Source organism: Ranitomeya imitator, chromosome 9, assembly GCF_032444005.1.
Source record: "Ranitomeya imitator isolate aRanImi1 chromosome 9, aRanImi1.pri, whole genome shotgun sequence".
Lineage (NCBI taxonomy): Eukaryota > Metazoa > Chordata > Amphibia > Anura > Dendrobatidae > Ranitomeya > Ranitomeya imitator.
In genome coordinates this window covers 24,260,994-24,404,530 of record NC_091290.1, presented here as the reverse complement: position 1 = coordinate 24,404,530, position 143,537 = coordinate 24,260,994, and the positions used below count along the sequence as shown (strand labels likewise).

Genomic DNA, 143,537 nt, shown 5'->3' with positions numbered 1-143,537 from the left:
TAGGGCGCCAGGATGCGAGGGGCGGCGCCTGAGCAAGGTTTTTTTTTTTAGGATGGGAGGAGGGGGGGAGCAGAGCCACGCATACAAGGATGGGAGGAGGGGGAGCAGAGCCTCGCAAACAAAGATGGGAGGAGTGGGAGCAGAGCCACGCATACAAGGATGGGAGGAGGGGGAGCATAGCCACGCATACAAGGATGGGAGGAAGGGGAGCATAGCCACGCATACAAGGATGGGAGGAGGGGGAAGCAGAGCCACGCATACAAAGATGGGAGGAGGGGGGAGCAGAGCCACGCATACAAAGATGGGAGGAGGGGGGAGCAGAGCCACGCATGCAAGGATGGGAGGAGGGGGAAGCATAGCCACGCATACAAGGATGGGAGGAAGGGGAGCAGAGCCACGCATACAAGGATGGGAGGAGGGGGAAGCAGAGCCATGCATACAAAGATGGGAGGAGGGGGGAGCAGAGCCATGCATACAAAGATGGGAGGAGGGGGGAGCAGAGCCATGCATGCAAGGATGGGAAGAGGATGATCAGAGCCACGCATACAAGGATGGGAGGAGGGGGGAGCAGAGCCACGCATACAAAGATGGGAGGAGGGGGGAGCAGAGCCATGCATACAAAGATGGGAAGAGGATGATCAGAGCCATGCATACAAGGATGGGAGGAGGGGGGAGCAGAGCCACGCATACAAAGATGGGAGGAGGGGGGAGCAAAGCCACGCATACATAGATGGGTGGAGGGGGAGCAGAGCCATGCATACAAAGATGGGAGGAGGGGGCGCAGAGCCATGCATACAAGGATGGGAGGGGGAGGCCATACATACAAGGTGGGACAGGGGAGCCATGCATACAACAGGGGGAGCCACACAGAGCAGAACAGGACAGGTGGAACCCCACACCGGGATAGGAATGAGGGGACAATGCATACCCGGCTTATACTCAAGTCAATAAGCTTACCCAGTGGAGCTGAAGACACCGAAGATTAAGTGCACGGGGATGGGGAGATTTATTATGTGTGGAGAATTTGAGTGGGGATGGGGGTTTTTAATGTGTAAGGTGAGATTTGGAGTGGGGATGGGGGGATTTAATGTGTGTGAGGAGATTTGAGGACACAAAATGAAGAACAAAGGGGGAGATGGGGAAACAGTACAGGGGAATGGGGGGCATGTATGAGGAAATAGTACTGGGGGAATGGGGGGCATGTATGAGGAAACAGTACTGGGGGAATGAGGGGCATGTATGAGGAAACAGTATGGGGGATGGGTGCAGACATTATGGGGAGCGACGGGGGAATGTATGTGGACACAGTATGAGTAGCGATGTGAAAAATGTATGTGGACAGAGTACGGGGAGTGAGGGTGATGGGATGTGTGCAGACACAGTATGGGGAGTCAGGTGAGCAGGCAGTATAGAAAGTGAGGAGGTAAATATATGAGGAGACAGTATGGTGAACAGGAGGGATGTGAGAGGAGACAGTATGAGGGAGGGGAATAGTAGTGGGGGTGTAGCATGGGGACAGTGTAAGGGCACAGCCAGGAGGGGACAGTATACCAAGGAGGGGGAGTGTGATGAGAGAGTACAGTATAAATACTAGGCCCTATAGGGGGGACACAGTGTGAGAGGACAGTGTGAAGAGGGGGCCGGTATGGAAAGGAGAGGTCAGTGTGAAGAGCATGTACCATAAGAGGGACAGTTTGGGGTCATATTTTGTGAAGACAATATAGTGAGGGGCAATTTTTTATTCAGGAGCATTATAATGACACTTTGTATTTTTAAGGGCATCATGTGGAGATTTTCTGCAAAAGAACGGAGAACATGGAAGCTGTGGATGAGAAAACTCATCATAGGATCTGGACAAGATGAAGAAAAGAAGGAGAACAACTCCAGAGATGACGTCATCTATAAAGTACCTGGGTGTAAATGTTATTTGTGATACTGACTAACTCTCATGTTTTTATTTATATTAGGAGCATTAAAGGGATTGTCCAGGTTTATGATCAGTCTGCAGTCATTTTTTGTGATTGCAGACTTCTGAATTCTCACAGTGCGCACTGCAAGCTGTCAGGATTCTCTCGTGTCGGCAATTTACATACATGCGGTCTCATGCTGACTAGACATGTGTGGCCTCACTCAATGAAAACGAACTGAGCGAGGCTGGGCACGTCTAGTCAGAATGTGGTCAGAAGTATACAAATCACATGCTTGTGCTGAGATGACTGTCCACCGGCAAGGAAGAATCCTAAAAGTGTGCAGTGTATTAGTTGTGAGAATTCAGAAGCTGCGATGTCAGGATTCAGCTCTGCAGGTTCATCAGTCGTCACATGGACACTTCACTCATATGCGACTATCATACTTGTGGTCCTGTGACATCGAGCTTCTCTTCCTGCTTCTCTCAGTTTTTCACTGAACATTGAGAGAATACAGGAGAGGAGCTTGTGGGTACATGACTAAGTGTGTAAATCACATATGTCCTGGGGGGGGGGACCAAACTGAATTCTTGCCCCGGGTTCCAGAAACCCTAGATGCTACTGCGAGTGGTGGTTATCGGGTCCGGTGGAGGGATGTCTGTGCACAGGCAGTGAGGCAGGGACTGAGGGTGTGCACAGCGAGAGAATGGAGACCTGGAGACTGCCCGTCCCAGTCTACCCCATAGCTTGGAGCCCTCATTATCATAGGAATATGTCAGGTAAAAAATTGGTTTTCTAAAGCTTTATAATGTAGTTTTAGGTCAGGGAGGGATGGTTAGGGATGAGCTAGCACGGTTCAGGGACAGGTGGTGATGGCTACTTGCGGACATGTGCTGCACTTGCGGTTTTGCACTTGCGGTGAGACAAAAAAAACATTGCTAGCAGCGTTTTTTCTATTGCTGCAAATACCACATTTGCCTGATCGCTGCAAAACCGCAAGTGCCGCACATGTCCGCAAGTCCCATAGGGAATGAATGAGACTGATCGCAGTGTTTCTGTAAGTCATCCGTTACGCGGCAGATGCGGAAAAACTGCCGGATCTGCTGCAAAAGGCAACTTCCACATCAGCGATTTTTGCCAAAGTCACTGCAGATAGTGTCATACTCACCAATGGAGGAGGCAGCACTAAAAGTGCCTAGGGCAGCAGAAACTGAAATACTGACCACAGACTCTCAATTGCATAAAGGTCTGGGCTTTGACTCTGCCACTCCAAAACTTTTACACATTTCACCTTAAACCACTTGAATGTTGATTTAGCTGTATGCTTTGGGTCATTGTCTTGTTGAAAGGTGAACTGTCGTCCCAGTCGCAAATCACTGACAGACTGAAAAAGGTTTTACTCAAGAATATCCCTGTAGTTTGCATCATCCATCTTCTCCTCGACTCGTACAGTTTTCCCTTTCCCTGCTGCCGAAAAACATCCCCACAGTATGATGCTGCCACCACCATGTTTCACTGAGGGGATAAGGCACTTGGGGTGATAAGCTGTATTGGTTTGGTGCCAGACATAGTGTTTACTGTGGTTGCCAAAAAGTTCAATTTTGGTCTCATCTGACCATAGCACCTTCCTCCATACATTTGGGGAGTGTCCCACATTTCTTTTTGCAAACTCAAAATGAGCATTACAATTTTTGTGTTTAAGTGAAGGCTTTTTTTGCCCACTGTCCCAGAAAGGCCACCTCCTGTGGAGTGTACGGCTTATTGTGGTCATATGGACAGATACTGCAGTCTCTGTTTGGGAACTCTGCAGCTCCTTCAGGGTTACCTATGGTCTCTGTGTTGCATCTCTGATTAATTCCCTCCTTGTCTGGGCTGGGAGTTTTGGCAGATGGCTGTCGCGCTGTCATGGTCTTCAATAAAGAAGGTGGGCCTCAAACTGTCCCTGGAACTGGGACCCTAACTATCCCTGTCCTGGGGGTACTCTTGAAGGTAGAGAGGCCCGAGTCTCAAACCTTACAATTCTCCTGTTAAAGCCTGATCTATTCCGTCCCCAACCCCATGAGGCATGGGACAGAAATGTAATATAACCAAAACACAAAGACAAAACAGGGATAACAGAAAACCTCTATCATACAAAAGCACTAACCAACAATAAGGAGGAGGATAGGGGCAGGGAGGAATAAACTAAATGAGAATAGGGAACAGGAGATAAACACATGTAATACAGCAACCACAGATCATTACTACAACAACTCTACTCCAACCACTTAGCTTTAAGGTACCTTCACACATAACGATATTGTTAACGATATCGTTGCTTTTTGTGACGTAGCAACGATATCGTTAATAAAATCGTTCTGTGTGACAGCGACCAACGATCAGGCCCCTGCTGGGAGATCGTTGGTCGCTGAAGAAAGTCCAGAACTTTATTTCGTCGCTGGATCTCCCGTGGACATCGCTGGATCGGCATGTGTGACACCGATCCAGCGATGTCTTCACTGGTAACCAGGGTAAACATCGGGTAACTAAGCGCAGGGCCGCGCTTAGTAACATAGTAACATAGTTAGTAAGGCCGAAAAAAGACATTTGTCCATCCAGTTCAGCCTATATTCCATCATAATAAATCCCCAGATCTACGTCCTTCTACAGAACCTAATAATTGTATGATACAGTATTGTCCTGCTCCAGGAAGACATCCAGGCCTCTCTTGAACCCCTCGACTGAGTTCGCCATCACCACCTCCTCAGGCAAGCAATTCCAGATTCTCACTGCCCTAACAGTAAAGAATCCTCTTCTATGTTGGTGGAAAAACCTTCTCTCCTCCCGATGTAACCCGATGTTTACCCTGGTTACCATCCTAAAAGTAAAAAAAACAAACAGTACATACTTACCTACCGCTGTCTGTCCCCGGCGCTGTGCTCTGCACTCCTCCTGTACTGGCTGTGAGCGTCGGTCAGCCGGAAAGCAGAGCGGTGACGTCACCGCTCTGCTTTCTGGCCGCTGTGCTCACACAGACAGTACAGGAGGAGTGCAGAGCACAGCGCTGGAGGACAGACAGCGGTAGGTAAGTATGTAGTGTTTGTTTTTTTTACTTTTAGGATGGTAACCAGGGTAAACATCGGGTTACTAAGCGCGGCCCTGCGCTTAGTTACCCGATGTTTACCCTGGTTACCGGCATCGTTGGTCGCTGGAGAGCGGTCTGTGTGACAGCTCTCCAGCGACCAAACAGCGATGCTGCAGCGATCCAGATCGTTGTCGGTATCGCTTCAGCGTCGCTTAATGTGAAGGGGCCTTTAGCACACTGCACAGGAAGACAATTTTTTTCACTGGCAGGGACAAGAAGGTCTAACCAGTTTCTATTTCAAAAGGTAATGACCAGATGAGAAGCAGCTGAAATGGAGCTGCATGTTTCTAACCAGCATATAAAGGGTCATTAACCTCGTCAGCACCAGTGGAAACTAATTCCATTTAATATGGGACACAAATCTCACCATCTCTAAAGAAGACCTGCGATTCATTACCCGATGTGACCATCTAACTCTAGGTTTTCCAAGGGGACGTGACACCCTTGTGACAACAACAGTCTCTTGGCAGGTTTGTTGTGGTACCATGTCCTTTCCATTTGATGATAATGGATTTGATGGTGCTCCAGGGGATCATCAGAGATTGGGATATTTTTATATAACCCAACTCTGCCTTGTACTTCGCCAAACAAGTCAGAGGCAAAGTTATTGCGATCTCCTTGGTCTTCATTGTGGTGTTTGGTTGCTGGTGCCTCTTGATAAGGGTGTTGCAGCCACTGTGGCCTCTCAGAAAAGGTAAAGTGTATATACTGACAGACCTGTGACACTTAGATTGCACACAGGGGGACGTCCTGTCACTAAGCATGAGACTTATAAAGATAATTGCTTGCACCAGAAGTTTTTAGGGGCTTCATCGACAGAGGGTTGAATATGCACATCACAATTTTTAGTTATTTGACGCCATAAATTTAATTTATGCCTATATTTTTCTCACTTTACTTCACCAATTAAGACTATTTAGTGCTGATGCATCACACACAAATCGGATTATAAAAATATTTATACACCGGTTGGTATGTGCCAAAATAGGTAAAAACCCAAGGGGGGAGAGGAATACCTTCGCGAGCCACTGTATATGATTTACGCAACTCCTGATTTCTGTAAAACTAAGACTGTGAACATGTCTTGCAGGGGTTTAATATTTCTTACTGGTCCAGAAAAGCATACATTAATTCATGTTTTAAGTTTCTAATAAGCATGTAATTGTCACGACTCTGTTGTCGAGTGTCCTGGAACCAGGGGCTCCTTCCCTGTCCCTAACGCTAGGAGAAAGCCCTAGCTCCCCCTACTCCCCGGATTACTTCTGATGGTGAAGACGCTGGGGCCACTTACCTTGCCTTAACACCTGAATTCGCTCTCCATCTGTACCCTTCCCCCCACCGAGGGAAGAGGGAGGTAGTAGTGTACAACAATATACTAACCAGACTTAACAAGGTAATAGAAACAAGGGCAATGGGAAATACCAAACATACCAAATATACACACACATATAACAGAGCCATGCACCAGGGAGTGGAGGATGGGGTTAATCCATAGTACACAAAGAGAATTATCACACACTCAAAAACCAAGTAACAGACACAGATAAATCCAACAACCACCTACTCAAATAACCACCAACAACCTCCTCCAAGCCACGCAGCAAAAGCTAGCTCTGACAATGTGTGTAGGTCAGGACCCTGATTATATAGGAGGTGGGAGTGGCTAGTGCTCTGCTGACAGCCTTAGCTCCAGGAGCTCTCAACAGAGCAGATTAACCCCTGCACTGGCCAAAGAAATCTACACCATTTAATAAGAAGGTGAAGTGCTTCTAATCAGTGAAGGAGTAGAAGAAATGAGACCCTGCGGACTTCTGGCTCCTCTCTGTCACGGTAACCCTGTGACAATAATTATATAATATACACACGTGGACAAAATTGTTGGTACCCCTCATTTAATGACAGAAAAACCCGCAATGGTCACAGAAATAACTTGAATCTGACAAAAGTAGTAATAAATTAAAAATCTATGAAAATGAACAAATAAAAGTCAGGCATTGCTTTTTAACCATGCTTCCACATAATAATAAAAAAAATAAAACTCATGAAGTAGGCCTGGACAGAAATGATGGTACCCTTAACTTAATATTTTGTTGCACAGCCTTTTGAGGCAATCACTGCGATCAAATTATTCCTGTAATGGTCAATGAGACTTCTGCATCTCTTGACGGGTATTTTGGTCCACTCCTCAAGAGTAGTGTTGAGCGATACCGTCCGATACTTGAAAGTATCGGTATCGGATAGTATCGGCCGATACCCGAAAAATATCGGATATCGCCGATACCGATATCCGATACCAATACAAGTCAATGGGACATCAAGTATCGGAAGGTATTCTCATGGTTCCCAGGGTCTGAAGGAGAGGAAACTCTCCTTCAGGCCCTGGGATCCATAGGGATGTGTAAAATAAAGAATTAAAATAAAAAATATTGATATGCTCACCTCTCCGGCGGCCCCTGGACATCACGCTGGTAACCGGCCGGCTTCTTTGTTTAAAATGAGCGCCTTCAGGACCTGCGAATGACGTCGCGGGTTCTGATTGGTCGCGTGCCGCCCATGTGACCGGCACGCGACCAATCAGAAGCCGCGACGTCATTCGCAGGTCCTTAATTCCGAGAATTAGGAGTTTTGTGAATGAGAATGACGTCGCGGCTTCTGATTGGTCGCGTGCCGGTCACATAGGCGGCACGCGACCAATCAGAACCCGCGACGTCATTCGCAGGTCCTGAAGGCGCTCATTTTAAACAAAGAAGCCGGCCGGTTACCAGCGTGAGGTCCAGGGGCCGCCGGAGAGGTGAGCATATCAATATTTTTTATTTTAATTCTTTATTTTACACATCCGTATTGATCCGATACCGATACCCGATACCACAAAAGTATCGGATCTCGGTATCGGAATTCCGATACCGCAAGTATCGGCCGATACCCGATACTTGCGGTATCGGAATGCTCAACACTACTCAAGAGCAAACTGCTCCTGTTGTCTCGTGTTTGAAGATTGACTTTTCCATGCGGCATGTTTCAGCTCTTTCCAAAGATGCTCAATAGGATTTATGTCAGGGCTCGTAGAAGGCCACTTCAGAATAGTCCAATGTTTTCCTCTTGGGTGTTGATCAAAAAATGAAAAGAACAAACATCTAGATTTATTCAGTTTGGAGTATGAGCCACATACAGAAATCCCGGCACTTACAGCCTCGGCTGCTATCAGTCAGGTTATTAATGATCATCTGAGGAAGGTTCTGCTGCTGAATGCACTTGGGCAAATCATCAAGATCTGCTGCTGGCAGCTCCTGTGTAATCACTGACTAATGACGTCCCAGATGTGCTCAATGGGAAATAAGTCTGGATGTGCTGCAGGCAAATGTCAGCACGTTTAAGCCACACACACTGTTCACAGTAGAACCAGCAACATGTGGCCTGGGGTTATAGTATTGAAAAAGGCTCCAGGGACACTTAGGAGAAATGGCCGCGCCACTGCTTCCATTCATGCATTAATCTGGGTGAAGATCCCTCAGGAGAACATCCACCGCTTCATCAGGAGCATGCCTAGGTGTTGTAGTGGCACGCAGAGGCCACAAACACTACTGAGCATCATTCCCTTGTCTTGGGGCATTTTCACTGAAGATGGATCAGCCTGTAATTTGATTTTAAATATAATTCCAAATTTAGAGCTCAATGGGATATTAATTTTATTTACATTGATCACATACAAAAATAGACATAACTCTCAGACCAAAGAAAAAATTGCAGCAAGCCAGAGTTGGATCTGATTATCTGATAGCACTCGGTCATGCAAGTAAATTAGCCTGTGAAAACCATTGGAATGCACTCGGCTGACATCTGAGGGTGGTCTGATTTTGGTGGACCGTCAGAACGAAGAAGATGGAGACATATTTTTTTCCCCATCTTCTCCTCCTCTGAGAAATTTGGATCACACTCTGACCGAACTCTGATCTGCTACTGCGACATAGAGTAAAACAAAATAGTCAAATGGTTTTGTATTTTCTGCCAGTGGTTGCCATAGACTTCTATGCAAGTTTCGCGTGTCTTGTGTGTGACTTGTCTCCTATTTGGCCATTTTTTTACAGCAATGTCACAGCTCTAAAATAGTTGGACGACAGAAGGTTGCAGACAAGGTGCACAGATGTTTTTTGTGAGACGACTTGTCTAAGAATTGCTGTTTTGTGACACATGTCACCTTGTAGACCAAAAAGGTCTGTGCAACTTGTACGTGATTTGCTGTCACATGACTATTGTAGAGCTTTGATCTTGTTGTATAAAATGGCCAGATAGCAGATCAGTTGCACAAAAGTCACATGCAACTTGCAAAGAGCAACTGAAAATCAAACACTTTTGGAAACAAATGCGACTCTAGTCACAATACTAGGAAATCATTAGATGGAATGTTCCATTACATGAATGAAAATCAAAGGGACAACACAATTCAGAGTTCTAAGAAAAGATTCTTTATAACTTTATTTCATGGTGTTATTTTTTTTTTACTAAAACAGAGATATCAGGAGTAGGAGAAATAACAGAATCTCCAGAAGATGTTTGTTCTTGCTGGTGACATGGGAAGGTTTTTACAAACTTCAGAACATCTGACATTGTTATTTTATAAGGAATTGCAATGTAAGCAAATATCTAATAAATATTTTATGAAACTGTTGCTCCTACAAGTAATAAATCCTGGCAGTTCAGGTTTGTAATTGGTTTCTTTGTAGTTTCCTAAACACACCACATGGAGGCATATGTGAGCCAATAAATTCAGAATGAATGATAAGTCATTTCACAGAATGCAGGGTATATAACTGTGTGTGTGTATGTATGTGTGCATATATATATATATATATATATATATATATATATATATATATATATATATATATATATATACACTGTATACAGACACACACGCACACACACACACACACACCAAGAGGCAGCCTTGTGCATGGCATCAGCTTGAGAAAGAGCTGTCAATAAAAAAAAAATGCCTTAATCACTGTGTATATGTGTCATCATGCACTTAAGAGTTGGAATAAAGACATTTGGTTAGGCATGAAAACTTGGCGCTATCTTCCTGTAGGAATAGGTTTTTATCTCCTGTGGGAAAGGTTTACAGACACCCATTACAACATGATTGCGGGGTGCTGATGGCATTATCATGGCAGCTGGGGGCCTACTGAAGGCTGCGTGTCTGTCATGCTTGTACATCTCAAAGAAATCGGAAACAAATGGGTTAACCTGCGCTGCTGTTGAAGGATGATGGGAAGATGGAAATCCAAAGTATGCAGTTTAATAGTCAACCCATTTCGAAGTGTAAAACATCTTCATCAGGACAAAACAACGGCCATGTTTGTACATCTATGACACCCAGTCTTTGGATGGTCTTTGTAGGACAGTAATTTTACAAAACCCTGCATTCAAGAGAATGCCAAGAGTGAGCAAAGCAGTCATCAAAGCAAAAGGTGGCTACTTTGAAGAACCTAGAATATAAGACATAATTTCAGTTGTTTCACACTTATTTTAAGTACGTATATAATTCCACATGTGTTAATTCATAGTTTTGAAGCCTTCGGTGTGAATGTACAATTTTCATAGTCATGAAAATACAGAAAAATCTTTAAATGAGAAGGTGCGTCCAAACTTTTGGTCTGTACTGTATATATATATATATATATATATATATATATATATATATATATATATATATATATATAAAGAAAAACGTGCTTGTGGCATGGTATCAGGTCAGAAATACAAATACAACAGGGATATAAATAGATTAATTTTTATTATTTATTTGCATGGTAACAATAAATTAAAATTAGATAAATATTAAAAACAATAATATATATATGTATGTAATTTTATGTGCCCATACCTATTTGGCTCCCATTATATTTGTTATATATATCTATATATTTTATATACAGTATATAGCTGCAGAGACTGAATATATGAAAAAATAGTACTAAAATAGCAGAGGGTATATCTAAAAACATGTGCAAAAAGGACCCATATGTGCAAAAAATATATATAGCAGTATGCTTATAAAAGAAGCACTAATTAAAGTGCTATAGTGACAAAAAGGTGCTAGTGCAATAAGTGCAAAAAAGCTAAAAATATATATAAAGTGCTGCTAGTTAGAATCAATACATCCAGTCACTTACTTTAATATATATGCGGTATTGGGTAGATAGCCAGTGCGGTATGATGCACCCCGTCGCGCGTTTCGGACGCTTAACTCCTTCGTCAGGGGGTGTAGTCAATTTTAATATATATATATATATATATATATATATATATATATATATATAGTCACGCACACACTTCTCAGCACGTGACGTGAGGGGCGATTACGAGGGTCGATTCTTCTCCTCTCACTCGATCTTCACTGGACCTGCTTTATAGGCTGCAAAATTAGCATAAATCTCACCCGACACAGTCTGCACATCCCGGATGCACAACATGCTGCCACCACTTATCAAGTACACTGAATTATGAGTCCCCAAACTATATACTACTGTCCGCTAGTCAAAGACTCCACACTCTCTGAAAGGCTATGGATTCTTTAGAGCATACAAGGACCAAACTTATTAAAGTTTTAAGCTTTATTATAAAAAAGCACAGTGCTTACAAGCAAATGTATAAAAGAGAAAAATAAAGTGACACAAAATAAGCAAAACAGTTATGAAATAAAAATGGAGAAAGAACAGAAATGCCTAAATGTTTCCCTCTAAAGCTATTCTTCTGTTTCCTTCTGTTTCCTTGAGGGAAGGAGAAATGGTTATGAATCACACACAGCTCGGCTGACCCCACATGCAAACAGCTTCCCATTGAGTTCCCCATTTTTATATGCTTGGTGTTGGGCTCAAGTTTCCAGGTTGGCCTAGATTTAATTATTGAAATTGCAGGCTTGTAGCTGAACCGTGGGCTAATTAGGGGCGATGACATTGCATATTAAATACAATGTTTATTCCAACCACCCCCCTCCGTATAGTAAATAGGAGATATCCAGAGTGGCCTTAAGGGACCATCTGTCCAAGCTTGGAAGCTGGGGTTCAGCAGGTGGATTGCGGTCAGCAGAGTTCCCACGTCTCAGAGCTCGTTCAATGTTTTTGGGTTATTGTCAGGTCACTGTATGTGCTCTGACCTCTATGTCCATTGTGGTACTGAATTACCTTATCATAACAGTACTGGAGGCCCAAAGTACTAATGATTCTCAATAGAGGGAAAAAAGAAGTTCTGAGACCATTTTTTTTTCTCTGCACTGTGTTTTGCCTTTTTTTTCCCCTAGACATTTGGGTGGTTCAGGACACAGGTGTAGCGATGGACATTAAGGGTCTGTCTTCATGTGTGGATCAGCTCACGGCAAGAGTACAAAATATTCAAGACTTTGTGGTTCAGAATTCTATGTTAGAACCGAGAATTCCTATTCCTGATTTGTTTTTTGGAGATAGAACTAAATTTCTGAGTTTCAAAAATAATTGTAAACTATTTCTGGCTTTGAAACCTCGCTCCTCTGGTGACCCAGTTCAACAAGTTAGGATCATTATTTCTTTTTTACGTGGCGACCCTCAGGACTGGGCATTTTCTCTTGCGTCAGGAGATCCTGCATTAAGTAATATCGATGCGTTTTTCCTGGCTCTCGGATTGCTGTACGATGAACCTAATTCAGTGGATCAGGCAGAGAAAAATTTGCTGGCTCTGTGTCAGGGTCAGGATGAGATAGAGGTATATTGTCAGAAGTTTAGAAAGTGGTCCGTACTCACTCAATGGAATGAATGTGCGCTCGCAGCTATTTTCAGAAAGGGTCTCTCTGAAGCCCTTAAGGATGTCATGGTGGGATTTCCTATGCCTGCTGGTCTGAATGAGTCTATGTCTTTGGCCATTCAGATCGGTCGATGCTTGCGTGAGCGTAAATCTGTGCACCATTTGGCGGTATTACCTGAGCTTAAACCTGAGCCTATGCAGTGCGATAGGACTTTGACCAGAGTTGAACGGCAAGAACACAGACGTCTGAATGGGCTGTGTTTCTACTGTGGTGATTCCACTCATGTTATCTCTGATTGTCCTAAGCGCTCTAAGCGGTTCGCTAGGTCTGCCACCATTGGTACAGTACAGTCAAAATTTCTTCTGTCCGTTACCTTGATCTGCTCTTTGTCATCGTATTCTGTCATGGCATTTGTGGATTCAGGCGCTGCCCTGAATTTGATGGACTTGGAGTATGCTAGGCGTTGTGAGTTTTTCTTGGAGCCCTTGCAGTGTCCTATTCCATTGAAAGGAATTGATGCTACGCCTTTGGCCAAGAATAAGCCTCAGTACTGGACCCAGCTGACCATCTGCATGGCTCCTGCACATCAGGAGGTTATTCGCTTTCTGGTGTTGCATAATCTGCATGATGTGGTCGTGTTGGGGTTGCCATGGCTACAAGTCCATAATCCAGTATTAGATTGGAAATCCATGTCTGTGTCCAGCTGGGGTTGTCAGGGGGTACATGGTGATGTCCCATTTCTGACTATTTCGTCATCCACCCCTTCTGAGGTTCCAGAGTTCTTGTCTGATTACCGGGATGTATTTGATGAGCCCAAGTCCGATACCCTACCTCCGCATAGGGATTGTGATTGTGCTATCGATTTGATTCCTGGTAGTAAATTCCCAAAAGGTCGACTGTTTAATTTATCTGTGCCTGAGCACGCCGCTATGCGGAGTTATGTGAAGGAGTCCTTGGAGAAGGGGCATATTCGCCCGTCATCGTCGCATTAGGAGCAGGGTTCTTTTTTGTAGCCAAGAAGGATGGTTCGCTGAGACCTTGTATAGATTACCGCCTTCTAAATAAGATCACGGTTAAATTTCAGTACCCCTTGCCGTTGTTATCTGATTTGTTTGCTCGGATTAAGGGGGCTAGTTGGTTCACCAAGATAGATCTTCGTGGTGCGTATAATCTTGTGCGTATTAAGCGAGGCGATGAATGGAAAACTGCATTTAATACGCCCGAGGGCCATTTTGAGTATCTAGTAATGCCATTCGTACTTGCCAATGCTCCATCAGTGTTTCAGTCCTTTATGCATGACATCTTCCGAGAGTAACTGGATAAATTCCTGATTGTGTACTTGGATGACATTTTGATTTTCTCGGATGATTGGGAGTCTCATGTGAAGCAGGTCAGAACGGTGTTTCAGGTCCTGCGTGCTAATTCTTTGTTTGTGAAGGGATCAAAGTGTCTCTTTGGTGTTCAGAAGGTTTCATTTTTGGGGTTCATCTTTTCCCCTTCTACTATCGAGATGGACCCTGTTAAGGTCCAAGCCATCCATGATTGGACTCAGCCGACATCTCTGAAAAGTCTGCAAAAGTTCCTGGGCTTTGCTAATTTTTATCGTCGCTTCATCTGCAATTTTTCTAGTATTGCTAAACCATTGACCGATTTGACCAAGAAGGGTGCTGATGTGGTCAATTGGTCTTCTGCTGCTGTGGAAGCTTTTCAAGAGTTGAAGCGTCGTTTTTCTTCTGCCCCTGTGTTGTGTCAACCAGATGTTTCGCTTCCATTCCAGGTCGAGGTTGATGCTTCTGAGATTGGAGCAGGGGCTGTTTTGTCGCAGAGAAGTTCTGATTGCTCGGTGATGAAACCATGCGCCTTCTTTTCCAGGAAGTTTTCGCCTGCTGAGCGAAATTATGATGTGGGCAATCGAGAGTTGCTGGCCATGAAGTGGGCATTCGAGGAGTGGCGTCATTGGCTTGAAGGAGCTAAGCATCGCGTGGTGGTCTTGACTGATCATAAGAACTTGACTTATCTCGAGTCTGCCAAGCGGTTGAATCCTAGACAGGCTCGTTGGTCGCTGTTTTTTGCCCATTTTGACTTTGTGATTTCGTACCTTCCGGGCTCTAAAAATGTGAAGGCGGATGCTCTGTCTAGGAGTTTTGTGCCCGACTCTCCGGTTTATCTGAGCCGGCGGGTATCCTCAAAGAGGGAGTAATTGTGTCTGCCATCTCCCCTGATTTGCGGCGGGTGCTGCAAAAATTTCAGGCTAATAAACCTGATCGTTGCCCAGCGGAGAAACTGTTTGTCCCTGATAGGTGGACAAATAAAGTTATCTCTGAGGTTCATTGTTCGGTGTTGGCTGGTCATCCTGGAATCTTTGGTATCAGAGAGTTAGTGGCTAGATCCTTTTGGTGGCCATCTCTGTCGCGGGATGTGCGTTGTGCAGTCCTGTGGGATTTGTGCTCGGGCTAAGCCCTGCTGTTCTCGTGCCAGTGGGTTGCTTTTGCCCTTGCCGGTCCCGAAGAGGCCATGGACACATATCTCTATGGATTTTATTTCAGATCTTCCCGTCTCTCAAAAGATGTCAGTCATTTGGGTGGTCTGTGATCGCTTCTCTAAGATGGTCCATTTGGTACCCTTGTCTAAATTACCTTCCTCCTCTGATTTGGTGCCATTGTTCTTCCAGCATGTGGTTCGTTTACATGGCATTCCAGAGAATATCGTTTCTGACAGAGGTTCCCAGTTTGTTTCGAGGTTTTGGCGAGCCTTTTGTGGTAGGATGGGCAGACTAATGGCCAGACCGAACGAACCAATCAGACCTTGGAAACATATCTGAGATGCTTTGTTTCTACTGATCAGGATGACTGGGTGTTCTTTTTGCCTTTGGCTGAGTTCGCCCTTAATAATCGGGCCAGCTCGGCTACCTTGGTTTCGCCGTTTTTTTCTGCAACTCTGGGTTCCATCCTCGTTTCTCTTCAGGGCAGGTTGAGTCTTCGGACTGTCCTGGTGTGGATACTGTGGTGGACAGGTTGCAGCAGATTTGGACTCATGTAGTGGACAATTTGACCTTGTCCCAGGAGAAGGCTCAACGTTTCGCTAATCGCAGACGCTGTGTGGGTCCCCGACTTCGTGTTGGGGATTTGGTTTGGTTATCTTCTCGTCATATTCCTATGAAGGTTTCCTCTCCTAAGTTTAAACCTCGTTTCATTGGTCCGTATAGGATTTCTGAGGTTCTTAATCCTGTGTCTTTTCGTCTGACCCTTCCAGATTCTTTTTCCATACATAACGTATTCCATAGGTCATTGTTGCAGAGATACGTGGCACCTATGGTTCCATCTGTTGATCCTCCTGCCCCGGTTTTGGTGGAGGGGGAGTTGGAGTATATTGTGGAGAAGATTTTGGATTCTCGTGTTTCAAGACGGAAACTCCAGTATCTGGTTAAGTGGAAGGGTTATGCTCAGGAAGATAATTCCTGGGTCTTTGCCTCTGATGTCCATGCTCCCGATCTTGTTCGTGCCTTTCATATGGCTCATCCTGGTCGTCCTGGGGGCTCTGGTGAGGGTTCGGTGACCCCTCCTCAAGGGAGGGGTACTGTTGTGAATTCTGTGGCAGAGCTCCCTCCTGTGGTCACAAGTGGTACTTCGGCTGATTCTCTCTGTGAGCTTCCGTTGGTGGAGGAAAGTGGTACTGCGGCTTCTGAGTTTCCTTCCTCAGGTGTTGTGGTGAAGTCGTTAGGTGCTGCTCTATTTAACTCCACATAGGGCTTTGATCCTGGCCTCCAGTCAATGTTCTAGTATTGGACCTGTTTCCTCCTGGATCGTTCCTGTGGCCTGCTGCTCTGCATAGCTAAGTTCCGCTTTGCTATTTTGTTTGCTGTTTTTTTTCTGTCCAGCTTGTCTATTTGTTTTTTCCTGCTTGCTGGAAGCTCTGGGACGCAGAGGGTGTACCTCCGTGCCGTTAGTTCGGTACGGAGGGTCTTTTTGCCCCCTTTGCGTGGTTTTTGTAGGGTTTTGTGTTGACCGCAAAGTTACCTTTCCTATCCTCGCTCTGTTCAGAAAGTCGGGCCTCACTTTGCTAAATCTATTTCATCTCTACGTTTGTCTTTTCATCTTAACTCACAGTCATTATATGTGGGGGCTGCCTTTTCCTTTGGGGTATTTCTCTGAGGCAAGGTAGGCTTATTTTCTATCTTCAGGCTAGCTAGTTTCTCAGGCTGTGCCGAGTTGCATAGGGAGCGTTAGGCGCAATCCACGGCTGCCTCTAGTGTGGTTGGAGAGGATTAGGGATTGCGGTCAGCAGAGTTCCCACGTCTCAGAGCTCGTTCAATGTTTTTTGGTTATTGTCAGGTCACTGTATGTGCTCTGACCTCTATGTCCATTGTGGTACTGAATTACCTTATCATAACAGTTACAATTTAGATTTTTGGGAGCAAAACAGTAACAATGCAGTGACATGACAAGAACTAATCATATGCACCCACTGCACCCCAGAATCCCATGTACTTCTCTCCCTCTGTTCTAACTGGTATGCTGCTATTTCCCTGACTTTAACTCCTTGTTTCATATTTCAAATTTACTGAATGCATATTGACATGTCTGTGCTCCTCACACCTAGCCCCATCTTTTGATCTTATCCTGCCTCTGTCTTCATCTTTGATGCTAGTCAAATATTCTATTAACTGCAATCTGTTAATTACTCCCTGGAGTGAACTGTCCTCATGCTCCTCCTTCCTCCCCTCTCCTTCTCTCACCTGGCTTCATTTCATGGACATTTGAATGGTATACATTGAATCAGATGTGACATAATTTGGAGTGACAGCTTTAAAGTGTAACATCAGAAATATACCAGAAATAGTCCAGAAATCAGTCAGAAGGTAAGAATAATCACTATCTTCCAATTTTACTAGCCTTAATTTTCTTCCCCTGCTCTTTAACCATGCTCACATTTGCCCTCACCGTTTTTGCTCCACTAATCCTCACTCTCCTTCGCTATCCCCAACCCCTGCACCCTCAAACCAAATAACTATCTCCCCCTCTCTCTTACCCCCCTACCTCACTTCATCTGCAGACCTGCTCCTTAACCTCAGACCTCTCTTGCTAAAATATAAGCCGTTCACTCTCCTTCACCCACCTGCTTTCCCTTTCTCTGCTCCTTCTCACTGCAGGTGACATATCCCTCAATCCTGCACACACACCCCCCGCCTCATAAATCCCACTAATCCTCACCCCTATCCTTCTTACACTAAGAGAAACTACCGCAATCCCTCACACTTAAAATCTGTACCCTGTGCCACTGACCCCCACAACCCTGCTTTCCTCTCTCTGGGGCACTTTGGAATGCCCGCTCTGTCTGCAACAAGCTCCACGTGATCCACGATCTCTTTACTTTCCACAACCTTTCCTTCCTGGCCCTCACATAGACCTAGCTGACGCCCCCGGACACGGCCTCCCGTGCTGCACTGAGTTACGGTGGCCTCCAATTTACCCACACTCCTCGCTTTGGCAACAGACATGGCGAAGGAGTGGGTTCCCTTCTTTCTAAAAACTGCTCCTTCAACCCTATCCAACCGCCACCTTCCCTTATCCTCCCTTTTTTCGAGGTTCACTCTGTCCGTATCTACTCTCACTCTAATCTTCAAACGGATGTCATATACCGACCACTGTTATGACCTGGTGGTTAGGACAATAATGGACCTGGTGGTTAAGAGCACACGGAATGACCTGATAGTTACAAATAATATAGGACGAGCTCTGAGACGTGGAAACTCTGCTGACCGCAATCCCTAATCCTATCACACACACTAGAAATAGCCGTGGATTGCTCCTAACGCTCCCTATGCAACTCGTCACAGCCTAAGGAACTAGCTAGCTCTGAAGATAGAAAAATAAAGCCTACCTTGCCTCAGAGAAATTCCCCAAAGGAAAAGGCAGCCCCCCACATATAATGACTGTGAGTAAAGATGAAAATTACAAACACAGAGATGAAATAGGTTTAGCAAAGTGAGGCCCGACTCACTGAACAGACTGAGGATAGGAAAGGTAACTTTGCGGTCAGCACAAAAAACTACAAAAAGATCATGCAGAGGGCGCAAAAAGACCCTCCGCACCGACTCACGGTGCGGAGGCGCTCCCTCTGCGTCCCAGAGCTTCCAGCAAGCAAGACAGAAATCAAAATAGCAAGCTGGACAGAAAAATAGCAAACAAGAGAAAAACAAGCAGGAACTTAGCTTCTGCTGGGAAGACAGGTCACAAGAACGATCCAGGAGTGAACTAGACCAATACTGGAACATAGACAGGTGGCATGGAGCAAAGATCTAAGTGGAGTTAAATAGAGCAGCCAGCTAACGAATTAACCTCGTCACCTGTGGAAGGAAACTCAGAAGCCGCAGCCCCACTCACAACCACCAGAGGAAGCCCATGGACAGAACCAGCCGAAGTACCATTCATGACCACAGGAGGGAGCTTGCCAACAGAATTCACAACAGACCACCAGGCTCAGCCGCTGCCTTCATTGACCAATACTCCACCTGGCTTCTTCACTTTCTCTCTGCTAACATCCCCACCATCATCATGGGCGACTTTAATATCCCTACCGACACCCGCCAGCCAGCAGCCTCCAAACTCCTGTCCCTACTTCATCCTTTGGACTTACTTAGTGGTCCTCCACAGCCACCCACACAGACGGACATACACTAGACCTCATCTTCACCCGCCTCTGTTCCATATCTAATCTCACAACCTCGCCCTTCCCCCTATCTGACCACCATCTACTCACCTTCTCATCCTTGTCCTCCTCACCCGCACCCCACGTCCAGCCACTACCACTTCCTCGCAGAAATCTTGCACACCTGGACATTCACAGACTCTCAGACTCTCTTCTACCTCTGTCCTCCACATCTTCACTCCATGACACGGACAGCACCACCGCTTTCTATAACTCCACCCTCACATCAGCCATATACTCAGTCGCCCCTCTCATGCATGGCAAAGTGCAAGGAATCAATAGGCAGCCCTGCCACAACAATCTCAACAAAAAAACTTTGACAAGCATCCAGGGTCACGGAGCGGCGTTGGAAGAAAACACGCCTGCCAGACGACTTCACTGCTTTCAAACCCTCACCTCTGCTAAACAGACCTATTTCACAAACCTTGTATCTTCATTATCCTACAACCCAAAACAACTGTTCATCATATTTAACTCTCTCCTCCACCCACCACTGCCACCTCCAACTCCCCTCATCTCTTCCAAGGACTTTGCCACTTACTTCAAAAACAAGATTGACCAAACATGGCAAGCCTTTACTGTTCCACCACCCCAACCACTCCATATACCAGACCTGCCTTCAACACAGTCGACCACTGCCTACTGCTACAGATTATTTCTTCCCTTGGCATCAAAGACCTTGCCCTGTCCTGAATTGTCTCATACCTTTCTGACCGGACATTTAGCGTTTCCCACTCCCACACTACCTCTTCATCATGCCCTCTCTCCCTCTGACTCTGCCCTGTCCTTCAAACCGCACGTCCAAACTCTTGCCACCTCCTGTCACCTCCAACTCAAAAATATTGCCAGAATCCGTCCCTTCCTCAGCCCTCAATCTACTAAAACTCTTGTGCATGCCCTCATCATCTCCCGCCTCGATTACTGCAACACCCTCCTCTGTGGCCTGCCCGCTAACTCTCTTGCACCACTCCAGTCTGTCCTCAACTCTGCTGCTCGGCTAATCCACCTCTCTCCTCGCTACTCCCCTGCTTCTCCCCTCTGCAAATCTCTCCACTGGCTCCCAATTCCCCAACAAATCCAGTGCAAACTACTAACACTGATCTACAAAGCCATCCACAACCTGTCCCCTCCCTATATCTCTGAACTAATCTCCCAATATCTTCCCTCACGTAATCTTCGATCCTCCCAAGACCTCCTTCTATCCTCCACATGTATTCGTTCCTAACACAAGATTTTTCCCGAATATCCCCCATCCTCTGGAATTCCACATCTCAACATGTTCTACTATCCACCACCCTTGGATCCTTCAGACGGAACCTGAAAACCCATCTCTTCAGGAAAGCCTACAGCCTGCAATAACCACTCTGCCGCCTCACCAACCACCCGAGCTGCCGCCTCACCACCACCCGAGCTGCCGCCTCGCCACCACCAGAGCTGCTGCACCCCCGACCTTCTGTCTCTTCCCCATTATCCCGTAGAACGTAAATCCGCAAGGACAGGGTCCTCTCCCCTCTGTACCAGTCTATCATTGTAAATTTGTTTACTGTACGATATCCATTCTGTATGTAACCCCTTTCTCATGTACAGCACCATGGAATTAATGGTGCTATATAAATAAAAATAATAATATGCTAAATAGTTGCAAGTCACATTTATGAATGAGATAGCCAAGATGATTGTCAATAAAATGATGGTGGTCTCATGTTGGAAGCAGCAGTGGATAGTGAGATATGGAGCCTGACAGTTAGAAGTTGTTAGCCTTTTGTGTGTGCGTGTATACATACACACATATACAGTTGTGACTTGTATTGTGTGTAAGATTATTGTACTTGTTTTTATTATGTATACCCCTCCTCACATGTAAAGCGCCATGGACTAACTGGCGCTATAATAATAATATACATATATATACAATATATATATCTATTCATATCACCCATATTATAATGCTCATTCTACATAGTGAATGCAGCGACACATAAGAAAAAACAATGCAGAATTGCGCTTTTTTTCATTTTTGTCCCAAAATGGAATAATAAGATCAAAAAGTTGCATGTAGCCCAATAAAAAAAAACTACATGAAATGCCCTGATACAACTGATAGCGACTGAAAAGTAAGAAATCTATGCGCCTCGGAAGGCAAGGAGGAAACATTGAAAGGTAACAGGATAACTACGACTCTATAAGCCATATAAACCTATAAATGATAGCTGTCTGTGGTGAAACCTCACTAATGGTCACTAATCAGAGACAGTGCGGTGCCACTGTGCCTCTGTGAGACCCCACTGCAGTCTGAACCGCTGCCTACCACAACCAACAGGGCGACCAGATCCTGCCACCAGCAACATGGCCTCCTCGAATCTCCACATCCTCCCACCCAGTGTTTTCAAAGCTGGCTTCTGATTGGAGGACGCATCCAGTGGCGCAGGAGGCAGAGACGTCTCTCATGCTAGGGCGACCATTGGCCGGCTGGTGACAGGGATTGGTCTGATTGGTTGGCATGGACACCCGGGGAGCCGGCGAACGTCATTGGCTGAAAAGTAGGTTAGTGGTGCGACATTTAGTGAGGGCAGAAAGTAGGTCACGGACGCGGCTGTTTGTGTGAGGAGCTCGGTGCGTGCGGCTGACGGGTGAGTGACGGACACGGTTCCTGGCTCTGCACCGGCCCGGGACAGCGCTGTTGGCTCCCAAAGGGGGCGGGGCCTAGAGTGCAAGCTCTTGGGGACAGAGGGTCTCCCCTGGGCTACACGTGCAGGTGTGTTATTCTGATTCCTGGGCTTGGGGGTGATTATTCCATGCAGAGTCCTGGGTGGAGCGTATGCTTTCTGTTAGTTTGTTGTGCATGGGCCCCTGGGGGCCCCCACTGTGCCTGACAGCTGTTAGTGCAGGGATTTATTATCTGTGGGCCCTGAGAGAGGATAGAGGGGGCAACTCTGCAATATTTACAGCAAATTACTGAGTAACTGTTGTCATAGAAATGATCAGCGGCTCCTGAACCTTAAGGTTACGTGTGTGCACCCTGGTAATGGCGCAATAGCGACGGGTGCGATTCATGGCGATGCCGGACTGTACCTTCATTACCACTTTATTATCATTTATTGTTGTTTATTATTTACTATTGTTATTATTAGATCTATTGCAGGAAACGCTCCGCTTTGAGATATATATATATATATATATATATATATATATATATATATATATATATATATATATATATATATATATATATATATATATTCTTCTCTGTGACTGTTTTTGTTGCCGTTGCTCATCACTTTCCTCCCGTGCCAGTTTTGGCCCATATTGATTATTACTGAGGATACTTTTATATTGTGGGTTTTTTTTTTGTCGGTATCTTCTTATCTTTTCTTTATTATAGTCGATCTTTGTGAAATGATTTTATTCTAACGTTTGCTTGGGTAACTCCTGATTAATTTTTGCAGTGGTTTACTTCCTGTTTATCTTTAATTATGAGGTTTTTCACCCAGGTTAAATGCTGGGGGTTTTGTTTGTTTGTTTTAGGAAGGGGTTAAGTTGCCAGTTGCAGAACGTAAAGTTAAAGGGGGCCCAATACGATAATATATCAGTAATATATACGATAAATATCAGTAACAGGGCCAACAATTATCACGAGTCTTTGATAATATTGGTTTTCTCATATGGATCAAAGGAAGCTATTGAGCTCCAGGGCTTGGGTGCACCTATTGTAGTTACACATGAACAGTAAGGGTCTGTGCACACGTTGCAATTTTGTTTAATTTTTTTTTTTGTCACAAAACCTGAAGGCTTTCCTGACGCCAGCAAAGTGAATGATAATCCTGACGTCTCATGATCACGTTGCTTCTCTTTGACTTGCAGACTTACATTTGCAGCACGTGACTTCATTCAGTATTTTTGCTGCAGATTTCACTCATACTAACAAGTGGCGAAAAATCTGCACCAAAAAAACGCATGTGAGGAAAACGCACTTGTTTTATGCAGCATTTTTCTTGCCACAAGATGCAGAAATGTTGTACAGATTTCTGCACCAATTACTTGTGCACATTCCCTTAGGGTATGTGCACACGCTGCGGATTTTGCTGCGGATTCGCAGCTGTTTTCCCTGAGTTTACAGTACCATGTAAACCTATGGACAACAAAATCCACAGTGCACATGCTGCGGAAAAAACACGTGGAAACGCTGCGTTGTTTATTCCGCAGTATGTCAAGTCTTTGTGCGGATTCCGCTGCGGTTTGCACCTTCTCCATAATAGGAATCCGCACAAAAACCACGGTAAATTCGCAGGTAATCCACAGTGCGGTTTACCTGCAGATTTACAAAAACAGGTGTGGAAAAATCCGCAGAGATTCCATCGATGTGTGCACATACCCTTATTCTCCTTTAAGAAGGTTTTTCAGTTACATACAGTAAAACAAGAGGTTGTCCAAGATTAGACAAAAAAAAAAGTTGCTTTTTTCGAAGGACACCTATCAAATGGTTGCGTCTGATATTGCAACTCAGTTCTGCAAAACAACGTGACTGAGTTGCAAAACCAAACACGACCTGTAGAAAGAAGGGTGAAGTTTTTTTTTTTTTAAAAATAAATAAAAAAAATCCTGTACAACTACATTAAATATTAGCTTGTGGTCAGTGAATTGGAAAAATCAAAGTATGAAAACTTTTGGTTGTGGGTTTGTTACAATGTATCAGCCTAGGTTCCTTCCATCAGCACAGTTCATGATAGGAGAGTTCTGTCCTGTGGGTGTACTAAGTGCAAAGAAGATAGACTGGCTAGATGTCATTGATACCTTGACCAGTTTTGGCTTTTCATAATACTTTTATTTTCAAAATGCAAGCAGAGGTTCTGAAAATTGTGATTGAAATGATGGATGTTTGAAAGCTGCAGAACTTTTCATCATACAAAGGATAAAGTTAATGCACATGTTTTAACATTGTTTCTTTTATAATATCATCTTATAAAGATGCATGATACAAAACTCCATGTTCTCTGCTTCCCTTCACACAGATACATATGTTGACAATACTGATAGCTGCCTGCAGTCACCACTAGAGGGAGCTCAGGTGCTTAATGCATACTGTTCACTTATTGAATGCAATGGCTACAGGCAACTGTACTGTGATTTGAGACCCTAAACCACCACCTTTGCATTAAACTACCAAGCTATAAAGATACCCTTTTAAAATGGTCAGTTTCAGCATTGCACAGAAAATTAATGTCTAACATACTGTGCACTGTATACTTATTACAGTTGAATAGTAATGGGTGGCAGAGCACTAACCTGAGTAATGCCAGCCTTCATGCCCTCTCTTCTAGCCCCTTGCTCATGGCTATTTGAACTGAAATTGGTGCCCTGTGCATTGTATATAATTATTGAATTTGTTTATTTGTGGTGCTTCTTTATAAAGCTATATTGCAGTGCACAGGGTCTCAAAATGTACCTTTGTGTCCTAGATATATGGAATTTTTAATGTACTGCTAATTTTTACGGTCTTTACAAAGGTGGGATGGTTCACAGGATCCTCTGGAGAGTGTGTGTGTATATGTGTATATATATGTATATGTGTATATATATGTATATGTGTATATATATATATATATATATATATATATATATATATATATATATATATATCTCTCAGCATCATATTACCACACTTGTAGTGCAAAGCTCTCCAAACCAATATTCCAATGGCTCCAATCATAGAAGGAAAAAAAGGATAACGGCACACAAAAAATAGAAAAAAGTGGGCTTTTAATGCCTGAACGGCTTGGCAACGTTTCGGATATACAATCCTTTTTAATCCCGAAACGTTGCCACGCCGTTCAGGCATTAAAAGCCCACTTTTTTCTATTTTTTTTGTGTGTGCTGTTTTCCTTTTTTTCTTATATATAATTTTTTTTAGACTGCTCTGCATCATCATCACCCTGTGAGCAAGACCGTAAACATTGGCTCCAACTAGAAAGGCCGATACTACTAGAACTGTATGTCCTATTAAAAAAAAAACAAAAAAAAAACCCTGGCCACTTTTGATTTGGTGACGTGATCTCTTTTAAATTCTGTATTCCCTTGTGTAACATAAGAAATTATACCTTCCTTTCACATCGGTAACATTGTTATGCCACATAAGCGCTGCAGCAATCTTCCCTCGGATGACACTCTGACCTCCAAGAGAAGTGTGAGAACTGCAGCTCATTAATGGCCGCTGATTGGCACAGCGCCCATGCAGCATAAAAACGTCACGCAAGACCTGTCATCAACAGCATTGAACCTGCCCCGATGTGGGGATGTGGGCTTCTGTTGGATTTTTCTTTTATCATGGGGATTAAAATATATAAGAGGTAGTTTGAGTAGTGGACAACCCCTTTAATTTCCATAACTCTTAATCATTGTTGTCCAGCTGTTAAATACTTGACCACATGTGCAATGTTGAGTTGCTTTTACATTTCCACAAAATCTTTGATTGCTTTTCTATCATTTGTCTTTTACCATGTAAGTTTGGAAGATTAGTTATTAGGGATGTGGAGTCATTAAGTCTCCGACTCCTCAATTTCCCTGACTCCAACTCCACAGCACTGCAATAGCTTGACGTAGGAGATGTTAGGCTGGTTTCACATCTGCGTCTTTGTGCGCAGCGCTTGATCCGCATAGATCCGCAAAACATATATTTAACATGGTGTACGCATGGGTCGTTTCGCGGGGCGCAGCATGTTGGTTTTTTTTTGGAAGTGTCAAATATGCGCAGGCATGCGCATACGGATGAATGCGTTAAAAAACGCATTACTATCTATGGGACCGCATTGGTACACAAGGAAATGCGTACGCATGCGTTCGATACGCAATGCGTACATCAGACTGTGCATGTCCAGAAAATGATGTCACCACCTCCACCATGCACATAAAAAACACAAACGCATGCACACGCAGCGTTTTTGTTTGCGTCATGTGCAAGATGATGCGCATGCGTTTTGGCATGCAGATGTGCTGCACAAACGCTAATGTGAACCTAGCCTTAAAGAGTATGACTGTAGGAAGAGATTACATGATTGCTTACTGTAACCATGGAAGCACATAGGTCTGATAGTGAGCTTTCAGCAAAAATAGAAGTCTGCTTGCAGAGTTGCCTGTTTTTTTGTTTGTTTTTTTTATTTATTTTTTCATTTATAGCCACAATGGTTGAAATATCAATATCTTTTGAGTTGGTTTAGTTAAAATGGAAAAGGAGGGTGGAAGTCTGTGGCTTGTGATCTTGTTTACTAACTGATTATAATATGTGCAGTTCCGCTCTCACATGGTAATATACATGTAAATAGTAGAGTATACAATGTTAAACGGTAACCTTTCCTCCCCAATTTGCTGAAAAATGGATGCAAACCTTCATGTTGTAGGGACTGTCTTTAAGACTGGTGCAGCAAAATGCAGAGATGTAGGGCACCTTGCGTACGGATTCTCACAAGTTTACTTACCGTATGTATTTATATGATTTGTGCTGTATAATTAAAGAAAATGCTGTATTTAACTTGACACCACAGTAGTTGGGATGAAGGTAAGAACGCCGCTCTCTGCTTGGCACCTTCATCGGGTGCAGTGGCATTCACTGGCTGCTAAATACAACTTTATCGCTCTTCACATTTGCGTTGTAAATTCGGCACGGTGGATACCAATGGCGCGTGATGGACCTCATTCTATTCTCAACCTCCGGTATGATAACGTTTTGCACAGATGTGAGCATCGCACCAAACAGGGGCCGGCATATCATTGGTGAAAAATGAGTAGGCGACTCCTTCTGCCTCTAAAGCAGGTGGAACTGTTCATTATGATGAGCTGATGGGTTGAAAAATGGCTCATAAATTGTTCTTGCAGGGGGCCCTTTTCTGTGGCTTCAAGTACGATACTGTGTACTGCAAAGTTTTTCCACTTTGTAACGTTCTTTCTTACGTTTCCTTAACTGTTCAGTAGGGTTGAGCGACTTTTACTTTTTTAGGGTCGAGTCAGGTTTCGCGAAACCCGACTATCTCTAAAGTCGAGTCGAGTGAAATCAGCCGATTATGGCGAAAAGTCGGGGATCGACCGAAACACGAAACCCAATGCAAAGTCAATGGGATTTTTTTTTTCTCTTCCATCCCTGAACAGAAAAGCTGGTGTTACACATTTCAAATCGCTACAGCGCACAAGTGACAAGATGACGATAGGCGTCCACGCCCCTAAGACCTATGTCATCACTCTGCCCACGCTCCTTCATTGGCTGAAAAAATGGAGCCAAGCGCGTCATACGAAACGCGACTTTGGCGCGAAAGTCGCGTACCGCATGGCCGACCCCACACAGGGATCGGGTCGGGTTTCATGAAACCCGACTTTGCCAAAAGTCGGCGACTTTTGAAAATGAACGATCCGTTTCGCTCAACCCTACTGTTCAGTATTTCTGCCTAATTGAAACGTCCATTGTTTGCATCTAGGGGCCGAAAACTCATATCCACCTGTCACTGGTGTGGGGCGCAGAACAAGTCACGCAGGTCTCACAATGACATGTGACAGTATGGTTCGATTTACGGCAAGTTGAGATCTCGAAATTGATTTAAGAACGGGGTTTTATTCACAAATGTTACATTGCCTGGTGCCCCACTGGTAGGATCCTGATGATCACTTCTAGGAAATGGAAAGATCCTTTTTAGCAATGTGTCTGCAATACGGAGGTTTCCTTAAGGAATGGCAGCTGAGCGTGCACGCTGCCTCTCCACCCAAACCCTGTGGGATCAGCCGAGCTATGCACTCTGTAATCTCCCCGTATTTGTATACAGTGCCTGAAGAATAGCAGAAATTCCTTTTTAACAGCGGGTATATTGGGAATAGTAGTTTCACAATAGCAGCGAGTTGGTCGATTACTGGCACAGGATAACTTATTTTCATCACATCAGCCTTGAGATCTGTGCGCAGCCTCTTACGTATTGCCAGTGCCTCTCCTCCTCTCCCTCTTTCTGAAACATTTAGGTCAGTAGGTTAATGTGAGACCGTGGGCGAGGCGCTGTCATCCGCCTTACGTAAAAGTCTCCTTCTTCACATTCTGTGCTCAGAGGCGATGCAGAGGGTGAATTGATATTTTTTTTTATGCTCTCGCTTATTGCTGAATTAAGGACGCGACTGCACAATCTGACTGCGGTCTCAGTAGCTGTTTAATTCGGTGCGTGAACCCGCAGCGTTATTAGCGAGGTGACTCACCAGCATTTTTTTTTTTTCCCCTTTCTTTGAGCTTATAAAAAGCTGTTGTGAGTAGGAGACGTTTGTGTCGTTGCTGTCACACTTGAAACAATATCACAATGAAGGATAAGTGAAAAAAAAAAAAAAATCTGATCTACTTCAACCCACTCCCTGTTTGTGTCACTGCTCGTACTGGAAACAATGCGTCTCTATTATACGGAGTATGTGGGTTTTATTCTTAAATCTTTCTCTTTTGTGGATGTCGTTAAGTGGTGGTGGCGGCATAGCAGCATCAATTATAATTTACATGGAGATAAATATAGTTACACTAGAATGGTTGCCTTATTGTTAGTGATGCAATCGTTAAAGAGGTCATCTGGTTTTATGTAACTTAAGGTGTAATAGGGTTAACCCCTTTCTGCACGCGATTGACATGCCTGTGTGTAAAATTATAGAACGAGCTGGTACCCGCCCGCCCCGGTGCGGTGCCACATCTCTGCCACTGTCGGTGGTTGTTTACCGGCTGCAGCTATGATATCATGTGAACAGAAGTGGAAGCAAAGCCCACAGGTCAGTGGCTCATGTCGTCTGAATCGGCAGTGATTGGTCATAGCGCTATTGATGTGACGTAACCGGTAAAGAATCACTGTGTCATTCAGTGACTGTGCGTGACTAGGAAAAGGGGCCCTGAACCGTCCCTAGGATTGGGGCCCTAAATATCCCTGCTTCCAAAAGTACCTCTGAAGGTGAGGAGGTTTGGCCACCAGCTTTGCTGTTCTCCTGTTACTTCCTAAGCTGTCCTCTCCCCGTTCCCCAGGAGGCCTGGGACAGAAATGCTAGTGCATTAACACATGAGACTGTTTTTTTGCTTTATCTTAAACCTTACAAAACAACTCACCAAAGGTAGAGAGGTATATAGGGAAGTATAGGAATGTACCAACCAAATGGGAATAGGACAATGAGGAAAGCATACACCCAAAAACGGCACGCAACAATCTCAAATTCAGAACAGCTTCTACAAGGAGATAAAAAGCAAAGCTTTCACTGGCAAAGAAGTTCTGATCAGATTTTATGGGGAGAGGAAATGACCAGGTCAGGAACAGCTGTGAGATGGTGCTGCAAGTTTATAACCAGCATAAAAAGGGGTCGTTAACTTCTTCAGCAACAAAGGAAAATAAATTCATTTAATATGAAACCCAAACGCACTGGATAAATGGAAGATCTGCGATTCATAATATGTAGTGGCTTTCTAACCCCCAGATGTCCCAGGAGGACGTGATCCGCTCGTAATACACGTGAAGAATGAATAGTGACTGTTTGTATTAACTCTCACACTGGCGTATTAATGGCTGCAGAATGCTGCGTAATGTAAACTTCTGCAGCTTTTACATAATTGACTTCTCAGAAATCTGGCTATAAACTGTTCGAAATATTGTGCATCTCCTAGTTGAGAAAAAGCGTAACTTTTTGCATTTTTTACGGCTGCTCTAATTTTAACTTTTTGAAAAGAGCTAGGAACTTTTCACGGAAAGGACATGGTCGAGCACAGCCGACAAATTTCTACATGGTGTACATGCAAAAGTGCTGTAAATTGTGATAGAAATGTGCTCCAGCCCCTCGACAGCTGAAAAATGCTCAAAATTCAAAATCAGTCAAACCTTTTAATGAATTTGGCGTATTTTACCCCAGTTCACCCTTCATCAAGACCGACGTACAGAATGCATGCCTTGATGGATTGGGGCCTTCTTGTAATTCCTTGTAAATCTTTATAATTTCTTGGAGAATGAAAATACTTTATATTCCACTCCAGAGGCTGAAAACCTGTAGAAATCTAATACTATAGTGCTGCTGAGTTTGCTTTGACAGGATACAACTGTATCAATCTTCTTGTGAGTGAAGTACATCCGTTGTGTGTAGTGATAGTTTCATACACAGCTATTTTTTTCATTTTTTTAATGCCAAAGCCAGAAGTAGATCCATTATGAAGGAGAAGTAGAAGGCTGGGTTCAGACCATATGTTTCCCCCTGTTTATGACTTTGTCAGAGCTTACATCTGAATCCCACTTTTAAGTGCCCTCAACTGAGCCATTTATTTCAGTTTGTTATCCAAAGTAAAAAAAGAACCTTGTACTCCTTATTAAATTAACCTATTGCTTTCGATAACCCCTTGGACACAGTTTGTGCATTTAAACTGTCCATTGACGTGTCAGTGATGCTCCACCTATAAATAATTTGTGGATTTATAGCCAAAAAATCTTAAATTGGCATCCTGGTAGTCTTAATTATACTTTTTTTTTTTTTTTTGTCTGATCATTTATTGTCATGGATGTCTGCATAAAAACATCCATAATAAGATCTGTCATCAGCAGCCAACCTGCTTGATTATGGCTCCCATCAACTTCTTCACCATGGCTGCTTCGGTTCCCAGTATTACAATTAAATTAAGCTTTTTCTTGAGCCTTCCTCCTCCTGCTCCTGTTCCCTGTCTTCATGTTTGCCTAATAGTTTTGCAAGTAAATGCAAATATGTAGGAAGTTTAGAACAAGCAGAGATTCAGATACTAAAGTAGCAATTTTCTGAAAGCAGATAAAATAATGCAGTTTTCCTATTTGAACCCTTATTGAATTAAACCGCATTAAAATTTATGGTAAATGGTAAAGGCCCCATACACATTGGACTGATAGTCTGTGTTTGGGGGGCCTCCTGATTCTTCCCTTCCCTCCAACATATGATGTCGCAGGAGGTAAGGATCTGACTTGTCGGATTTCTGACTGCTGATCCATTTTTATTCTTGGCTAGATAAGTCACTGCCATGGGAGTTTGGCAGCGACTCTCTCGTAAGGACTACAAAACTGCTCTCCAGAGCAAGTACTCCAGTGTATGGTGAAATCGGAAGAGAAAAGCTGTTGGCTACATGGTTCGGCCGGCACCTATGTATTGTGTATGAGGCCCTTAACGCCGTATCCAACTGCAATTATTCCAGGTCTGGTTCCAGTCTGTGGTCAACAGCATTCCCTCATAAGCTACTTCTGCTAGCCCATCGGACTGCACGATCATTGTGACAGGTTTTCTTTATTGGACTTCTACTTGGTTTGACTGTTGCTTCTTTTTATTGTTGTCCAATTTGTTTTGGTCTTAGACCACTTCTTTTTTTTTTTTTTTTGTTCCAAGATTTAATTTTGGAATTATTATACGTTTACCATACTGCTAAAGGGGTTCTTCAGTACTTAAAAAATCAAGTTGGAACAGTTAAAAAACGGTGATGGAGAGGCTTTGGGGTTTGGCTCGCTATGCCCTTTAAATGAGCTGATGGGCAGGTTCTGACATTTCAATGTTGCAGTGTCTGTAACGGTCCATTTGCAGAGCAGGAAGATTGTGCCTCGTTTCACGAAACTCTTGCCATCTAATCCGGCGGACGAACAAGTCGATCGCTTGTTTGTTGGGTGAAATGATCTTTTGTACTGCACTAAATAGATCATCGTTCTCACCAGTTCTTTACTCTGAGTAAGCAGGACTTGCGCTGTGAGAACAATTGTAGCCTATGAGCTCTGGACGATGTATTACATATAGTTCAGTGTGTATGTGCAGACAGGTGACCAAACCAGGGCTTCGGAGTCAGAGCCCATTATGGTGGGGTCGGTGTCATGGAAATTGAGGAGTCGGAGGTTTGGCTTACAGACTCCACGGCTCTGGACCAAACAATCGCCGATAAGCAAATAAGGTGCTGATCGGCCTTCTAAAAATTAATAAAGATTGCAAAATTATAGCTAGTGCAATTTTCTTCAGTAAAGTTAACTATTAACATATGTAAAAATCATCATTTTTTTTTCCAAGTCAAAGGTGTCCATAGCCGAAGTAACGTTTTGTCCAATAGTCTGATAATAAAGACTTATAACTATGGAGACTTTGCTAAATTAGGTGCGCCTGTATTTGTGTACATGGTCAGGTTGCTTGGCGGTGCATCCTAAACCCCTGAGGCTTTTTATATCGGTGAAACTTTTTGTTACGTGGCTTCTAAAGTACAAAAAAAATTGGCTCTTGTAGTGGTATAACTGGTTCTCTAATTTTCTCTTGACAAGATAAGTCGCTGTGCTCTGACATTGACATTTAAGAAATTCTGCAGGCAAAATTATATGTAGGACAATTGTAAAGAGAGCAAAGTATGGGCAAAGTATTTATTTATTTTTTCAATGGACCAAATATTCACTTATGGAAAAAAATCAGGGCATGCACTAGTTTCCTCTATATTCTTCTAGATGAGACTTGCCTATTCGACTATGATTGCGCAAGAAAAATCAGATCCTGTGCTGATCAATCATATGGCATCCAATTTTTACAAATACATTACCATTATTAACTGGGGAGACTAATTTTTTTTTTTTTGTCAACTTTCTTCACTGCTGCTATAAAATGCTTGCAGTATGCATGACCATACATATGAAAAATGGTCGTGGGGGGGGGAATTCCATCCCGACTGAACATTACCACAATTTTTTTTAAATTAATCTTATAACTTTAACCTTACTGATTTAAAAAGTAAATGTACATAATTTTGATTACACCAATTATATTACATCTTTTTAATCGTACTAGCCTAGTTATTGAGTTATTGCATTAAAAGTAACAATTTTCAAGTTATAATAAACATCTAAGATTCAAATGTAGACTTTTTTTTTTTTTTTTCCCTGTAAATTGTTTGAAAATGTATTTTTTTTTCCACTTCTAAATATTTTAAAATGGTACTGGTGGTTTAAATGTGTCTAAGGCCGGTTTCACACGTCAGTGGCTCCGGTACGTGAGGTGACAGTTTCCTCACGTACCGTAGCCACTGACACACGTAGACGCATTAAAATCAATGCATCTGTGCAGATGTCATTGATTTTTTTTTTTGCGGACCGTGTCTCCGTGTGCCAAACACGGAGACATGTCAGTGTTCGTGGGAGTGCACGGATTACACGGACCCATTAAAGTCAATGGGTCCGTGTAAAACACGTACCGCACACGGACGTAGTCCGTGTGCAGTCTGTGTGCCGTGCAGGAGACAGCGCTACAGTAAGCGCTGTCCCCCCCACTGGTGCTGAAGCCGCCATTCATATCTTCTTTGCAGCATATATCTTCTTTGTTTCTCGTGTTTACAATAAAGATCCATGTCCCCACCCTCCTCGCACCCCCTGTGCGCCCGCCCGCTGTTATTAAAATACTCACCCGGCTCCCTCGCTGGCGCTGCTTCCTGTCCTGGCCGCACCTTCTACTGTATGAGCGGTCACGGGGGGGGGGGGGGGGGGGACAAACTGCCCTAAAGAAAAGGTATTGCTTTTAGAAACCTCAGGAAACTAAAAACATTTGGATTGTGTAACACCCTTAACCCATTACTTGCCAAATTAGACATTTTTTTTTTTCTTTTACGGATTTTTCAGAAAAGGGTGTCCCAATATTCAATTAAAAATGACAATGACACGATTTCCTATTTTGAAAACATTCATTTTACAAACACAACACAAAAAATTGGGCCTAATTATAAAAATTATAAAATCTTAGTTGCTAGAAGCAAAAGATTAGGCGTCCAAAAAAAAAGACATTGGTAGATAATGGGTTAACAGTCCTATAATTTTTTTTTTAATCTTTTTGTTAAAAAATAATAATAATAATAAATATCTAATATAATAGAATGGGATCTTAACTACAATCAGTAAAAAACAAAATATAATTATTGTCCCGTTCAGAGTTTGGAGCTTTCCTTACTCTGTACAGGACTCTGGGTCTTTTTTTTTTTTTAGGGAACACCCAGTAGCGGTAATCAGAGTTTTTTTTTTTTTCACTGTTATTTAAATAGAAGCTGTAATTTCACAACATAAGTTGAAAATATGTATTAATACATATTTCTACCATTAAAACTAATTTACCGTAGTATATTTCTTTATAATTTATTTATAAATTTTAAACAGTGTTAATATAACACCTGTAACTATGGAATGGTCCTTGGGAGTTCTGTTTTCTTGTTTTGGTTTGTTTGTTTTTCTAATAATTTGGTATGAACTTGGTTTCTTTGTTTCCATTAGGCATCGTCACATGTCCTGATATTACCGGTATTGGATAAACTAGTACCGGTGTTCCATGTGTCACATGGCTGTGCACCATCAGTGTAACAGCGTCTAGGAAAAAGCATTACAGTTAGCGCTGTTCCCAGGCATTGGTTGCTGAATCCAGCTCTCTTCATTGCTACCTGCGATCAGTGCAACCAGGCGATGTTACTGAGAGTTGGAGTCTGTGCTATCGCTTGCATTACATTTTTATTTAAATGGCGTGGGGTCCCCCTTAACCTTTTTTTAACCGGATCAGGGAAGGCCGATATCTGGGGGCTGGTGTTAATATTCTAGGAAATAGCCATAAAGGTTCCCAACCTATTAACAACAACTTTCAGCTGTCTGCATTGCCTTTACTGGTTAGTTAAAAAAAAAAAAAACTTGAGGTCCCCGTTCTCACTTCAAATTTTAGTAACCAGCAATGGCTAAACACATTGTGGGCTGTCATTAATAGGCTAGGAGGTGGTTCATGGATATTGGCCCCCTCCCAGACTAAGAACACCAGCCTTCAGCCGCCTCAGAAATGGCGCAGTTATGTCGCTTAGCTTCGGCTCTTCCCTCTTGCCCTGGTGTGTTGGCAAGTGCGGTAATATTTTTCTGGTTGATGTCAGCTGTTTTATGTCCGCTGACATCAAGCCCACAGATTTGTAATGGAGAGTTGTCTTATCGGACACCCCCATTACTAATCACGTAGTCAAAATAAATAAATGCAGACAAAAGTCCTTTTAATTTGAAAACAAAAACCAACAAAAAAACCTCCCTGACCCTCTTCTTTTACCCGTTTATTAACCTAAAATAAAAAATCGAAGTAATCCTCACCTGTCCGCGGATGATCCATAATGATGAGGTCCCACGACCACCCCTGAAGTCTTCTACATCTGGATGGTTTTGGTGAGCGGTGACATCAGTAATTTGATCGGTCACCACGCTAGCCAGAACACACTGGGTTTAGCATGAGAACTCTGCTGCAGTGACGATCGGTGGCGTAAATAAGATTACCGCAGGTCACAGGCAGTAGTTCTCACGGTAAGCTCTGTGTGAGCCAACCTTTGAACTGCTTTAACCTTTCTGACGTCACGGCTCTCACCATGAGACATTTTACGTAATAATATCAGCCTGCAGCTGTCTGTTTAGCCTTTTAAATTAGGGGGACAGCACATCATCTTTTTTTTTTTTTTTTTTTTTTTTTCTCCTGGTCTTCTCCTTTTTACTAACCAGTAAAGGCTAAGCAAACAGCTGTGAACTGTTATTAATAGGCTGGGAACCTTCATGGCTATTGGCCCCTTCCCAGAATATTAACACTAGCCCTTAACTGTCAGCTTTCCCTCAGCTGGTTAAGAAAATTAAGGGAGAAACCAGGTGGTGTTTTTTTTTTTTTAATTTTTTTTAAATATTTTGTACATGCGGTGTACAGACGGTGGGGGCTGACTCCCAACTCTCAATGGTGAGAGCTGGATTCAGCACTCGGGGCATGGGAACAGCGCTAATTGTCCTGCTTTTCCCAGACGCCAGTATGTGTCACACCGATGACACACAGATGCCATCAGTGTATTGCGGCCCTGCTGCTGGCAAAAAAAAAAAAAATGGACATGTTGTAATGTGTTTTGGACACTGATATGTGCGCAGACCCATAGATTTGAATGTGTCTACGTGTGTGTTTTGTGTGAAAACTGTCACCACTTGTACTGGAGACACTGACCTGTGCAGGAGGCCTAAAATGGTTTTTCCTTTTTCAGAAACCCACTTTTTAAATAAAAAACAAGCAAACAAAACAAAACTGGGCTTTGCTTATCCTCCGCAGGATCCAAAGTGGAGTCTTCCCGCTGCTCCTGGGATCTGTAAGGCTATGTTCCATTGTTGAAGTTCTTGAAGTTGCAGATTTTCTGCACCCATTAAGTAAAATGGGTTACTTGCATTTTTTTTGAAGATATGAAGCGTAAAAAAAAAATAAAACTCATTATGGGAACGAAGTCTTATTGTCTGCAGCACTGGAGCAGCGGTGGACACTCATCACTGGACTCGGGGAGGGTGAGTAAAGCAAATTTTTCTTTTCAAAACAAACTGCTGCCGAGGGACTGAATTTTTTTTTTTTTTTTTTTTAAATTTTATTTTTTTTTTTATAAAGAAGTAAAATTCTTTCTAAAGCTAGTTAAACCAAAGCGTGCGTTACAGAGGTCTGTGACCCAGTCACTCCAGGGATAAGTTGGGATCTCCATTCTAAGTACTCAGACACAATGTTCTCTTCTGAGAGGGGATAACTAAACTTGGTAAATCCCATTAAGCACAATACATTCGTGTTCTCTGCGTCTAATGGTAGTCAGTACTGAGAATTTGTGTGGCCATTACGTCAGGGGATTTCAAGTGATACAAATCTTCCCAGCTCTGCTTCCTGATAAGTTACAATTTAACAAGAAATATCCTTTTTCTTTCTAGCAGACTGTATCTGAATCGGGTTTTTTAGAGAGGCTGTTTCCTGGATAAATCCATGGCTTAGACTGGCTATCATGGCCTCCGGAGATTCTCTGGAAAAACACTTGTGTACCAAAATTAATATTACTGTATTTCATAGTTACCTGGCAACGAGCGGCAGTAGCGTATCATGAATAGTGATTAAATGTTCCATCTCCTGACAGTCTGGAATTGATTACCCAGACGTAAACCTGGAGCTGTTGGAATAGGCAAACGAGTGAGTTTTCAGAGCACCGCTCACCAGTCTTGCTCTAAAACAAGGGGACTGTATGGAGATTAGTCGCTCTGTCAGCACCATTGTACCTATTAGCTGCTGAGTAATGGGGACCCCCCATACACACTAGATGGCATTTAGCTGATCACTATGTCTTCTGACTCCCTTGTACCCAAGAACACGTCGGTGTTTTTTGAGAGGGCCGTTGCCAGACTCTACACAAAGGAATTGACCATTAAGGCGATGTGCACACGTTGCAGATTTTCCCGCAGATCTGCAGCAGTTTTCCATGCGTTTAACAGTAGCATGTTAACCTATGGAAAACCAAATCCACTGTGCACATGCTGTGGGAAAAAAACGCGTGGGAACGCATAAAAAAACGCACCTGCGTTTTCTGCCAAGAGATGCAGATTCAGTGCAGAAAAATCCACAGGCAAATCTGTAATGTGTGCACATACCCTAAAAACTTACTGTGGCCAGATCGTCCTCTCCTCTTGTCGTCATCTGTCAGTCTAGAGACCCCCTTATATATGTCAGCTGATCCTGGCATAATCCTTGTGGTCAGTCAACTTTTATCTAATGTGCATGGGAGTACGAGGGTCCTAAACGGCTAGATCTATTTGACAACATGCATATAAATATGGAGCCATCAACTACTACTATATACCCCTCTGTCCAAGTCAAAATGGAAAATGGGCCATATACTTGCTGTGACCCTTTTGGGAGCAAGAGATGTTGCACTTGTGGCACGTATCAGTAAATGTTGGTGATCTCCACAAGAAAAAGGCCTGAATGTGTCGCCTATGAATTGCCAGGACCTAGTCGTTTTTAATTAGAATTGGGGGCGGCTCTTGGTCTCCTGCTCTCTTATCTAACTGCATACTGACACAGAGATGCAGATTTTCAGTTTAGGCAAGACAGTGGAAAGTGCAGTGCATGCTGGGAAGTGAGAGAAAGTGAGTTCCCAGACCTATAGTGCTGGATAAATACTGATGAAGGTGAACTGACCCCTGAATAATAGTGCACGACAAGGAGATGTGGGATAGTCCTTTTCCATAGCAGAGTGGTGTGTGCTCCAAAAGTAAATGTAACTTGTTGTGGAGGATAAAGGAAATGTAAGCCCACGCTGTTCTAGAACATGTATTTTTCTTAGTGTGTGAACAGGTGCATTGGATCAAACTTACTTTACTATTTTATTTTTTTGTGCCTATGCTATGGTTTTCTTGATTTTTGTCTTCGACCAAGTGATGCTGCCCTCTGAGCTTTTTCTGTTTTCTCATGACATCCCGTCTGTCCCAGCTCACATTCTGTCATAGCAGGTATCACTTATAAGTCCGATCCTAAATGCGGATACTTGGTGTAGTTGAGTAACTAGTATGCCATTGCTTTACAGTATGGAAATGATGGGAAATTATTTATTTATATAGCACCATTGATTCCATGGTGCTTTACATGATAAGGGGTTACATACAAATTACAGATATCACTTACAGTAAACTAACAATGACAGACTGATACAGAGGGGCGAGGACCCTGCCCTTGCGGGCTTACATTCTATAAGATGGTGGGGAAGGAGACAATAGGTTGAGGGTTGCAGGAGCTCCGGTGTTGGTGAGGCGGTAGCTCCGGTAGTGGTGAGGAGGCAGCGGGGTCAGTGCAGGCTGTAGGCTTTCCTGAAAAGATGGGTTTTCAGGTTCCATCGGAAGGATCCGAATGTGGTTGATAGTCGGACGTGTTGGGGCAAAGAATTCCAGAGGATGGGGGATATTCGGGAGAAGTCTTGGAGGCGGTTGGGTGAGCAGCGAATAAGTGTGGAGGAGAGAAGGAGGTCTTGGGAGGACCGGAGATTACATGAGGGAAGATATCGGGAGATTAGATCAGAGCTATATAGAGGAGACTGGTTGTGGATGGCTTTGTAGGTCAGTATTAGTAATTTGAACCGGATACGCTGAGGGACTGGGAGCCAGTGAAGAGATTTGCAGAGGGGGGAAGCAGAGGAGTAGCGAGGAGAGAGATGAATTAGTCGGGCAGCAGAGTTAAGGATGGACTGGAGAGGTGCAAGGGTGTTAGCAGGGAGGCCACAGAAAAGGATGTTGCAGTAGTCAAGGCGGGAGATGATGAGGGCATGCACAAGCATTTTAGTAGATTGAGGGTTGAGGAAAGGACGGGTTTTGGAGATATTTTTGAGCTGAAGGCGACAGTAGGTGGAAAGAGCTTGGATGTGCGGTTTGAAGGACAGGGCAGAGTCAAGGGTTACTCCGAGGCAGCGGAGTTCCGGTACGGGGGAAAGCATGATGTCATTGATTGCGATAGATAGGTCAGGTAAGGAAGATCTATGGGATGGAGGAACGATGATGAGTTCAGATTTGTCCACATTGAGTTTGAGGAAGCGAGGGGAGAAGGAGAATATGGCTGATAGACACTCTGGGATTCTGGACAGCAGAGAGGTGACGTCTGGGCCAGAAAGGTATATCTGAGTGACCAGAAACTACTACTGACCTAAAAAAAAAAAAAATTATTAAAAGGGCTTTATTAAATAAGATCTGGCCACATTCTTATTGAATAATGTGCCGAAGTAGCAGAAAACCCCTTTTAAGGCCAAATAATCTTTCTATGATAACAATGTTTCCAGCCGTGCAGATGGATACATGACATGGATGGGGAGTTGTGTGGCTCAAAGTGACTTTCCATCCAAAGGCAAAGAACGGTGAATCCTTGATCCTACTGCTAGAATATAATGTTGTGACATCTGCTCTACATGTAAGGCCAGTCTCACACGTCCAGATAATTCCGGTACCGGAAAAAATTGGTACCGGAATTATCCGTGTCCATGTGCCCCTACATTTCTGTGGCACATCAGTGTGCCGCCCGTGTGCCCTACTGGGTACCACACGCACCGTACTGGGTACCACACGCATCATCTGGTGCTGAAGCCCCATTCATATCTTCCCTGCAGCAGCGTTTGCTCTAGAGAAGATATAAATAATTGTGTTTAAAATAAAGATCTAGGTTCTGAAAATACTCACCCGGCTCCCTCGCTGGCGCTGCTTCCTGTTCTGGCTGCATCTTCTCCTGTATGCGGTCACGTGGGGCCGCTCATTTACAGTAATGAATATGCGGCTCCACCCCTATGGGAGGTGGAGCCGCATATTCATGACTATAATCGGCGGCACCACGTGACCGCTGATACAGTAGAAGATGCGGCCAGAACAGGAAGCAGCGCCAGCGAGGAAGCCGGGTGAGTATTTTCAGAACAGCGGTGGGGCGCACAGGGGGTGGGAGGGGGGGGCACATAGATCTTTATTTTAAACACAATTATTCACATCTTCTCTACAGCAAACACTGCTGCAGGGAAGATATGAATCGCGGCTTCAGCACCAGTGGGGGGGGGGGGGACAGCGCTTAATGTAGCGCTGTCTCCTGCACAGCACACGGACTGCACTCGGACAACGTCCGTGTGTGGTACGTGTTTTACACTGACCCATTGACTTTAATGGGTTCATGCAATCCGTGCGCTCCCACGAACACTGACATGTCTCCGTGTTTGGCACACGGAGACACGGTCCGCAAAAAATCAATGACATCTGAACAGATGCATTGATTTTAATGTGTCTACGTGTGTCAGTGGCTCCGGTACGTGAGGAAACTGTCACCACACGTACCGGAGCCACTGACATGTGAAACAGGCCTAATAGTGGGAAAATTAGATGATATATACTGCTTTGATGGAAAGCTGAATGAAGGTCTATATGTTCATCGAATAGGAGTCTGATACTTGACGCTAAGGTTTTGTTTCCTTCCTAGAGGGTTTTAGATATCTGTGGTAGAGCGCTTTCCTAATTTAGTTGATTTTTAACTTCCCTTCTTTATTTAGGAGTGCTTTTTTTAATATCTTTGTCTGTACATGTCCCCATTAATTTTACAGTGCTGCGGAATATGATGGCACAATATAAATAAAATTATTATTATAGGAGTAAAGCAATGAGGCTTTGGCGCTGCTCTTTACACTTGATGTTCATGTCTTTCAATGCAGAATTCTGTTGTCGTTTTTTTTTTTTTTGCAGCACATAGTTCAGACTGCAGATGATGACTCACGAGGGACAATGTGCAGTAAACGTCAGAATGATTATTATAATCAGCGTTTGGCTCGACAACGATCTAGCTCTGGTTCTGCCAATTAGCTGCTGCGATGATTGTTAGCCATCGAATACATGGCAGGGAAAACTGAGCGTCGGGCACAACTTCATCAACATGTATATACTTTTCTGTAACAAAGGTCAAGGACAATCTGGTCTTATCGCTAATTAGTCAGAAATGCAGTGCAAAAAGTTACAAAATTGTGGTATCCCTAGCCGATGCCCAAAAATCCCTCAAAACTCCAAATTTTTTTCTTTTTATACATTATTATTATAAATCTAATGGGAAAATATATTGAGATGTGAGTCTTTAATCAAAAATCTGTGTTGTGTATGCAGCTCCTATGCAGACCTACCTGTCTCTATGGTTACAGAATGCAAATAATTTGTGGTCTCTGATGTTAGAGTAATGAAAAAAAAAAATTTAAGGTATATGTAAGTCTTAACATTGTCTTTTAGCTACAGTGATCACTACTTGGCACAGAAATGCATCAATTTTTCTTGCGGTGCCTAATCTCTCCGTAATTGCTGCGTGGTAACAGCACAAGTCCTTTCTCTGAGAAGTTTCACATCATTATCTAAACTCTGAGCCAAACCTGTACCCAGATGCTTCGTTTTCATCTCCTTTTGGGAAGTTTTGGTTCATCATTCTCTTAAAAATGTAGCAATAGATAAACTGTTGTTGTTGTTTTTTTTTTTTTTTATGTTATTAACCTATTATTGGACCAAATCAGGGGCAGAAATGCCTCTTAGTGAATCTTCATCACAGGGATCCGAGAGGTAAAGGAGCCCCCTTCTACCTCCCATAGCGGAAGGCGTCTTCTGTCACAGTCCGTTAACCCATTACTTGCCAAATTAAAATTTTTACAGGTACAGATTTTTCAGAAAAGGGCGTCCCAATATTCAATTAAAAATGACAATGACATGATTTCCTATTTTTAAAACATTCATTTTACAAACGCAACACAAAAAAATTGGACCTAATTATAAAAATTATAAAATCTTAGTTGCTAGAAGCTAAAGATTAGGCGTCCCAAGAAAAGGAAATTGGTAGGTAATGGGTTAAATGTTGCAGAAGATGAGCTAATGGACTACGGAAGGCCCATGTACTGTTCGTACACAGGATCCTCTTCTGTTTGTGAATGTGTTTGGGTTAAAGCAGTTTTGCAAATTGCCTTGAATGTAAGGATCAATGTTACTACGATGTTTTTACTTGCAAGTTGTGCATCAACATAGTTTCTTCAATCATAGGAGCTTTACTTTGCATGAATAAACTCAAGGCTTCTTGGTTCCTTAAGGCTACGTTCACACTAGCATTGTGCGCCGCTGCGTCGGCGACCCACAACGCACCGAAAACCGCGTGCAAACGCACACAAAAACGCTGCGTTTTTCGACGCGTGCGTTGTTTTTTGACGAAAATCGGACGCAAGAAAAATGCAACTTGTTGCGTTTTCTTGGTCCGACGCTAGCGTCAAAAAAGACGCACGTGTCGGAAAACGCAACAAGCAAAAACGCATGCGTCCCCCATGTTAAACATAGGGGCGCATGACGCGTGCGTCGCCGCTGCGTCGCCCGACACTAGCGCGACGCACACTAGCCGAACGCTAGTGTGAACGTAGCCTTAGCTATGTGCACAAGTTGCTTTTTTTTTTTTTTTTTTTTTTTAGCCTGTTTTTTTCTGCGCAGATTTATAACACCCGATGCCAGCAAAGGAGATGAGAAACCTGAAGTGTCATACATATGTTGAGTATTTTTGACTTGCAGATTTGGTGTAGAAAATAATCTGCAGCGTGTCAATTCTCTGTGCATTTTTCACCATTTGGAGTGAAGTCAATCTATCAAAAACGCGGCAAAAAACGCTCATTTTCGAGCTGCGTTTTTCTTTACAGATGGAGACCATTCAATTTTGCAAGTAGCAAGGGGAGCTGGGGAAAGTTGGGTGATTACCGCACTTAAATCGCTACAACACTTCTGACCTGTGTCTCTGACCCAATACACATTGTATATCGCCCCAGTTTTGAGGGTTTAGCTGACCAACTAATGTGTAAGTGTAGCTCCCTATTCTTTCCCCTTCAGATGATTGGAGAGAAGGAGCGGGTCACTGGAATTTCCACGTCTGATCCGTTTGCTCCCTGGAGAGATAAGGCTACTTTCACACTAGCGTTTTTTGCAATACGTCACAATGCGTCGTTTATGGGAAAAAACGCATCCTGCAAAGTTGTTTGCAGGATGCGTTTTTGCCCCATAGATTAACATTAGCGACGCATTGCCACACGTCGCAACCATCGTGCGACGGTTGCGCCGTGTTGTGGCGGACCGCCGGGAGCAAAAAACGCTACATGTAACGTTTTTTGCTGCCGACGGACTGCTTTTTCCAACCGTGCATACGCGGCCAGAACTCCTCCCCCACCTCCCCGCACCTCACAATGGGGCAGCGGATGCGATGAAAATCTGCATCCGCTGCACCCGTTGTGCGGCGCAAACAGCGCCAGCGTCGGTAACCTCGGCCCGACGCACTGCGACGGGCCGAGCCCGACGCTAGTGTGAAAGTAGCCTAAGCTGCTGATAGGAGTGCAGGAGCGCCTTTCTCCAATCTGTTTTCCAGCTTCGCACTTTAACATGATTTCCTGCACAATTAATTTTTAGAACGTCGCTTTAATTTTTGATGCGCCCTTTTCAGCGACAACTAGAAACTGATCCAAAGTTGAAGTCCATCACTTACATCTATTTTTTTTCTTTTTTAAATCCACTTTGGTTTGGCTGGGAACAAAAGCCCTACAGAACACTGAAACTGGTGAATATTCTCTGCTAGCGCCAAGATCCGGATCTTCTGCTGGTGTCCCTGCTGTACCAGGTTACATCAGCTATGCCGCCCGTGTGCAGTCTGTGGTGTAACCTCCCCAGTCCTTGGTACGTTTACACCTGTCTTCCATGTACGGATCTAAAAGTTTCAACTATTCCTGTAATTCACACCCCTCTAGTTGAATATGCACTACTGTAGACTGTATGTATTAAAGGGATATTTAAAGGTCCAGTAAACCCAAAGCAAGGGTCATAAGTGGAACTGCTGATGTCAGGTCTGTGTGCCTAGTAAAATGTCTGTGCTTTTGCAAACCAAGTAGTCCACCCCCCAAAAAACAACAACAACTAGGATATGTCTAGTGTGGATCCGATGCAAATATATACGGTAAGTCCGTGAAAAACACAGACAGCACACTGATGCAATTAGTATGTTGTCAGTTTTAAATTTTATTATTGCATTTTATTAACGCATATGTGAAAATCACGGATAACTTAAACTGACGCATTGAATGTCTGATCCAAAAAAACAAAAAACAAAAACAGAAAATCACCGATGTCTGAAGGAGGCCTCGCACATATAGGTGTGAATAAGTCCTGCAGTATGCCAGAAAGTAGTGTTCAATTCATGACCGGTTTCTGTTCTACTTGGTCATAACTTCTCTCCCCCCCCCCCCCCCCCTTTTGTTCTTTTTGTATTTGTAACATGCATATTTTTTATTTTTTTCAAAGGTGCTGTAAAAAAAAAAAATGAAAAACGCCATTAAGGCAAAAAAGGCTACCAAACAGCACAAAAAAAGCATTTTGTAGTGTTTAGATATTTCCCTCCTCCTTCTTTTTTTTTTTTTTTTTTTTAACCTGACCCTAAAGTAGGATGCTGTCCCAATCGTACCCCATCATGTAATCTCTATTTTCAGCACATTATTATTATTATTATTATTATTATTATTAGTTTTTTTATGGGATTTTAAAATGTTACTTTTTGGGGAGGGGCAGGAAAAGGGCAGCACAAATTTCAGCAATCATGATACAATTATAATAGATCAACCTGTAATAAAAACACCTTTGTCTTCCCCCACATGATTAGAGACTTAGTTGATAACATTAAAGGCTCCTTTCCCCCGGCGCGGCATTGATCCGGGACTTGCTGGTGGTCACTAGGTGGAGGCGTTGCGTGGGTGCTGTGGAGGGGGCTGTGTTGTATAACGTGAGGCCAGTCACTGGCTGCTCGCAGTGTATCTAGGTCCTGCTTGTGCCTGGTGTCTTAGTGGAGTCAGTTGACCTACTTCTTGCTGTGACCTTGATTCGCTCAGATAGGTGTTAGTGTGCACATGATTGCCTGATCCATTAGTCCAGTCATGTGACGAGCGAGCGGCAGCAAAAGGCACAGCTTCCCAATCTGTCCACCCTACAGCTCCCTGGTCTTTACCCACTGATGCCTTTAGTGTTGCCATTGCATAAATATCTTGTTTATTGCTCTCTGTTATCAGCCACTTCAGCCTCTGTTGTATGTGGGGGTGGGTAGAGGCTGACTGTAAACATTCAATGAGAAGAAAGTACAGAGAAAAGACAAACAAACAAACAAACAACTCATGATTGCTACTTTGTCTTGTGCCAGCATTACAGGAGCCTATTTTCATGATTCCTTCAATGCATTGGTATAGGCACTCATGAACTGCTTTCTTACATACTTTTCCATTTGATAACGTATGCATTGGCCTGTTCACTCAACTTCCTCTTGGAAACCAGATTGCGAGCCCCTCTTACTTCAATGACCGATGTACCATAATTACAATTAATCAGTGTGTGCAGCTCATAAATGCTTTACTACTTTTGGAATGAAGGCTGATTATACCAGAATATATTATTTGATTTTTTTTTTTTCTTCTGACCTTTTTTTTTTTTTTTCACCATTTTTGATTTGACAGCGCAAGAACTTTTTACCCCTTGAAGCTTTTTTTTTTTTTTTTAAATGGTTAAATTATATCCTTTTGGTTCAAGTAGTAAAACGGCTCTTTTTTTTTCTGATAGACTGAAGAGTCTAGAATCATATCAAATTTAATTTGTAAATGTAGTTTTTTTTTTTTTTAAACTTGATGTCACATGTAGGCCTTATTCACATGTCCATTTTTGTTGTACATTTTCTTTCTAACTTTTTTTTTTTTTTCCCCCCTTGAATCTGGTTTACGCACAGATATGATGTAAAATGGAAGACCAGTCTTCGTTTGGACTCTCACGGTTGCCTGAACAAGGGACTTGAGTTTTCCATTTTATGCTTGCTTCAGAACTACAGCAATGAGGAATCATAGAATCATAGAATGGTAGAGTTGGAAGGGACCTCCTGGGTCATCTGGTCCAACCCCCTTCTCAAAGCAGGATTCACTAACCAGCTCAGAGAGATGTCTGTCCAGCCTCTGTTTGAAGACTTCCATTGATGGAGAACTCACCACCTCTTGTGGCAGCCTGTTCCACTCATTGATCACCCTAACTGAAAAGTTTTTTTCTAATCTGTCTCCTCCCATTCAGTTTCATCCCATTGCTTCTAGTCTTTCCTTGTGCAAATGAGAATAAAGATGATCCTTCTACAATGTGACAGCTCTTGAGATATTTGTAGACAGCTATTAAGTCTCCTCTTGTCTTTTTTGCAAGCTAAACATTCCTACATCCTGTAACCATTCCTCATAGGACATGGTTTGCAGACCGGTCACCATTCTGGTCTCTCTTCTCTGAACCTGCTCCAGTTTGTTGATGTCTTTTTTAAAATGTGGTGCCCAAAACTGGACACTGTATTCCAGGTGAAGTCTGACCAAAGAGGAGTAGAGGACAATAATGACTTCACATGATCTATACTGCATGCTTCTGGTAATACATCCCAGAATTGTATTTGCCTTTTTTGCTGCTGCATCACACTGTTGACTCATGTTCAGTCTGTGATCTATTAGTAAACCCAAGTCTTTTCCACATGTGCTGTTGCTTAGCCCTATTCCTCCCATTCTGCATACGCTTTTTTCATTTTTATTGCCCAGATGTAGTACTTTGCAGTTTTTCCCGGAGTTTGTTGCTGTGGACATTTGCCCTTCACACTACTCAGTATCTACTTGCTGCTGTCTTGTGTCTTAATTTGGAAGATTGGAATACCAAAAATCAGATTGCACTTGAACAAATGTTCTATGAGGCAGTGCAGATCTGATTATTAATGAAAAAATAATTAATTTTTACTCAGCTGTATTTAGCATGAAAAAAATTACCGCAAGCTGCTATTTCACTCTGAATCTGTACAGTGTGATAAAAAAAATCGCATGCCATGCAATCAGTATAACATCCACAGGTTACAGTGCTAGGGTCATGTGTTTTTTTTTTTTTTTTTTTTTTTAAACAAAGCAATATTTTGCTAATTTTGTGGCTGAATCTGTCCTGCGCACACAATTGCGTCATGTCTCCTCATACTGACAGCGAAAACCATTTTCTTATGATCGCATCTTGTGACTCAGATCTCATTTTCCCTCTATATGACATTTAGCACTTACAGATTTTTTTTTTTTTTCATGTGCAGCTTTTTGAGAAATGAGAAGACTAATGTAAAACAGACATCATCTACATCCCTGTGCCAACACTGTAACCAGGCCAACAGGAGAAAGAGAAATGGCCTTGTGTTTACTGAGCGGAGGGAGTATAAAAATTGGGGGTTGATAATCTTACCTATTCCTGCTAGGTGCAGGAGCTATGGAACGGTGCGGGCTACAGAGCTATTGGTGTGAATTGAGTCAGATCTAGCCTCTCTAGGTGATGAGGTTATTCACAAAATCACATTATTTTTCACAATCAGAGTAAATGCATGCTTATTGCTACTATATAGACCAAGCCCAACATAAAGTTGTTTCTTGTATCTTTTTTTTTTTTCTTCCAATTTCTATCTGCCCCCCTGTGTAGCTACCATCATAGCAGCAGAGTGGTCCGTTCTGCTCTTACCTGCTAAGATTGCATTTGCCCCCCCTCGATGCTGCACGTCCCACCCTCCCTCTCCACTGGGCTCCTTGCAACCTCACCTCACTTGAGTTATCATCAAGATAGTCTTAAACTACACTCAACTTCTGTTCCTTACCCTGCCCAACAATCTACGTCGGTCCTTTTTTTTTTTTTTTCTTCTTCTGGTTTTACATCATTAAGTAGTTCTTCTAGCTCATCTCTCATCCACAGTGAAAGTGTAGAGCTGTTGTTTGCATGCTGCTGTCAGATTAGTGATGTTAAACTGCAAATTCTGCTTTGCTGATGCATACGGCAGAAGGTAATCTTCTGCAATATGCATAAATACAGTGGCCTATACATCACTGGTCTCTCGACAACAGGCAACAAACACAGCTCAACTAATGTCTGTGCTTGTACACACAGCCCCATCTTGCAGAAAATCTTTTTTTGTCTCCGATATACAGCCACATCCTGCCTTATAATACTCTTCTCAGCCCCTTTTTATATACAGCTCCATCCAGTCACAGGTCATCACTCACTGTGGCCTAGGGATGCTAGGAGTGACAGTTCAGCCACCCTATAGGATCTGGAGTGTGCTGGGCTGTCAGCATTTTGATTGACAGCTCTGCTTCTCATCTGGCCTAGCCTGCTGGTGTTCTTCCAGGTGTCTCCCTTTCTTGATAATTTGCTAGATATTTACCTGGCTAGCTATGAGCTGGCCATTGTCAGCTGTAGCTTTGCTCTGTGTCTGTCTGATTTCCTGATCTTGTTGCCGGACCTTGGATTTATTGTGACTATTCGTGTGTGTTATCCCTTTGCTCTTGATGCTCTCTGACTTCAGGTAACTAACCCAAGACTTGGCCTCTGACTATCCGTTTCTCTAATCCCCCTTATCTTGACGTACCCTTCTGGCATTGGACCCCGTACTGTTACTTGAACACGCTTTTCATTGCCCCTCTGTACCATCCTGCAGTAAATCTCTGATCTTTGTCCCTCTATATACAGCTATTACTCTAGCATATCTCTGCTTTTTGTCACCTATACAAGCAGCCCAATCATGGAGTATAGCTATCTCTGAGTCATCAGCACACAGGCACCGCTGCTTCCTTTCTTGATCTATTAAACGGTTATAGTGTGTGTACATGGATATGTATGTGTGTGTATGTGTATGTATATATATATATATATATATATATATATATATATATATATATATATATATATATATATATATATATATATATATATATATATATATATATATATATATATATATATATATATTTATTAAAAAAAAAAAAAAAATTTATATAATGTGACCGGAAAATCTTGCTGCGCCGTGACTTGCACGTTTTGGGTCCATGTGCTGCAAATATGTATTTAGGATTGCATCCTGTTCATGTGATACTCAACACGTGGTATTCCTAAAGCAGAAAAAAGAAATGTAATCTAACATCCCCTTCTTGTTCAGTGTCTGTACAGACTTTGCTCTGGTGATCTTATTTTTTTTTTTTCCAGAAAGGGATTTATCTGCACCAGACACTGTAAAGTCCTATGACAGAGGGAAAACTTTACTATTGGTATTATGGGGAAGGCAGCAATATTTCAAAGTAGAAACACAACTGAATGCACTTATATGCCGATTTTGCCGTGGTCACAATCCTGGGGTCTCCACTTCACCTCTGCCAGGTGATTCTAGTCCTTGGCAACAAATGGAGACCTCCGTAACCTTTGACCACACCATGACCTCCGGAGTCAAGGGCATAGGGCCGAGACGTGAGATTCTAGAGATCCTGTGAACTAAAAAAAAAAATATTCTAGGAGAAAGTGTAATTTTATTTTTTATGTGGTCATCCATTAGGCAACTCCTTTTATAACCAGTTTTTAACCTATAACTGCACAAGATTTATTACCTTTTTTTTCCCTCCATTATTTCAGTGATTAACAGACAACAGGACCATGATCAGCAGGTGACCGACTTTCAAGTCTCCCCAAAATTTAAAAAAAAAAATCTTAAATTTGTTACGGCTTTTCGTTCACCACAACAGTATTTTTTTAGGTGAGTGTTTGTATTGGCCTGGTCTTGCATTGTGTCCCGTGATTATATAACCTGCTGTTTATGTATCGTGTAACATGGAAGATGTCCTGAAATCGGTAGATAACGAAGATAATATGTAATGCCATACCCCAACCTCAGACTGTTGTATAAGGGAAGCTCCGCTCGCTGCCAGTACGCCCTCCCCAGCTTCTGCTGCTTTCTGCCCATTTACGCTTTTGTGTCTCTCTCTCTCTCCTTCAGATGTTCCAATGGCTGACCAAAGAATGGATATCACTTCAACCATTGACTTCATCTCCTCGGGTCCGACTGACCTCATATCTAGCTCTCTCAGCACAGGCGGAATGGAGTGTAGCCGAAAAAGGAAAGGCAGTCTGACGGATTATCAGTAAGTGGCGTCCTAGTGGGCGAGAGATTCCGGTTAGCTGCTGTATGGATTGTGCATAACATGGTAAAGTTGGGAGACTTGTAATGCGGCATCTAGGAAAGGCTTTCAGCGCTATATGTGCCACTCATTTATTGCTGCATTACTGCCGAATTCAGTTGGCTAAATGTGCATATAATATGGGATCTACTGCACAGCTTGGAAAACGGTCCAGTCCTAGCCTTTGTCAAGGAAAAAAATAAAGCGGATCCACTGTGGGATCCACTATTAAGTCTGCAGTCAGCTGAAAAATAGAACTAGGTGGTAAATCTTAAAGTCCTAACACTTGATAAAAGAGCGGAAAATATATATATATATTATAATTTTTTTTTTTCTTTTGTCACGCTTTGTTGTAGTCTCCCATAACCTTTAAAAAGACGAAAAAACCTTTTACACATTTTATTTCTTTGCACTTCTGTTTTTGCTATTTAAAATTTGGTAAGAAGAATTAGTTGAATATTGGATTGCTACAATTGTAGGTTGCCATTTATGGATTTTTTTTCTCATTTTAAAGGGGGTATCCTGTACTTCTGCATAATATAAAAAAAAAGTGCCTAGGCTACTTGATTGTACGTTTTGTAGGCAGAATTGGGCCACCTGTGTTTGGTCGAAGTGTGGACCGTGATGCATGGACCAATTGCTGGTTTTCTGACCCAGATGCTACTCCTTCATATATGCCTATGAGGCTATTATGGGTCTTTTATGGGTCAGGAAACCAGCAAACTTACCGAGCATCAATGTCCGCACTTAAACCATAAACATGGATTTGTGATTTTTAGCCTTTAATAGGCCGACAGTTACTCGATGAATAAGCAAAGTGCTCATTTTTTTTTATTTTATTTTTTTTTGGTCAGCAAGCTTAACAATCATTCTTGATGTGAACAGGAGAAGGATTGCCAAGAACAAATATTCTGTGAACATCGATGTGCGTTCAGCCTGTCTACATGGGCCATTAAACAACCACCGATCAGCTCGCGTTTGTTTCTAAATGGGGCCCATAATTTTGGCCATAATTCTCATCCCCTTAGCTTAGTATGATAATTTTTTTTTTTTTTTTTTTTTTAATTTATTTATTTTTTTTTCTGTGCAATCAAAAGTCGACAATGTATTTGATTGCACGCAATCTAGAAGACTGGGAGGAGTACTGGTAATTGTTTTTCCCTTTTAAATGCAGTACAGGACCCCTTTGCGGAGTTGCTCACTTGCCTGATATGCATCTGTACATTTACTGTTCTTTTTTTTTTCTTTCTTATTTCTTTTCTGGTTTGGCGCCTTTCTTGCTTTCAGCCCTTTAATTTCTCTCAGCAGCAGGTTCCATAAGACCTTTGCGCTCTTTATGCAACACATATACAGCTTAACGGTGTTATCTCAGTAAAGGTCACTATGAAGTTATATAATCTCTTACTGGTCAGCTTGTCCAGGAAAAACTAATTACTAGACCCGTTACATGCAGGATCCTGAGCGCAGGGATAATGTACATAGGATCTATTTTGCTGTTAGATACTGTCTGGTGGTGACTTGTGTGATGGGACCTGATAACTGTGGCACTTGGGTCTCCAGTCATCCAAGCTACTCGTCTGTTTTGGTCATTGTATGAATGAGCCCCCTGCACAACCCCCGTGTGATAGCCATCGTTCCAGATCTACAGCACCTCCGGCGATATCCCCGTAATCTATGGTTGCCCCTTATCCCAATTCTAATTATCCATCCCCTCTCTAAATACTGGCAGCAGTTCTATGTTGTCTCACTGCACTTGTTTTGTTGTTTTTGTTTTTTATCTTTAATGTAGCAGATGACAAAGTCGTGACAACTTTCTGATAGACAGAAAAAAAATGCATTCATTTATGTTTTTCCCTAGAAAGATAGACAATTTTGTCCTATTTTATGGACTGAATTTTCATCACTTTTTTTTTTTTCCCCTGGTTTCCATAGCAGCATACAGTATACGCTGTGTGTGTATCTATACAAAAAAAAAATACATAGGAATGAGATGACTAGATTGGCCTTCAATTCTAATGTCCATGAGACTAATCCAGAAAATGGCTCCAAGGTGAAAAAGATCCGTGGGAGAATGTAGACTTTATTTTTCCTATGGTTTCCCTCTGAGCTAAGCTTTCAGTTATGCTTTCTGACTGCGCTTATTTTAATCATCCCAAATATGTACGTTCAGAGCAATGATAAACTAATGATGCCGCCTTTTTTACCTCTTCCAAGTGTATTAGCCGCACCTGCAATAGAGATCAACCGGTACAAAATTAATCCATGACTCTAGTGACCGTCATTGCCCGCCTAAACATGCAACATCCCACTTCATGGCTTCCAATCTCACACCAGTTGCTTCCCTCCAAATTTACCTGCTGCCCAGTTAATCTATTTCTCCCCCTTTTTACGAGCTCCCCCTCCCATACATATCAGATGAAAATTGGCAGCAAGAGCAGCCAACATCCGAGAGTCCTCCCGACTCTTCCCCAAGAGATAATGTCAGGGGAGAGAAGGATCGAACCGTTGATATTTCAATTCCCAATCCTTTTGTTTTCATTGAGTCTTTTTCTCCCCCATGAACAAAAAAAGAAAAATTAAATATGAACATTAAGCGGAGCCACATATTGACTCTGGAAAGATGGCTGATTTCACAATGAATGTTTGTCCGACCACTGTCTACTGTGTATGGCCAGCTCCAACCTGACGGGGTGTGTGTGTGTGTGTGTGTGTGTGGAAAATATACCGTAATATAATAAATATATTAATAATATATAAATTGTCTAAGCTCCACTTTCGTCTGTTTTGTCTGTAACAGAAAACCCTTCGTCGCTCATTGGTCGCTGCCGGCCGATCAGCGACGCGGGATTTACGGGAAGGGGTGTGGTCTCCACCATCACTGCCGGTGTACAGGAGAGGAGCGAGAGTTTGTACCGACCAGGAGGGAACGTGAAGGCAAAGAGTGGAGGGCAGAGGGGGCTGCGAGGATGTCGGCCTGTGACGACCTATTGCAGCGGTCCCCAACTCCAGGCCTCGAGGACCGCCAACAGTGCAGGTTTTCAGGATTTCTTTAGAATTGCATCGGTGGTAATGATTCCAACCCCTGTGGAGTACTAAGGAAATCCTGAAAACCTGCACTGTTGGCGGCCCTCGAGGCCTGGAGTTGGGGACCACTGACCTATTGTGTGCGGACACCCAGAGTCCTGTGTGTGAGGGGAGCCGGGGCTCCGGGGAGAGGGAGTCGGGGACCCGACTCCCCTGCTGCATTGAACTATACCGGCTTCTGCCGGTACAGTTCAAATCAATGATGGAGGAGAGAGCCTCACCTGACGCTCCCTCTCCCATCATTCCCCGCTCTGCCTCTGGCACTGAGGGGGAGAGATGTGGGCTGTGCTGTATAATACGTGGCCAGATAGAGCTATATACCGTATGTGTGCGTGTAGCTGCACTATCTATCTAATATTTTTTTTTTTTTTTTTTTTTTAACACACACGTGTATAGTATAATACACTTAACCTCCTGTTGTCTACAAACATCTGACCTAATCTGCCAATAAGTCTCACAGGTAAACTCCAGTCCTCATGAGGCCTTGTCTGCTCCTCACAACTTCTCCAAGATTTCTCCTGTGCTTCCCTTGTACTCTAGAACTCGCTACCTCAAAACTATCACTCATGGTTGAGATCTCCAAAAAGAAACACCCAGAAAATTAACCGGTTTAGGAAAGTCAGCCACATACCCTTGTGGTCTTCTTGCCCCTTTCCTTATGGACAGGGTCTTCTCTCCGTTTTGTACCAGCCTGTGGGTTATCTGAAACTGTTTTGTTTGTTTCTTGTTTTGTTTTTGTTTTTTGTTATTGTATGAAGAACTTACCGGCAGGTAGTTGGAAGTTCCATTTTTAATCCTATGTTTACATTAGTGACCTGCTATTTAACATGTGTGGTTATGTTCTCAAAATATCAAGTACCGTACTTAATGCAGTATCTTCTTTTCTTTTAGGCTGGACAGTTTTTCTTTCGAGTAAGTATTTTCTTTAATTTCTCCCACTTAATTTTATTTTTATACTTGACCCTTAATGCATGCATTGCTATTCTATCTGTCATAATTGACAGTACAGCACATTGACTAATGGCCCCAGTTATAAGTAATGACATCTGACCGATCCGTCACCGCATCGAGCCACAATGGTGGTGTGAACACAACCTGGGGCATTACAAATTATGGTGTCCCTTTTGAATAAGGGCACATTTATATGGACACTGTCGCAATCGTTCCGTGCACATGGAACATAATTTTATCAGCAGCACATCTCTTCCTTTTTCGACAGGACAATGTGCTGCAGAGAGCGATTATTTCTAAGCAAATTTAATAATCCTTGTAATCCACAATCGAGTGTTTTGCTCATTTGCCCGGTGCTGGCCGGCTTGTTTAGAGCTTTCCTCATACCCAGTTGTCAAACTATCCGTCGAAATGGACCTGTAGTCTGTTATGCAGATTCCATTTAGATGATGACAGGTTATCTCCACCCAAAAAAAAACAAAACAAAAGCTGGCATGCCTGAATTTTGATGAGTAATGGAATGAAAATGACATTGACTTAATGTTTCTCCTGTGTTCTAATGGCTCTTCTGGCGAATAATTTTCAAAATGATGAGATTTCTAGAATTAGAAATACAAGGCTAATTTCTTACAAAAAAAATGACTGAACACTTGTGCAAGGTTTCTATCTGGCATTGCAGCTCTACACCATCAGGTTCTGCTTACACGTGGCCGATATCTTGTGAATTTGCTGCAGACTCTCACAATGGATTAATTTGCAATCTATAGGCTGCACTCCATGGCAAAGCTACAAATAACACAATTGGATGTTGTTGCAAAATCCACAGCAGAGAACTTGCACTTGTGAAACTGCGTTTTTAAGTGAATGGGGCTTGAGCTGAAATGTTCTGCTGCGATGTTTGTTTTTTTGTTCTTCTGGACACTGCAATAAATAAGCACAGGGAATATGGCCTTTACAATTAAATGTAAAGGAATCTAAAAATGTAGATGTTTAATTTCAGCTTATCGACAACCGGTCCATTCAAATACAGCTTTTTAGAGTCTCTGGATCAGTGGGGGTCCCAGCGTTCAGACCGCCAGTGCTCGGAATTTATCCCCTATGTGTCTTATTTAAAAAGTCAGCCTGAAAATTACAGGGGATGAGTCCAGTGGCATTGGGCGCATGCTCAGAAAACTACATATTTTGCTTTACTGGACTGAGCTGCAAAATACACTTGCACCCATTGCCCCCTAATTTGTGTTTTTAATGGGCTGCCAAACCCAAAAACTTGGGACCAGGGCTGTGGAGTCGGTAAGCCAAAACTTCTAAATTTCCATGACTCCACCAAAATGGGCTCGGACTCTGACTCTACAACTCCACAGCCATGCTCGGGACATGCATTTTTTTTTTTAAGGTTTACTCTCTTAAAAGGAGATTTGCATATATTTTGTCTGGCATGGTTAAATCATTTTATCCAGTTGAAACCCTTTATGATCTAGTCTTCAGTCATCACAGTGCATCTGCCATCTGTGCATTATGTGTAGACTTCAGAGATTATTTTTAATCCATATCTTGTACAATGTAAAGAGCAGGACATTGACCTATAGGTGTTGATGGTCACTTTGCTTTTGTTTTCCCTGCCCTAGCCATGGAGAAGGCATGGATACCGATAAGGACGATCCACACGGGATGTGAGTAGAAGTCTTCTTGGAGCAGAACAATATTGTATCTTACAATTATTGGGTTCTTTAGAAGGACGTAGATCTGGGGATTTATTCTGACACGGAATATAGGCTGAACTGGATGGACAAATGTCTTTTTTTCAGCCTTACTAACTATGTTACTAATATATATATATATATATATATATATATATATATATATATATATATATATATATATATATATATATATATATATATATATATATATATATATATATCTATATATCTATCTCTCTATCAAACCGCTCTGTGGTTTATTATGACCAAGGCCCACCGCTGCATAGCAATTGGATATTCTTCATGGTTATGTTCACGACTTGCATTTTATAATGGAAAAACAATCCCATCCAAAATTTCATGTTCAGTAAAATGGACACATATTTTATTTCTATTTTTTGTTGAGTTTTGTTGATGAAGAATTTTAAAATTGGGTCATAAGATGAAAATGAACATACTATTGTATGTGTTGTTTTAAATTTAAAACCCTATTCCTGCATTTACCCTTTTTTATGTATATAATTTTTATTTATTTATTTTTTTAGGCTTGAATATGCAGAAGGTCGGATAAAAAATGCAAGGTAAGGTTTTATTTTTTTTTATTTTTTTTTTATTTCCCACAACCTAGCCATGCATATTGGATAAGTGTCAACCCAATCTCCAGATCGTGGAGATTGTGCATGGGATTGGGCGTGTTGACTTCTTGCCTGATCCTTTGTATCCCTGGAAGATGAGCGGTGCCAGTCTGTTGAGAAAATAAAAAAATAAAATTTCTGTCTAGAAGTCTGAAAACCTCTTGTCTAACGATTTGCATTTCATGATTACAGGGAGGCTCACAGTCAGATCGAGAAGAGGCGCAGAGACAAAATGAACAGTTTCATCGACGAGTTGGCTTCTCTTGTGCCCACGTGTAACGCCATGTCTCGGAAGTTGGACAAGTTGACTGTGCTAAGAATGGCCGTGCAGCATATGAAGACTTTGCGAGGTGAGGAGGCGACTTCAGGGGGTCACCAAACGTCCCCCGTCACTTCTATATTCTATGTGGTTGAGCTGGACTCATTGCTTCCTGTTATCAGCCATTGTAGGGTGAGAGCAAAGCTGTGAGATTTAGGGATAGTGGCCTTATTAATGGATCAACTTACAATATCGTCCTTCTGTAGGTGCTACAAATCCATACACAGAAGCCAACTACAAACCCTCATTCCTATCGGACGATGAAGTGAAGCAATTAATTCTCAGGGTAGGTGATGAATTCTGCTGTTTTCATTGCTAAACTTTCCCAGCATCTCCTGCTCTATCAGTATCTGAGCATGGCTAGCTTTTGTGATTTTTTTTTTTTTTTTTTTTTTTTTTTTTTTTTTGCTTTCTGGGTAGTGTCCTCATTACATAAGACCTTGTACAGTAATCTGATAGAGGAAGAGATTTTTTTTCAAACCTCCTCCCCCCCTGATGTAGTAGGAAGTGGATTAAGGGGATGCCTGTTCACAAGTGTGCTTACTCTTTCCAATAACAACTACCAGAACAGTGAGTGCAGCTCTGGAGTATAATACAAAATGTAACTCAGAATCAGTAATGTAATGTATGTACACAGTGACTGCACCAGCAGAATAGTGAGTGCAGCTCTGGGGTATAATACAGGATGTAACTCAGGATCAGTAATGTGATGTATGTACACAGTGACTGCACCAGCAGAATAGTGAGTGCAGCTCTAGGGTATAATACAGGATGTAACTCGGGATCAGTAATGTATGTACACAGTGACTGCACCAGCAGAATAGTGAGTACAGCTCTGGGGTATAATACAGGATGTAACTCAGGATCAGTAATGTGATGTATGTACACAGTGACTGCACCAGCAGAATAGTGAGTGCAGCTCTAGGGTATAATACAGGATGTAACTCGGGATCAGTAATGTATGTACACAGTGACTGCACCAGCAGAATAGTGAGTACAGCTCTAGGGTATAATACAGGATGTAACTCAGGATCAGTAATGTAATGTATGTACACAGTGACTGCACCAGGAGAACAGTGAGTGCAGCTCTGGAGTATAATACAGGATGTAACTCAGGATCAGTAATGTATGTACACAGTGACTGCATCAGCAGAATCGTGAGTGCAGCTCTGGGGTATAATACAGGATGTAACTCAGGATCAGTAATGTATGTACACAGTGACTGCACCAGCAGAATAGTCAGTGCAGCTCTGGGGTATAATACAGGATGTAACTCAGGATCAGTAATGTATGTACACAGTGACTGCACCAGCAGAATAGTGAGTGCAGCTCTAGGGTATAATACAGGATGTAACTCAGGATCAGTAATGTAATGTATGTACACAGTGACTGCACCAGGAGAACAGTGAGTGCAGCTCTGGAGTATAATACAGGATGTAACTCAGGATCAGTAATGTATGTACACAGTGACTGCATCAGCAGAATCGTGAGTGCAGCTCTGGGGTATAATACAGGATGTAACTCAGGATCAGTAATGTATGTACACAGTGACTGCACCAGCAGAATAGTCAGTGCAGCTCTGGGGTATAATACAGGATGTAACTCAGGATCAGTAATGTAATGTATGTACACAGTGACTGCACCAGCAGAATAGTGAGTGCAGCTCTAGGGTATAATACAGGATGTAACTCAGGATCAGTAATGTAATGTATGTACACAGTGACTGCACCAGGAGAACAGTGAGTGCAGCTCTGGAGTATAATACAGGATGTAACTCAGGATCAGTAATGTATGTACACAGTGACTGCATCAGCAGAATCGTGAGTGCAGCTCTGGGGTATAATACAGGATGTAACTCAGGATCAGTAATGTATGTACACAGTGACTGCACCAGCAGAATAGTGAGTGCAGCTCTGGAGTATAATATAGAATCCATTTAAAAGCTTGGCTAAATATGAAAAGAAAAATCCTAGTTGTGGATGGGGCTAAAGTGACGTAATGTAGTTACAAAATGTGACAGCAGTTTAGTGAGCAGAGAGCGCCTCACTGAAGGCCATTGTAGTATAACCAGGTACAAGACGTCAGTGCAGGCCGTCTCCTCTGCTGTAGAATGAGCCTGAACATGTCGCCCAGTAAAACCCGTTGGCAGCGAGGTGACGTGTCGGGCTGTGTGACGGCGTACACTCCAGCACTGACGTCTTGCACCAGACGGAGGGGCAGAGGCCTCCACCTGTGTGATCCCAGGTCCAGGCCGCAGAGCTGGGACACGGAGGTGGTTATTTGCTTTATGTGCGTGGCATTTCCATCATGAAAAGGAAATGATATAACATTGGGCAGCTGGCAGCAGTGAGTCACTGGGTGTAACCGAGGCGAACCTCGGCATTGGTGCACCCGTCTGTCTTGTTCGTACAGATGTCTACATGCATTTTATCCAAATTAAAGGTGATTTATGTCAAAAACTTCCACTGCTCTATGATGAAACAGTTCATCAAAATTCTAATACAAATTCTTTATTTTCAGCATCTCTACTTGCTGTCAGTGAATAGTAACATTCATGTATACTTAGTGTTCTAAAAGCCTGGTTATGTTTAGAATTATGTGGATCACAGCCTTCTTGGACAGAGATTTATCACTGATGTGCTCCAGGGATTTTCCAATTTCAGAAATCTTCATTTTTAATAAACAGCTTGGACCTGGGAGGGCAGGAAAAGCGCAGAGTCGCCATCACCGCTCCTGTTAGTCTGGCTGCAGCGCTGTCAACACTGCAATCTGTGTGCTCAGGATCTCTGCCAGCATTGACGCCAGTGTTGCACCCTATAGGAGTCACCCGAATTCAGCACTGGACCTGGGGAGGATGAATAAAGTGGTGTTTTGGTTTTTTTTTTGTTTTTGTTTTCCTTTAACTGGAAAACCCCTTTTAAATACCTGAGGTCACATATGAAAATTATGAAATTACCATTCACTGACCGCAAACGGAGATATTGGGAAGGGTTCAGAATTGAGAAGATTTACTGGGAAGATGCAGAACATTTCAATATATGATGACGAATTATGCGAGGTCTAGAGAAAATCTGGCTAAGAAGCATTACTTATCTGGTTAAATTGCTGCGATGCCCAGCCGGTCTAAGTCCTGTAAACACGTCCGTGGAGGTCAGTGATTGGCTGCAGCGGTCACAAACTGTCAACAGGGTCCTTCGTCGCAGCAGCCAAGTGAGAAGTAATGCCCTTATGTTATGCATCCACCCAACTCACTTGACCCATTTTCTCATTATCGTGGACATCCCCTTTAAGTTTTATTTAAATGAAATCCTTTTAAGTCGGCTGACGCAGTATAACCTAAGCATTGGTTGTTTGTGTGTAGCTAATACTTGTTGTCCTCTCTCACAGGCAGCAGACGGATTCCTCTTTGTGGTGGGCTGCGACCGCGGGAAGATCCTGTTTGTATCCGAATCCGTCTTTAAAATCCTTAATTACAGTCAGGTAAGGGCAGATCATTGGCCTCGGTAAGATGCAGCTCCTCACTTTACATTGCACTCTTCAGGCTTTCCATTACCAGTAGCCTGAAACGTATGGGTGGGTGGGTTCGTACCCATTATGTGGGGTCTGAGATTGCTGAAACGGACGTTCTTGTTGCTCGGAGGAAAGAGATCGGCTGCACAGTCCTCTGTGGTTAGGAGATGTGCTCATGTGCAGCAACGCGTTTCAAAGAAATTCTCTTCCAAAGCCACTTTAGGGATCGCCCTATACTTTGGCTTGGTTACAAATGGGTCTCAAGTAAATTGCAGGTGCAAATGGGGAAAGCCTGCACATGCAATTTTTGCAGATTTTCCACAGTGTTGCTTTCCTGATGCATTTTTGTAGTACTTAGTGTTAAGCTATGTGCACACGTTGCGGATTGGTGTGCAGAATTTTCCACACAAAATCCGCATCTCCTGGCAGAAACCGCAGGTGCAGATTTGCCATGGATTTTGTGCGGAATTGATGCGGATTTTACCCCTGCGGATTTCTATTATGGAAGGGGTCAGAAACGCTGCAGTTCCGCACAAAAGAAGTAGCATGCTACTTCTTTTGTTCCCCAGCGGTTTTCATGCAGATTTTTCCGCACCATTAGCACAGATTATTTTTTTTTTTTTTTTTTTTGTGCTATTGACTTGAATTGTACAGGAAATCACAGTTCGGAACTGCAGCGTTTCTGCGTGGAAAAATCTGCTGCGGATCCGCACCAATTCCTCATCGTGTGCACACAGCCTAAGATGACATAAAAAAAAAACAATAAAATTAGTAGCCAAAGTGCCGTAGATGGGCATTTGCAGGCCAGCACAAAGTAAGTGTAGTCAGAAGAGAGCCAGGAAGCAGAAGGGCATAAAACATGAACATTTGCAGAAAAAGTACATGCTATCTTTTAGGCATTTATGGCAAAAACAGTAACTGAGTTCAGGTAGTGGATGACCCCTTTAATGTTGCTAAGAAGGAATAAGAGCTCTGTACAGGAACTGATGATGTGAATGTTCTCCATTATAGAATGATCTGATTGGACAAAGCCTATTTGATTACTTACATCCAAAAGACATCGCCAAAGTAAAGGAGCAGTTGTCGTCCTCTGACACGGCCCCACGGGAGAGGCTCATCGATGCAAAAAGTAGGTTTCAGCTTGTGGAAAACAATTCTTTTTAGTTTTATCTTTTATACAGTTCCCAAACTTTTGCACGCTCTTCACGGGAACCGAGGTGGATTAGTCCATGATCGACGAGAGAAGACCCTGCCTTAAGGCCACAGTGTTGGTCTTGTGTGGCACAGAGACCAGTGTGACTCCCAACAACCCCAAACCCCTGATGACTAAGAGCCGATTCATCATTTGTGATTATTTTTTTTTCCCACTTTTTTGTTTCGTGGTATTTGTTGATGATTTTTCTAACCAAATTCACAGTTCATAAAGTTTATGCAAAATCAGATATGCTCCTGATTTTATTATTTTTTTTCTTTAATCAATTATGGGGCATTTGTAGTAAGTGTGTGTTTATGCAAAACCCTAAAAACCTTCATGGAAAAACAGGTTCAAGTCAGGCTCGAAGACCCCCAGCAACACCACTTTCTGTGGCAGGCAAAAGTTCCAAGATATTTAAAGATCCGACCCCAAAAATCGCAAAGGATCCGGGCGTCCATGCCTGTGATGCTTTCTATCTGTACTTTGTGTAATACACCTGAATTAGCACTCATGTACTTCTTTATGGCTTTATCTTTATGGCTTCATTTATCTTTATATCGTTTAGCCGGTCTTCCCGTCAAGACTGACATTACCCCCGAACCATCGCGGCTGTGCTCTGGAGCCAGGCGCTCATTTTTCTGCAGGATGAAGTGTAACAGACCCTCTGTAAAAGTAGAAGATAAAGATTTCCCATCCAACTGCTCGAAGAAAAAAGGTGAGAATGCCCTTGGGATGGGTAGGTAGCATGTACCACATCTAGCGAAAATATAAAAAAAAAAAAAATATATATATATATATATATATATATATATACATACATACATACATACATACATACATACATACATACATACATACATACATACATACATACACTTATTTTTTATTATGGGGCGAAGGGTGGAGAGATACAATGTTGACCTCCTCACCTTATTGGTCCAACAATGCTGCTATGTAGACTCAAATCTCCCTGGTCACCCAAGAACCCTGTGTGATGAATAGATTGGCAGTGTGCATGTACGACCACCATTCCTATAGACAATGATTGGAGCAGTGGTCGCACATGCTCAGTACCGCTCCATTCACACTGTGTCCTTTGCGACCTCCATTCTCGATAGGTGAGCGTTCCAGTGGTCAGACCATCATACATTTATCATCTAGCCTATGAATAAGTCCTTTATATTTATAAGTCAACTTTTACACAATTTTTCCCCTTTTTTTTTCTTCAAAGAAAATAGAAAATTCAGTTTTGGTTACGGGACACTGTCATCAGGTTGGGAAATCATGAATTTAATAGAAGAATGGTGAAATTCTAGGTCTGATGACTAAATCAGGCCTAAAAAGTAAAATGCGCCGTGTAGGGCCGGCTTTTGAAGGAGGATGTGCTTTTCTATTAGATCTTCTTGTAGGATTAACCAGATACATGATAAATATTCAAGGACCCCTCCCCACCTCGTCTTTGGATGTGAGGCAGCTGGCTATTAGCAGGAGCCCATCCCCAAAGATGTTTGCAATATTAGATCATATTTGCTCTTCACTCAACCCCCAGGACCGTTTTAGTGCCTGCATTTGGTTCTGACTAGTCCTGTTTTTGGTTTGCAGGAGACCGGAAAAGTTTTTGCACTATTCATAGCACTGGATATTTAAAGAGCTGGCCACCAACCAAAATGGGCCTTGATGAGGACAACGAGCCCGACAGCGAGGGCTGTAATCTTAGCTGCCTTGTTGCCATTGGACGCTTACACCCGCACATAGTACCGCAGCCTGCAAACGGCGAGATCCGAGTCAAGTCCACAGAATACGTCTCGCGGCACGCCATAGACGGGAAATTTGTTTTTGTAGACCAGAGGTAAGAACTATACTAGATAATTATGGCGGAGGAGGGTTTCATAATGTAGAGCTCAAAACTATTTATTGCGGAACTTCGCAAGCCGGAGAAGACACAAGATATAGAATAATTCAGCACTGGAACACTATGCAGTTCTGCATTTTAACTTCCGTTCTTTTTATATTGCAGAGCCACCGCCATTTTAGGGTACTTACCACAAGAACTTTTAGGGACGTCGTGTTATGAGTATTTCCATCAAGACGACATTGGGAATCTTGCAGAGTGCCATAGACAAGGTAGGCCAGGGTTACAATACGGGATTACGAAAATATGACTACATTGCAGCATATTTTTTTTCCTCATTGTTACCTAAGGCTGAGTGCACATGATCTAGACGTGGCAGCGCTTTGTACGCAGAGCATGTCCGCTGCGTCCACAGCGCTGCCGTCTATTGAATGCAGGTGAATTCACATGTGTTCACTGAACCGTGCAGATTCACTGCATAATTGGTTAAACTTCTATTGCGGAGACTGGGGTCTCCTCAAGATAAATAGACATGCTGCAGTCTGGAAAGACGCGCCGCTAGTCCATCTCCGCGGGTGTCTGCACGCATAGTGGACATGGAATTTCTTGAAATCCCATCCACTATGCTGTAACATCTGGACGCTGCACAAGTACACAGCGTGCAACCCACAGCGTTTAATGATCGTATGCACATAACCTAAAAGTTTTGCACAGGTCTTTATATACGTTCGTGTATGTATGCATGTACATATATTACATATAACATACAGAATGCTTGACTCCTCCTTTTTTGGGGGGTAGGAAATGGATAACATTAGACTTGTGTGGGTAAACTGATGAAGGGGTCTTCTGACCTTATGATATTGATAATCTATCAATTGAATAGGAGCTGACCTGCAGTATCCGGTAATAGCCGCTGCTGGAGGTAATAACAGCTGATCTGCTGTGGTGCCGGATGTAAGACCCCCACAGATTTGCTGATGATCCTAATTATCAATAAGTTAATGGCACGATTTTTTTTTTCCATGATGATTATGCCCTCTAGTGGTGGAAAACTGCAATTGCTACCAGACCCAGTCACACAATGTGACATCAACAGTTTCATTCTCGCAACCGGATCCGCAGTTACTGATCATTTTCCTTTCCTTTCAGTGTTACAGAATAGAGAGAAAATTACAACAAATTGTTATAAGTTTAAAATCAAAGATGGCTCCTTCATCACCCTGAAGAGTCGCTGGTTCAGTTTCATGAACCCTTGGACCAAAGAAGTGGAATACATTGTCTCTACCAACACCGTTGTATCGTAAGTTGTCCTAAAATCTGAGGCAATTGTCATTTTGTAACTCGCCAGTTTTGAACCAGATCTTACTCCTTCTTGCAACTTTTTTTTTGTTTTTGTGCATTTGTGTTTTTTGAGCAATTACACTTTTTTATACTGTTTTTTTTTTTTTTTTTTCTCTTTTGTCCCCCAGCTTCACTAGCAACCCAAGCCTGTATAGCTGAGGCTGATGGGCATCCATACGGACTCCTGTCCCAGGTCATACCACTTCAATGCTACTATCAGATTGACAGCAGCATATAAATGGTTAACCACAGTCCACACCTGCTATCTATGCCCAATATATCCGCACCTGACACAGGATGTGCCATTACACCCAAATGAGCCAAAACTTGTCATAGTTTCATGTATTCCAAATAGACAGCTGGGAATGAGACAAGTAGATGTGCCTGAGGAATACATTTCCTGCAGCTATAAGCGTAGGTGATGGAAACAGTGTCTTGCAAAAATGGCCAAAATTTGCTACTTTCTATTACTCGAAAATGGAGTATAGGCCTTCATAAATTCCCCTCCATTTCCTTCTCTCATTGTACCTCTGATTCAACTTCTCCTCTGTGAGACTCTTTACCTGGTAAATAATAATCCTAATTAATTCTTTATTACATATCATTATGGGGAGAGGAACAGCTGTGAGCTATGATGCATGTATGTGAGTTTATGAACAGTGTTTGTTTTCTTGCAGAGCAAACATTTTAGATGGTGGAGATTCGGCCTTTTCACATTTGGCATCCTCCCCACCCAGCATGGACAGCGTCCTGCAGTCTGGAGAAGGTCAGTCTAGAATCCGTCTCTTCTGGCCCCTATAAATATCCTCCCAGATTTCTGGTCCGTGACCTAAGGTGACATCAATCTGGTGCAAATCAAGCCTTGCGCTATTCAAATAGTACCGTGATAAAGTCCTTCACCCCTGCACGACTTATTCCTGGCAGGTGCCAAAGAAAAAAAATGATTGCAGTAATTTGTGATCTTCTATCTTTGCTATGTTATCAGGTGGCACAAAGCGAACCCATCCAACAGTGCCTGGCATTCCTGGTGGAACCAGAGCTGGAGCCGGGAAGATTGGCAGAATGATTGCTGAAGAAATCATGGAAATTCACAGGTGAGCAGCTATTAGAGGGTGCATATTCAGCTAGTGTAATCATATTTAGTTCCTTTTTTTTTGTTAAAATGTATGGATTTGTTCTCCTGGGATAGTGCACGCGAAGTCGTGATGAACAGCCCCCCACCACCCTGGGAATTACATGTCATGTTCTCTTCAGGAGAGCCACTATTTCAGGAACCAGAAATGCTTGTGTGATGAAATTGCATGGGACTGTACAACAGGAATTTTCGTCCAACCCTCTGGAGAACTTCAATCACAGTCACTGATGACTATTGCACAGCTCCTGTGTCAGTATCTAACTTATTTAAGGGAACCTGTAATACTATCCATACAGTTTTTAGTAACTTTGACCCTGATCCAGCAAAACTTTTATGGTCACACAGCGGTGTAAAAGCCATAAAAAGGTCACAAAATGTTGGCACAACTTTTGAGTTGTGGGAAACTGACTCTTGGTATTTTCATGCCAGTTTTTTACAGCTCGTGAGACAGGGGGGCAGCCACAGCTTGTCTAATTCATGAGCAAGAATTTTCTTTTTTTTATAATTTTTTTTTTTTTTTTTTAAGAATGTTGGCACAAGCACTAAAACAACAAAGATAAATAAAATAAATCAACATTCGCTTTCTTTAAGGGGTACACATTTTTAGGGAACAGGGAGGGGGAGGATGGAGGGGTAACAAACGGGCAAGAAGGATGAGGGGAGGGGAGGGTAGAGGTGATAGTCCTGTTGAGAATTACCGGTACATTTTTATTTATTTTTTAGCGAAGAAACTAAAACATGTAAAGCTATATGTAGCACAAACAAGCTTGGTGGTTACTTCCAATAATTGGAGCTTAATCTTAAGAGTAATGGAGTAAGATTTTTAGCATGGTGGACACCACTCGTCAAACGCTCTACATTAATGAAATCGTGTGCATTTAATAATTTGTAATGTTGAGTCACATACAATGTCTTGTATGGACTACTGTGCAGGGCATATACCAAAGCTGTCTCATTTTGTAATTTGTTGTGTTTTTTTTTTGCACAGAATAAGAGGGTCTTCACCATCAAGCTGTGGGTCAAGTCCACTTAACATCACCAGCACTCCCCCTCCTGACGCATCATCCCCGGGGGGTAAAAAGGTAACATTCCCAGAGCACTAGCATGACCTAGCTTGGTAGTTTTTCACATAGAATTTCACCAAAATGGCAGCATCTGCAAGAAAGTAAATAATGACTCAATAGAAAAAAAAATATATAGCTCTATTCCCACATAACCCCTTACTTGTAGGCATCTCAGACTCTTTTCCAATGTGCAGTATGTGATTTTTGCAATATTTATGTTTATTTTTTTTTTTCTTCTATAGATTATGAATGGTGGCACCATGGATCTGCCAATCTCTGGATTAAATACAGGACAGCTGCAAGATAACTCCGGCTTCCCATACTCTGACAATTCCTCAATGCTCGGTAAGGGAGTGGGATGATTTTGGGGGGGAGGGGGGAAATATTGTGCAGCTGCTGTTAAAACTTCCTCTATAATGCGCGGCTCTTGCTGGGAATGTAATTTAGCCCAATATCCAGACTTTTCCTTCACCCTGACACTGGTTTTGTGTCCATATTATGGCTGCAAATTCAAGTTTGTTAGCTGAAGTCAGTGCACTTGCCAGGATCTACATTCTGACTTTATATACTTATTAGCTGAAGAGCCCAGCGTTGCCTGGGCATAGTAAATATCTGTGGTTAGTTATAGCACCTCACGTCTCTTATTTTCCCATCATGCCTCTCATTTTCCCCCTCACATCTCTCATTCCCCCCTAACATTTGTCATTTCGGCCTCACATCTGTCATTTTCCGATCACTCCACTATTTTCCCTCACTCCTCTCATTTTGCACTCACACCCCTCATTTTCACCTCAGTATATACATGTTTGTCATCTCCCTTATATATAGTATATACCTGTATGTCATCTCCTGTATATAGTATATACCTGTGTTATCTCCCCTGCATGTGTGTGTGTGTATGTATATATATATATATATATATATATATATATATATATATATATATATATTCTGCTGTGTCATCTCCTCCTATATATAGTATATACCAGTATGTCATCTGCCCTGTATATAGTATATACCAGTATGTCATCTGCCCTGTATATAGTATATACCAGTATGTCATCTGCCCTGTATATAGTATTTGTGTGTGTCATCTCCTCCCATATATAGCATATACCTGTAGGTCATCTCCTCCTGTATTAGACCTCGTTCACACGTTATTTGCTCAGTATTTGTAAGCTAAATTGGCAGCCTGATAAATCCCCAGCCAACAGGAAGCCCTCCCCCCTGGCAGTATATATTAGCTCACACATACACATAATAGACAGGTCATGTGACTGACAGCTGCCGTATTTCCTATATGGTACATTTGTTGCTCTTGTAGTTTGTCTGCTTATTAATCAGATTTTTATTTTTGAAGGGAAATACCAGACTTGTGTGTGTTTTAGGGCGAGTTTCGTGTGTCAAGTTGTGTGTGTTGAGTTGCATGTGGCGACTATTGTGAGACGAGTTTTGTATGGCGACATGCGTGTAGCAACTTTTTGTGTGTCGAGTTGCATGTGACAGGTTAGTGTAGCAAGTTGTGTGCAGCAAGTTTTGCGCATGGCGAGTTTTATGTGTGGTGCCTTTTGAGTATGTGCAAGTTTTGTGTGAGGCAACTTTTGCATGTGTTGCAACTTGTACATGTAGCAATTTTTCTGCGTGTGGCGAGTTTTGCGTTAGCCTAGTTTTGCATGTGGCGAGTTTTGAGCGGCGACTTTTATGTGGCGAGGTTGGTGAAATGTGTGCTGAAGGTGGTATGTGTTCAAGCACGTGGTAGTGTGTGTTCATATCCCCGTGTGTGGTGAGTATCCCATGTCGGGGCCCCACCTTAGCAACTGTACGGTATATACTCTTTGGCGCCATCGCTCCCACTCTTTAAGTCCCCCTTGTTCACATCTGGAAGCTGTCAATTTGCCTCCAACACTTTTCCTTTCACTTTTTCCCCATTATGTAGATAGGGGCAAAATTGTTTGGTGAATTGGAAAGCGCAGGGTTAAAATTTCGCCTCACAACATAGCCTATGACGCTCTCGGGTCCAGACGTGTGACTGTGCAAAATTTTGTGGCTGTAGCTGCGACGGTGCAGATGCCAATCCCGGACGGACAGACTTACATACAGTGGGGCAAAAAAGTATTTAGTCAGTCAGCAATAGTGCAAGTTGCACCACTTAAAAAGATGAGAGGCGTCTGTAATTTACATCATAGGTAGACCTCAACTATGGGAGACAAACTGAGAAAAAGAGAAAAAAAAATCCAGAAAATCACATTGTCTGTTTTTTTAACATTTTATTTGCATATTATGGTGGAAAATAAGTATTTGGTCAGAAACAAAATTTCATCTCAATACTTTGTAATATATCCTTTGTTGGCAATGACAGAGGTCAAACGTTTTCTGTAAGTCTTCACAAGGTTGCCACACACTGTTGGTGGTATGTTGGCCCATTCCTCCATGCAGATCTCCTCTAGAGCAGTGATGTTTTTGGCTTTTCGCTTGGCAACACGGACTTTCAACTCCCTCCAAAGGTTTTCTATAGGGTTGAGATCTGGAGACTGGCTAGGCCACTCCAGGACCTTGAAATGCTTCTTACGAAGCCAATTCTTCGTTGGCCGGGCGGTGTGCTTTGGATCATTGTCATGTTGAAAGACCCAGCCACGTTTCATCTTCAATGCCCTTGCTGATGGAAGGAGGTTTGCTCTCAAAATCTCACGATACATGGCCCCATTCATTCTTTCATGTACCCGGATCAGTCGTCCTGGCCCCTTTGCAGAGAAACAGCCCCAAAGCATGATGTTTCCACCACCATGCTTTACAGTAGGTATGGTGTTTGATGGATGCAACTCAGTATTCTTTTTCCTCCAAACACGACAAGTTGTGTTTCTACCAAACAGTTCCAGTTTGGTTTCATCAGACCATAGGGCATTCTCCCAAAACTCCTCTGGATCATCCAAATGCTCTCTAGCAAACTTCAGACGGGCCCGGACATGTACTGGCTTAAGCAGTGGGACACGTCTGGCACTGCAGGATCTGAGTCCATGGTGGCGTAGTGTGTTACTTATGGTAGGCCTTGTTACATTGGTCCCAGCTCTCTGCAGTTCATTCACTAGGTCCCCCCGCGTGGTTCTGGGATTTTTGCTCACCGTTCTTGTGATCATTCTGACCCCACGGGGTGGGATTTTGCGTGGAGCCCCAGATCGAGGGAGATTATCAGTGGTCTTGTATGTCTTCCATTTTCTAATTATTGCTCCCACTGTTGATTTCTTCACTCCAAGCTGGTTGGCTATTGCAGATTCAGTCTTCCCAGCCTGGTGCAGGGCTACAATTTTGTTTCTGGTGTCCTTTGACAGCTCTTTGGTCTTCACCATAGTGGAGTTTGGAGTCAGACTGTTTGAGGGTGTGCACAGGTGTCTTTTTGTACTGATAAGTTTAAACAGGTGCCATTACTACAGGTAATGAGTGGAGGAAAGAGGAGACTCTTAAAGAAGAAGTTACAGGTCTGTGAGAGCCAGAAATCTTGATTGTTTGTTTCTGACCAAATACTTATTTTCCACCATAATATGCAAATAAAATGTTAAAAAAACAGACAATGTGATTTTCTGGATTTTTTTTTCTCAGTTTGTCTCCCATAGTTGAGGTCTACCTATGATGTAAATTACAGACGCCTCATCTTTTTAAGTGGTGGAACTTGCACTATTGCTGACTGACTAAATACTTTTTTGCCCCACTGTACATACACACATTCAGCTTTATATATTAGATTGAACACTGGCCTTAACATCTAGCCACATTATCTAGTGTTTCAGATAACATTTCCTGACTAAAGGTACCTTCACATATAACGATTTCATTAACGATCTCGTTGCTTTTTGTGACGTAGCAACGATATCGTTAACGAAATAGTTATGCGTGACAGCGACCAACGATCAGGCCCCTGCTGAGAGGTCGTTTGGGAATGATCAGGACCTTTTTTTGGTCGCTGATCACCCGCTGTCATCGCTGAATGATGTGTTCACTGGTAACCAGGGTAAATATCGGGTTACTAAGCGCAGGGCCGTGCTTAGTAACCCGATATTTACCCAGGTTACCATTGTTGTTTTTTTTTTTTTAACTTTTACAAACACTACATACTCACATTCCGTTGTGTCACGTCCCCCGGCGTCGGCTTCCCGCACTGACTGTCAGCGCCGGCCGTAAAGCAGAGCACAGTGGTGACTTAAGTATTTGTAAAAAAAAGTAAATAAAATCGGACAATTACTCCACAAATGCTCATTTGTTTGGTGAAACTTATTTTTCAGCATGTTTAAAATTGATCATTCATAGCGTGTAATTATCCTGTGTAAACAATGTTCTGCCGAGAACAATGGCAATATCCTATGCATGTCTAATGAGCGTTCTGTGCCCCATCTAGTTGGGCTCTTTAAAGGACAACCTTCTATGTATCCAATCAGCAAAGGTTTAAAGGGTGTTAACACAAAATGACTGTTTAAACCAAGCACTGGTGCACCCATTGAGCAGCCAAGCAGTTTAGTGCACCTTCCCACCCACTTATTTTCCTTCCTTCTCCACCTTGACAGCTCTGGCTGCACGGGAACCAGAGAGGGGAGAGACGGATGGAAGACAAGTTGGCGTAAAGGTGCACTAAACTGTTTGGTCACACCACGGGCCCGAGTAAACCTGCACCATCAAGAACAGAACTATAAGGCTATGTGCCCACGTTGCAGAAATGTCCGCAGCCTTTACGCAACTCCCTGTCGCGGGTAAAATGCATGCGAAGTTCACATGCATTTTCCCACAAAACACAAGTGTTTTTAGCTTGCAGAATGCTTGCGCTTTACAAGTCATTTAAAGCATCGGTTATTCTCGCCTTCTGACGGCCCCCGATCTCCTCAGCGGCGCTCCCGGTACGTTCCATTCCCAGGGATGCTTTGGGCGAAGGACCTTTGTCATCACGGTCGCGTAACCGCGACATCATCTCAGGTGATTTGCGCAAGGCATCTCTGTGAACAGAAGCCGCCGCGTGCACCACTGAGAGGTGGGAGGACTCCGGGGGCCATCAGAAGGTAAGTATATCCCTATTTTTTTTTTTATATATTTTTTTTACAGGAATATTGTACCCTAGGCCTGAAGGAGTCTCCTTGCCTCCAGACCCAGGTACTATCAGCACATGAAGCGCTCACTTTACACATGTGGCTATGCCCACCATGCGTAAAGTGAGCTTTTCAATGCAATCCTATGGCGGCAGAATCGCAGCAGAAATAAGGAACATGCTGCGGATTTTACAGCTATGCGATTCTGCAGTGGGAAAATCCGCAGCATGGGCACAGCCGTTGCGTAATCCCATGGGAATGCGTTTAAGCTGCGGCAAAACGCAACGTGGGCACACAGCCTAAATACATATACATTAGTGCCGCCACAACGTTCCTGACACATTAAAACAGTAGACAACCTATTTAAACCAGAGAGCTGAGTATAAAGCAATGTGCGCGCACAGATGTTTAGCAGCAGGCAATGGGCAGTGTAAAAATTCACTCGTTGGGCCATGTTCATAAAATTCTTGCAGCATCCATTTAACAGGACTACAGTATTCAGTAACATTACTCACCTAGTTTTTAAAGGGGTTCTCCAGCACTGCTCACTTGCGCATCTGGACGTGATTGGTGCTCATGTTGCACCACAATGTGCACTTCTCGAACGTCACTTTACTAGGACAGCACCAAAGAACAGACCTGATCGTGCAAGTGTTGTAGTAGGTATTTAATGATGATCCATTCACCTGCCAGATGTGGGAGTGAACAGTGACAGTCAAACTAAATGAGAACTAGTCATTGTTTCCTACTACTTTTGGAAGGGATAGCAAGTGTTCCCGATTCCAGTAATATCACTTACTGGGCTACTTGCTGTAGTTTTGATAATCACTTTTCTCTGATGTAGGTCTAACTGAACACTGAGCTGTGTATAACTCCCCCAACAGTGATGGGCCACTTTCTGCATATCAGTGGTGGGGTTGACTACATGGCAGCTTGTTTACTAGTCCAACCAATAAGTGATCAAAACTACAGCAAGCAGCCCTGTAAAAGACACATTGCTGGAATCAATGTCTCTATAGTATGCTGCTCCCAGATTAGGTGGCAAACTTGTCTATTTATTCACTTTTAAAATCCTCTACTAGTAAATGATTGCCCTTGCAAGAATGTTTGAACACTTACCAAACCTTTATCTTCCACATCTGGTGTTACTGTTAACGTTTTCTTCCCCTCTTTCTACTCTCTGCAGGTGAAAACTCCCAAATGGCGATCGATATGATAGAAACGGACCACGGCTCGAGCAGTCCCTCCAATGACGAAGCTGCCATGGCGGTCATCATGAGTCTCCTGGAGGCAGATGCAGGACTCGGGGGTCCAGTAGACTTCAGTGACTTACCGTGGCCATTGTGAATAGGACTAGATCTCCCTCCTCTCCCACAGCGTCAAAGTGCATTTATGGGGTCTTTAATTACTGCAGCCCATGTCTGGCAGTAAGAGGTAAACCGGACCCCAAGATCACTTGTATGTCATCAAGCCATATCAGCTCACTGTCCTAGATCCCGCTCCAGTGATCCGACTCGTGCTGTATAAGCTTCGCATTAATTGTATATTTTGAAAATCATTGTCAGCAAATCGCATCATTTCAGATGTATGATGTACACACTGCAGAGCTCCCCTCTATGGATATTTCTTATTTACTTGTATAAAAGATGTTTTATTGTAAATCCTTTGCTATACATGGTACAGTGTAATAGTTAAATATTTTTTAAATAAATTGTTTAATTGTTATAGAACAATGTCAAATCATTTTGTTTTGATACAGGGGATTTACATAGAGGGGTTTCAATACTGATTTGCAGGGATCCTGGACTGTACCTCACAATGGCACCATACATATAGTTGTGGTTGTGCCTGGTCCTACAGTTCAATACCCTTCACGAATTGGAGCAGCAGAACCACAAATGTTATACTCATGGCATTCCTGCAATGTGCTCACTCGTTTTTAGGACTTGTATAAATCAATGGAAAAATCATGCATGTGGTGCCACCTCTTTACTTACAGGCCATGCACAATGGAGACCACCTACCATACACACATGTAGGTATACCATAAATGTAGCCCTCCACCTCACCTTTAAATCTCAACTATTTTAAAGGGGTGATTAACGTTATCACTCAGCTGGTGATCAGACCACTCCAATATCTTAATGCAGTGGTGGTCACTCATTTAGAATTACCCCTTCATGATCGATGACTTACATTTACAGCATCAGCAGTGTCCCTGCGTTTTATGCAGGCTCATGTAGTCCCGTCTCCCCCCCCCCCCCGTTGCACTTGATGGCTAACTTAATTAACCATCAAGTGCCTCATAGCTGCAGCTGTTAACCAGTGAAATGCTTCAGTCAATCACTGACCGCAGCATTTAAACACTCGCAGACGGGAGGCGCGTCAGTGATCTAGTCAATCGGCGTCCATCAAGTGATCACAGGGTGCAGATGGGCTGTGATGACAGCTGGGAGTGTACTGCATACCCCCATGCCTGTCATCGTGAGCCTCTTGTGAACGATAGCTTGTGGCCAGTGTTCCTAGATCGTGATTTTAGCTATATGCACACAGGTGCCAGGACAATTGCAGCTTCAAGTCCCTTAAGGGGGACTAATTTAATACAGTAAAGTGTGAAAGTTTAAGGCTATGTGCACACTTTCAGGATTTCTCACAGAAAATTACTGAGAAAAACCTGAAATTTTCTGCAAGAAATCCGCATGCGTTTTTGCCGCGTTTTCTGGACATTTCCCCAATGCATTTTGTAGTGGGAAATCCGCAAAAAAAAAAACACGAAAAAAAGCATCATGTGCACAAAACATGCGGAATTCATTCTAAATGATGGGATGCAACGTGTGCACACAGCCTTAAAGTTCAAATCACCCCCTTTGTCTTATTAAAACTAAACACACATTTGGTATCGCTGCGTTCAGAGAGGTCTGATCAAAATTAACTAGGAAAAAAAAAATTAAGCCAGAATTTGTTGCTGCAACAAGAGGCAATAAAAACATTGTTTTTAAATTGATACTAGCTAGTTGGGGGAAGATATTCAGTTCAGGATGCAAAAAACGTTAAGCCCTCACATAGCACCATATTGCAAAAAAAAAAAAAACAGTATGGCAGTCATACAAATTTCAGAATTTCTTGCTGAAAAAACAAACAAAAAAACCTAAACAGGTTTGGCATCTATGTACTCATACCAATCTGGAGAATAGTGTTGCCAGGTCAGTTTTTTACCATATGAACATTAAAAAAAATTGAATTGCAATGTCACTGCATTTGGAATTTTTTGTTTTTCAAGTACACTATATGGGTAAAATCAATAGTTTCTTTCAAAAGTAAAACTCATCCCGCAAAAAACAAGCCCTCATATGGCTATATTGATGGGGGAAAAAAACCACCCAGGGGTAAATACAAAACATGAACAAGCTTATTTCCAGACTTGCAAAAGCACCCCCCAAAAAGTCACCCTTTGGTGTGCAATCTGCAGCAATTTTTACAATTCAAACAACTTCTGCTGCAAAAAAAAAAAATTAAGTGGATGTTGAGGTTTGTTTTTACAAAAATGGATGCACACTGCTGACATACCGTAACTTTCTCACCAGGGGGCAGCATTTCTGAACCAGTCTCGGGGGTGGGGGTGGGGCCGCTTTGAGACATTGGTCCATATATAGTCACAACCTGAAGCTGCAGAATATGAACTATTTCCTTCCCGATGGAAACAGGCAAAAACACTTCATTGGGTGAAATGATCTTCTGCGCAGAACAAGGCTCTTGGTGGTGCATCGCCCTGTGTAAACAAGCAGACTAGAAGTGAAGCGCAAAACAGACACTTACCAATTGGGAATCGCATCGTGCCACTGGTTGGTTAATGATGCACGCTGATCGTTAAAGGACGATGCACCACCGAGAACCATGATCCTTTGTGCTGCACAAAACAATCACTATAAACTTTTCCAGTGTGAATGCAGCCTGACTTGCCTTAAGGTACCTTCACACACAACGATATTGTTAACGATATCGTTGCTATTTGTGACATAGCAACGATATCGTTAATGAAATCGTTCTGTGTGACAGCGACCAACGATCAGGCCCCTGCTGGGAGATCGTTGGTCGCTGAATAAAGTCCAGAACTTTATTTCGTCGCTGGACTCCCGTGGACATCGCTGGATCGGCGTGTGTGACACCGATCCAGCGATGTCTTCACTGGTAACCAGGGTAAACATCGGGTAACTAAGCGCAGGGCCGCGCTTAGTAACCCGATGTTTACCCTGGTTACCATGCTAAAAGTAAAAAAAACACAAACACCAGATACTTACCTACCGCTGTCTGTCCTCCAGCGCTGCGCTCTGCACTCCTCCTGTACTGGCTGTGAGCCAGAAAGCAGAGCGGTGACGTCACCGCTCTGCTTTCCGGCTCACAGCCAGTACAGGAGAGCAGAGAAGCAGAGCGCAGCGCTGGAGGACAGACGGCTGTAGGTAAGTATGTAATGTTTGTTTTTTTTTACTTTTAGCATGGTAACCAGGGTAAACATCGGGTTACTAAGCGCGGCCCTGTGCTTAGTTACCCGATGTTTACCCTGGTTACCGGCATCGTTGGTCGCTGGAGAGCGGTCTGTGTGACAGCTCTCCAGCGACCAAACAGCGACGCTGCAGCGATCCGGATCGTTGTCGGTATCGCTGCAGCGTCGCTTAATGTGAAGGGGCCTTACAGGCCTTTCCCAACAATCTAATGTAATCGCGGGTTATTTATAGGCAAACAATGCATCTATTATGGGATTAAAATGAGCTTTACACATAAGGATGACAGAGGCAGGTTTAAGCCCTCTCTGGCCTTAGACGACTATTCCACAGCGTCTCAGACAATATAAAATAATGACTTTTATTTAAATGCAAAACATACAATCATTTATTGTAAAACAATTCTATTGGTAAACCTGGCCCAGCAAAGATTGTGGTGTAAGGCATCGTTTGCTTCAAGCCGCACTGACCGACATCCCGGCTGCTCCGGACACTGCAGTTTCATGATGATATACTGTGATCGGGAGGATTTTCTGTGAAGCCCTCCAGCTCTGGAAGAGAGACGACCCCGCTTGTGCTCAGAATATATTTAGAGGGGATTAATAAGCTCACTATATATCCAAACATTTTTCTATATAGATGCACTTTTTAAGTTAGTACTAATATTCTATAAAATAACTTTACAAACACCATCTGAAACCATCCATAAAGTGCCACTACGAAAGACTGGGTGTACTTAATGGAGGGGGGACCCTGTGATATTGCCCAACTTCCACTGTGTAGCAGAGAAGGGATCCTTACAATGTGCGGGGAAGAAGTGAAGAGACAGCCAACATCACAAGACAGCGGGAACCTCTGCTCGTTCCTTTGGTCTTTAAAAAAGGAAAACTCCACACTGCACAACCAAAACAGTTTGTTGGTATAGTATACATCCCACATGTGGCGTTGATGCCACATCGCCGTTCAGACCTCCTTTTTTTGTTTGTACTGATTGTAGAGGAAAAGAAAAGTAAATCACCAGTGACTGGTGGGATTCACCTCCTGAAACGGCGAATTACACATTGCCTCTGGATGTCAAGAACTTTGCACCCTTTCCCAGCAGCTGTAGTGAAGTCTGTATTATAAGGTGGAGTTCTGCCCATCTGGTTCTGTGTCATTGTTGCCTGGGGTGGGGTGATTAGGTAAGATATCGAGCTCGTCTACTTGAGGCGTTGGGTGCATATCCACCAGTTGGTCCTGTGGGATGTCTGCGGCGGCTGCAGCCAGGTTTGTGATGGATTTGCTTTTTACACACTGGAAGTCCACATGCCTGCTTTTCCCCTCTTCCTTCTCCCAGGACATCCTGATGAAGGGCCGCTGCACGTAGTTGTAGATCACCTCAGGCCGCCCACCTGGCCTCTTCTTGACTTTTTCCTTATATGTTGGGTAACCTAGAAGAAGTGAGAAACTAGATAAGATGCTGCTTGTGTCATCAATGCGTGAAGCTATGGAGGCACAAATGGTCTTGGCATTTCTTAGAACTGATAAGTGAGGGAGGTATAAACTAAATACATGCCATAATGACACATTGGGTCTATAGGAATGTATACATTTTCACAATTTGCTAACAGATGAGACAGTGTATATTAAAGTCCTAAGTAAGTGAAAAATCAGCTCACCCCCTGAGGCGTAATTCCAGGATAGCTGCACAGGAATCCTGCTGCTGCACAGTACTCAGCAACTTGCACAGTGTGAACATGGATCCGGCTCACACACCAGGGTGTTGATCCAAACAAAGCCGAATTAAAGATTTGTAAGAATTCTTTTTAAAATGGTACATCATCAATTAGGACGTCTGAGACAACATTTCATATATTAAATAGGAGGTAATGTATAAACCACCATATGCGTTTCAAACAATAACGTTCTTGAACACTGGTCACGTGTTATACATCACCCCCTATTTAATATATGCAGTGTTGTCTGAGACGTCCTATTTGATGTTGTACCATTTTAAAAACAATTCCTCCAAATAAAGCCGAATGAAAGATAATCAACACCCTGGTGTGTGAGCTGGATCCATTTTCACACTGTTCATATTAAAGTCCTGATGACAGGTTCTATGTAAACTAGAGACGGGGCCTATTAGTGCTGTAATACTGATTAAAATGATACCTGCGGTGAAGAAATCAGTTTTGTGGTTCTTGTGTGATCATGTCCTCATGCATCAGGACAGGACTGTGCGCTGTCTCTTTTCTTGTTGCTCTGGCCGCTCCATTTGCCTCCTGTTTGATTAACAGGTCATTGATCAGTCAGTAACCCCTTTCCTATATTAAATATCACGCCTGTGCACTTCTTTGTCTCCAGAAAACATTAGATCTCCCACCACATTGAGGGGGCGCATGTGTTGTCACATCCAAAGTCTATACTAATTCTCAATTTGCGCCCCGACCCAGCACAAAGATTACGATCTCCTGTCCTGCACTGGCTCCATAGTCAAGGTGGGTGGCGCATGAGCAGATTGAGAATTAGTATAGACGTTTAGATGCGACAGCACATGCGCCGTTGGTGCCATTTTTTGGGAGACCTAGTGTTTGGAGACATAGTGCTGCGCAGGCACAATATTAAAAATATGTGGCAATTTACTGACTGACCAGTGACCTGTCATTTAAACTGGAGTAAACTGAGGGGCCAGAGCACCAAGAAAAGAGACTGCCCATAGTCCCGACCCGATGCACAAATACATGCTTACAGCAAAACGTTAACACATTGTACAAGAACCACAAATCTGATTTCTTCACCGCAGGTATCATTTTAAATCAGTATTAGAGCATCAATATGGCCCCCGTCTCTAGTTTACATAGCAAAATCCTGCTGACAGGTTCTCTTTAAACAAAGTATTGAATACTCCCTGTGATCATCTGTCTCAATATAAGCAGTGTGCAGCTTTGGAAGGACTTGTTACTTCAGGTAATTTCTCGGTTAATATGGTTTATTCCATCTTTCATGAAAGCCCGGCTGCTTTTCCTCACTGCCAGTGGCGGTACCTCTCCTGAAGATTGACAGTTCGGACTAGCAGCATGCCCCAAACTGAGCGCCGCAGCAGATGCAGGTTTGCGTATACTTACAAGTGATGCAAGCTCTTTGCCTAGGTGACCGGCCACTCAGACTACAAGGTGGCTAGTAACCTAGGCAAAGAACTATACACAATAGAATTAAAAATCTCTCCATTCTTGATTCCAGCGAATTTGATAAGTGAAAGGCAAGAAAACTCCATTAACTGCCCCTGTTATAAGTATAGACAGGTAGTGGGGGAGGTGCTCACCTTCAATACCTAGCCGGATCTTTTTAAGGCCTCTCTCCTTCAGTACGGACTTTGCTACATCTCGGTTTTCAATATATTTAAAGAACCTGTACAACTTTGTGCTGTAAATAACTAGAGAGAGAAAAAATATATATCATAAAACCAATTTCATCATTCTGCGTTACCGGAAAACTCTCCTTATAAAATCCATTGGGAAATATAACGTAGTCGTACATCAAAGACTGTCTGCCAGGAATCTGCTACTTTCTCTACCTCATAGGAAAAAAAAAGCTAGATACTTCCCATTGCTTAGATATTTCCAAAACTTAGTTCACTTTGAGAGATGTTATGATTATACCAAGCACCTATGAGCTCTGCTTTACATAGCCGGTTAATTGCCTGGGAAGAAATTAGCTGGAGCATTATCAGATGCCTGTACAATGATATAAATATTACACATCCCGGGGTCCAACCTCTGTACAGACACTGAACAAGCAGGAGATCCTTTGAAATGATAACCCAGCAACATGCAGAAGTGTGGATGGGAATCAGTACCAAAGTTTGAGGTTTGTTTTCAGGTCGTAATGATAGAATTGTATGGATCAAAGGCTGGGGGTCTCGATCGATCGCTGCCTGCAACAACTTTGAGTTAGGCAAAAAAAACTTAACATTTCACGCAGGTTTACTCCAGAATTCTAACAAAAACTCCTTGATGACCTGGGACCTAGATCTGCTAGACTTCAAGAATAAGAACATATCTTACTTTGTGAGTATTCTTCTCCCATCTGCGGTGGGTACTCTTCATCCCAGTCCACTACGTCGTCATCAGTTAGCACCACTATGTGACATTCTCGCTCTCCACTCTGAGCGCTGGCAACCATCAAGGGCAGGATCATCTCCTCCAAGTAAAACTCAAACTGTCTCCGGGCTCCATCATTGGACAGTTCATGCATTAGCGCACCTGAAATATGCGAGTGACGGCAAGAAATTAATGCATCTGAAACATCTGCTCTTCCAAGATATAGGCAGAAAGTAACAAAAAGGCACAGGAAGTTACACTGAGGTAGTAAGTAACAAAAAGGCACAGGAAGTTACACTGAGGTAGTAAGTAACAAAAAGGCACAGGAAGTTACACTGAGGTAGTAAGTAACAAAAAGGCACAGGAAGTTACACTGAGGTAGTAAGTAACAAAAAGGCACAGGAAGTTACACTGAGGTAAGTAACAAAAGGCACAGGAAGTTACACAGAGGTAGTAAGTAACAAAAGGCACAGGAAGTTACACTGAGGTAGTAAGTAACAAAAAGGCACAGGAAGTTACACTGAGGTAGTAAGTAACAAAAAGGCACAGGAAGTTACACTGAGGTAGTAAGTAACAAAAAGGCACAGGAAGTTACACTGAGGTAGTAAGTAACAAAAAGGCACAGGAAGTTACACTGAGGTAGTAAGTAACAAAAGGCACAGGAAGTTACACTGAGGTAGTAAGTAACAAAAGGCACAGGAAGTTACACTGAGGTAGTAAGTAACAAAAGGCACAGGAAGTTACACTGAGGTAGTAAGTAACAAAAGGCACAGGAGGTTACACTGAGGTAGTAAGTAAAAGGCACAGTAAGTTACACTGAGGTAGTAAGTAACAAAAGGCACAGGAGGTTACACTGAGGTAGTAAGTAACAAAAGGCACAGGAAGTTACACTGAGGTAGTAAGTAACAAAAGGCACAGGAAGTTACACTGAGGTAGTAAGTAACAGAAGGCACAGGAAGTTACACTGAAATAAAGCAAAAAAGGTACAAGACACAGAAAGGGAATACCAAAGGAGAAAGAAGCTACATGGATGGTGACTGCATCATTTCTCTGCCACACAAGAGAAAGTGTGAAATGGAAAGAGCTGGACAGACGCAGAGAAGTTTCTACCAGATACTTACTGAGGTCTCTGCATTTGATAGTGCTATATTCAAATGAGATACATAGATAGTCACACGCTTCTCTTAGCTCAGGGATAGATATTCCGTCAGGACAGCGAATTATCCCCGTCTTGTAGTAATCCTTATAAAACAAAAAAAGTGAATTAAAAAAAAAGGATGAAGAGAAAAAAAAAATTCTCAAAAAAAAAGCCTCTTCACACTTGCACTATGATGCTCACAGCAAATACTCAAATTTTTGAATTTTTTTCTATGGCAAAAATGATGCAATCAGCAGATTCCTCCCACCAAAAATACCATAGTCCGATTAAAGTCAAGTCGGGATCTGTAATCTGATCTGTCCCAGCAGTTATGGCTCGATTATAAGAAGCTAGGATGCTGGCATTAGCACAACCCATAACTGGAAGAGGAAATCTTCGTCTGGCTTCTATATATGTGCATTGGTCCTCATTTCTCCCATGTAAAACCCTTTACTGTCTTGTCTCAGCAATTACCGCAACTTTCATTTTACATATTTGCAACAAAGCTGCATAATAGATTTGTATGACAACCATTGAACACAGGAGACACCAAGCAAGCAATACAAGTAAACCGTCTACATGCAGCTGCTTGCCAATTCCTGGCCAAGGGAAAACAACCAATTTAGTGGTAGGTGACAACTTTGGTGGGGAAAGAAAAGAAAAAAAACTTTTAAAAAAAATGAATTGACAGAATGTGAGAGATGCCCCTCAGTAGTCAGTTTAATGGCCATCGCCAACTGTTTCCACTGATCCTATAGAGAATCCCGTATTAGCTGAACTTTGGAAAGTTTAACGCTAGAGCCCACTCCCCAATGTGAGCACAGTGCAGCTATGGAGAGGAGCAGAATACAGACCTCTTCATAATACAGGGCTGAAGCTGCCGCGGCCTGGCATTGATCATCGTCTACTAGACCACATGTACACTGCAGCTGAGACCGCGGCATCACAGATGAGGAATCGACGTCTCAGACTGGAATGTAAAGTCTTAAGTGCTAAGATGATATAAACAGCTGCTCCGCCACAGCGTCATAACCCACTCTCCAAAATCTCATATGGTTTTAAGTGCTCCGCAACATACTTCAGCTAGTAGAAGTACATGGTGCAGCCCAATAATAAACCCCAAAATAGACTCGTGATGTGAGACGGGAATAGCTGCAGGGTTTATTATGAAGAATGAGGATTGCAGCTGTACGTCTGTGTAATCCACCTCTGCCCTAAGACACTACTGTCGGGATCGGTCCGCAGGAGGGGCCGCGTCCCATCAGAGCTACCGCTGAGGTCCTCGTATGGACCATCTAAATAGTTGGACACTGATTGCTATCGGATCTTTATTTCTATTTTCTAATAGGGAAGGGACAACATGTCGAACAACTCATCTTCCATTGCACGGTGGGCCAATGTATCTCATGCGTCTCAGCCACTTCCAGGTCACTCACCCCTACTCTGCATCCCTCTCAGCCACTTCCAGGTCACTCACCCCTACTCTGCAGCCCTCCGACTTCCTGGAAATGTCTGATACTCACCCCTACTCTGACCTCCTGGAAGTGCCTGAGAGCGGGGTGCAGTCACCCCTACTCTGCACCCCTCTATCAAACATTTCCAGGAAGTCACTCACCCCCACTCTGCACCCCTCTCTCAGCCTCTTCCAGGAGGTCACTCACCCCTACTCTGCACCCCTCTCTCAGACATTTCCAGGAAGTCACTCACCCCAACTCTGCACCCCTCTATCAGACATTTCCAGGAAGTCACTCACCCCTACTCTGCACCCCTCTCTCAGCCACTTCCAGGAGACCAGTCAGCCCTACTCTGCACCCCTCTATCAGGCACTTCCAGGTCACTCACCCCTACTCTGTGCCCCTCTCTAACCCCAAAAGTAATGGAAACCCTAATAAACCCATTTGGTTGCCCTCTTTCCCCCACAAGTCAAAACGCATTAAAAAGGGAACCTGCCGCCACTCTGGTAGTTCTGATTTACTAAATACTTGTACCTTCCAAATGTAAAAGCATTTCAGGGGCATATATTCTTATACCACTGCATTGTGTAGCCACTCTTAGGGTATGTGTCCACGTTGCAGAATCTAAGCAGAATTTTCCTCATCAAAAGCGGACTCCCTTACCAGGAAATCCGCTTGCGTTTATTGGGCATTTGTCGCTTTTTTTCTTACGTTTTTCTCCATGCGTCCCAATACAATTATAAAGCGGCAAAATCGCTGCGATTCTGCAAAATTAATGAACATGCTGCGTTTTTGTCCGCAATGCGTTTCCGCTGCGGAAAATAACGCAGCTTGGGCACAACAATGCGGAATTCCATTAAAAATAATGTGATGCCTTTTGTAAGTGTTTTTTTAAGCGTTTCCACAGTAGAAAAAACGCAACGTGGGCATCCGTCTTGTGGTTACTTTATCTTTATTTTTTTGTTTTGAGTTCATGATATGCTCGTGCTCTGGGGCGGGCCTTAAGGGGGAGGGTCTTTATGTGGTGCTCTGCTTAGGTATTCATCAGTATGGCCTCATCCTCATCTTTGCTGAGGACTTTGCCACACACTTTAAAAATGAGATCAACCAGACAAGGCAAGTCTTCATTGTTCAACCACCACAACCCCTTTGTATACCAGACTAATGCCCAAACCCCATAACCTCCATATCCAACATCACTGAAGGGGGACTTAATTGTCTCCTCTCCAAATCGCACCTCACCACCTGTGCGCTCGACCCCATCCCACCTCCTCCCCAACCTCACCACCACACTTATCCCATCCATAACCCACCTCTTTAACCTATCACTAACTTCTGGCACCTTCCCTTCTGCTTTCAAACACGCCACAATCACGCCTATCCTTAAAAAGCCAACCCTAGATCCAACTGCCATGTCCAGCTATCGCCCAATATCGCTGCTCCCATTCGCTTCCAAACTCCTGGAGCAACACGTCCACTCTGAACTTTCCTCCCACCTCTCATCTAACTTGCTCTTTGACAACCTACAATTTGGTTTCTGCCCCCATCACTCAACTGAGACAGCCCTGACCAAAATCACTAACGATCTACTTACCGCCAAAGCTAACGGACAATACTCTGTACTCCTCCTTCTAGACCTGTCCTCTGCTTTCGACACAGTTGACCACTGCCTCCTGTTACAGATCCTCTCCTCCTTTGGCATCAAAGACCTCGCCCTATCCTGGATCTCCTCGTACCTTTCCAACCGCACATTCAGCGTCTCCCACTCCCACACTACCTCCTCATCCCACCCTCTCTCTCTGTTGGAGTCCCCCAAGGCTCTGTTCTAGGACCCCTACTCTTCTCAATCTATACAATTGGCCTGGGACAACTCAAAGTCCCATGGATTCCAGTACCACCTTTATGCTGATGACACTCAGATCTACCTCTCTGGCCCAGACGTCACCTCCCTGCTGTCCGGAATCCCAGAGTGTCTATCAGCGATATCCTCCTCCTTCTCCTCTCTCTTCCTCAAACTCAATGTGGACAAATCTGAACTTATCTTTCCTCCATCCCATAGATCTTCCTTACCTGACCTATCTATCGCAATCAATGACATCATGCTTTCCCCCGTACCGGAAGTCCGCTGCCTCGGAGTAACCCTTGACTCTGCCCTGTCCTTCAAACCGCACATCCAAGCTCTTTCCACCTACTGTCGCCTCCAGCTCAAAAATATCTCCAAAACCAGTCCTTTCCTCAACCGTCAATCTACTAAAATGCTTGTGCATGCCCTCATCATCTCCCGCCTTAACTAATGCAACATCCTTTTCTGCGACCTCCCTGCTAACACCCTTCTTGCACCTCTCCAGTCCATCCTTAACTCTGCTGCCCGACTGATTCATCTCTCGCTACTCCTCAGCTTCCCCCCTCTGCAAATCTCTTCACTGGCTCCCAGTCCCTCAGCGTATCCAGTTCAAATTACTAATACTGACCTACAAAGCCATCCATAACCTGTATCCTCCATATATCTCTGAACTAATCTCCAGATATCTTCCCTCACGTAATCTCCGGTCCTCCCAAGACCTCCTTCTCTCCTCCACACTTATTCGCTCCTCACCCGACCGCCTCCAAGACTTCTCCCGAATATCCCCCATCCTCTGGAATTCTCTGCCCCAACACGTCCGACTATCAACCACATTCGGATCCTTCAGACGGAACCTGAAAACCCACCTCTTCAGGAAAGCCTACAGCCTGCACTGACCCCGCTGCCTCCTCACCACCACCCGAGCTGTCGCCTCACCAACACCTGAGCTCCTTCAACGCTCAACCTACTGTCTCCTTCCCCATAATCCTGTAGAATGTAAGCCCGCAAGGGCAGGATCCTCGCCCCTCTGTATCAGTCTGTCATTTTTAGTTTTGTTTAGTGTGATATTTTTATTTTGATGTAACCCCTTCTCATGTACAGCACCATGGAATCAATGGTGCTATATAAATAAATAATAATATGGCTTCTGACAGGTCACTGATCCCTCACTGACCTGTCCCCTATTTTACATAATGAACATTATATATAGAAAAACAAAAACAAAACAACCTTCTGCAGGCAGGAACCGCCCTGTGCTGCAACACGATCGCATGCATAATGTGTACTTTATTTGATGGGATACAAATTTTGAAACTAATTTTTATGAATTTATGCACACCAAATAAAAAAAAAATAAAAAAAATACACATATAGAAGCGATCATGCTGTAGCACCTGCCTGCAGAAGGCGATTTTTATTTTTTCCCTCATCTATAACATTCATTATTATCCCTCACTGACCTGTCAGAAGCCATACTGATGAATACCTAATCATAGAATCACATGAAGACCCCCCACAGGCCGCTCCAGAGCACGAGCATATCATTAGCTCAAAACTGAGAATAAAGATTAAACAACAACCAAGACGGATTTCATCATCAGGCATTATTAATCAGTATAACGGCGACGACCTGACACTGTGTGTAGGTTACCGTGCACAATCCTGCGGACAGGTTCCCTTTAAGCAATGTCACCATCAGGGCACAATGGCTCAACAAAGAAAATGTCAATATCCTATACAGTTGTCTCTCTATACATTTCCAGGAGGAATAATAGAGAAACACAACAACCCCCAGAAATGTGGTTATCTCGTGGGAAATACAAGATTTCAGCAAAGCGGCGAGGTCCTCTCTAAAGAGAATAATTCATTGGTGCCACAGCTTCTGGAATCTAAGAACATTTCTCATATCGAGCAGAAATGAGCACAGAAAGTTACAAAGGAAATAAGACAGAAGAAATATGCAGGGAGGGAAAAAAAAAAAAAAAAGATACCAGGCCACCACAAAGAGCATAAAACATGAAGAAAAACTGCAGGACAGAGTGACGGACACAGAAAAACCTCAGAGCAAAGATGTGAGAACATCAGGTAGGAGAAAAGCAACAAATGTCAGCAGGCAGCACGATTTCTCACCAAAATGGCCCGAAACACAGTGGAGCTGATTCCCTCTGCCACGTCAAACTCTCCCTTGTCATTAGGACGCGTGAAATTATGTTCTCTGCCAGATCCAAACATCCTGCACAACGAGATCGGCACGGGTGAGAAAGATTAGAGGAGTCACAGAAGCAACTCTGCAAATGGCAGATTTTTTGTTTTTCATTTATTTATTATGTACACCGCTCCTGCGCAGACCCATGTGTAGCTCGACCCTGCGGTCATGTAACCATTTCATCCTTCTCATTAGGCCGGGTCACACGTGCGAGTCTCTCGCATCAATACCCGGCACTGGGATCGGAGCGTGTGGCTGAACAGAACTACATGCAGCCGCACACTCCGCTCCCACGTGCCGCCGGCAGCGCCGGGTATTGATGCACGAGTTTCTCGCATCACACTCGAAAGTGTGACCCGGCCTTACAAGTAGGATGGCAAGAAGAAACGGCTGGAAGGGAGTAAGGATCCTTTTACAGGGCTGATGAATTACCCTAAATAAAGTCTGATATGATACAGGAAGTCGATCGTCGCTTGTTTCACAATGCCGGTGAGGGGGGTTCCTAAGAATCATCGGCCATTCGTTATTTTATATCGGCACCAATTCTCGGTTTACACCATGGGACAAGCTACCAACTAATGAGAATCTTTCTATATGCATAAAAGATATGATCAACAAGAGTTTTATCTTTTGACGCTTGCTTACTAGGCAATAATGGGAAAGTTTTCTCTGGGGATCATTGTCCGGTGCAAAAAGACCCCTGAGGGGCAGTCAGACAGCCGTATAAAACAGACCGAGATCAGACCACAATTCTCGGACTGGCCAGCGGCTCTCCTGGCACAAGCGCGACAGCATCATGTATTTCTAGGCAGCTGTCTCGCTCGGGTCCATAGCCGCTGGCCAGTCTGCGCATACTGGTCCGGTTTATATGACAGCCTGACTGCGCCCTTCAAGAGGTTGTGCAGTCTTAGGATGCTGATGACCTATCCTATGGACGGGTCAGTAGTATCAGATCGGTGGGATTCATCACACCCACAAATCCGACGATTTTATCTGCAGCCAGACGCAAGCTGAAAATATATAATGGAATAGGAGCAGAGCTGTAGCTTTCAGCGCGGAGCTTTGCCGTTTCAGGTCCAATTGCAATTTACATCCGGCTGAAAACCAGCTGATGGTGGGAGTGCTGGACCTTCGATGCAACACTGATGACCTATGCTAATAATTGGTCATTAATATCATAATGCTGGACAACCCCTTTAAACAGATTAGTACAGAATGTTTGGAACCATAGAGAGGTGCCGGTCTTAAAGGTGAGCGGTGTACACTAATGGGGTCCAGACCATTTGCAAAGTTTTGAAAAACACATTTGTTTTAGATGCTTCGATTGCAAAAGAGGACAAACCTGTTAAAAAAGGGAATCAGTCACCAGGTTTTCCATACTCAGAGCAGCATAATGTAGGGGCAGAAACCCCATTCCAGCAATGTGTCACTTGCTGCAGGTTTGATAAAAATCCGTTCTCTCGGATGCTGATCTAGCAGTTCTCCGAACGCTGAGCTCTGTGTAACCTCAATCATACTACTAATTGGCAGCTCTCTGTGTACCCCATGTATGGATAGAAGGTTGTCAATTAGTGATGGGGCATGACGAGACACCTAGTCCTGTAGTGATAATCTCCTGCTGATAAAACAGTAATTTTATCAAATCGACAGCAAGTAGCCCAGTGACACTTTGCAGGAATCAGAGTCTCTGCCCCAACATCATGCTGCTCTCAGATTAGGTGGAAAAAATCCTTGGGCGTCAGATTCCCTTAAAATAGTTCAATATTCAGCAATCAGAACAATTCCTATACGCAGCAGGGCCAATCAAAATAAATATGCCCTCAAACTATGGACTTCCAAGCCTGCGAGGAGTGAATTGGAGATAGACTCCAGACTGTCAAAACGGACAAAAAGTCACCTGGGCTTTAGACTGTAAAGTGGGCCACAAATGAGATCGATGGGGCCATTCAGCAGAAAGCCATCTCTCCCGACTGCCTCATTAACATGAGTTTGGCCAATCATTCAGGTGTTATTAACAGGGATAGGGGAGAAGGCCTGGCGGCGGCCGCCATCTTTACTGAAAGCAAGAAGATCGAGCTTTAAAATTCCAACAGCCCAATTCTTCTCCCCATCAAGGCTCCCCCCATACACGGGAGATGGTTGGCCAGTCTCAAAGTTTCATCTAGACAAAAGATTTACATTAAGGAACTGCTAATCGGGTTATCGCCTTATAAGTGGGCACAAGTCTACGTTTTTTCCTTAATATTTCAAGGACACAGCCTGCAGCAAGATGACAGAATAACATGATCTGCCAAGAAAAATCATAGACTGAGCCGAGAAGACAGCCTCATAGCGGCTGGACCATGAAATGCAAAATACCAACCTGCCCAACATTGTGTTCGGCTGCGCTGTGAAAATGGCCGGGTCTACAACAAATCTGGTGTTGTCCACTATCAGGGTGACCCTCTCGGAGGTGCGGATGTTCCGCGCTCCTTCCTTTACATTCTCGTACACATACACCATCTCTCCCGCCGTCTTACAGTTCCCTTCTGAACTCGACTGGCTACTGTTCCGGCTACAGAGCCCAACGCTACTACTGGAACCGTTGGGGGAGATTTTCTGAGGGCGGGGGCTGCTCGGCCGGGATGAACAGTATTCCTTCTCTCGATCTATAAAAGAAAATCAAGTCTTTCTTTATAAACATGTGGACGGCAGGCGAGACATTTTTCAGGTATAGACTTACAGAGCGCCACAATTGTGTGTATATAGCGAGTAATTGAGTTTCCCAGCACTTAAGACTTCCAGCAAGTAACCCGGCCAGTTACAGTAACGCAGCGACAGATCCTACGTATCCATTAAGGTGCCCACAATTAATTTATCCAAATGCATTACACATTTGGGAAGTAAATTCATGGACGTTAGTGCCGTTACTCGGAAAAATAAGGTGTCAAATTCTGCTTTGTAAGCTTACCTCTGCACATGGGAAGCCATCTGAAAATGACCGCCCTTTATTTAAAGAGAAAATTCTATAACAAAATTATATATATATTTTTTTTTTTTTTACTTTAAACGTGCGTACATGTGTATACATATATTACTAGTTTCATCTTTTTAAAGGATTTCAATATGGAATATTTATATATTTTTTTCAGATATATTTTTTTAAATGTATTTTTTCATATCTTTTTTTTTAAACCTATATATTTAAAAAAAAAATGCTATGCAATAAAAAAAAATTACATAATTTTTTCTTTATATATCACAACCTAAAAATACAATACATTTTTAGGTACAATTTCTCTAATATCACAATTTTAATTATTATAACTACTGTATAAATTTTTTAATAATAAGTCATCTTTCAAATTTTAGACTCCAACTTCCTGTCCTTTCAAGAAGCATTCTCCGCAGGCTCCTGGTCATCAGAAAAAGGATGACAGCGATTGATAATGCCTCCCTGCACAATGACCTTTGCACATGCTCATTAGATGCTTCAATACACAAGCTAGGGTAGGAGTCTGTTCATAGCTGCTAATGCACATGTGCACGGGAAGTTAGAGTCTAAAAAAGCCCAAGTGTCCAAAGTGAAAACTGTGAGATTACTAATATAGATTGCGATATTATATATATATATATATATATATATATATATATATATATATATATATATATATATATATATATATATATATATATATATATATATATATCTATATCTATATATATATTCTGCCATTTATACATGGGAGTCATTTCTGCAGCATGTGAAGGGATTATTTACAACCCCTAAAACCCCATTCAGATGTATGGAACAGTCGCATAGATGTTACACGCTGTTCCAGAAGAGGATGGGGGAGACAGCAGACCTGGCCCACAGCCCACCAGGACACTGGAGAGCTGCAGCCTTTACATGAGACACCAGGCAGCTTCCGTCCTCAGGAGTCTGTCTTCATAACACGTGAGGCTGTATTCTTTTGGCTTCCTTACTGCTGGCACTAACTGATTCAATTGTTATTGACTGCGGATATTTTATCATCTAGTATTTGATTACGGAGGGTCACCTCAGGACCCCGTGCAGAGATTTACTTAGAGGATCCATAATGATCTCATTTAAAAGCTCCTGAATGACAAAGGAATAATAAGACTTAATAAATCAATTGTGGTAGACAAATGAAATTACATTCTAAAACCTCAGAAGAATATCCACCCCCACATCTGGGAGCAGCCTAATATATCAGACAGGATCCGTGCCAACTTTTAAGGCGCTCAGGACCATTAAAGTCGGTCGTCTTGTGTGTAGGGAGGCCTCCAGACTAGGAAGTAGGAGAAGGATTGGGTGATCTAAATGTAAATGCTTGAGCTTTGTGTTTCTGCAAAAAATGAGTCTTCACTCTGCCCATTGCGTTCCGGTCCAGGGCCTCCCATCTTCATAGGATGACGTCCTCTTGTCTTCAGGCTGCGGTTCCGCTGCAGGCGTACTGATTTTCCCTGTTGAGGGCAGAGCAAAGTACTGCAGTGCGCAGGGGCTGGGCTTCTCTGACATTTCCCGGCACCTGCGCACTGCAGTACTTTGCTCTGCCCTCAACAGGACAGATCAGTACGCCTGCAGCGGAACCGCAGCGTGAAGAAGAGGACGTCATCGTAAGAAGATGGGAGGCCCCGGACCGGACCGCGACACCCATCTGACTGGACCACAGCGGGACCGCCCCCGGATGAGTATAATCTAACCTCTTTTTGTCATCTTTCAGGATAGATCGGGGCTTATCTACAGCATTACAGAATGCATTACAGAATGCTGTAGATAAGCCCCTGATGCCGGTGGGCTTAGCTCACCTTTGATTTTGGGGGTGACAGGTTCCCTTTAACACCTTTTTATTCCCAAAAAAAAGCCGTAAAAGCGAAGAAAAATCAGAATTTAGCTTTTATTCAGTCAGTAAAACACCACAAAAAAAAATAAATAATAATAATAATAATATTATTAATATTATTATTATTATTATTATTATTTTTTATATATATATATATCTATCTCTCAAGAGATGATCAAAACATCATATACAACTCAAAATGGTACCGATAATGAAAATGTTACAGGTATCAAACCAAATATATTTTATGCACATTTCTGAATATTTTCTGAAGTGGCTGCCAAGGGGTGGGGGTAAATCTACTGAATGCAGTTGACTTCCTTAACATGGGAGACATTAGAAAAACTATTTAAAAATAAGGTCTGTTTGCTTTTTTTTTTTTTTTACACAAGAACAAAACACCACATACCACAATCTATATGCAAAATAAAAATCTTGGCATTCTCACACTGCCCACTGGGGCTTTTTTCAGACTACTTTTTGTAAGGAAATCCACCTATACATTAGCTGCAATGGTCGGACCCCGACCTTATCTTTTGTAAAGGTCTCTGTGAAGGGAGGGGGTGCAGGTCAGCTGTGACACAGTCTAGTAGATTGATGGATTCTGTGTCACCACCTGTATTATTAGGCTGGGTTCACATTTGCGGTCGAGTCCACAGTGCATCGTTCGCAAACGCATAAAGCTGTGTTTTTTACCCGCATCAGCTTACACATGATGGAAAAAAAAACACTGCGTTTGCAATTTTTATGCGCATGCGTTCGATATTTCCAGGAGGGCGTGTCTCAATCAGTTCCTGGACATGCGCTGTCCGAAGTACGCAAGTGCATCGTACGCATGCGTTCCCATAGACAGTAATGCATTTTTTTTTTACGCACTGATCCGCATGCCTGCGCATATTTGACGGAAATTTGCCGCCTCAAGAATTCTAACATGGTGCGTTAGGCTACGTTCACATTAGCGTTGTGCGGGGCGGCGTCGGCGACGAAACGCACAACGCATGCAAAAACGCATGCACAATGCAGCTTTTTGTGATGCATGCATTCATTTTTGCATGATTTTTGGCGCAGAAAAAAACTGCATCATGCAGCGTCCTCTGTGCCCAGTGACAGTTGCGCCAAAATGACGCATGCGTCACAAAACGCAAGACAACGCATGTCCATGCGCCCTCCCCCCCCCCCCCCATGTTAAATATGGGGGCGCATGACGCGTCTGCGCCCGACGCTGCCCCGCGCAAAACTCCTAATGAGAACGTAGCCTTAAGGTACCGTCACACTAGACGATATCGCTAGCGATCCGTGACGTTGCAGCGTCCTCGCTAGCGATATCGTCCAGTGTGACAGGCAGCAGCGATCAGGCCCCTGCTGTGCTGTCGCTGGTCGGGGAAGAAAGTCCAGAACTTTATTTCGTCGCTGGACTCCCCGCAGACATCGCTGAATCGGTGTGTGTGACACCGATTCAGCGATGTCTTCACTGGTAACCAGGGTAAACATCGGGTAACTAAGCGCAGGGCCGTGCTTAGTAACCCAATGTTTACCCTGGTTACCATCGTAAAAAAACAAACAGTACATACTTACATTCAGCTGTCTGTCCCTTGCCGTCTGCTTCCTGCACTGACTGCTGGCCGTAAAGTGAAAGTGAAAGCACAGCACAGCGGTGAGTCACACAGCGGTGACTCACCGCTGTGCTGTGCTTTCACTTTCACTTTACGGCCAGCAGTCAGTGCAGGAAGCAGACGGCAAGGGACAGACAGCTGAATGTAAGTATGTACTGTTTGTTTTTTTACGATGGTAACCAGGGTAAACATCGGGTTACTAAGCGCGGCCCTGCGCTTAGTTACCCGATGTTTACCCTGGTTACCGGGGACCTCGGGATCGTTGGTCGCTGGAGAGCGGTCTGTGTGACAGCTCTCCAGCGACCAAACAGCGACGCTGCAGCGATCCGGATCGTTGTCGGTATCGCTGCAGCGTCGCTAAGTGTGACGGTACCTTTAGCCACGCAACGCAAAAAGACGCATGCGTACGCAAACGCGGGCGAACGCACACAAACGCAGGCACCTGCGTTCACAATGTTAAAGCTATGAAATCAAGATGCATGCGTCAAACGCCGTGGACACAACGGCAAATGTGAAACCAGTCTTACACATTGTATTCCTGTCTCTGAAAACACAGAAAGTACAAGTCTAAAAAAATCCCCAGTGGCCAATGTGCATTTTTTCTTTTTTCTTTTTTTTTTTTTAAGCAAAAAGAACAAACTTTCAATTACACATGATATGAAAAAGTAAATTACTGAAAGCACCTTTAATTGTTTTTCTGGCAAACTATTGGCCCCAGGTGCAGTTGAGTGTAATACAAAACTGCGCTTTACTTCCCAGGCCCCAGGTCCAGCATTATATCTTTACCACTACCCCGTTCTGTGTTTTGGCTGCAGTATTGATGATGTAATTCAGCAATGCAGCTAATGACTGAGCTCAGCATATGTTGAAGTGATGACAGCCCTGCAGATAAACAAGAATACCTGGGCAATGGCAGAGACACAGAGCTGGACCTGGGGCAGGTAAGTACAGCACAGTTAGTGCTTCAGTGTTTCACACTGTACTGAGGATCCTTTCAAGTCGTTTACATTTGAAGGTTCTTGCAATGTGACAGTTTTTAAAACCATTTTTCTATATATTGTGCAGACATCGCTGATTGAGGCCGATGCGTCAGGCCACTGGTTTCAGCCTTAATGGGTTGCTGCCCCATTTCCCTTTCTGGATGCAAAGACGAAGGGGGGAAAAAAAAAAAAAAGTAAAAATCCGCTTTACAATTCTGCCCATTGCAAAGATATGAAATCAATTTTCTTATTGTGGTTGTGACTGCTCAAGTATTTTGGAGGTGGAAAAAAAAATAATAATAGCATGAATTCTCAAAGTTTGTTATTCCTAAATTAAAATAGATCTATGTAACTATTTCTAATACATTGCTCTGATAATTGTGTGATCCAGTCACATAATGATGCAGTTACCATGCACTATACCAGCAGATGACGGAACCATTAGAGCGCAGCATGCAGCCCATAACACATAATAGTAGAAACTTTTCCCAAATTGTTCCCCTTTTCCATTTGTATATGTGATCCAATCATAGGAGTGACTGAACGCTAAAATACCATCTGTGTGATTCCTGCAATCCAGGCCGAATGCCCAGTATATAGCAATGACCGAAATCTGAGGACATGTACCAACAGCAGACGACGAGCTGTGTGTGCAAGGATCCATAAAAATAGCAATGTCAGAGAAACTCCTACACTCTTACGACCGGATGTGTGAAGTTTTGCATGCAGAGAAATGAGCCTGTGTGATATTCTGTACTCCAGGCTTAATGTGTGACCGATGGAAACCATCTCCGGACCGTCATCTTTGCCACCTACCGCTTTGATGCTGCCGTGTAGGGGAGGTAACGTTTCGGATGCAGGGAGTCAGCTGGCTCTCTCCTCTTTCGTGGGACGAGTCTCGAGATCTGTCACTTGACCGACGTCTATCTCTTGATCTTTCATGACCGCCACTGGCACCATGGAGACTCATCTTTGTGTGGCCAGTGCCTGTTCTAGCTCCTCGAGACGGAGTGCTGAAAAAAAAGAAAGTGAGTTCATATATAAAAGGAAAAAAAGATGTGTTCTGGATACCAAACAAAAAAAAAAGACAAAAAACTTTGTACAGACATGAAAACAGCCAACAATACATACAAAGAGAGAAAAGTCATATGTAAAGAGGATAGGAAGAGACTTGAGCAAACTGAACAAAAAGTCAAATAATATGGAGATCCCCTGCAGGCACGATAATATTACCGTAGGTCTGAAAGACATACAGGTGACGACAAAGACAGACAATGGAAGCACACTGATGTCAGGGAACCCTCAAGACTAAAAGGAAGAGAATGCTACAGCTTGTAAACTGCATCCAAATGTACAATATCTGGGATTTTTTTTTTCTAGAGGAGATGGGAGTGGGTTGACAAATGTACATCTAGATATTGTCTGCTACAGATGCCAAAAAGGAGGCCGGCCAGATGTCTGCTGCACGCTTTAGGGTATGTGCACACGTTCAGGTTGTTTCGTGTTTTTTTTCGCGATAAAAACACATTATAAACTGCAGACATATGCAACCTATAATTTAGAATTCATTCTACAATTTTTGTGCACATGATGCATTTTTTTCCGCACAAAAAAAACGCATTGCGGTAAAAAAAAAAAAAAAGCAGCATGTTCAGTAATTTTGTGGATTTTTCGCGTTTTTTCCGCTATTCTATGCATTGGGGAAAAACGCATAAAAAAAACGCGAAAAAGAAACGCATGCGGATTTCTGACCGAAATGTCCGGTTTTTGTCAGGAAATTTCTGCTAGAAAATCCTGACGTGTGCACATACCCTTATGGAAAGCAGGATTAAAAGCAGAGCCTTGATAGGAAAGCAGACACAAAGGATTTTTAACAATGAGAACAGTTTCTTACAGGACTGGTGAGAAGTGGCAATTCCTCATCCCCAGAAATGGTCTGGTGAAGAGCAAAAATACCATCATCTAGACCTAGCAGTAACCTACGAGACCTTCCTTTTCCAGGTAGGCATTCTTGGAATATTCACATCTTCCATACCAATGTGTACATGTGATCTTATTTATGGGGCACCTCATCAGTACGGAGCATGAATGCACGATAAAACTGGAGCAAAGCCATCATCACTGGCACCAAGAGACGGTTCGGTAAAAGTAACACTGAACAAAGGAGCGAGCACGGATCATATGCACACAAAGAAGTGCCGAAGATGAAAGACAAGAGCTGCAACTCTCCAATAATGGCATCAGATCTCCCCGGGGAGACATACACACCTTGCACTTGGGCCACTCATGCACGGGAAAAGCTTGGGTACAAGAGCACAAAGGAAATGTGCGGCATCAAGTAATGACTGTGCAAAAGCCGGGTTAGCATCTCTGTACATTCCTTGCAAAGTTCAGCATATTGCAGCATTAGTCCAGCGTCTGGGGGTCCTTTAGGCTTTCCTTACCCTCGTGCCTCAATGGCAGATCTTCAGGAGACGCCACCTCCCAGATATTAATACAACTCATTTTCACACAATCAGTGATTCAGACTGGCGTAGTGATCGGGGGCTGACGTCTCCAGCCACACCACCCCATTACCGCTGCTTTGTGAGAGCAGTTTTTTTTTTACCAGCCGGCTGCTATTGGATGTCCCACGGTGACAGGCAGAATACAGGCGGAGGGGGGGGGGGAGACGTTTCTAAGCCATTTCGAGGCTAACAAGATTTTCTAGTAGAACTCGTCAGATCTGATGCCGCGGCTGTTGCAAATTACTCGAATGAATGACTTAAACCTCTGTCATTTAGGCAACAGCTATTTCATAGACAGAAGCAGACGGGCTTCAGAGACGGAACCCCGGATGAACGAGTGCTCGCTGGAAAGACCCCTCAAAAAGGAAGAGGAGGGGGAAAAAAAAAATGCTGCAATCTGACACATAAAAAGCCAGAAAGCAGCAAACTATGGAGAGAGAAGGAAAAACAAACAAGGTACATTGCTAGGGGCTTTGTCACTAGAGATCTGCAGTCTTTTTTTTTTTTTTCCCGGAAAACACATCAATAATGTAGTATTGCCGGAATGACAAAGCAAACTGAACATTATGGATGGCAAAGCAGGAAGAAACATTGTGACTGCCTGCAAAAATGTCAAGTGGATGAGATTCTATCCATACGCTGCGTAATAAATCTGTGCAAACGCCACTCAAATGACATCTCTTGTGATACAGGAAGCCATCGAGTAATAAATAAGTGAACAACCCCTCTAAATGTTTCCACCCTTATGGACCCATCTGTAAATTTATACGGTCTAGTGGACAACCCCTTTAATGGTCGTATGGGGATATTTAGCAATGGTACAATGTGTTATTGAGGTCATCCTACATATATAAATAAAAATTATTATTATTATTATCCTACGCTCCTTTGAATGAGGCCTTAAACCTGCACATTTTCCTCTTTGCATTGCAATTTATGCTGCAGATATTCACCACAGTGTGTACACGTGATTCCCTAAAATGCCATGTACGGCACTGGAACAGCAAAAAGGAGCATTTTCCCATCCAGAAGCTTTGTTTCCAGTGAGAATGTAAAATTGTAAAATGTCCCATATAAAATATATTACAACATACCCAGGGATTTTATATATTGTGTTGCTTTAATAATCTATAGAACTAAATAAACAGCACTTTACTGAAACAAACAAATAGTACTAACAGCTTTCTAGACATTTACTAAAAATGCACAAATAGAGGACAATTAAAAACAAAGGAGAATTGCACGGCTGACTCATGTCAAGTGCTTGATAGCTGATCCTGACCTAGGAGCCAAGTGACAGCGATACGGTCCTTGCCCTGGTATCAGCTGCCAGTCATATGGTTCAGACCTCGATCCTAAATTTCAGTAATTCAAGGCTGTCCCGAGGTCAGAGGTGTAAAATAGTATCTGTACCAGCAGCTGGGGAGCCACAAGCACAGGTCACCGATGAGGGAATAATGCTCAAAACCAGTAGTGGTCAACCAGAAATATTATTGGGGTCTCACATACAGTCATTGATATACAACAGAGACCAAATTGGGGACATGCATCCAAATATAGGCCTCAATTATAGTCTGCCAGATGTCACAGTGTCCTTTTCCAGCAGTCCTCTTAATTTCAATGTTAGAGTTAGGGCACCTGCAGCAGCTCCGGATATGGCATCATGTTTTACACATGCAAGTAACTCGTTGTTTGCTTATCCCCCAATAAATCGCACCTTTAGTGTAGAGATCTGATGTGCCAGTCATGAGAAATTTAGTATAGAAGCCATGAGAAAATCAGACTGGTAATGCTGTTCCTCGGGGGCGTGTCAAGAACTTTGTACCACCCCCAGGGAACTGCACATTTCTCCCAATTTCCATACGGTTTCTACACCAAGTTTCTCATGACTGGCACACAGTTTCTCGAAGATATAAGTATCATTTTTATTGGGGGCGTGTCCTAGCTGGCCATGTGAGTGGAAGCAGGGAAGAGTGCTCCCGCTGCCAGAAGGACAAAAATCCTGCTTTAACCCCGATTTTCGGGTAAACTCACCTAAATCCGGCTGGCTGAAGGTCCGGAGAGTGCAGCGGTGCGGAGCAGCAGGTCCGGAGTCGGCAGCGATGACCAGGAGGCGGCAGAAAGACGCTGGCACCAGCGATGCAGGAGCCGGCCAAGATGGCTCCGATGCTAGGGAGGACGCCGAGAAGGAGAACGCCGCATGTCAGCGGCGCATGGAGGTGGCCGCAAAGCTGCAGCAGTATGCCAGAGTGGAGGCTGCTGAGGAGGCAGAACCAGGATCTGGAGCTGGAGCTGACCAGGAGGAGGAGGAAGCAAGCAAGGCTGAGCAGCATGAGGTACAGAGGGGGAAGGAGAGAGGCAGCATGGCTGGGGCTAGTGGGGGACCTGAAGCCATATCACAGGGAGAGGAGCCGACTCTTAGAGATGTTATCACACTGATCTCTTCATGTCAGCAATCCCTGAACTCCTTGGCCCAGCAGATGCAGGAAGTTAAAGGGGACACGGCACAGATTAATGCGGCTCTGCAGAAAATGGACAAACGTATAGGAGTGGTGGAGGAGAGGGTGAGCACGGCAGAAGATCACATAGTTAAGCTACAAAAAGCTGAAAAGAAGTTCGCCCAAGCAATAGCCGAGCTCGCTGCCAAAAATGAGGATCTGGAAAATAGATCCAGAAGAAATAATATACGTATAGTGGGGCTGCCTGAAAAGACTGAGGGGAGAAATCCCACTGAGTTTGTGGAGAACTGGCTGTTGGAGAAGATTGGGAACACAGTGTTGACAAAAGTTTTTGCTGTTGAACGGGCTCATAGGGTCCCGCCGCAGCCCCCTGCCCCAGGAGCGAATCCCCGTACCATGCTTGCTAAAATACTGAACTACAGGGACAGAGACATTATCCTCAGAAAGGCTAGAGAGATGGAGGATCTGACGGCTGGAGGTCAGAAAATCGCCATTTATCCGGATTATTCCGCTGCGGTTCAGAAGCAGCGGATGAAGTTTACTGGAGTCAAGCGGCGACTGAGGGAGCTGGGAGTGCAGTACTCAGTGATGTTTCCCGCCAAGCTGAGACACCGGAGGACGCTACCCAGTGGCTTGATACTCATGAGAAAAAACTTAAGGGAATGGGCGACTGACATTTCGGCGAGATCCAGTTGGGATTTGTTTTCTCTGTCGATAGAGGAGAGTTCTGCGCTCGTTAGCAATGGTTAAAGAGTTGAGCAACTGTTGGGGGTTTTGCTGGGCCATATTGAAGGAATGGCCGGAGGGGACAGTACCAACTACTAAGTACGGGGGAGGAGGGTTATGCTAGGTACTGTGAACTGGTTTGGTACTTTTTCTATATGTTAATATAAGTTGAAATGTTAAGATACAATAAAGTGAAAGTTGGGGGGGAAATTGTGATTGCTATGGCAGCGGGACGCGAATGGAGAGGGTTAAGTAAGGGAGAGTGTTAGCAGTGGGGCCCCACTCTTGATGAGAGGAAGAATGCGTTATATTGGGGGGGTTAGGGGGGCAAGTTGGGAGGGGGCAGGGGGGGAGGGGGGGGTTGGGGCAGCTCATACTTGGGAAATTGGATACTTTAAGAAATGATGAGCCACATTATGGGAGATTGTATTAAAATATTGAGTTGGAACGTGAGAGGCCTGGCGGATAAAACACGGCGGCCGGCAAGTCTGCAGTATGTCCGAGAACAGAAGGTCTCGATGATATGTCTGCTGGAGACACATTTAGTGCGGGAGAGGGTGAACGTATTGAATAGGCGCTGGATACAGAGGGCATATTCTACTTTCTCGACGTACTCTAGGGGTGTGTCTGTGTTGATTCCTGCTGGGGTGCAATATGAGGAGGTAGCGGTAAAAGAGGATGTGGATGGTCAGTATGTGGTGGTGAAATGTAAAATAAATGGAGTATTGATGTGTATAGTGGCAATGTATATTCCGCCCCCATACTCAAGTAAGAAGATGAGAGGTGCTGGAGAGGGTAGAGCGCTGGGGACCGTTACCATTACTAATTATCGGCGACCTTAATAATATATGCGATGACTTTTGGGATAAGAACAAAAACACCCAGAATAGGATGGCGGGACACATCACTATGTTTGGGACTTATGTCGGGGAAGTGGGCATGGTTGATTTATGGAGAGTTAGACATATCGGGGAAAGGGCGTATTCATGCTACTCACCAGCTCATGGTACGCTGTCTAGGATTGATCTGGCACTGGGTAACCGATTACTAGATACGATGGTAAGGGACGTGAGATATTTACCTAGGGCTCTCTCAGACCATAGTCCAGTTGAAGTGGAATTTCGATCAGTGGGGACACGGAACGGGAGCAGAAGGGAGTGGAAAATTCACCCTAAGTGGCTACACAGTATAGACTTGGAGAAGATTAAGAAGGAATTGGTGGAATTTTTTGAGATAAATGAGGGTAGCGTAGATGTGCTTACTGTGTGGGAAGCCATGAAAGCGTACTTGAGAGGGCTGTTTAGGGATATTAGCTGGTGTAAGCGGAAATCGAGAGAGGCAGAGAGGTTGGCGATAGATGAGCTGAGGGTGGCTGAAGATGAGATGGTAATAATGGGTACTTTGGAGGCTGGGAGGAGGTTAAAAGCAGCTCAAAGCCAGCTAGAGGCGGTCTTGCTGAGTAAGGCTGAAAGGAAGAGGGAATTCATGAATTTGGCCTATTACCAGGAGGGTGAATCTGTGGGTCATTTGCTGTCGCTGGTGGCATCTGCCCAGAGAAATTCTTCCTTTGTTCACTCTTTGGTGACTGGGAGTGGTGTTGCTGTTTCTGAGACTTCAGAGATTTTGGAGACTTTTGCAGATTTTTACGCAGACTTATACTCCTCTCGGGTAGATGGGTCAATGGAGGACACGGTGGCGTTCCTTGAGGAATTGGAGCTCCCGAGGCTGAGTGACACAGCTAGGGAGGATTTGGAGGCTCCCATTACGGAGGAGGAACTGGGACGGGCATTGCAGTCGATGGCTAATGGGAAGGTGCCTGGCGTAGACGGATTTCCTGCCGAAATTTATAAAAGCTTGGGGGAAGTGTTGATCCCTAAATTGAAGGCGGTCTTGGAAGAGGCTACGAATGGTGGAAGGCTACCGGCATCTATGCGGGAGGCCACAATAGTGGTGATTCCAAAGGAGGGGAAAGACCCGACACAGCCGGATTCATATCGGCCAATTTCTTTGCTTACTATCGAAGTTAAACTCCTGGCTAAGGTGTTGGCGATGAGGTTGACAAGTGTTATTTCTGGCCTGATACACTCAGACCAGTCTGGCTTTATGCCTGATAGGTCAACTGCGATTAATCTACGAAGGCTGTATATGAACTTGCAACTCAAAGCCGATAACTGTGGCCAGAGAGTTATTGCATCTTTAGACGCTCACAAGGCGTTCGATAGTGTGGAGTGGGGGTATCTCTGGCAGCTGTTGCGAAGAATGGGGTTTGGACCGCAGTTCATATCATGGATTCAATTAATGTACTCGATGCCGATGGCCAGGGTTAGGGTAAACGGGGAGTTGTCACGGACCATACAATTGGCTAGAGGGACGAGACAGGGGTGTCCGCTCTCCCCCCTTTTGTTTGCTCTGGCGGTGGAACCACTGGCCGCTACGCTTCGACGGTCTGATGAGGTGACGGGGTTTAAATATGGGATGATTGAAGAAAGGGTGGCGTTGTATGCGTATGATATTTTGTTGTTTCTGGCTGACCCGGTTGCATCCTTGGAGGGAGCCATTGGGATTATTGAACGATTCGGATCAGTGTCAGGACTTAGGATAAATTGGAGTAAGTCTATCTTGTTTAAGGTGGACGATGTGGATGGGGAGCCATTGGAGGACGGGCGACTGGAGGTGACGAGTAAATTTAAGTACCTGGGAATATGGGTATCTATGCCGGTCACTGACTATATACATGAGAATCTGACTCCAATCTTGGGTGCCCTCAAGGCAAAAGCGGATGCATGGCTTAAGCTACATTTGTCTGTGGTAGGCAGGGTGAATCTTATCAAAATGATTCTGATGCCGAAAATACTGTATATTCTTCACAATGCGCCGGTTTGGATACCACGTGGGAAATTTAGATAGATCAACTCTCTGTTTAGGAATCTGATTTGGGGGAGGCAGCATCCGCGTATCAAACTGGAGACACTTCAGCGAGCCAAGGATGATGGGGGTCTGGCATTGCCTAACCCTGAGTTGTACTTTCTTGCAGCCCAGAGTCAGCATTTAAGGGGCTGGGCGCATGGGGGGGGGTCATCTGGGGCAGTACAGCGGTTGATGGAGGTGGTGACAAAAAGAAGGCCAGTGGTGCAATGTTTGGAGGATGGATCCTTGGAGAGTTTGGGGAAGCTATATCCGACTTTGCTGTTGATACGCAAGCTGTGGAGTAGATTGAGGCACATACGTGGGATCACGGACTTGACTAGATACTCGCCGCTATGGCATAATAACAATCTGAAAGAATTTGAGGCATTGGGAGTACTGATAGAGTGGTTGGGCAAAGGGATTCAGTATGTGTATCAAATAATTGAACAAGGTGAACTGAAATCATTTTCCCAATTGCAGGCGGAATTTGGTCTTGGGTCTGCAGGGGAGTATCAATATTTGCGGATGAGGCATGCCTTTGGAGCTCAGAGTAGGAACGGAGGTATTAGGATTCAAAGGGATATAGTACTGGAGTATGTGTGTAATGATGGGACGACTGGAGGAGTCATATCCACTCTGTACAGGGATCTGTTGCACACTTTTCTATTGGGGTTTCCAATAATGGCGAGAGCTAAATGGGAAAGGGATTTGGGCCCAATAGATAACGAGACTTGGGAGTCGGTGTTGGAATGGATCCCAAGACTGTCGCTGAGTGAACCGTATAGACTGTCACAGCTCTATGTGATACACAGAGTTTATAGGTCTCCGATGGTGCTATATAAGGCAGGATTGCGTAATGACTCTGAATGTCCGAGGTGTAAAGGTACTGTCACACTAGACGATATCGCTAGCGATCCGTGACGTTGCAGCGTCCTCGCTAGCGATATCGTCCAGTGTGACAGGCAGCAGCGATCAGGCCCCTGCTGGGAGATCGCTGGTCGGGGAAGAAAGTCCAGAACTTTATTTGGTCGCTGGACTCCCCGCAGACATCGCTGAATCGGCGTGTGTGACACCGATTCAGCGATGTCTTTGCTGGTAACCAGGGTAAACATTGGGTAACTAAGCGCAGGGCCGCGCTTAGTAACCCGATGTTTACCCTGGTTACCATCCTAAAAGTAAAAAAACAAACGCTACATACTTACCTACCGCTGTCTGTCCTCCAGCGCTGTGCTCTGCACTCCTCCTGCTCTGGCTGTGAGCGTCGGTCAGCCGGAAAGCAGAGCGGTGACGTCACCGCTCTGCTTTCTGGCTGCCCGGCGCTCACAGCCAGACCAGAGAAGCAGAGCGCCGAGGACAGACGGCTGTAGGTAAGTATGTAGCGTTTGTTTTTTTACTTTTTAGGATGGTAACCAGGGTAAACATCGGGTTACTAAGCGCGGCCCTGCGCTTAGTTACCCGATGTTTACCCTGGTTACCGGGGACCTCGGGATCGTTGGTCGCTGGAGAGCTGTCTGTGTGACAGCTCTCCAGCGACCAAACAGCGACGCTGCAGCGATCCGGATCGTTGTCGGTATCGCTGCAGCGTCGCTATGTGTGACGGTACCTTTAGTCTACGGATGCAGACATTTTCCATATGATGTGGACATGTCCGAGGTTGGCTGCCTTCTGGGTGGTAGTTTTGAGTCGTATGGAAGGTGCGTATGGATGCACGGTGCCAAGGGACCCAGTTGTCTGTTTGTTGGGATGCGTGGATGAGATTGGGGTGGATAAACACCTAAAGATAGCTATAGCCAGATTGTTGTATATGGCTAGGAAGGTGATAGCTAGAAACTGGATTAGGGAAGAGCCGCCGTCAAGAGGAGAGTTCCTCCAGTATGTGAAACAGGGCCTGACACTAGAAAAAGGGATTTATAAGAAGAAAAGGGAAAACTGAAACGTTCAATAAAATGTGGTCTTCATGGATTGCTATGGGATAGTAATGTGAAGTGTGGCCTATACGATTGGTTGAGGGATTAGATACTCTATTGTTTTAATGATGGTAGTAATTAACAAGATGAGCTGCTTTGTGGGGAGGGGGTGGGGGGCTTTGGAATGGAAGGGGGCTGTTTGAAGGGGGGGAAAATACTCTATATTGAAAATGTAAAAGTAACATGTTAATTGCCTTGTTATTCTTAATAAAAATTTATTTGAATAAAAAAAAAAAAAAAAGTATCATTTTTATTGGGGGACAAGGACTTACACAGTCATAGGATTACATATGTAAAACAATGTGCTATCAGGTTAGGCTGGGTTCACACTGCGTTCCCCCAGTCCGTTAGATGGACTACGTTACACCGCGGCATAACGCGGTGTAACGTAGTCTGCTACCGTCACCATTGACTCCAATGTCGGACGCATTGCTAGCACACGCCCACAATGGGTGTGCGCTAGCAATGTGCCGTCTGAGTGACGGACCCCGAGACGTGGGCTGCAGCGTTTCCAAGCCGTCACTGCTAGCCCGGATAGAGCTAGCAGATGCTCTATCTGCGCTAGCGATGTGCCAAAGTCGGCACTTGCGTTACAGCAGCCCGTTTAACGCATGTGTTGATCGGGCTGCTGTAACAGTGTGAACCCGGCCTTACTGTTAAGTAATTGTTTGTGGAAAGCTATATGGGATAGTAAGGCCCCTAAATGCAGACTAGAGTTTGTTTTTTCTGCACATCTTGTTAGTGGTGTTGAGATTACATTTGCAACATGTAAATTAAAATGCATATTTATGAAAGTTTCACATTTTATAAAGAATATTTGCATCTAATTTCACTAGTGTAGCCTTCTACAGGTATGTGCTACCACTGACAGCTCATAGGTGTGACTGTGCGTAACAGGAACTTTGAAACTCAAAACTAAGAGCGTTCGGTATAAATTATAGGCAGTTCTTACAACAATACATATTTAATGCGAGTGCCCTGCTCACAGTAAGAGCTCGATGGGTGAAGTGTTGAGTCAGAATATGGTCACAAGGCAATTAAGAGAAACGCAATAACATAATGGTGAAATATCAGACTTGGGACTAGGACGTGTGTCAAAAAGGAAAGACAGAGGTGCAACCTAAACCGTCTGCATTAGTAAGGGCCAAACCCCATCCGGAATGGAGACACACGAAACACAACTGTCAGTGCAGACGGTAACGCATTACGTATGCTGCGGAACGTATTATATGTACAATGTTATTCTTGCTCACATAAGATGAAGTCTGAAATTTGTAAAAAGGGCAATTTCAATGTTTTCTCTTATTTCTACAAACTGCTAACATTAGTATGGCCGGAAACAAAATCCTCCAGAATTTAATGAATAGGCCGCCTGAAACGGAAGGATGAACTTGCCCCCATAGTGACTTTCACCATTTAAAAAGCAACCAGTCACTGAAATTGTTATGTTAACTTCTAGATTTAAAAAAAAAAAAAAAAAAAAAAAGTTGAATTGCAGCCAGAATGAAAAGCAACCTAGCCCTCCTCGGACACGGGACGATGGATGCCCCTCACTATTATCTCAGCTTGGTCCTTCCCAAGCCCGGGCAGGTCCAGTATAGCTCCGATAAGGAACAGGGACATGGCAGTGACCATGACCAGCAAGGGGCTTGTTAGGATGCTAATTGGTTTATAATTATAGGCATTACTTGGCTGAAATGTTTTGCATTTTCCCATTTTTTTTTTCTTGCAAGTGACCATATACCGTATAGTGTAGCCATCATTGGGAAGATAGAGGCAAAGTACAAACTATCGGCTCTCCATCTCCTAGCACGGTCACCTCTGCTGTACTGCCCCTATAGGGTTAATTCTCAAAGATGCTGGGAACAACCTCACTGCTCATTTCAATTACAAATGCTGTGCAAGTTCCCAGAAGTATTGATTAAAAGGTCAAGTAAGGTCACGTCAAATATGGATTTGATTCAGATTTCTCATTTGTTCATTTACTTTGCATGTGTTAAATAGGTTGGCCTGTCTTCTGATAAAAGTCTGCAGTCACTATGTGACAGACAGCATGAGGTCGTGTGACCACGAATGCCACTGTCATACATGCCGTCACGTGCCAACTAGACGTGGTCAGCTTCTCTCAATTCACTTGTATTAAGAAAAGCCAGGCACGTCTAGTCTGATTGTGACCAGAAGTATGCAAATCACATACGTGTTGCCCGTTCTCGCAAGCACAACCAGCGAGCAGTCCGTAAGACGGCAGGATTAGAAGTCCACAGTCACAGAGTGACTGTAGACTCATCAGGAGACCATGCATCTCCTTATGTTCAATTTAATAGCTTATTTAACTAATCACCAGGTTTTTGCTACTTAACTGAGCGCAGCACAAAGTAGGTGCCGAGACCCGATACCAGAAATGTGTCACTTACTGGACTGCTTGCTGGCATTTTGATAAAATCCATGTTTTCTCTGCTGTACACCTAGCAGTTCTCCGAATGCTGAGCTCTGTATAACCCCCGCCCACACCACTGATTGGCAGCTCTCTCCCAGTGTACACACAAGGCTGCCAATAAGTGAAGGGGGCGTGGTTGGCAGTGATAATCTACAGCTGATAAGAGAGGGATTTTTATCAAAACTACAGCAAGCAGTCCTGTAAGTGACTCGTCTTTGGAATTAGTGTCTCTATCCCTAAATTACGATGGCAAACACCTGGTGACTTATTCCCTTTTAGACTTCTATCTTTGAAAGCATTCTTACTTTGCAACATTCCCCCCCCACCCCACACCTAAAACCTTTGCACAGTATTAAATACACAGTAGATAATATATAATACATACAGGTTCTCCACGTGGTGCTGGTGATATTTGCATTACTTTATGTAATCTAATGGTGAACATAGACCTCAGATCTCTCCCAAATCCCTATGGGGTGAGCAGAGTAGGTCGCCTACAGACCAATTATCGAGCCGGAGAACAAAAGGGTTGGGATTTACTGTTCCTCCTCAATCTCATGTGACCGGCGAGGTGAGAGCTGGAGGATCCCACCAAAGTTTTTGGGTTTAGCTGACTATTAGGCACGGGGACTTTTACACAATTGGAAGAGTAAAAGGTACCGTCACACTAAGCGACGCTGCAGCGATACCGACAACGATCCGGATCGCTGCAGCGTCGCTGTTTGGTCGCTGGAGAGCAGTCACACAGACAGCTCTCCAGCGACCAACGATCCTGAGGTCCCCGGTAACCAGGGTAAACATCGGGTTACTAAGCGCAGGGCCGCGCTTAGTAACCCGATGTTTACCCTGGTTACCAGCGTAAAAGTAAAAAACAAACAAACACTACATACTTACCTTCTGCTGTCTGTCCCCGGCGCTGTGCTTTCCTGCACTGACTGAGCACAGCGGCCAGAAAGCAGAGCTCTGCTTTCCGGCCGCTGTGCTTACACAGGGCAGAGAAGCAGAGCGCCGAGGGACAGACAGCAGAAGGTAAGTATGTAGTGTTTGTTTGTTTTTTACTTTTAAGCTGGTAACCAGGGTAAACATCGGGTTACTAAGCGCGGCCCTGCACTTAGTAACCCGATGTTTACCCTGGTTACCAGCGAAGACATCGCTGAATCGGTGTCACACACGCCGATTCAGCGATGTCAGCAGGAAGTCCAGCGACGAAATAAAGTTCTGGACTTTCTGCAGCGACCAACGACAGCACAGCAGGGGCCTGATCGCTGCTGCCTGTCACACTGGACGATATCGCTAGCCAGGACGCTGCAACGTCACGGATCGCTAGCGATATCGTTTAGTGTGACGGTACCTTAACACTTGAAGACAATTAACCATTCCCCAAATGGTCTAAAACAACCTAGGTGAATCGCAACACTGGGTTAACGCCCATCTTTCTTCTGGCTTTTGCATAGTGTCAGGAATATTAAAAAAAAAAAAAGTTTGACATAATTTAAAACAGCAAGCCAAAATCAAACCATTTTTTGCAATCCTGGACAGACCAGTGGTCAGAAATTGATTTGCTACCAGGATGTGTTCCGAGTCTGGCCTATGCTGGTAAATGTCGAATATACCAGTACTAGTTTTACAACACCTAAAATGCAAAAGCAATGTCCGCTCCAAGTAGATAATTAACCAAAAATCATGAGAAAGCTTATAAATCGTGATTTGCTTTGGCAAAAGCAAGGAAATAAAGCAGAGATGAGGACAGAGTTCACAGATAACCAGTGACGGGGGAATGAGCATCATGAACCCACACACCATGTATCTAGGAGGCAATGACGTAAACGGTATACACGACGAGCCATTGGTTTTCGAGTACCTACCTTGAGTGTTTGTACAGTTTACGTGGTCTATTACACAATTTCCGATCCCAGTTCTCTGGATCACTGGAGTTACTGTCATAAGGATGGGAACGTCCAGCCATGCCACTCCCAGCGTCCTCACACTACTCTTCTGTAAGCACACATGACCTATATAACACAGCAGTATTGATCATAATAACACAGGAGGCCATGCAGAGAGAAAGCAATCCCACTGTCTGTAACCGTTCTCTAAACGTCCCCTCTCTCAATGCCCCCTTCCCCTATGTACAAGGCATTAATCACGCTGCGCCTCATCAGGACCAGCATTAGTCATCACACAATGGGGAGGAAATTCATCAAGACAGTCAGGAACTAAAAGCAAGGACAATTTCACACATCCATGTCTAGTGGTTCACACGTAGATTGCTTGCAGGTCTCCTGACCCAAAGTTTATATATTGGTTATAAGGCTATCAAGTTCAGGTCAGGAGATCCAAGGACAGTCCAAGCATCACAGTCTGCGTACAGATCAAAAAAAAAAAAAAAAAAGTAGCATTCAAGCGACAAGGACAGATAACTGGAACTCTTTTTTCCAAATTTGGTTGTCATGGCTGGAACTATACCCGGATGATCAAGTGAGGAAGGCTCTCACCCTTTCTCCATGACGAGTTGCCTCTTTTCAGATTCGGTGGCGGTATAGGGACACTAGAGGGGCCAGTGTTGGGGCCGGGCCAATAATTGTTGTCACAGGAAAAAACTACTCTTTTCTCTTTTTCAATTTTGTAAAATTGTGGATCAGTTTTATATCACTCATGATTCTGTACCTAATCCCCCTTGTTTCTGTCTTGTCTTTGTCTTGTCTTAAATGTATCAACAAATATAACTCCCTCATATAATATTAAGGTGCTGTTGATATTTTTGTATTTACTATAAATCCAGAACTCCCATGTTGGGAGAACTTTGTGTTATTTTTCAAATAATAAAAATGTATTGAAACAAAAAAAAAAAAAAAAGTAAGGATATGAGAGGCCAGCCTAAAAAGGGAGCCAAGTTTATCTACATTCACACGATGAGCATTTGGTGAGTTTTTCATGTTTCGTCTTTTTCTGCAATTAGGTAAGTTACCGTATATACTCGAGTATAAGCTGACCCGAGTAAAAGCCGACCCCCCTAATTTTGCCACAAAAAAAACTGGGAAAACTTAATGACTCGAGTATGAGCCTAGGGTGGGAAATGCAGCAGCTAATGGAAAATTTCAAAAATAAAAATAGATACAAATAAAAGTAAAATTAATTGAGACATCAGTAGGTTAAGTGTTTTTGAATATCCATATTGAATCAGGAGCCACATATAACACTCCATAAAGTTTATGATGGCCCCATAAGATGCTCCATATTAAAATATGCCCCATATAATGCTGCACAAAGGTTTATAATGGCCCCAAAAGATGCTCCATAGAAACATTTGCCCCATACAATGCTATAGAAAAGGATGATTATGGCCCCATAAGATGCGCCATAGATTATGCCCCATACAATTCGGCATAAAGGTTGAAGCCCCATAAGGTGCTCCATAGATTATGCCCCATATGCTGTTGCTGCGATTAAAATAAAAAAAAAAATGACATACTCACCTCTCGTCGCTCAGGCCCCCGGCACTTGCGATATTCACCTGACCCCTGTTCCAACACTGCGCGCCGCTGTCTCTCGGCTCTCTGACTGTTCAGGCAGAGGGCGCACACTAAACACATCATCGTGCCCTCTCACCTGAACAGTCATAGCCAAAGGACGCGGAAGATGGAGCAGCGCCAGGCGGTGGAACGGGGTCAGGTGAATATCATGCAATGCTCACCTGCTCCCAGCGTGGTCCCTGGCAGCTTCTCACTGTCAGATGGTCTACGGGAGCCAGCAGCTTCTTCCTATGTTCTGCGGTCACGTACCGCTCATTAAAGTAATGAATATGTGTCTATATTCATTACTTTAATGAGCGGTACCACTGAGCAGAGGAAGAGCTGCCGGCGCCCGAAGACCATCGGAGATGTAGGGACCGCGCCAGGAGCAGGTATGTGACAGTCGCCGCTCCCCCGCCGACCCCCTGGGACAACGATTCGAGTATAAGCCGATACGTTTCAGTTTTAGCTGGTTTTTGCTCCAAAGACTGAGGCTCTGTGCACACGATGCGGATTTTGCTGCAGATCCGCAGCATTTCCGCAGCTGCAGATCCGCAGCATTTCCGCAGCTGCAGATCCGCAGCAGTTTCCCATGAGTTTACAGTACAATGTAAACTTATGGGAAACCAAAAACGCTGTGCCCACGCTGTGGAAAAACGCGCGGAAACGCAGCGTTTTATTTTCCGTAGCATGTCAATTATTTTTGCGGAATCCGCAGCGATTTTACATCTGCTCCAATAGAAAACTGCATATGTAAATCCGCAGCAGAATCCGCAATAGAAAACGCGATAAATCCGCAGTAAAAACCGCAGCGGTTTTCCAATGCGCATTTATCAAATTCGCAGCGGAAAAATCCGCAGTGGACCATTCTATGTGTGCACATACCCTAAAGGAAGTTAAATCATGCTTTTTTTGGGACGGGGTGGGGGGGGAGGGCACTATAGGTCATCAATATGCACAAGAGAAGACAAAAACAGCAGCAAAACTTGCATTTCTAAGCAGCTTCTTTATATTTTTTTTTTTCCCCGCAGTAAACACACAACACGGGAAAACAACATTAATAAATTTGGTTCTAATGCACTAGAAAAGGAAATCCACCCTTTAGAAAAAGTGGCTTCGTTCTGGCAAAAAATAAAAAAATATTTTTTTTAAAAAATTGCCGAATTGTGTTTTTTTTCCCACGCCAGAAATCTTGAGTAGAAAAATCACTTGCCACTAACGTGCGAGTTTTTACTGGAGCTTTTGGGCTCAGTTACTTGCCCCACTGTGACTGACCCCATTTTTAAAATTTTTATTTAAAGCACAAAGTAATGGGACTTTTTTATGCTGATCTACTGAGGACATTGACTACATAGTCCTGAGAAGTGAGACAGGGCCCATGTCACTGAACGGCCTTGTAAACATGTTTGTGTGTTCATATTTCACACTTCCGGGCTGATAACCCGGCAATTATTAACCCAACCGTTATATTGAAATCATTCGGGGTCAATTCTAGTCACACCTAAAAATCAGAAAATATAAAAATAAAAATCTGCCTTTGATAAAACAAGCAACAGAAGTTGTGACTGTAGCAGGATTTAGAATTCTGCCGCTACATTGTAAACATTGTGTTATTAATGTGTAGCAGCGTATGAGCCAGTACTTGGTAATAGGGTTATTTTTGGAAGTTGTGTTTGCAGAACTTCTGCTAAAAATCTCCCCCTCTCTGAACCTCTTCAAAAATCTGCAAAACAAGCTCTGAAAGCTAGAGACCATGTTTCCCTATGAGCTGCCAGATCCAAGTGTGGGTGGTTATTAGAATATGTTTTTATCATGGAACACATTCAGCAAAAACAGATCCACTAGCCCCTCTTAACTTGACAAATAGCAAAAAAAGAATAATTTTTGGCCTCAGTCGGGCTTGTAAATGTTTTCTACCTTTCTTTTTTCCCTCTACCGTACAGAAAGGTATGGTCTACAGTATACTAACTTTTCAGAAATTATTTTTCCTTTCCCTCTTTCAAGGGCCATAACTTTATGTTTCCCCATCACATCCATATCAGGGCTTGTTTATTTTTTTCAGTATGAACTGCAGTTTCTAATGACGCCATAATGGGGGAAATGCAATTCCGCCATTTTAATTTTTAAAGGGAACCGGACAGCTGATACATGCTGCTTGTGGATCGGGCAGCATGTATCACACTCGCTGCACAATTCCGTTCTAAAGTTTAACGCTGTGGCGTTTCAGATAAAAAAAAAATATATAGTTTAATAGCCCACTGCCCTGAATTGTCAGGTCTCTGCCTATAACATGCATGCAGGGAGAGACCTGTCAATCCAGGGAAGTGGCCGGGGAGAAGCTGCTGGGGACCCACCTGTCAGACTATTCTCCAGCACAGCTTGGTCCACAACCAGTACAAGTAAGGCTATGTGCACACGTTCAGGATTTTTCGCGTTTTTTTTTTTCATGCTTTTTGGCCATTTTCCGCAGGAAAAACGCTATAAAGACGCATACATAAGCATCCCATCATTTTTAATGCATTCTGCAATTTTTGTGTACGATACGTTTTTTTGTTTTCCGCAAAAAAAAAACGCATCACGGTAAAAAACGCTGCATGTTCATTAATTTTGCAGATTTTTCGCGCTATTTAATGCATTGGTAATAGGCAATATGCGCCAGAAAAAAACTAGTAAAAAATGCGTGAAAAAAAACATGCGGATTTCTTGCAGAAAATGTCCGGTTTTGATCAGGAAATTTCTGCAAGAAATCGTGACGTGTGCACATATCCTTAGAATCCAGTTTTAAAGGGTTATTCCTAACAATGAACGTTTATCACCTAGTCACAGGTTTGACCTGTGGATGGTTGGATGGATATTGAACAAGGCATGAAAATGTGCCCTCAGAATGGAGCAGAGCTGTCTGCCCCTGAATATGAAGGCAGACAGATGCTGAATCTTGTACAACCAAAGTCTATAACCTGGTGAATAATCACAAGCTTCCTTGGCCTCTGCACTATACTCCATCTATATAGGTCACACAGCTTTTTAAGCTTATACTGGTCTGTGCACCAGTCTGACCCTGTCTGAGACCTATGCCGACCCGATTAATGATCCAATCCTCCTTGAGCACACCTGTTGTATAAATGGCAGCCCAGAAATTCAGAGAAGCCAAAGAGTAGCCAACCCTAAAACTAAGTATTAGGCTATGTGCACACTTTCAGGATTTTTCACGGTTTTTTGTCGCTATAAAAACGAGAAAGAAACGCTTACATTAAGCATCCTATTATTAGAATGCAATCCGCAACTTTTGTGCACATGTTGCATTTTCTTCCACGGCGGAATCGCATTCCGGAAAAAAAAAAGCAGAATGTTCATTCTTTGTGCGGAATCGCGGGGATTCCGCACACATAGGAATGCATTGATCCGCTTACTTCCCACATGTGGCAATGCCCACCATGCGGGAAGTAAGCGGATCATGTGCGGTTGGTACCCAGGGTGGAGAAGAGGAGACTCTCCTCCGGGCCCTGGGAACCATATAGTTTAAAAAAAAAAAAAAATAAAATAATCGTGATTCTCACCTTCCGGAGTCCCTCGCAGCCTTCCCGCTCCTCGCGATGCTCCCGTTCCCAATGATGCTTTGCGGCAGTGACCTAGCGGTCTCGTGAGACCGCTACGTTATCTGAGGTCATTACTGGGAACGGGAGCATTGCAAGGAGCTGGAAGCCTGCGGGGGATGCCGGAAGGTGAGAATATCACGATCCTCCACAGGCAGCATTAATAGTAAAAAGTTGGTCACACTTGTCAAGCACTATGTTTGACAAGTGTGACCAACCTGTCAATCAGTTTTCCAAGTGATGCTACAGATCGCTTGTAAAACACTAGCATTCCGCAACCTAATTACGCTTGTAAAAGGCTAGTGTTTAGCAGGAAAACGCATGCCTATTCCGCATGCGTTTTTCCCCATTGCAGGGAGTTCCGGAATTGCGGCGGAAATTTCCACGGCAATTCCGGACGTGTGCACATAGCCTTAGGCTACAGTCACACTATTCGTATTTGGTCAGTATTTTATATCAGTAGTTGGAAGCCAAAACCAGGTAAGGAACAATCAGAGGAAAAGTATCATAGAAACACGTCACCACTTCTGGATTTATCACCCACTCCTGGTTTTGGCTTCCAACTACTGATGTAAAACACTGACCAAATACTGATAGTGTGACTGCAGCCTTAAACTGAAAAAATGGGAAAGAAATAGTGGGGTTCGATTATCAAGCAAGGAGTGTACTATAGAAGCTGGTAGGAAGGAGTTACATGGACTGTAACTGGCAGACTTGTCACTGATGTGGTTTCAAATTTTGCACAGATTTCACCTTCTGCACTGCCAATGGTGAAATACATAGGAAAAACTGCATAATTCATAGACTTTGGATTTAGGCTGCCTTCACACGTTGCGTATTTCAATTCATGACAAGACTGCATCATTTTTTCCCCCAATTTGCTACAATCACAACAAAAAAGTTGAGACGTGGCTGCAACATGAAAACCAAAATCGTGGATGAGATTTGGTAATATCCCACTTTGTCATTATGTAGACAATTGTGCATGTTCCATCAACAAATCCGGACAGAAAATTAAATCCCCCATGCACCAACCCCTAATGAAAATAACCTAGTGAATTTTGATTTATAAAAAAAAAAAAAAATTCAGGCATGGTTTTCAGAAGAAATCCATGGTTTGGAGGTATTTTAAATGAGGCTTTTGAAGAATGTTCCCACCTCGTTTTGGTTATGTGCACATGGAGTCTTTTTGCAGAGATTTTGAGGAGGATTTGGAGCGTTTCCACTCAATTTCTGCTCCAAAAACTCAAAAAAAAAAAAAACGTGTTTATGTAGACTTGAAGCTTCCAACTGATTTCAGTGTGAAAACCGCATACGCAATAATTCGCTTTGTGTCTCTGTTCGAGAAACGCTCAAGAATTTGGCAACCAAATTAATACAGGTGTCCAAGAATGCAATTAAAACCCATGTAATTAATAAGCCTCCATGTAAACATACCCTAAAGGGTGAAGTCAGCAAAAGCTGAAAAAAGCAGCATAAATACATATGTTGGGGGTTTCAGCCACACAGCGCAAATCTCTACTGCAGATTTTTCGCACCACGTAGAAGAAATTTTATGTAATCCAATTTTAATTTTATAAGCAGATTTTTTGCCTGAAAAAATTAGAAGGAAAATAAAATGCATGCCCCTTGCCCCGTGACAGAAAAATAGCCTGTTTGCTACAGCCTATGATACAATGATTAACGAGAATATGCATTTAATCTGCTCATTTAAGCAATAATAAAAAAAATAAGACAAATCTACAGTGACCTTTGGAAAAGTGTTGGGCACAGCTCTGTCACCGAAGCCTAAATGTTAAAAACATTCTTTACGTCAGTTTGTTAAAATGACTAAAATAGTTTATAAGCCAGAATGCCATGCCAATTGTTCTAGCACACACATAGGCTCATTCAGCCGATCACCATCCTGTCAGACTCCTTCATAAACATATATGTTAACATTCCCCATATTTACTGCCATCAGGAAGAAGTTATAAGTAACCAACAGAAGAGCTTATAACCAATAGAAACATTTTGAATCTGAAGGCTCCCAGTTCTCCTCAAGTATACTTCAACGGTCTGCAACCTCACAACAGATTATCAATGTGATAGAATGGCAACAGGTATGGCATCCTGCAAGGCTATGGTGCCATAACAATAGCCCAGAAATACCATAAAACATGACGTTCCTTCATGACTGTACAAAAGGAGCTACAGAGTTGCACAATGAAGCAGATAACACAATCTGCAACAAAGTATCTGGCGCTTCCTGCTCTCTATTGTGTGCGCCATGTATCACTTCCTTACAAAGTCACAGACCAGAAAACACGTCATGTGGACGCTCACAGACCACAAGGCTCATCACGTACTGAAAATCTGAAATTAGACCTCAAACCAAGGCCAGAAAGCGTAACATTGGCACCAAACTGGGAGACAGGACAACACTACACTGTCATGTGCAAGTCCCAAGCAGAGGGACAAGCGCCCTACTATCTGCATTCATTTCCTAAGCACTATGACCTGTGTATGGCCCAGTCTGTAGTGCGCGGCTGCCTGACCGGAAAACGGCCATTCCTTTCCTACCGGCATCTCTTCTAGTTAGTAGGCCCACCATGACATCGCGTCACAAGATCACCCTTGGCCTACTAATCACAAGAGGCGGCTCGCAGGGCACTGGTCTGTGGCCAACAGGCTACCAATGTGCCCCAGAATCAGGATCCTGCAAATCATTATGCTCATTTCTAGTCTCCAGAAAAGAAGCCATAAGCTTATTCTCCCCCAAATTCTAGATTTTCGGAAATGTCCTATGATAGATTAATATGTTCCACACACAATCACGACCCCCAGATACTGAGACTACCGGCCCCCCGCTTCTCCAAACCACATCTCCCATATACACTACTTATTGTATAATGGTGGCAGAGGCGGCACAGAGCCACACCGAGGGGAAAGGGGGCACCCACGGAAAAGGCACTGTGCCCCACTGGGGGGATACAGAGTTACACAGAGGGGAAAGGGGCGCCCACGGAAAAGGCACTGTGCCCCACTGGGGGGGGGGATACAGTTACACCGAGGGGAAAGGGGGTGCCCACGAAAAAGGTACTGTGCCCCACTGGGGGGATACAGAATAACACCAAGGGGAAAGGGGGTGCCCACAGAAAAGGCACTGTGCCCCACTGGGGGGGGATACAGAGTAACACTGAGGGGAAAGGGGGGCCCACAGAAAAGGCACTGTGCCCCACTGGGGGGGGGATACAGAGTTACACTGAGGGGAAAGGGGGCGCCCACAGAAAAGGCACTGTGCCCCACTGGGGGGATACAGAGTAACACTGAGGGGAAAGGGGGCGCCCACGGAAAAAGCACCGTGCCCCACTGGGGGGATACACAGTAACACTGAGGGGTAAGGGGGCGCCCACGGAAAAGGCACCGTGCCCCACTGGGGGAATACAGAGTTACACCGAGGGGAAAGGGGGCGCCCACGGAAAAGGCACTGTGCCCCACTGGGGAGATACAGAGTTACACCGAGGGGAAAGGGGGCGCCCACGGAAAAGGCACCGTGCCCCACTGGGGGGATACAGAGTAACACCGAGGGGAAAGGGGGAACCCACGGAAAAGGCACTGTGCCCCACTGGGGGGATACAGAGTTACACCGAGGGGAAAGGGGGCGCCCACGGAAAAGGCACTGTGCCCCACTGGGGGGATACTGAGTTACACCGAGGAGAAAGGGGGCGCCCACAGAAAAGGCACTGTGCCCCACTGGGGGGATACAGAGTTACACCGAGGAGAAAGGGGGCGCCCACGGAAAAGGCACTGTGCCCCACTAGGGGGGATACAGAGTAACACTGAGGGGAAAGGGGGCGCCCACGGAAAAGGCACTGTGCCCCACTGGGGGGATACAGAGTAACACCGAGGGGAAAGGGGGCCCCCACGGAAAAGGCACTGTGCCCCACTGGGGGGGGGGGATACAGAGTAACACTGAGGGGAAAGGGGGCGCCCACGGCAAAGGCACTGTGCCCCACTGGGTGGGGATACAGAGTTACACTGAGGGGAAAGGGGGAACCCACGGAAAAGGCACTGTGCCCCACTGGGGGGATACAGAGTAACACCGAGGGGAAAGGGGGCGCCCACGGAAAAGGCACTGTGCCCCACTGGGGGGATACAGAGTAACACCGAGGGGAAAGGGGGCGCCCACGGAAAAGGCACTGTGCCCCACTGGGGGGATACAGAGTAACACCGAGGGGAAAGGGGGAACCCACGGAAAAGGCACTGTGCCCCACTGGGGGGATACAGAGTTACACCGAGGAAAGGGGGCGCCCACGGAAAAGGCACTGTGCCCCACTGGGGGGATACTGAGTTACACCGAGGAGAAAGGGGGCGCCCACGGAAAAGGCACTGTGCCCCACTGGGGGGGGGGATACAGAGTAACACTGAGGGGAAAGGGGGCGCCCACGGAAAAGGCACTGTGCCCCACTGGGGGGATACAGAGTTACACCGAGGGGAAAGGGGGCGCCCACGGAAAAGGCAATGTGCTCCACTGGGGGGGGGATACAGAGTAACACTGAGGGGAAAGGGGGCGCCCATGGCAAAGGCACTGTGCCCCACTGGGGGGATACAGAGTTACACCGAGGAGAAAGGGAGCGTCCACGGAAAAGGCACTGTGCCCCACTGGGGGGGGGGGGGGGGGAACATACACACAAAACCCCCAGCGCGTACTACAGTAAATACCCCCAGACAGTGATAATTGCCCCCAGTCCTGTGACACCTCCTATAGTGCAGCCCCACAATGGCCGCACACCCCACATACAAAGCCTGGTCCCCCGGTCACCCCGCAGACACTGTACCCTACTCCTGTCACAATACGGCTCCTCCCCCCGCACTGCCCGGCGGCCCCGACATTCACACCTCACACGATGCTCCGCCGCCTCCCTGCTCCCTCAGCACAGCGACCTCTCCCCACGTCCGGTCTCCCCGGTCCCGTCACTCCTCTTATACACACAGCCCCGCCAGGCCCGGACACCGCCACCAACCTCACCTTCGGTCCGCCTTACACCGCCATCAGCGCCGCTCTCCCCAGACACCGTGCAGCCTCAGTGCGTCAGCGCAAACACAGGAAAACAAATATCGCGAGAAGAGGTTAAAGCGGGGTCCAGCAAGAAAATCCCGCGAGAACTCAAACTGAAGCTGCTGCATGAGACTGCGGTAAATCCCGCGAGAACCTGACGAGATTATTGTCTGTGACATCCCAGGGGTGACTGTGAGCGACAGCGGAGAACGAGAGTGCAGCACACAGCACAGCTATCATGTGTAGTCACTGACACCACCGTGTGCGACAGGAAGGCTGGGGATTACATTATGGCGGTTATAGTACTATATATAGTATAGTAGTAGTAGTATATTATAGCGGGCAGTATTATAGTAGTTATATTCTTGTACATAGGGGCAGTATTATAGTAGTTATATTCTTGTACATAGGAGCAGTATTATAGTAGTTATATTCTTGTACATAGGAGCAGTATTATAGTAGTTATATTCTTGTACATAGGGGCAGTATTATAGTAGTTATATTCTTGTACATAGGGGCAGTATTATAGTAGTTATATTCTTGTACATAGGAGCAGTATTATAGTAGTTATATTCTTGTACATAGGGGCAGTATTATAGTAGTTATATTCTTGTACATAGGGGCAGTATTATAGTAGTTATATTCTTGTACATAGGGGCAGTATTATAGTAGTTATATTCTTGTACATAGGAGCAGTATTATAGTAGTTATATTCTTGTACATATGGGCAGTATTATAGTAGTTATATTCTTGTACATAGGGGCAGTATTATAGTAGTTATATTCTTGTACATAGGGGCAGTATTATAGTAGTTATATTCTTGTACATAGGGGCAGTATTATAGTAGTTATATTCTTGTACATAGGGGCAGTATTATAGTAGTTATATTCTTGTACATAGGAGCAGTATTATAGTAGTTATATTCTTGTACATATGGGCAGTATTATAGTAGTTATATTCTTGTACATAGGGGCAGTATTATAGTAGTTATATTCTTGTACATAGGAGCAGTATTATAGTAGTTATATTCTTGTATATAGGAGCAGTATTATAGTAGTTACTAGATGGCAGCCCGATTCTAAAGAATCGGGAGTCTAGAATCCATATATACTTTATTTATTCAAATGTAATAATAATAATAATAATAATTTTATTTATATAGCGCCAACATATTCCGCAGCGCTTTACAAATTATAGAGGGGACTTGTACAGACAATAGACATTACAGCATAACAGAAATACAGTTCAAAACAGATACCAAGAGGAATGAGGGCCCTGCTGCTCGCAAGCTACAAACTATGAGGAAAAGGGGAGACACGAGAGGTGGATGGTAACAATTGCTTTAGTTATTCGGACCAGCTATAGTGTAAGGCTCAGGTGTTCATGTAAAGCTGCATGAACCAGTTACCTGCCTAAGTATGTAGCAGTACAGACACAGAGGGCTAATACTGCATAAAGTGTATGAGAACATGATGCGAGGAACCTTTTTTTTTTTTTTTTTTTATTATAAATAGGCCACACAGGGATCGTTAGGTTAATGCATTGAGGCGGTAGGCCAGTCTGAACAAATGAGTTTTTAGGGCACGCTTAAAACTGTGGGGATTGGGGATTAATCGTATTAACCTAGGTAGTGCATTCCAAAGAATCGGCGCAGCACGTGTAAAGTCTTGGAGACGGGAGTGGGAGGTTCTGATTATTGAGGATGCTAACCTGAGGTCATTAGCGGAGCGGAGGGCACGGGTAGGGTGGTAGACCGAGACCAGAGAGGAGATGTAGGGTGGTGCTGAGCCATGGAGTAAGAATAATACAATTAATAAATAATAGTAAGAAAGAACAAAAATAATAGGCAGTATATGGAGAAAACACCAAACAAAAGTTCAAAATTGGTGTGAAAATGTCACTGAACCACTTCACAACTAAATATATATAGTTTTGGTAAATGGTATTATCATTTTTTTGACGAAATTCGGCAGGAGCTTGAAGAGCAACGTCACTGGGCCCGCCTCCACGCAGTAGAAACTTGCTGTGAGGTAAAAATTCAAAAATCACACCAAAATGGCGGGCGGAGTGTGTCACAGTACGGCACGTTTCTGATTGGTCGCTCGCAGCAGGCGGCAACCAATCAGACACTGGACACTGTTGACGTCACTTATCTCCGGACATTAGCTCCGGACATTAGCTCCGGACATTAGCTCCGGACATTAGCTCCGGACATTATCTCCGGACATTAGCTCCGGACAGGAAGTTGGCACAAATTGCAGGAAGTAGTATTCTAGGCAATTATATATTAGATATTCTTGTACATAGGGGCAGTATTATAGTAGTTATATTCTTGTACATAGGAGCAGTATTATAGTAGTTATATTCTTGTACATAGGAGCAGTATTATAGTAGTTGTATTCTTGTACATAGGAGCAGTATTATAGTAGTTATATTCTTGCACATAGGGGCAGTATTATAGTAGTTATATTCTTGCACATAGGGGCAGTATTATAGTAGTTATATTCTTGCACATAGGAGCAGTATTATAGTAGTTATATTCTTGTACATAGGGGGCAGTATTATAGTAGTTATATTCTTGTACATAGGAGCAGTATTATAGTAGTCATATTCTTGTACATAGGAGCAGTATTATAGTACTTATATTCTTGTACATAGGGGAAGTATTATAGTAGTTATATTCCTGTACATAGGGAGCAGTATTATATAGTTATATTCCTGTACATAGGGAGCAGTATTATAGTAGTTATATTCTTGTACATAGGGGTCAGTATTATAGTACTTATATTCTTGTACATAGGAACAGTATTATAGTAGTTATATTCTTGTACATAGGAGCAGTATTATTGCAGTTATATTCTTGTACATAGGGGCAGTATTATAGTAGTTATATTCTTGTACATAGGAGCAGTATTATAGAAGTTATATTCTTGTACATAGGAGCAGTATTATTGTAGTTATATTCTTGTACATAGGAGCAGTATTATAGTAGTTATATTATTGTACATAGGAGCAGTATTATAGTAGTTATATTCCTGTACATAGAGGCAGTATTATACTAGTTATATTCTTGTACATAGGGGGCAGTCTTATAGTAGTTATATTCTTGTATATAGGGGCAGTATTATAGTAGTTATATTATTGTACATAGGGGCAGTATTATAGTAGTTATATTCTTGTACAGAGGAGCAGTATTATAGTAGTTATATTCTTGTACAGAGGAACAGTATTATAGTAGTTATATTCTTGTACATAGGAGCAGTATTATTGTAGTTATATTCTTGTACATAGGGGCAGTATTATAGTAGTTATATTCTTGTACATAGGAGCAGTATTATAGAAGTTATATTCTTGTACATAGGAGCAGTATTATTGTAGTTATATTCTTGTACATAGGAGCAGTATTATAGTAGTTATATTATTGTACATAGGAGCAGTATTATAGTAGTTATATTCCTGTACATAGAGGCAGTATTATACTAGTTATATTCTTGTACATAGGGGGCAGTCTTATAGTAGTTATATTCTTGTATATAGGGGCAGTATTATAGTAGTTATATTCTTGTACATAGGGGCAGTATTATAGTAGTTATATTCTTCTACATAGGGGGCAGTATTATAGTAGTTATATTCTTGTACATAGGAGCAGTATTATAGTAGTCATATTCTTGTACATAGGAGCAGTATTATAGTACTTATATTCTTGTACATAGGGGGCAGTATTATAGTAGTTATATTCCTGTACATAGGGAGCAGTATTATATAGTTATATTCCTGTACATAGGGAGCAGTATTATAGTAGTTATATTCTTGTACATAGGGGTCAGTATTATAGTACTTATATTCTTGTACATAGGAACAGTATTATAGTAGTTATATTCTTGTACATAGGAGCAGTATTATTGTAGTTATATTCTTGTACATAGGGGCAGTATTATAGTAGTTATATTCTTGTACATAGGAGCAGTATTATAGAAGTTATATTCTTGTACATAGGAGCAGTATTATTGTAGTTATATTCTTGTACATAGGAGCAGTATTATAGTAGTTATATTCCTGTACATAGAGGCAGTATTATACTAGTTATATTCTTGTACATAGGGGGCAGTCTTATAGTAGTTATATTCTTGTATATAGGGGCAGTATTATAGTAGTTATATTCTTGTACATAGGGGCAGTATTATAGTAGTTATATTCTTGCACAGAGGAGCAGTATTATAGTAGTTATATTCTTGTACAGATGAACAGTATTATAGTAGTTATATTCTTGTACATAGGAGCAGTATTATTGTAGTTATATTCTTGGACATAGGGGCAGTATTATAGTAGTTATATTCTTGTACATAGGAGCAGTATTATAGAAGTTATATTCTTGTACATAGGAGCAGTATTATTGTAGTTATATTCTTGTACATAGGAGCAGTATTATAGTAGTTATATTATTGTACATAGGAGCAGTATTATAGTAGTTATATTCCTGTACATAGAGGCAGTATTATACTAGTTATATTCTTGTACATAGGGGGCAGTCTTATAGTAGTTATATTCTTGTATATAGGGGCAGTATTATAGTAGTTATATTCTTGTACATAGGGGCAGTATTATAGTAGTTATATTCTTCTACATAGGGGGCAGTATTATAGTAGTTATATTCTTCTACATAAGGGGCAGTATTATAGTAGTTATATTCTTATACATAGGAGCAGTATTATAGTAGTTATATTCTTCTACATAAGGGGCAGTATTATAGTAGTCATATTCTTGTACATATGGGGCAGTATTATAGTAGTTATATTCTACATAAGGGGCAGTATTATAGTAGTTATATTCTTCTACATAGGGGGCAGTATTATAGTAGTTATATTCTTGTACATAGGAGGCAGTATTATAGTAGTTATATTCTTGTACATAGGGGGCAGTATTATAGTAGTTATATTCCTGTACATAGGGAGCAGTATTATATAGTTATATTCCTGTACATAGGGAGCAGTATTATAGTAGTTATATTCTTGTACATAGGGGTCAGTATTATAGTAGCTATATTCTTGTATTTAGAGGCAGTATTATAGTAGTTATATTCTTGCGCATAGGGGCAGTATTATAGTAGTTATATTCTTGTACATAGGGGCAGTATTATAGTAGTTATATTCTTGTACATAGGGGGCAGTATTATCGTTATATTCCTCTACATAGGAGCAGTATTATAGTAGTTATATTCCTGTACATAGGGGTCAGTATTATAGTAGTTATATTCTTGTACATAGGAACAGTATTATAGTAGTTATATTCTTGTACATAGGAGCAGTATTATTGTAGTTATAGTCTTGTACATAGGGGCAGTATTATACTAGTTATATTCTTGTACATAGGGGGCAGTCTTATAGTAGTTATATTCTTGTATATAGGGGCAGTATTATAGTAGTTATATTCTTGTACATAGGGGCAGTATTATAGTAGTTATATTCTTGTACAGAGGAGCAGTATTATAGTAGTTATATTCTTGTACAGATGAACAGTATTATAGTAGTTATATTCTTGTACATAGGAGCAGTATTATTGTAGTTATATTCTTGTACATAGGGGCAGTATTATAGTAGTTATATTCTTGTACATAGGAGCAGTATTATAGAAGTTATATTCTTGTACATAGGAGCAGTATTATTGTAGTTATATTCTTGTACATAGGAGCAGTATTATAGTAGTTATATTATTGTACATAGGAGCAGTATTATAGTAGTTATATTCCTGTACATAGAGGCAGTATTATACTAGTTATATTCTTGTACATAGGGGGCAGTCTTATAATAGTTATATTCTTGTATATAGGGGCAGTATTATAGTAGTTATATTCTTGTACATAGGGGCAGTATTATAGTAGTTATATTCTTCTACATAGGGGGCAGTATTATAGTAGTTATATTCTTCTACATAAGGGGCAGTATTATAGTAGTTATATTCTTGTACATAGGAGCAGTATTATAGTAGTTATATTCTTCTACATAAGGGGCAGTATTATAGTAGTCATATTCTTGTACATATGGGGCAGTATTATAGTAGTTATATTCTACATAAGGGGCAGTATTATAGTAGTTATATTCTTCTACATAGGGGGCAGTATTATAGTAGTTATATTCTTGTACATAGGAGGCAGTATTATAGTAGTTATATTCTTGTACATAGGGGGCAGTATTATAGTAGTTATATTCCTGTACATAGGGAGCAGTATTATATAGTTATATTCCTGTACATAGGGAGCAGTATTATAGTAGTTATATTCTTGTACATAGGGGTCAGTATTATAGTAGCTATATTCTTGTATTTAGAGGCAGTATTATAGTAGTTAGATTCTTGCGCATAGGGGCAGTATTATAGTAGTTATATTCTTGTACATAGGGGCAGTATTATAGTAGTTATATTCTTGTACATAGGAGGCAGTATTGTAGTTATATTCTTGTATATAGGGGGCAGTATTATAGTAGTTATATTGTTGTACATAGGAGGCAGTATTATAGTAGTTATATTCTTGTACATAGGGGGCAGTATTATCGTTATATTCCTCTACATAGGAGCAGTACTATAGTAGTTATATTCCTGTACATAGGGGTCAGTATTATAGTAGTTATATTCTTGTATTTAGAGGCAGTATTATAGTAGTTACCGTATATACTCGAGTATAAGCCGACCCCCCTAATTTTGCCACAAAAAACTGGGAAAACTTAATGACTTAAGTATAAGCCTATGGTGGGAAATGCAGCAGCTACTGGTAAATGTCAAAAGTAAAAATAGATACCAATAAAAGTAAAATTAATTGAGACATCAGTAGGTTAAGTGTTTTTGAATATCCATATTGAATCAGGAGCCCCATATAATGCTCCATAAAGTTTATGATGGCCCCATAAGATGCTCCATATTAAAATATGCCCCATATAATCCTGCATAAAGGTTAATAATGGCCCCATAAGATGCTGCATAGACACATTTGCCCAATATAATGTTGCACAAATGTTGATTATGGCCCCATAAGATGCTCCATAAAGATATTTGCCCCATATAGTGCTGCACAAACGATATGGCCCCATAAGATGCTCATACAGACATTTGCCCTGTATAATGCTGCACAAAAGTTAATTATGGCCCCATAAGATACTCCATACAGACACTTGCCCCATATAGTGCTGCACAAACGTTGATTATGGCCCCATACAGACACTTGCCCCATATAGTGCTGCACAAACGTTATGGCCCCATAAGATGCTCCATACAGACACTTGCCCCATTGCTGTTGCTGCGATAACATACTCACCTCTCCGTCGCTCAGGCCCCTGGCACTTTCAATATTCACCTGCTCCTCGTTCCGGGCGCCGCTCCGTCTTCAGTGTCTTCTGCACTGACGTTCAGGCAGAGGGCGTGCACTGACCACGTCACTGCGCCCTCTGACCTGAGCGTCACTGCAGAAGACGCTGACGACGGAGCGGCACCCGGAATGAGGTGCAAGTGACTATCGCGCAGCGCTGTGCTCCCCTCCCCGTTATACTCACCTGCTCCTGGCGCGGTGCAGTCCCTGCTTCCCCGATGCTGCAGCTTCTTCCTGTATTGAGCAGTCACCGTTACCGCTCATTACAGTAATGAATATGCGGCTCCACCCCTATGGGAGGTGGAGCCGCATATTCATTACTGTAATGAGCGGTACCATGTGACAGCTTAGTACAGGAAGAAGCTGGGGCGCCGGGGAGCCAGGGACCTGCAGGGACTGCGCCAGGAGCAGGTGAGTATAATTAGACAGCCCCCGCTCCCCCTCCCCTGCCGACCCTGGGTATGACCCAAGTATAAGCCGAGAGGGGACTTTTCAGCCCCAAAAAATGGGCTGAAAATCTTGGCTTATACTCGAGTATATACGGTATATTCTTGTGCATAGGGGGCAGTATTATAGTAGTTACCTTATATTCCTGTACATAGGTGCAGTATTATAGTAGTTATAGTCTTGTACATGGGAGCATTATTATACATAGGGAGTAGTATTATCTACTATATAATTGTCTAAGGGTCACTTCCGTCTTTCTGTTTGTCTATCTTTCTGTCACGGATATTCCATACTCCCCTCCAGTCAGCGCTCACACAGGTTAATGGCAGCACTAATAGACCGCGTTATGCCGCGGTGTAACGCACTCCATTAACGCTGCTATTAACCCTGTGTGACCAACATTTTTACTATTGAGGCTGCCTATGCAGGAAGCTGCTGCATGCACCGCACACAGGGCCAGGACTTCAACGGAGGGTGAGTATATGTTTATTTTTTATTTTAAGCCTGTATACTACATGGCTCTGTGCTGTATACTCCGTCGCTGTGCAATATACTACATGGGTGGGCAATATACTACGTGACTGGGTAATATACTACGTGACTGGGCAATATACTACGTAACTGGGCAATATACTACGTGGCTGGGCAATATACTACGTGGCTGTGCAATATACTATGTTACTGGGCAATATACTACGTAACTGGGCAATATACTACATGGCTGGGCAATATACTACGTGGCTGTGCAATATACTACGTGACTGGGCAATATACTACGTAACTGGGCAATATACTACGTGGCTGGGCAATATACTACGTGGCTGGGCAATATACTACGTGGCTGTGCAATATACTATGTTACTGGGCAATATACTACGTAACTGGGCAATATACTACGTGGCTGGGCAATATACTACATGGCTGGGCAATATACTACGTGGCTGTGCAATATACTATGTTACTGGGCAATATACTACGTGACTGGGCAATATACTACGTGGCTGGGCAATATACTACGTGGCTGGGCAATATACTACGTGACTGGGCAATATCATCTTTATTTTTTATATAGCGCTAACATATTCCGCAGCGCTTTACAATTTACACACATTATCATCGCTGTCCCTGTTGGGGCTCACAATCTAAATTCCCTATCAGTATGTCTTTGGAATGTGGGAGGAAACCGGAGTGCCCGGAGGAAACCCACGCAAACACGGAGAGAACATACAAACTCTTTGCAGATGTTGTCCTGAGTGGGATTAGAACCCAGGACTCCAGCGCTGCAGTGCTAACCACTGCGCCACCGTGCTGCCCACTATACTACGTGGCTTAGCAATATACTACGTGACTGGGCAACATACTACGTGGACATTCATATTCTAGAATACCTGATGCGTTAGAATCGGGCCACCATCTAGTAGTAGTTATATTCTTGTAGATAGAGGCAGTATATACTGTAGTACATGCAAAGTATTGCTGTCGGTTCAGAACTTGCAGCAGCATGCCTATATCTGTCAGTAGCTTCTGTTTCCCCTTTCCATTGAATTGTATAAGCACCAACTGTCATCTCCTATCTCAGTAATGTGAAAGTCTGTATTCACTGCAGACAAATTGAACCTGCAAATTGAGAGTATTGATAATGAAGATCTGTCCAGGAGGAGAAGGAAGTGGATTTCTTTGTTATGTTATAAAGTTACTTATTTTCACACATTCTGTTGATTTTTTTCAAAATCTAATCTATATGCTTAACATTAATCTTGTATTTTCTATGTTGGGGATTTCTGTCTTTATCAGCATGCATAATGGGGTTGAAGCTCTTGTACACAAAATTAATTATATTGCTTTATATATTGCTAAATCCCCTTTAAGATGTAAATAATGAAAAATGGTCAGCAGATGAGTTATTAAATTTATAGTAACGATTGATGCTGCTTCCTTTTGCCTTTTTTACATTTTTAATCTGATTTTGCGTACAATGTATGGATTGCGTGTGCCATGTTTGAATAATTTAACCAAAACATGATTAAAAATATCAGAACACAAAAAAAAGAAAAACAGCAAATGATGACTCTGAGCCTAAGATTTTATGGTAGATTTTTTTTTTATCTGTTTATTGCTAGAGATGAATGATATTTAGCAGTTGCTGATATTTTATTCATGTTATAGCTTATAGTTGGACTTTTTAGAGTTTTGTGTGTCCTTCATCAGGATTGTGTGACAATTTTGAAAAAAATAAAATTGGAGTTCGGGCAGAGGTTTTATGGAACTTGTAATGGTGTCGGACTTCCTCCGATCTGATATTGATGATCTTTGCTGAGGAGAGATCATCTATATCAAAAGATTGGAAAACTTATTTAACCTCTTAACAAGCAAAAAATGATATATCTATAACTGGGCAGGTCGGGGAAGTGTGGAGCGGCCTCAGGAGCTGAGCCCGCTCCACAAGCTGCTGGTGCAGGCTGGATTAAATAGCAAGTATCTGTGTGTAATGCTCCTGGTGTTGCAGTGTATATCATAAGCGATCAGACGATCAGACGCATGGACCCGTAGAAGCGCCGTAGCGCGAAACGGCCGTCGTCCGGTCTCTCCTCACTCCCGCTCCCTCACAGATCACTGCGTATGCCGGTTCATACTATGCATAGTATGTTTTGCTGAATAAAGAGCACACTTGGAAGAAGCGCAAGGGTGAGTGCTGCATCATTTTTCTTCTCATTAGACGATAAGAGAGTCAAGTCCCTTATGGGGACTAAAAAAGTTTTAAAACGTCTAATCACCACCACCTCCTCCCCCACTAAAAATTAATAAAAATTAATTGTTTAGTTTTGCCTCATCTGTAAAAGTCCAACTGATCAAAATAAACAATACATCGAAAAAAGAAAAATAAATCAAAACAGATTTTCAGGAATAAAACAAAATACAATAAGAAGCGATCAAAATGTATCCCAAAATGGTATTCTTAGTTCGTCATGTAAAAAACAAGCCCTCACACAACTTCATCAATGGAAAAATAAAAACGTTATGGGTCTTGGAAAATGATAGCAGAAATCAAATGATTATTTATTTTACAAACCTCTAAAAAAACCTGCTATGGAGAACGATGCTTCCTGGTCATCTTTACTGCGGAATCAGCACCGTCCGTAAAAAATAAAATCCAAACAAAATATGGCAGAATTTCATTTTTTCTCAACGTTTTATCCCACTTGAATTTTTCACCTTTTTCAATACATTATATGGTAAAATGAATGGTGTCACTCAAAACTACAACTTATACCACAAAAAAAAAACAAGCCCTCATATATCTGGAGGAGAGAAATAAATGAAAGCACAAAAACTACAAATCGGCCAGGCATTAAGGGGTTGCCAAAGTTCCTCCACTGACGGTGTCACCGTGTAACCACTTTTTTAGTGCCATCAGATTGGCCACATGAAAGTGTTTTCCGTTTATATAAAGCGTAATGGCTTCTCCTTAGGATGCAGCATCTATACTAGATCGATGAGGGTAACCCTCTCGGAAAGGCACAGCTCCGTACGTTTATTAGCAGCTGACCCTGGCATTACAGTGATGTCGTATATGATTTTATTTTTTTTTTGCATTGGCGAGTTTGATTTGCAAATAGTATCACAGTAGGATTTATCTACATTTTAATTTTTTTGCAGACAGTTTCTCCACAAAAAAAAGGATTTGTGAAACGGCACAATCACCGTAAGGGGTCTCCGATAATGGATAGTGTCATGATCCAGGCCGGGTTTTGTATCCTCTCTCTCTTTGCCGATCTGGTCATGTCAAGGGTTAACTTTTCTCTCCCTCGTTCTTGCATCAGATCAGCTATTTCCACTACATCCTGCAGGCAGTGTCAGTTATAGTTTCTGCCTACGGTGTGTGTAGCTGACTCTGCGTACCCTGATTCGTCCTGCTGCTTTTTCTGACTGTTCCCGTGTCTGTTTATTCCCCTCTTCCCGTCCCGACTCTGTGTTCCCCTTTCGTGTTTGGAAACCCTGGTACCTTGGACTCGGACCTGCAGTTTTGTCTCTTGTCTTTGGCATATCTGCTCCTGACCGGTATTGACCCATTTGGCTAGTTTCTGACTCTGTGCTTGGTTATTCCTTTGGTACTGTGCTACAGACTAATATTGACCCGGCTTGTTTTACTATTCCGCTGCCACCTGGTGGTGGCCTCGTTGCTGCGCTGCAGTTCTGTTCCTACTGTGCGTAGTCCTCCTTCCCCTCTATTGCCATCTAGTGGAGCTGCATCTACCTGCATAGCAGCAGCGTGACAGATAGCCGCGTACCCTAAAAAATGGTGTGTGAAATCGGCTTTACTCTTACCTTTCTTCTTCTGAGCTCCTCTTATATGATTTATTAACACAAATTTCAGCTGTCAGTAGTCTTTTCTGCTTTCTCCATCGGAATTGCCAGAGACATATGTAGCGCGCCTATCCCTGCTACATTTAGAACAAGACTGCAGAGCTTCATTTTCAGGGCTCAGGATCGCTGGGGGTTCACATGGTCAGACCCCTAATGATCAATTTATTACCTTTCCTATGGATAGGGGATAACTTGATTTTTTTAAGGGAATGTACTTTTAAAACCATGCATTTTCATAATGAAAATGTAATTTCCATTATTCAGTTTATAGCTCAGTGTAATGTACAGGATTCCTGGATATGCACAATACTGCAATTATTACACATGTAACAGAATTCTCATACAGATATCTATTTTATTAATTACAGAATAGAAAAATATGAAAACAATAAGTTATGCCCAGTACTTTACATTATAAAAAAATAAATACAATTAAAGTGCTTTTTACATAAACAGAAATGACCACACAAAAAAAAAACATTTTGTCTTGTTTCAGTGGAAAATGAAGATGACTCGAACAACAAAAATGTGATGACAAAGATTTGTCTAGAATAGTCCGAGACGCTGGTGCAAACACTAAAAACCCACTACGTCTAAAGGAATGTAAATCTTGTACACATAAAAGGGTTACAGGAGATTATAAAATATGAGGAAACTTCAAAGGAAAACATCCTATTAAGTAAATGTCACAAGAAGTGTTGTATCGCCCATTTACAACCACTATGAAATTAAAAAAAAAACTTATTAAATATCTCTGGAAAGGCTTTTATTCCAGTACACTGCCTTGAAACAGTATTCATACCACATTGTTTCACGTTACGCCCACAAACTTAAATGTATTTTATTAGGATTTTATGTGATATACCAACACGAAGTAACAAGTATTTGTGAAGTGTAAAAGAAATGATACACTCTTTTCTAATTATTGTGAGATGCATTTGTATTCAGCCCCCCAGAGTCAATACTTTGTAGACCACCTTTTGCTGCAATTACTACTGCAGTCTTTTGGGGTCTGTCTCTACCAGCTTTGTACACCTGGAGGTGACATTTTTCGCCTTCTTCTTTCCACACTCGCTCTCGCTCAGTGAGATTGGATGGAGACGTCTGAGAACAGCAACTTTCAAGTTTTCCAACAGATTCTCAACGGGATTTAGGTCTGGACTGTGACTGCGCCGTTCACACACATGAATATGCTTCAACCTAAACCATCCATTGTAGCTCTGGCCTGATGTTTAGGATCGTTGTCCTGCGGAAAGGTGAACCTACACCCCAGTCTCAAGTCTTTTGCAGCCTCTAACAGGTTTTCCTCCAGGATTGCCCTATATTTAGCTACTGTCATCTTGCCATCAATTCTGACAAGTTTCCCTGCCCCTGCTGAAGAAAAGCCTCCCCACAGCATGATGCTGCCAACACCATGTGTGACGGTAGGGATGGTGTTTTCAGTGCGATGTGCAGTGTTAGTTTTCTGTCATACATAGTGTTTTACATTGAGCCCACAAAGTTCTACTTTGGCCTCATCTGACCAGAGCACCTTCTTCCATATGCCACGTAGAGGACACATCGAGCATGTGAAGGTGCCCTGGTAGATGAGACCAAAGTAGAACTTTTGGGACCAAATCCAAAACAGCAATGTATGGCAGAAAAGTAGCACTGCATATCACCCTGAAAACACCATCACGACCGTCAAACATGGTGGTGGTTTCATGCTGTGGGGAGTCTTTTCTTCAGCAGGGACAGGGAAGCTGGTCAGAGTTGATGGCAAAATGGATTGTGCTAAACACAGGCCAATTCTGGAGGAAAACCTGCCAGAGGCTGCAAAAGATTTCAGACTGGGGCATCGGTTCACCTTCCAACAGGACAACGACCTTATGCATCTTGCCAGAGCTACAATGGATGGTTTAGATCAAAGCATATTCATGTGCGTGAACAGCGCAGTCACAGTCCAGACCTAAATCCCATTGAGAATCTGTGACAAGACTTGAAAATTGCTGTTCCCAGACGTCTCCATCCAATCTCACTGAGCGAGAGCGAGTGTGCAAAGAAAGGGCAAAAATGTCACCTCTAGATGTGCAAAGCTGGTAAGACAGACCCCTGAAGACTGCAGCAGTAATTACAGTGAAAGGTGGTCCTACAAAGTATTGACTCTGGAGGCTGAATATAAATGCACTTCACTTATAGTGTTAAAATACAGTATAATGCAGCAATTGCAGTGACAGGTCGTCCTACAAAATACTCAGGGTGGGGGAGGGCTGAATACAAATGCACCTCACAATTTTCAGATTTACATTATTAAAATAATTAGAAAACTCTGCATCATTTCCTTTATACATCACAAATACTTGCTACTTTGTGTTGGTAAATAACATAAAATCCCAATAAAATACAGTTAAGTTTGTTGTTCTAACATGAAAAAAATGTGGAAAAGTTCACGAGCATGAAGACTTGTTCCAGGCACTGCAAATAAACCATTTTCTAATAAATTAAAACCTGAACACCAGTTTACTGTTTATATAGATATAATATTCAGAAACTGATGAGTAAAGATGCAAAATAAGTAACATATGTACACATTGACTCAAACAGTAGAATAGTGAGTGCAGCTCTGGAGCATAATGCAGGATGTAACTCAGGATCAGTAATGTAATGCGTGTACACAGTGACTGCACCAGCAGAATAGTGAGTGCAGCTCTGGAGTATAATACAGGACGTAACTCAGGATCAGTAATGTAATGTATGTACACAGTGACTGCACCAGCAGAATAGTGAGTGCAGCTCTGGAGTATAATACAGGATGTAACTCAGGATCAGTAATGTAATGTATGTACACAGTGACTGCACCAGCAGAATAGTGAGTGCAGCTCTGGGGTATAATACGGGAAACCACTGGGTAAATCTGACAGGGAGAAGGACTTGGGGATCCTAGTTAATGATAAACTTACCTGGAGCAGCCAGTGCCAGGCAGCAGCTGCCAAGGCAAACAGGATCATGGGGTGCATTAAAAGAGGTCTGGATACACATGATGAGAGCATTATACTGCCTCTGTACAAATCCCTAGTTAGACCGCACATGGAGTACTGTGTCCAGTTTTGGGCACCGGTGCTCAGGAAGGATATAATGGAACTAGAGAGAGTACAAAGGAGGGCAACAAAATTAATAAAGGGGATGGGAGAACTACAATACCCAGATAGATTAGCGAAATTAGGATTATTTAGTCTAGAAAAAAGACGACTGAGGGGCGATCTAATAACCATGTATAAGTATATAAGGGGACAATACAAATATCTCGCTGAGGATCTGTTTATACCAAGGAAGGTGACGGGCACAAGGGGGCATTCTTTGCGTCTGGAGGAGAGAAGGTTTTTCCACCAACATAGAAGAGGATTCTTTACTGTTAGGGCAGTGAGAATCTGGAATTGCTTGCCTGAGGAGGTGGTGATGGCGAACTCAGTCGAGGGGTTCAAGAGAGGCCTGGATGTCTTCCTGGAGCAGAACAATATTGTATCATACAATTATTAGGTTCTGTAGAAGGACGTAGATCTGGGTATTTATTATGATGGAATATAGGCTGAACTGGATGGACAAATGTCTTTTTTCGGCCTTACTAACTATGTTACTATGTTACTATGTTAATACAGGATGTAACTCAGGATCAGTAATGTAATGTATATACAGAGTGACTGCACCAGCAGAATAGTGAGTGCAGCTCTGGGGTATAATACAGGATGTAACTCAGGATCAGCAATGTAATGTATGTACACAGTGACTGCACCAGCAGAATAGTGAGTGCAGCTCTGGGGTATAATACAGGATGTAACTCAGGATCAGTAATGTAATGTATGTACACAGTGACTGCACCAGCAGAATAGTGAGTGCAGCTCTGGAGTGTAATACAGGATCAGTACAGGATAAGTGATGTGTATATATACACAGTTAGTCAATGTAGATAATATCTAAATATAAACAGTAAAATGGTAACAAATTGTTAAAGGGTGGACATAGGAAGGTCAACCTCGTGTTGGTCATCCATTGCAATTCGGCTACGATATTTGACAGTGGGGAGAACAAGGTGGAGACTTCTGAGTAATAAGATGCTAGGCGATCATTTATGAAAACTGAACAACTGGCGATGTGGCCAGTACTAACCAATTAGAGCTGAATTTTAGTTCCTTAAAGCTTGGGAAAGATAATAGTTGAATTTTGACCAAATGCGTTTGTCCTAGCTCTGGCTACAAGGAATGCAGGAAAGATAAAAAGTAAATGAAGATACAAGATACAGGCACATACTTACGTTTCAATGCACTATGTCGTGACCACAGAGGGGTAGTATACACATTTTGCATTAAAAGACGTACTTCTGTCAGTTTTGGGGGGGCAATCAGTGGTGAACTAAGGATGTGTATTACAAATATCCCAAGATTTGGGTATCAAATATTGGCAGGTATATAAACAATATGATAGAGGGGAGCTTTGGTCTTCACTATTCTTTCTCTTTGCTATGGTAAGCAATATATAGAGGCATGTTCTGTACTGAGTGTGGGGGGATATCACTGAATGTCGGGCTTTAAGTAGTACTCTATGTTGGGTTTCATGCCGTGCCGGTGAGATTTCTTCCCGCTTGTTCTCTGGTTCTGGTGGGCAGGCTGCTTGGTCCGGTTGTCCACTGACTTGTCTTTCTTGTGAGGTTTCTGCGGTTTGCTTTCAGCCACCTTGGCAGCGGCTTCCTGAGTGGTGCTGACGGATGCTGGGTACAGGTTCTGCAACTTCAGCTGCAACCACTCCTGTCTCTGCAGCGTGTGCCTGAAATCCCCATAATTGTGCATGAGCTGCATCTCGCTTACTGCTCGCCTCCTGGAATACATACATACAAATCAGGGCAATTTACCTACATAGCTGGTTTTACAGGTTGCATTTTTTTTTGTTGCAATTTACCTATATATATATATATATATATATATATATATATAACCTTTTTGTGTGATGTTTTAACTGTGCTGACAGCAGTAATTCCAAATCCTACAGCTGTTGTAAAACTACGTCATTGCGCTTTTTGCATCATCCATTGATCATTCCCATTTTATTACTTTTTTTTTTCTTTTGGATAGGTGATTATTTGCCAAGGGGGTTCTCGCTGATCTCGAGAGAGGGGCTATGAAGTTCTTCATTTAAATCGAGAGAGAACCGCACATCCATGCCACCTGCTTGACCGACGGCTGCTTTACCTGAAGTCACACATTGTCAGTCCACCAGGAGGAGGTGGCGCTGGGCTGGGAATAGAGCTGGAGTGACAGAGGCTTCAGTTTTATTATAGTTGTTTGCATATCAATTAAAACCGCTGATATCTTAGTAATGAGAGAACTGACCGGCCATGTAGATGTATTTCTCGCCTTGTCTTTGAAAGAACAACATGCACATAAAAATAGTTTGGGGTATTAAATCCTGCCGGCCAATTACCTTTAAACAACAATCAAATAAAATTTGACACCAAAACCCAATAAGAAATCACTTCACTATGAAAAACCAACAGTGAGTAATTGATCAATATTTGTTGATCATTCTACTAAAAAAGAACACAATAATATTAAATAAAGAAGAAATGGACTAGATTTTTGCCGTCACGGGATAGCCTCAATAACCAAGATGCAAAGTGATAGTCAATAAATGCGGTACAAAACAGTTTGGGGTATTTGCTCACTTTTAACCCCTTTACCCCCAAGGGTGGTTTGCACGTTAATGACCGGGCCAATTTTTACAATTCTGACCACTGTCCCTTTATGAGGTTATAACTCTGGAACGCTTCAATGGATCCTGGTGATTCTGACATTGTTTTCTCGTGACATATTGTACTTCATGACAATGGTAAAAATTATTTGATAGTACCTGCGTTTATTTGTGAAAAAAAACGGAAATTTGGCGAAAATTATGAAAATTTCGCAATTTTCCAACTTTGAATTTTTATGCAATTAAATCACAGAGATATGTCACACAAAATACTTAATAAGTAACATTTCCCACATGTCTACTTTACATCAGCACAATTTTGGAACCAAAATTTTTTTTTGTTAGGGAGTTATAAGGGTTAAAAGTTGACCAGCAATTTCTCATTTCTACAACACCATTTTATTTTAGGGACCACATCTCATTTGAAGTCATTTTGAGGGGTCTATATGATAGAAAATACCCAAGTGTGACACCATTCTAAAAACTACACCCCTCAAGGTGCTCAAAACCATATTCAAGAAGTTTATTAACCCTTCTGGTGCTTCACAGGAATTTTTTGAATGTTTAAATAAAAATGAACATTTAACTTTTTTTCACAAAAAATTTAATTCAGCTCCAATTTGTTTTATTTTACCAAGGGTAACAGGAGAAAATGGACCCCAAACATTGTTGTACAATTTGTCCTGAGTATGCCAATACCCCACATGTGGGGGTAAACCACTGTTTGGGCGCATGGCAGAGCTCGGAAGCGAAGGAGTGCCATTTGACTTTTCAATGCAAAATTGACTGGAATTGAGATGGGACGCCATGTTTCGTTTGGAGAGCCCCTGATGTGGCTAAACATTGAAACCCCCCACAAGTGACACCATTTTGGAAAGTAGACCCCCTAAGGAACTTATCTAGAGGTGTGGTGAGCACTTTGACCCAACAAGTGCTTCACAGAAGTTTATAATGTAGAACCGTAAAAATAAAAAATCATATTTTTTCACAAAAATTATCTTTTTGCCCCCAATTTTTTATTTTCCCAAGGGTAAGAGAAGAAATTGGACCCCAAAAGTTGTTGTACAATTTGTCCTGAGTACGCGGATACCCCATATGTGGGGGTAAACCACTGTTTGGGTGGATGGGAGAGCTCGGAAGGGAAGGAGCGCCGTTTGACTTTTCAAAGCAAAATTGACAGGAATTGAGATGGGACGCCATGTTGCGTTTGAAGAGCCACTGATGTGCCTAAACATTGAAACCCCCCACAAATGACACCATTTTGGAAAGTAGACCCCCTAAGGAACTTATCTAGAGGTGTGGTGAGCACTTTGACCCACCAAGTGCTTCACAGAAGTTTATAATGCAGAGCCGTAAAAATAAAACAAAATTTTTTTCCCACAAAAATTATTTTTTTAGCCCCCGGTTTTGTATTTTCCTGAGGGTAACAGGAGAAATTGGACCCCAAAATTTGTTGCCCAATTTGTCCTGAGTGCGATGATACACCATATGTGGGGGGAACCACTGTTTGGGCACATGGGAGGGCTCAGAAGGGAAGGAGTGCCATTTGAATGCAGACTTAGATGGAATGGTCTGCAGGTGTCACATTGCGTTTGCAGAGCCCCTAATGTACCTAAACAGTAGAAACCCCCCACAAGTGACACCATTTTGGAAAGTAGACCCCCTTAGGAACTTATCTAGATGTGTGCTGAGCGCTTTGACCCACCAAGGGCTTCACAGAAGTTTATAATGGAGAGCCGTAAAAATAAAACAAAAATTTTTTCCCACAAAAATTATTTTTTAGCCCCCAGTTTTGTATTTTCCCGAGGGTAAAAGGAGAAATTCGACCCCACAATTTGTTGTCCAATTTGTCCTGAGTGCGCTGATACCCCATATGTGGGGGGGAACCACTGTTTGGGCGCATGGGAGGGCTCGGAAGGGAAGGAGCTCCATTTGGAATGAGGACTTAGATGGAATGGTCTGCAGGTGTCACATTGCATTTGCAGAGCCCCTAATGTACCTAAACAGTAGAAACCTCCCACAAGTGACACCATTTTGGAAACTAGACCCCCTAAGGAACTCATCTAGATGTGTTGTGATAGCTTTGAACCCCCAAGTGTTTCACTACAGTTTGTAACGCAGAGCCGTGAAAATTAAAAAAAAAAATCTTTCCCCCCAAAATTATTTTTTAGCCCCCAGTTTTGTATTTTCCCGAGGGTAAGAGGAGAAATTCGACCCCAAAAGTTGTTGTCCAATTTGTCCTGAGTACGCTGATACCCCGTATGTTGGGGGAAACCAACGTTTGAGCGCATGGCAGAGCTCGGAAGGGAAGGAGCGCCATTTGGAATGCAGACTTAGATGGAATGGTCTGCAGACGTCACATTGCGTTTGCAGAACCCCTAATGTACCTAAACAGTAGAAACCCCCCACAAGTGACCCCATATTGGAAACTAGACCCCCCAGGGAACTAATCTAGATGTGTTGTGAGAACTTTGAACCCCCAAGTGTTTCACTACAGTTTATAACACAGAGCCGTGAAAATAAAAAATCTTTTTTTTTCCCACAAAAAATATGTTTTAGCCCCGAGTTTTGTATTTTCCCAAGGGTAGCAGGAGAAATTGGACCCCAAAAGTTGTTGTCCTATTTGTCCTGAGTACGCTGATACCCCATATGTTGGGGTAAACCCCTGTTTGGGCACACGGGAGAGCTCGGAAGGGAAGAAGCACTGTTTTACTTTTTCAACGCAGAATTGGCTGGAATTGAGATCGGACGCCATGTCGCGTTTGGAGAGCCCCTGATGTGCCTAAACAGTGGAAACCCCCCAATTATAACTGAAACCCTAATCCAAACACATCCCTAACCCTAATCCCAACAGTAACCCTAACCACACCTCTAACCCTGACACACCCCTAACCCTAATCCCAACCCTATTCCCAACCGTAAATGTAATCTAAACCCTAACTGTAACTTTAGCCCCAACCCAAACTGTAGCCCTAGCCCTAACCCTAGCCCTAATCCTAACCCTAGCCCTAACCCTAGCCCTAACCCTAACCCTAGCCCTAACCCTAGCCCTAACCCTAGCCCTAACCCTAACCCTAGCCCTAACCCTAGCTCTAACCCTAGCCCTAACTCTAACCCTAGCCCTAATGGGAAAATGGAAATAAATACATTTTTTTAATTTTTCCCTAACTAAGGGGGTGATGAAGGGGGGTTTGATTTACTTTTATAGCGGGTTTTTTAGCGGATTTTTATGATTGGCAGCCGTCACACACTGAAAGACGCTTTTTATTGCAAAAAATATTTTTTGCGTTACCACATTTTGAGAGCTATAATTTTTCTATATTCTGGTCCACAGAGTCATGTGAGGTCTTGTTTTTTGCGGGACGAGTTGATGTTTTTATTGGTAACATTTTCGGGCATGTGACATTTTTTGATCGCTTTTTATTCCGATTTTTGTGAGGCAGAATGACCAAAAACCAGCTATTCATGAATTTCTATTGGGGGAGGCGTTTATACCGTTCCGCGTTTGGTAAAATTGATGAAGCAGTTTTATTCTTCGGGTCAGTACGATTACAGCGACACCTCATTTATATCATTTTTTTATGTTTTGGCGCTTTTATACGATAAAAACTATTTTATAGAAAAAATAATTATTTTTGCATCGCTTTATTCTCAGGACTATAACTTTTTTATTTTTTTGCTGATGATGCTGTATGGCGGCTCGTTTTTTGCGGGACAAGATGACGTTTTCAGCGGTACCATGGTTAGTTATATCTGTCTTTTTGATCGCGTGTTATTCCACTTTTTGTTCGGCGGTATGATAATAAAGCGTTGTTTTTTGCCTCGTTTTTTTTTTTTTTTTCTTACGGTGTTTACTGAAGGGGTTAACTAGTGGGCCAGTTTTTTAGGTCGGGCCGTTACGGACGCGGCGATACTAAATATGTGTACTTTTATTGTTTTTTTTTTTTTTATTTAGATAAAGAAATGTATTTATGGGAATAATATTTTTTTTTTTTTTTCATTATTTTGGAATATTTTTTTTTATTTTTTTTTACACATTTGAAATTTTTTTTTTTACTTTTTTACTTTGTCCCAGGGGGGGACATCACAGATCAGTGATCTGACAGTTTGCACAGCACTCTGTCAGATCACTGATCTGATAGTAGTGCAGGCTGCTTCACAGTGCCTGCTCTGAGCAGGCTCTGTGAAGCCACCTCCCTCCCTGCAGGACCCGGATCCGCGGCCATCTTGGATCCGGGGCTGGAGGGAGCAGGGAGGGAGGTGAGACCCTCGCAGCAACGCGATCACATCGCGTTGCTGCGGGGGGCTCAGGGAAGCCCGCAGGGAGCCCCCTCCCTGCGCGGTGCTTCCCTGTACCGCCGGCACATCGCGATCATCTTTGATCGCGGTGTGCCGGGGGTTAATGTGCCGGGGGCGGTCCGTGACCGCTCCTGGCACATAGTGCCGGATGTCAGCTGCGATAAACAGCTGACACCCGGCCGCGATCGGCGGCGCTCCCCCCGTGAGCGCTGCCGATCGCATATGACGTACTATTGCGTCCTTGGGAAGTAAAGCCCACCCCACATGGACGCAATAGTACGTCTAATGGCAGAAAGGGGTTAAACTTGGGCGAACCTGACGGGTTTTACAAGAGGAAGACGCATCAAGACATATCAGCTTTTTTTTTTGTCCTAAATCACCTTTTTTGTTGTTTCCTGAACGCTTGCTCCATCAGTTTTATTTGACAGAGTTTTTGTTTTTTTTAGTGTTTATTGTTTTTGGTTCGTCTTTTTTTTACTGGTATTTCCTGTCGTTTATTTATTCTCCATTCAATAATGAAGAAACTGCTAGTATTTTCTGAAGCGAAAATGCAGGGAAAATGCTCAAAAATACGACTGGAGCCATCCAATTGACTTGTATATTAAAGTACAGAGCGTTTTCCCGAGCGGAAGCTGCCTGAAGAATGGTCGGCTAACTCGGCATCTTTGAAGTCTGAAGTGGTAAAAAGACGCTCTAAAGCCTGAACATATGCACAGCAAGTCATTTTCACGTAACAATGTATATGTTCATTCTTTCGAGCATTTTCTGAGCTCTTTTTCAGGCGGAATCTGACACCCCAGTCCCTAGTGGTTCCTACGTGAGCTAAG

At 43.1% G+C, this 143,537-nt stretch overlaps 2 protein-coding genes across 5 annotated transcripts; one reads left to right on the top strand and one right to left on the bottom strand.

The window, feature by feature from the left end:
• Positions 1–22,036: 22,036 nt before the first annotated feature.
• On the top strand, positions 22,037–74,449 carry BMAL1 (basic helix-loop-helix ARNT like 1). Of its 3 annotated transcripts, none has more exons than XM_069740027.1 (19): positions 22,037–22,146; positions 50,320–50,440; positions 50,681–50,825; positions 54,837–54,857; positions 56,522–56,566; positions 57,142–57,177; positions 57,424–57,581; positions 57,757–57,836; positions 60,938–61,030; positions 62,072–62,189; positions 62,821–62,970; positions 63,858–64,104; positions 64,273–64,379; positions 65,260–65,410; positions 66,129–66,217; positions 66,437–66,545; positions 67,575–67,668; positions 67,893–67,995; positions 73,903–74,449. In XM_069740027.1, the coding sequence occupies exons 3-19, from the start codon at positions 50,689–50,691 to the stop codon at positions 74,061–74,063; spliced, it is 1,899 nt and encodes a 632-aa protein (XP_069596128.1). In that variant the 5' UTR covers positions 22,037–22,146; positions 50,320–50,440; positions 50,681–50,688; the 3' UTR covers positions 74,064–74,449. The 3 variants fall into 3 exon arrangements, with proteins under 3 accessions (XP_069596128.1, XP_069596129.1, XP_069596130.1); XM_069740028.1 differs by having other exon boundaries at positions 22,112–22,271; XM_069740029.1 differs by lacking the exon at positions 22,037–22,146 and adding an exon at positions 44,387–44,526.
• A 3,062-nt stretch (positions 74,450–77,511) lies between these two features.
• On the bottom strand, positions 77,512–120,630 carry BTBD10 (BTB domain containing 10). Of its 2 annotated transcripts, XM_069739806.1 has the most exons (9): positions 120,498–120,610; positions 110,247–110,393; positions 96,195–96,391; positions 90,301–90,586; positions 87,863–87,965; positions 82,419–82,539; positions 81,262–81,459; positions 80,520–80,630; positions 77,512–78,645 (listed from the first exon to the last, which is right to left on the bottom strand). In XM_069739806.1, exons 2-9 carry the CDS (start codon positions 110,345–110,347, stop codon positions 78,335–78,337), a joined length of 1,428 nt encoding a protein of 475 aa, XP_069595907.1. In that variant the 5' UTR covers positions 110,348–110,393; positions 120,498–120,610; the 3' UTR covers positions 77,512–78,334. The 2 variants fall into 2 exon arrangements, with proteins under 2 accessions (XP_069595907.1, XP_069595908.1); XM_069739807.1 differs by lacking the exon at positions 110,247–110,393 and having other exon boundaries at positions 120,498–120,630.
• Between the last annotated feature and the right edge of the window lie 22,907 nt (positions 120,631–143,537).

Excerpts from the sequence above, each read along its gene's own strand:
- BMAL1 (XM_069740027.1), top strand. The coding sequence starts at position 50,689 with ATGGCTGACCAAAGAATGGATATCACTTCAACCATTGACTTCATCTCC. Across the intron at positions 50,826-54,836 it reads GGCAGTCTGACGGATTATCA|GCTGGACAGTTTTTCTTTCG; the intron begins GTAAGTGGCGTC and ends CTTTTCTTTTAG. Across the intron at positions 67,669-67,892 it reads CATCCCCGGGGGGTAAAAAG|ATTATGAATGGTGGCACCAT; the intron begins GTAACATTCCCA and ends TTTCTTCTATAG.
- BTBD10 (XM_069739806.1), bottom strand. The coding sequence starts at position 110,347 with ATGGCTGGACGTTCCCATCCTTATGACAGTAACTCCAGTGATCCAGAG. Across the intron at positions 81,460-82,418 it reads TATCAAATGCAGAGACCTCA|GTGCGCTAATGCATGAACTG; the intron begins GTAAGTATCTGG and ends CGCATATTTCAG. Across the intron at positions 78,646-80,519 it reads GATCCGGCTAGGTATTGAAG|GTTACCCAACATATAAGGAA; the intron begins GTGAGCACCTCC and ends CACTTCTTCTAG.